This window comes from Danio rerio, chromosome 11 (genome assembly GCF_052040795.2).
Source record: "Danio rerio strain M-AB ecotype USA chromosome 11, GRCz13ab, whole genome shotgun sequence".
Lineage (NCBI taxonomy): Eukaryota > Metazoa > Chordata > Actinopteri > Cypriniformes > Danionidae > Danio > Danio rerio.
In genome coordinates, this window is record NC_141031.1 from 14,974,857 (window position 1) to 15,086,213 (window position 111,357).

The following is a 111,357-nucleotide window of genomic DNA, read 5'->3' on the forward strand; positions in this document are numbered from 1 at the left end:
AGAATGTGACTTTTAAAACAATAAATAATACATTAATGCAGTCGTAATCATGTTTTGGCAGTTAATATGCCAGTGATTCGATGCTTTACAAAAGTTGCAGACGCCTTTCACAAAACAAAATGCTTTTGTAAACATCCAGTTATTCCATAAAGTGATTAATAAACCGGCTACTATAATAAAGAAAATCTTTTCTAAATGTAGAGCTAATTACATTGATATGCATTGAAATACATGATGAATAATCTTGACACAAGTGTAAAGCCTGCAGTTCACAATAAATGTGGAAAGTTATTGCATGTCATATTTAACAAACGGTTTACTGCTAATTTGATGTAATTTGCTCACATGGATAATTGAATATTAATCAGATGATGTCATTACGCTGCTGTGCCGTCAGCCAATTTTTACAGTCATTGCAACAGACGCAGCGATCTCAGATCAGTTCATCCAGACATTCTAATCTGATTCGCGAACTTGTTTGAAGAATAAAATAAGAGAGAGGTCAGTTATCAAGATTAAAAGATCCAGCATCTGCCAAATCATCTTAGATCATTTAAGCGAGGTACGAAGAACGGACCCCTGAACAAGTTAATGTTTGATCTGTAATGCCCAATAAATGCCACATGGTGTCACCTAATCGTCTAGTATTCACTGCCTCCTATGGCAGGGGGGGAAGTCAGTAAACCTTAAATTGACAACCTATTCCATTATTTTAGATAGTACCCAGACAGCACACATACGTTGGGCCGACGTCGGCCGAAGGTCAACACGTCGGCCCCTTTAATTCTAACATCGGTATATGGTCGGCCAAACATACGCATGATCGTTCGGTCGTGTGTTCTATTGTTCCAGCTCAACAAACGTCGGCTCTGCATCGGTTAACGACCAGAGGCCGACGAAGCACTTCATAAGCACTTTATCTCTCATGCCCATGAAGGAATCCGGCAACATATTTGGTTTACAAGTAAGTTTTTGCGTGCATAATAAATTAGACAAACGCGACATGCATCATGTGAACTGCGTCGGTCGGTCCAGCTTTAAATAGCCTACATTAATGCAGTAAAACTGACCAAAATGCCTACAACACATGATTTCAATTCATTAAAATATAAACATTTTTGTTGTTATGCTTAAATAATGAAAACGTTGTTTTTTTCTGGTGTTAACTGCTGTTTGCTTTTTTTTATTGTGGCTTTTTCTAATACATTTTTCCCAGTGTAAAAATCAAGTATGTTCTGCATGTTCGGCTGTTTAATTAAAATAAACACCTTTTTACAGAGTAACATCTTTGTTTTATATATACTTGCATTTATATTTATTGGTTATTTATTTTTGACAGTGAATCTGATGCACAAATAAGTGTTTGTTTTGTAACAGTTTAGTAGGCTATAAAGCTCGTCTTAAAGATAATAGCGTATATAAAACTACTAAATACATTTTAATTCAATATATAAAATACAAGGTTATTATTTAAATTGTCTATGGAGTGATCATGTTTATAAATGTAATACTGCATGACTTTGATGTGCGCGCGCGCGTCTCATTCCAACACTGGAGCGGAGGGGATGTTGCTATGGGAAACGAAGCTACAACACGACACGACACCACCTGAAAGACACAACACGACTACTCTCAAGCTGCCGTTTTGACAGTTTTTTAGGTAAGTTTAGTCCCTAAAACAAAGCAAATACTACATAAAACTGTTCCTCACACTTTTATTATTGGCAATTGATGAATATTCAGTTGAATATTATGTTATATAAGAGTGGTAAGTCTTCGTAAAAGTCCGTTAGCATATTAGCACTGGTAACGTTAGCGTCGGGGTAATATTACGTTAACTTACTTAATGTTAGCTCTTGTTAAACTTGTTTGTTAAAGTTTAGGCTTTTATTTATTCTTTATGTGTAGATGAGAGGTTTTGTCAATGTTTTATTTAATGCACTCCATATGTAACGTTAGTCTAATACGCATTGTACTGTAAAGGACCGTGAATCAAAAGTTCAATCGTGTTTTGATATTTCATAGTAACGTTATCTTAAACAAATGTTAAGTAAAAAAGTGTTCTGTGGTTTCAGGAGTGAGAGAATAACCCCCTGCTACAGAAAACATAACACAAGATTCCTAAATTTCTGAAGGGAGCTGATCACAGAGATGCAGAAAAGACAGGTAACTTTAAGCAGAGGATTAATTCATATGAATTTCCATTGCACATCATTATGCAAATGTTACATGTCTATATATTATGCATCTGTTACTTGTCTTTATTGCAGTTATTTTAAGAAAGTTTTGACATTGAAACATGTGAGTGGTATTACATTTCACATCACATGATTCTTCAGAACTTAATAAATATGCAGATTTGCTGCTAATGAAGTAATATTTGTTATTTTCATTTTGTTTAATTTTTTTATGATTAATTGATTTATTAAATCTTAGAAAAAAGTTTACACTAAATTATTTGTCATCACATCTGTTTTTAGCATTGATAGCAATCAGAAATGTTTCTTGAGCAGCAAATCAGCACCATTTGATAATCACCATTATATTAGTTCAACCTCAAGCACTAAATCAACATCTTTAAAAAAGATTTCTGAAAGATCAAGTGACACTGAAGACTTGAGTAATGATGCTGAAAATTCAGCTTTACATCATAGCTATGAATTACATGTATATTTACACCGTTCACCCATCCCTTACACCTTAACTCATCCTCAAACAAGTCAATTTAAGCCCTAAATGAATACATTTTGATTTGTACAGGCATGATATGCAACTTGTATTCAGTCGTTTTGTTTTTTCTTTCTTTTGCTTTTGTTTTCCACATCAACTGAAAAGGAGGTCAAAGTTTAACCTAAGTGCTGTGTAGCTGATGAACATCTTTATATGTAAGTATATTTTTGACTGACTGCCAGACACTTGTCAAACAGTGATTAGCAAACGAGGGGCCGTTCTTTTAAAAAGATCAGGGAGATGCAAGTCTGAAGATAAATATACATTTTAATTCAAAATTGATTTATCTGTAAATATTTCATAATGTTTTGAGATATGTGCCCTATATCCATTTAGATGTCCTTCCATGTTTAAAATACTTTTAAATTTAACAACGGCTGCAAGTTATAAAAACATAAACACAAAAATGTTAAAGTAAATTGAGAAAACATTTTCATCAGTTTGACAACATACACAATCTCACAAATAGCATAGAAAAAGTGACAAAGCTGTCTTCTTTGTCTGTGTTTTATTACTCTCTTTGCACTCTCGGCCACTGTATGTAACAGTGATTAGTATAATGTAACGGTAGACAGATGAGGAATGTGAATATGTAGTTTAACTTTAAGGAGCGTTACTACTGGAACCATTTTTTGTACAAATATATATATATATATATATATATATATATATATATATATATATATATATATATATATATATATATATATATATATGTATTGATTTACCTGTTAAAAAAATTAAGCAAAAAATTTATTATCAGGTAGATCAGCTCCTGACAGACATGTTAACAGGTCAGTTTAACTTTTATTAAATTCATTCATTCATTCATTCATTCATTCATTCATTCATTTTATTTTCTGATTAGTCCCTTTATTAATCTGGGGTAACCACAGCGGAATGAACTGTCAACTAATCCAGCATATGTTTTATGCAGTGGATGCCCTTCCAGCTGCAACCCATCACTGGGAAACAACCATATACGCTTGTTCTCACTCATACACTACAGACAATTTAGCCTACCCAATTCACCTGTACCCCATGTCTTTGGACTTGTAGGCAAAACCGGAGCACCCAGAGAAAACCCACGCAAACGCAGGGAGAATTTGCAAACTCCACACAGAAATGCCAGCTGATCCAGTCGAGGCTCGAGTCAGCATCCTTGCTGTAAGGCAACAGCACTATTGTGCCACCACGTCATGCTCTTATTAAATTATATTTATATAATGTTGTGTTTCAGTACATGCTATTTTGGAAAGACAAAATATATTCATAAGCTCTCAGAAAATTCAATAAGAGAATTAACTGCACAATTACTTGAAATGTGTGGATGGGATTACATTATTTGTTAACCCAAAGTGAGTTTCTCTTTCTTTGCAGTATTGGATGCCTGATTGCAGTTCAACTCCAAACTCAGTTGGACCAGCTGATCAGTGTCTTCAGTATTACCACAAGCTACTGGGCAGATGTGTGGACACGACAGCTATGAGCCAAACTTGGGACGTTTGGTTTTTAGGTAATACCAGTGACAAAGTATTCAGTAAATTGCTTATAATAAAAGATGCTCACTGCTTACCCCCTTATAGTTAAGTTGTTTGCAGTTTCATTGTTGGAAAAATACCATACTTTTTCCTTTTTTATCAGCAGGTGGAGAGACCGTCTGGGCAGCAGAAACAAGACAACTAATCATAGTTGAGTTGAGATTAGTATTATTAACTTGACTAGTTTGGTTGCAGACTTGTTCAATACTTAACAATTTGTATAAGTTACAAGATCAATGGTCCTGCTATCAATGTTTTTGTAACTTAAATTCATTACAGTTTAGATACAATCAAATGTCCAAACCATCTCTGAGTGAATGACATCATGGAAACAGGATCAAAAGATCATTCATTATAGACCGTTTCATAGGTAACAGCACATCCTTTATGAAAAATAATTTATTTTTGTGTCATCATCACAAGACAAAATACATTTCAACTGATTTCAGTTGGTTATATTTTTCAGGTCATTCTGTTCTCCTGGTGGTGAGGATGTGCAGAGGCTGTATTTGTGCAGCTGTATTCACACATACAAGTAGCCGACAAAGAGTTCTGGAGCAGGACAGACAGGTAGTTCACAGTGGCTAGGCTAGAAATTTATACTTGGGTGGCCAGAAAGTGGCCTCCGCTATTTTGGGGGGTCCATACAAATAAACCAGTGTAAGCTATACTATTGCACTGAAAAAATTAAATGAAAGAATTAATTAATCGGTTGAACACAAAATATTTTAAAGAAAGCTTGAGTATCAAGGTGGCAATATACAGTATCTGTTACATTGTAGTACATGAGCTGGCTAATACAGACTCGTAAATGTTTAGTTGTTAAGATTAGTTAAATACTAAATCCTATACTTGAGACCGGCTGCATATACAGCTTTAACTGAACTGAATTTAACTAGAACTACACCAGCATTCCAAGTGCTCTAGACTAGCTTTTTGCACTGGTGCGTCTAAAATGTTTGATGGCATTGCATTTAACAATGCAATTTTACATGTTAAAATCACAATCCATATAGGCAATATTGACTTGTAAATGATTAATAAAAATCGGGTCAACACACATTATGGGGATTGTGTGTAGAATTTTGAGGAAATTAATGAATTTAATCCATTTTGAAATAAGACTGAAACATTAAAAATGTGGAAAAAGTGAAGCGCTATCAATACTTTCCGGATGCATTGTATATGGTTTTTAGCACGTTATCAAAGACTTAAAAAAATAGTCCAACACTATCTACAGCAGCAAAAGACCCTCCACATCAAAAGCTACTGGTCAGCTCACGATTCAGCAAACATCTGAAAAACAAATAGCTTATTATGCCTTCACAAGAATTCAGTGTTTTTGAGTCTAATGAAGATAGTACTATTTTATTAAATTATTATTTAGCCTGGCATGTTTACTGTTACAAAATATTTTAAATGTTTCTTAAAATAAAACATATTGTATTTAATGAGGAAACAGTAGCTGTTTTTTACACAGAGATAAAAAAACACATTTCAGAGCAGTAATCACAATACTGTGAAACTGTGATATTTTTATCTAAGATTATACCCTCAGAATCTTATACCTGCTCATTCCTAGCCAGTTAGTTAAAGCATTCAGTCAGAGTTTTTTTTGTTTTGTTTTTTTTCAGTTGGCCTATATTCTGTTTTTCTTTGTTCTTGGAAATGCTGCTGTGCATGAAAATGTGACGACATATCCAGGTTCTATAGTTAATTCTGAAATAAATCTTAAAATGAAACAATATTTAAAAATGCAATATTTAATGTGTCAGACACTAAATAAACATGTCAATTCATTTATATTAATCTGATTCCTTAACAGGGCAGCACGGTGGCGCAGAGGGTAACACGTTTGCCTCACAGCAAGAAGGTCGCTGCTTCGAGCTTCGGCTGGGTCAGTTGGCGTTTTTGTGTGAAGTTTGCATGCTCTCCCTGTGTTGGCGTGGGTTTCCTCCGGGTGCTCCGGTTTTCCCAAGTCCAAAGACATAGGTGAATTGGGTATGCTAAAATTGACCATAGTGTATAAGTGTGTGTGAATGAGTGTGTATTGATTGCAGCTGAAAGGGCATCCGCTGCATAAAACATATGCTGGATAAGTTGGCCTTTCATTCCGCTGTGGCGACCCCAGATTAATAAAGGGACTAAGCCCAAAAGAAAATGAATCCTTAACAGTTAATATTGGTATAATGAGCAGCAGTTGTCATTTATGTAAATTAACCATTTGAGCGTGCTTAGTTTGGGGTATGTTGTGCCATTAAATTGTCAATTGTCAATTTCTACATTTTAAATCTGCTTTAACTTTCTTCTTTCCTATGAACCTGGAAATATAAAATATATATTTTTTTGGTTTTTAACAAATTGCTTATTTTATTGTTAGATTGGTGTACGCTGATGGTCTGCTGAGAATTCTCCTGAGTTGAAGGGATCCTCCTGTCAGACAACCTCTCCAAAGTACAATAGGACTAGTAAGTAACATCTTAAACATACACTAATGTTTCATAGCTTTTAGGTTGGTATGGTAAATTCTCTTCTGATAGTGTCAGCTTTATTTAATTAATACAGTCAAGCAGTAATACTGTGAATTTAATACAATGTATATAATTAATAGTGTCACATGATCCTTCTGAAAAAAATAGTATTCCAATGTACTGATTCTCTCCTCAAGCTGTTTTTTTAAATATAATAATAATGTAATGTGGTATCTGAAGATTAGACATATATTTAGATACACATTTATACTAACACAATGATACTAAAAACCAAAAAAAAAAACATTCATTATGATTTCACAAGGAATTTAACTTTCAAATGGCTTTTCTGAAAATTAGTGCTCAGACACACTCTTTAAGTTTAAATTAAATGACACATTTTAGCTAGGCACTTGCATAACACATACTCCAGTTATATGTCATGAAACAAATAATATATATTTGTGGTAATATGAACTGCTGCAATGCTAATCTTTCTCCTTTTGGTTTCTTGCTTTATTTAAGGGTTCCCACTACAAGGATTAGATTTGGCTACTGCAGTCCTGGTTTGGGCCAGCCTCACTTGTGAAGACTAAAGATGAAGACAACATACAAGAACAATTTAGAGGATGGCGGCACACTTTTTATTCCACCTATATATCCCCTTTTATGTGTAAGCAACATTCCACAAGATAAAACAAAACTAAATGACAGGTTATATCTTTTAATTTTATCTGTTTTCTTGGAACATTGTACACAATTTACAACCAGTTTTATATATATATATATAGGTCAGAGCAAGAAAATTTTATGTTTTCTTCTGGAGAAAGTCTTATTTCTTTTATTTATATTTTAGTTTTGAATTAAAAAAAAAAACATTTTAAGGTCAATATTATCAGCCTCTTTAAGCAATTTTTTTCGACTGTCTACAGAACAAACCATTGATATACAATAACTTGCCTAATTACCCTAACCTGCCTAGTTAAGCCTCTAAATGTCACTTTAAGCTGTATAGAAGTGTCTTGAAGAATATCTAGTCAAATATTATTTACTCAGTTATTAGAAATGAGTTATTAAAACTATTGTGATTAGAAATGTGTTAAAAAATATTTCCGTTAAACAGAAATTAAGGGATTATATATATATATATATATATATATATATATATATATATATATATATATATATATATATATATATATATATATATATATATATATATATAATCCCTTAATTTCTGTTTAACGGAAATATTTTTATATACAATATATATATATATATATATATATATATATATATATATATATATATATATATATAATGACAAAATCTGTTTTGTGTCGTGCATTAGTTTGCTTAAAAAAACTGGTTATCTCTGAGAAAGTATTGTTATTTTATATTATTGATGTGTTATTAGTTCATAGGAGATTGCAAATTGTTGAATGCCATTTATAAAAAAAATTGTACTACAGACTTTAATAAGATTTTATCAGACAATTATTTTAATTTGTATGATTTTATTTACTACTGTAAATATTGTTTGCTTGGTATTTATTTTGTGTTTGTGTTCTCTTTTATTATTGTAACTCCCTGAAGAAAGTCTTTTGGATACTGAACACATGACTGGAATTATCTTGTATTTTAAAATTATAGTCTTGGAAACATGCATTTTCTTTAACACTATTTAAGAAATTATAAGCATTATAACATGTGCTTACACACGTTATTTGTGTTTTTACTATAGTAAACTATAGTCTCCCTTAGTGTACATGTTTTGAAGTACTTGTAAATATTCCTATGGTCTTAATATAAATGCTGCAATGGACTTTGTATTTAAAATCTTTATTGCACAGTAGTTCAGCCATGGTTATAGTACAACTTGTTGGTTTTGTTTTAAACGTGGTAAAACATGGTTATGTGTGACAAAAGTATGTTAAACTATTTGTATGTTTGTGAAAATATTAATAAATCTTCAACTGTTATTGAGAGTGGTGTGTCGTATTTATTATAAATAAGCAGCTGCTGCAGCTAGTGGTCCATAAGTATGAGCAAAACGCCTGAGAACAGCGCCTCCGCGGCGCGGCCGGTATTTCCGGTTGCGTCGTCCTAACATCGGCCGGACAGCGTTTCCGACCATTTGCCGACGTCGCGGCGACATTTTGCCAATTAGCAAACGCTCCCTGAGCGACATCGCACCGATGGAATTTTGAAAATCGGCACGACGTCGGCCCAACGTATGTGTGCTGTCTGGGTATTGTATTTTGACAAATCATGATTGTTATTTCGATGATTTTTTTAAGGAAATATTATTTACTGCATTTTTGACGAGTTTTTAATCACGACGAGCGTTACCACTAGAGTGAGGGGCATTTAATGCTACAACGTCTTGCCATATGGATACGGCTCGTACGGCTAACATCGACGTATTTCCGCTAGAATCTCAGTGTTCATGTGAGTTTCCGTTGTGCGTCTGATGGTTAGTCAAAGTTTTTTTTTTTTAATAAATAGGCCATATATTAAATAGTTATGAATTCAATAAGTTTTAAATACCTGCGTCGTGAATGTGTATATTCTCGGTATTGCTGTGTCCCGTTTTGTAAAATTTCATCAAGGTTTAATTCTGTGATCAGTTTCCATAAATTACCTTTGGACAGAGCAACACGAAAGATGTGGCTTCACAATATCCGGCGAAAGACTTTTGAAGTCAGCCCTCATGTAAGAGTTTGTAGCCGACACTTCACAAATGATGATTTTATTGAGCCGTCGTATCCTACAGCACGCAGACTGCTGAAGAAGGGTGCTGTACCCACATTGTTCAGGTGGAACAACGATTCCACTTCAGGCCAAAAGCGCTTTAGACTATGGGAGAAAAAAGCTTCCTCCTCCTCTGATCAGGAAGAAGAACTTGTGCCTATGGACTTCCAGCATGAGGACCATAATTACTATTGCACATCTCGAGTCCAAAATGATGAGGTTGTGGATCCGACTGATGATCTCCGAAATGAAGTGGAGGTCCTGAAGAGAAAGGTTGCAGAGTTTTCTGTCAATCAGAGATTTTGTTTGGGGCGATTTGCAGCATCTGACGATGACATAAGGTTTTACACTAGGTAAGAGCTTAAATTTAAATGCATATGTTATATATATATATATATATATATATATATATATATATATATATATATATATATATATATATATATATATATTTTTTTTTTTTTTTACTTGTAGTGTACATACAACTGTAATTATATATGCTTTTTATAAAAGTTAATATTTTACTTTATATTTTAAGTCTAATTAATTGTACTTAATTCTTAACAAAATTTTTTGATGTTCCAAGACTTTTGCCCAGTAATTAATATATTTCCATATTTAAAACTTATTTAGGTCTTATTTGTTTTGGGGTTTAAATGTAGGCCTATACAACATTAGTAACAACACATTTTTTTAAATTGCTTGCTTATTTATTTATTTATTTATTTAAAGATTTAAAGAAAGGCAATAGATGTAAATAGGGCCAATGTTTTTATTCAAAGGATGTACATTTGAATAAAATATTGGATGAACAATACATAGTGTTCCGAACAAAACAGTTCAGAACAAAACAAAACATTTTCAAAGGAACATGAAAACAAAAAGACAACAAGTGTCAAAGGTCACTAAATACAATCTTATTTACCTACATATTTATGGTTAATAGAACGTTGCTATATAACATTTTGTTAAGGGTTGCGTATCAAAGATCAACAAGCTCCATATATATATATATATATATATATATATATATATATATATATATAGACACACAACAGTTCTGTCTGGTTCTCAAATCTGATTGGCTGATAGCTGTGCGATATTCTGCAATATCAGAACTAGGGATGCTCATTTCGGTTAATTTTGCTAACCGACAACCGCCGTTCATTAATCGGTTATTAACGGTTAACTGTTCAAATTACTATTAATTCTATATTAAACAAATTGACGTGACTATTTTGTGTCCGACAAATTAAATATTGTATTTTAAAATACTGATTTATTTTTATATGCTAGCATATTAATAACAGAACACAACAACAGAGCATTTTCACGCACATGCAGTGTTTAGCACAGAAGAACAGAATAAACTAAATAAAATGAATAAAATAAATAGGACTGCCCTAAATTATTTTCACTTAAATAATTAATTTATATTACAAAACGAAAATACTGACTGATTCTTTTTAATAACCAGCATAGGGTGTTTTTTTTCCAATCATATGTTTTTTTCTTCCGTCAAATAAAAAAAGCAGACTTCCTCAAATTGCTCGCTCCACGGAAAATATGCATTTATTTAATGCCCCGCTGTTATTATTATAATCACAAAACCTTTTTACATTTTTAATATAAATCATTATTTTAAAGAATATGTCCTGATGTATGGTTTCCTTTCTCTCCATCGCGGTTCAAGTGCATGCGCTGCGTGATGAAAAGACAACAACGCGCACATATGTGGACTTTTTGTAAACAGTTTTGTTGTTTAAATATGATATTGCATTAATGTGCATACATGCTTTATAAGCTGTACAATAAAAAGTAAAGCCTATTTGTTGCGTTTATGACGCAGATCCAGGTCAACATCAACGCTTTTTTTGGCATCAACACGTCTGTTTCAAACAGCAATATTCTTCTTCCATTTTGCTTCTATGGCAAATGTGTCTGTAGCCACGGGTTATACGTTATCGTCCCGCAAAGTTAAGTATGTCTTGCAGTAAAACAAGTGGCCGACCACAGCTAACATGCTTTTTTCATTCCAAAAACGAGAGGCGCCTCACTGCCTTTATGTTGACAAGAAAAAAAGAAGAGAAGAATCGCGGTCCTCTTATGAAATGACTGAATCAGCTGGGTATCGATTGTGCAAAAGTGTTGCTGTATATGTTGATAAATTTTAATATTTAATATTATTGTGATTTTCAGGATTTGTACATTCATACAGCTCTGGATAACTTAAAACAGCGATTAGACCTTCAAAGCGGCATTAATGCGTCCTGAAGTAAAGCGAAATGGCTATAAACTCCAACAAGATAGAGTGATTACAGAGATATACAGAGTCATACTTTATCTTTAAATAAAGTATAACTATAGAAACTGTGTTCATCTTAACTGAAAGCTTCTGCGTGTTTGCTGGCCTCTCGCATCGCGCACCTGTCAGTCAGTCAGCCAGCACGTAACGCCAAAGGATTAAACAGATAGCGCACAGCACTATACGGTTACAGAAAAGTTTGCACTGTTATAATCCACTTACCTTTTAATAAATTTTGGTGCGATTATAATCCGCTATTAAAAACAACAACAACAATAACTGAATGATTTGAATGGGTATGTAGCCATGGCGGGATGCATTTTGTTCCCCGCCATGGAAGAATGAATTTAGCGGAAATCAAGCTCTTTAAAAGTTCTCTGTGGTTGTCTTGACAACACAAACTGCTGCTCTGGGATGAGCCGCGTGCAAAAAATGCCCCTCTTTAACACAAAGGCGCATTCAATCGGCCCCTTATGCAGTCAAACTAAAAATATATAAAATAATAATTTTAATCGTTTAACAAATAGCATTAATCGGTCACAAACGCACCCTTTCGGTTAACGGTTAACCGATTATTTTGAGCATCCCTAATCAGAACTCCTACAGCCTCTTTACCCTTTGTGTATTGCTCCGCCCACATACAGCCAGCAAAAGGCAGACACTACAGATCTAAAGTTTAAAAGATACACTCTCTGTTTAACTGTCAGCTTATGATTTGAATCCGGAAGAAAGTAGTTCCTCATACAAAAGGGTTTTTGAGACTCTCCATGTTTGATTTTGTTTTTATATACACAATTATGCCGTCAAACTGTTGTATAAATGCAATATCACACTCGTAGCAGTGCGATATGGCTGTATATCGGCACTGGTGGGGGCACTAAGACACGCCTCCCACCAGTGCCGATATACAGCCATATCGCACTGCTACGAGTGTGATATTGCTCACATATATATATATATATATATATATATATATATATATATATATATATATATATATATATATATATATATATATATATGGAGCTTGAAGTCAGAATTATTAGCCCCTTTGTATATTTTTCCCCCCAATTTCTGATTAACAGAGAGAGGTTTTTTTTTCAACACATTTCTAAGCATAATAATAATAAGCATAGTTTTAGTAACTCATTTCTAATAAATGATTTATTTTATCTTTGCCATGATTACAGTAAATAATATTTTACTAGATACTTTCAAGAATCTTCTATACAGCCTAAAGTGACATTTAAAGGTTAATTAGGTTAACTAGGCAGATTAGGGTAATTAGGCAAGTTATTGTATAATTATGGTTTGTTCTGTAGACAATAAAAAAAATTGCTTAAAGGGGCTAATAATTTTGTCCCTAAAATGTGTTTTTAAAAATTAAAAGTGCTTTTATTGTAGCCGAAATGAAAACATTAGACTTTCTCCAGACGCTAAAATATTATCAGACATACTGTGAAAATTTCCTTGCTCTGTTAAACATCATTGACGGAAATTTTTAAAAACGAAAAAAATATATATACAGTATATATTCAAAGGTGGCTAATAATTCTGGCTTCAACTGTATATATATATATATATATATATATATATATATATATATATATATATATATATATATATATATATATATATATATATATATAAACTATGTACCTGGAAATTTACTTTTCAAAAATACCAAAAAATGATGCATGTCCTCTTAATACGCTACTAACGACTAACAAAAAGGTCAATACAAAGAAATGGCTCAAGAAATCTGTAGGTGAATGGCAAGATATTGTAAAAGAGGTGTTTGATATGGAAGTACTGACACTTTCCTTGAGACAACAAGCCAGTAATATTTCTGCATACTGGGGTAAATGGTGGAGAAGAAATGTAATGTTTACATTTTTTTGTGGTGCTATATATATATATATAGCACCACAAAAAAATGTAAACATTACATTTCTTCTCCACCATTTACCCCAGTATGCAGAAATATTACTGGCTTGTTGTCTCAAGGAAAGTGTCAGTACTTCCATATCAAACACCTCTTTTACAATATCTTGCCATTCACCTACAGATTTCTTGAGCCATTTCTTTGTATTGACCTTTTTGTTAGTCGTTAGTAGCGTATTAAGAGGACATGCATCATTTTTTGGTATTTTTGAAAAGTAAATTTCCAGGTACATAGTTTTAAAATTCCATTCCATATTCAATCCAATAATTGCATTTATCTATTTATTCAAATCTTGCCAATAGGTGTGTATAATATCACAATTCCAAAACATGTGGAAATGATCAGCCAATACATTTCCACATTTTCTCCAGCATGCCCCATTATTTTTATCTCTAGTTTAAAAGTATTTTATTTTAGGTGTAATTAAGAACCTGATCAATTTTTTTTCCAAACAAATCCCCTCCATTAATCTGAATTAATTGTGATCATCTGTGTTTTCCAAATAGTTAACTATTCCTCATTTGTTATAATTATATTGGGTTCATTTTAACAACACAATTTACTGAGAAAAATTACTTTGAAAGCACTACCCAGAGTTATTTAGCTGCTATATTTTTCCGTCTATTCAGCTTCTGTCTATTTGGCCAATTCCAGTCTGGACTCTAGAGGCAATTTCAGGATTGTCTGTTTTTCATCAGCTTTTTTCTCCAAATATGATTTTAGTTTATTTAGCAATGTGTTTTGAAGGACAACATGAAACTGTTATCCATGAACCCTTTTCCAGAAGGAGTGGTATAATGAATTTAAACCCTGTGTGCGTGCGTCTGTGCATGCGTGCATGCGTTCGTGCGTGCGCACTAATCTATATAGATTAGAGATACAATAGATAGAGAATGTAAAGTGCTTTTGCATTTTTTGTAGATAAGAGCAGAAAATAGTGTTAGTGATGTAAATGATGACAAAAAGATTGAAAATGGCTTGGACAATTGAAACTATTAAACTCAAGAGTTTTAAACAATACAGCAGAATAATATATACATGTATGAAAGTATATAAACTGAAAGTTTTAGACAAGATTTGATAAAAACAAGATGCATTTGTCTTGAAAATGGCTAAAGTCTCACCTACCTTACCTAACATAGACTATAGAAATAAATACGTAAAATGTCAGCCATAACATTTTTATGTAGTGGTTATGATCAAAAATGTATGTAAATTGTGGTACTTAAATGCAATTGTTGCTGTAAAAGTATCTTTATTTTATAAAAGTATGTTTTTTTGTTTTAACTTCTCACAGAGATTTCTGTGTTTTACATGTGTTGATCTCCAACGTGTCCAAAATCTCATGTAGATTTGCAACTTACAACCACTTGATGGCGTTCTGGAGAATCATTCAGCCTGCTTCCCACAACATGTTTCGCGTAACCAGAGCCAGGGCAGATACAACAAAGTGTGATGTTCAAGCAACAGACAAGGCATCTGTAAATACATTTTTTTATATAAATTAATATTACATTATATGTTCCCTATTAAATGCAACATTATTTGCATTTTGTAGGCAAGAAAATGTCATGTACCTAAATTATTATTATTTTTATTTTTTATTTTATTTTAACAGGTTCAGTTCTTGCTGCCTATAGATGAGTTTTTCCTCTTCATGGTCCATCTCTCTGTTGGACTGACAAAGAGGGATCTAGCCCACAGATTCAATGTCCATCAGTCCACCGTGAGTCAAATCATTTCAACCTGGGCCAATTTTCTGTACACAATTCTTGGATCAGTGCACATTTGGATGTCCAAGGAGGCGGTCAAGGCTCAAATGCCAAAGGAATTCCAAGACTACCCAGACACACAAGTGATAATTGACTGTATAGAGCTTTGTTGCCGAATACAATCATCTGACCTGTTCCCAGATGAAGGGTACGATTGCACCTTCAAGGGGTTAATTGGCATGGCACCACATGGTGCAGTCACTTTTGTGTCATCTTTGTATGCAGGGTCGGTCAGTGACAATGAGGTTCTTAAGAAGTCTGGGATTGTGTTGTACCTGAAACCTGAAATGGCCATCATGGTTAACAAAGATTTTCTTGTAGATGACTCTATACTATGCACAGTTTACAGACCAGCTTATCCAGTCAAGAGAGAACTGATGGAGGCTGATGAGGATGTGGGAAAGATGGGTGACACTCAGTCCATTGCTCAACTGAGGGTCCACATTGAGCATCTCATCTGCAGGGTGAAGCAGCACAAGCTTCTTGATTCAGTCATGCCTTTTACCAGCACAAGGACCATCAACCGGCTATACATAGTAGCTTGCCTTTTTATAAACTACCAGGATGGTCCTTTGTTAAAAAGATGGACATGATTAAAGGCTAGATGGAACAATCACTGTTTTTTTGTACGATCAAGAATAGCATCAGTGTAAAGGTAAAATAAAATACATTTGTACAACATTTTTGTAGAGATATAAATTTGTGCTTAGATGCCATTTCTGTTAAAGGGATAGTTCATGCAAAAAAAAATAAAAACTTTTGTGATTTTAAAATTTAAAAGCTGCTTTCTTCTATTGAACAGAAATGAAGATATTTTGAAGAATGCTGGTTACTAGGACTCATTGACTTTCATAATGGGAAAAAACTAAGTCAATGGGTATAAATAACATTTAGCCCACAGCGATGGAAACATTCATTCATTTTCTTTTCAGCTTAGTTCCTTTATTAATCAGGGGTCGCCACAGCGGAATAAACCGCCAAATTATCTAGCATATGTTTTACACAGAGGATGCTCTTCCAGCTGCAATCCAACACTGAGAAACACCCATACACACTTGCATTTACACACATACTCTACGGCCAATTTCATTAATTCGTTTCATTTTCTGCTTTGTCTCTTTATTAATCAGGGCTCACCACAGCGGAATAAACCACCTATGGCCAATTTAGCTTATTCAATTCACCTATACCACATGTCTTTAGACTGTGGGGTAAACTGGAGTATCCGGCGGAAACCACGGAGGAAACCCACAGTTACAGTAATGTGCTTCATCGTGTAGGTCTTAATGCTTCAGTGTATCACTATACTATCCATCAGATGACGCATTAAACTGAAGTCCTGACTGACTGGGGATCATTCAAAATCCCATGGCACTTTTTGTAAACGAGTAACCCAGGTGTCCTGGTCAAATTCCAACCATCATACCCTTCTCATAATCTCCATCCTTTAAGTTATCTCTCGTTGTCTCTGCTCTCCACCTAGCTGGTGTGTAGTGAGCTTCCTGCTATTGTACTGTGGTTGCCACTGCATCATTCATTTATTTTACAAAATTGCTTAAAAAAAACGTTTTGGTTTATATTCTTTAACGTATGTTCTCATTTTAGGCCTAAATTCTTGCTCCACCTGCTGTGGCCTATTATTTACCTGACCAGATCATCTGATGCTTTTAGTCGGCTACCATGGAGACAATGAGCCTCAGTTTCTGTTGCGTCCTGCATCTATTATTCAGGTTTAAGCAGGTGTGTTTGTCTGAGCACAGGGTAAAACTAATTTCCTGAGTGTGACAAACTGGTAATTATTAATGATGATACCTGATTCCAAAGATCTTCTTTCCCGTAGTCCTTCTGAACAAGTCATTTAAAGCTTGTTAACCCCTTTGTACATGTAAAATAAAACTCATTTTAGATCACTCAGGCAGCCATATCACCAACATTTCTAAAAAAACGAAAATGTAAAATTTTAATATAAGACTTTTCCATTTTCTTGAATGCATAATGTTTATTTGCTTCTTTCAGTGTTGCTCTGTGTACAGAGTAAAACACAGCAAAGGCTCCCTTCAAAAGACAATGCCACTCCACAGTTTTAGACATCAAGGAGATCATGGAGACTTTGATGCCAGAAGCACTTAAATCTAACTAACAGCAATCCAACTAAATTAAGGTCTGATCAAGAAATTGTGTCTACAATGTGTAAGAACAAAAAGGGCTACTTTTTTTTTACTTTCCAAACTTGCTTTTCCCCAATATCCTTGTTTCATCATAGGTTTGCTTTGGCCAGTGAAAGTGATTATAAAACCTTAACTGATTTGATTAATTTACAATATGTTCACCAACATCGTTTATGTTTAGGTAATCAAAAAACAGTAATCAAAGCCCTAGACATAATGCATTTCTTTACAATGCAGCCTGAAATATTAATGCAACTGGTCATGTTATCTTTCTTCCACTGTTGTTGTCTATAATACAGTCCACGATTTATTTTGACTTTAAAAGCGTGAACAAAATGATCAAATACTAATTTAATACAGCTATATCAACTAAAATAATTAATTTATTCAATCGGGAGAAGTTAACATTAAATGAACAAAATAATATGTTAATTCATTGATTCAGAAAAAAAACTGCTTTAGAAGTTACTTGACCATTCCTTTCTTCATACAGGCAGAACAATACCAGGATGCGAAACACGCAGTTTCTCTCTTCTCAACTGTAACCGCCCTTTGCTTTCAACTCGTCTTATCCAATCACCGTTTTCCTCGTGTCTGATACTCCCACAGTTTTTCAGAGTTGACCAATTATTGAGCTCACCGCTGAGGCTGCACTCAACGCGTTCCGCCATTTTGTAGCGCTTTAAGAAAACTCAGCCAAGCAACAAAGTTGCGGATCAGAGCTGTTGTTCCTCGGTGTGCAATGGACGGGTAAGTGATGCTACATTATTATGAATGGAAAACAAGCGTGGCTGACCTGGGAATGAACATTACATGAATTAAACCGTACGTTTATTAATGGCAATGTATTTTGTATGATTGGACAGCGTGCGCGCTCCCATCATCAATTGCGATTAAACAAATGCTTATTTAATAAATCTATCGGTTTTGTGCCCGAGGCGAGGGAAGATATTTCCTTGGATACATTTTCACGTTTAACTGTTTTGTTTGTAGGATTGTGTATTTCATCTGTAATTTTAGTAATATACTCACTGAAAGGACTTGTTGCATCGTGTAGGATTAAAGTTTGAGTAAAAAGAACAACATTATTTAGCTCTTATAAAAAAGGGGAAACACGCAATTAAAAGCTATGTTACTTTATTCGTAACCACCCAACATATATGTAAAGTTAGTAAGAATCAAAATAAATTATGTAATTGACGTCTTTTTTCCTTGTGCAGCCGCCTAGAGACTGAATTGTATCCTATGGGATCAAGTTATGCAGAATTAGAGTAAGTCCTTCTGAAATTTTACAGACCAGAATTGTATGTTTTTTTCCCTTCATTTTCGTCCTATATATATATATATATATATATATATATATATATATATATATATATATATATATATATATATATATATTTTTTTTTTTTTTTTTGTGTTAAAGAAAAATCATCTTGGTTGCCATAGTTTCCACCAAAACACAGTTCTGCAGTTTCCAGTAAAGATAGTCCATGGTATCATGGCTTATTTTAAAGCACTGGAAGTTTATTATTTTATTTAGCAAATTTGTTTATATTTATTTATTGATTTCTATTTATGTAGTATTTGTTTTGAGTGCCAAAAACAGCTATGCCTAAATAAAATAGTTTACAAAAAATAGTATGCTCTATTTCAGTCAACATCTTTTGGCATCATTATTTAACACTATTTTGTAAAGAAAAGAAAAAAAACAATGTTTTTAGAGTTCCTCATTCTTTCCCTATTTGGTAACCAGAACCTAGTTGTGGCTACTACATAGGTAGCAGTAACAACAATTGCTTTTGTAACTATGGCCGAAACTGTGGTTACTATGCTATGTGGGTCTCCGCGTTGACTGATGAGTCTGTTTGATTAGACCTGGATTAAACCAGACAGACATGCATGACATGCAGCATGTAAGATGATACACAAAAACTGAAACCACACCCCAGGTATTTTGCAAAAAAGAAAAGACTCTTTGCTTCTTGTTTGAGCTCTAACACCTATTTGCATGAAAGTTTTTCCTCTTGGGGAAAATGTATTTAGGATTTGTTTTGACTCCGTTATTCTCTTTTTATATTCATTGTTTCAAACATGAAAGCTTTCAAGCTGTTCCATTTTGAGATGAGGACATTTTGAAGCTCTAAGCAAGAGGAGAGATTCTGGTATTGCGTTTAGTTTGAGTTCATGTGAAACAGGATGTGGGGGTTAATATTCAACCATAGACTGACCCAAAATACCACTCATATTTCTTGCTCTAAGGGAGATTTGTGGGAACAAAATAGATAACATGCAGTCTCGTCAAAATCTGCTTATTCCTTTTATGGGAAATACCTCTAACTAAAATGTGCAAATTATACTCATTGATCCCACTTATTTATAGTCAGGACAAATGTTTCACTTTTTGATTTGCTTAATGGTTTGACTCTAAAAATTAATTTCATACTTTGCATGAAATATTTTTTCTTTGCCTTTTGTTTCATTGGAACTATTTTCAGACAAACGCATGGGGTCAGATTAGTTCCTTCTTCTCTAGTTAAATATTTGTTTTTGTTTTCCGTCCCTGATTTTTTTCATTCTATTTCTGTTTTCTTTTACAGCGTTGTTCATGATATTGCAGTTGGTACAAAGGTAAGAATTTTAGTTTTAGTTTTTCAATCACTGTCATATAATACAGCTTAGCTTGGTTCAATAAGAGCAGATGAACTCTGTGTCATAAGAGTAGACTGTGTGTATTGAGAACTCGCACAGCCTTGTGACTTGTGCTGTCATGATTCATCCTCGCAAAAAGGTGAATCATTTCAAAGGGAATCAAATATATGTTGGAACAAGTCCTTTAGAATTGTGCTATACCACAATACATTGTGTTTTCTCTGTATTTGTATGAATAACCTACAAAAATATTAAAAACTAATGCTGCTGTGTAATTTGTCATAATAAAGGGCTGTTGTGAAATGCATAGTTAAGAAATCCCTAACATGCTGCCTGGATCAGCTTACACAAGGCCGCAATGTGAATACTCTCGCTCAAGCTCTCATTAAAGATTATTTCCTGTGGTATGTGGCTAGTGAGGAGGGACCCACAGGATGTGGAACAAAAGGCTGATTCATGATGTTCATTTAGGTTAGTTTCTTAAATGCTTTAAGTCGAACGGTATCCAGTGTATCATGAAACCTACAGAAACTGCATTTATCTGGGGCTGATCAGATACAGGAAAATGGAAATTTAATTGTGAAGTTGTTTGAAATGTTTCCTAGTTTTGGGTTCAAAATTTTTGTATTAATTGCCTTTTGTAATCTATTTTTGTGAGAAGCTGAAAATTGAATGATAAAAGATTGGCATAAGGTCAGATTTTATTGATTGGTTATAAATTCAATTGTGAAAAAGGTATTGCATTGCATTGTGTGCTTGTTACATTTAAAAGTACACTATTTAATGAAAGACATTGAAATAATGTGCACCGATCATTCATAATACAGAACATTAAAATGAAAGTGATACAATATAGTGTTTTAATTAACTGCTATCACAGAAATTAAACTGCGATCACAGCATAATGTGCCAAGTGTCTGGGCGTAACTATACAGTACATCATGGAACATGCTTGTCAGTTTTATTTATTTATTTTTTGTACCCACTTTGCCATAAACTGGACAATAAAATCAATTATTTTTTTAGAGCAGTTGTTTTGGTGATCTTCGACCACTGTATTTGTCTTTAACACAGGTAACAAGCATTTTATTGTTTTAGTGAGGTTTCTACCTAAGTCCAATTATTGAACCCATTTCAGAGACATTCCTCAGAGATTGGATTTGGCTCTTGATATGATGAGATGAATGCAGTCCATTCATCAAATGCAAATATGTTTGCCTCATCACTCAACACACATGTAGCTCTTGTGTTTGTTCAGCAGTGCTGATCAGAGGGAAGATGGCTGGGGGAGGGGTTAATGGGTTACATGGGGGCTCACTTGATGCTATCAGTCTTTTTTTTTTCTTTTTCCACGTGTTTAGTAAAGAATTCTAGTGGAAAGCTTGGGGGTTGCAGGTGCTGATTACGGCAATTTACATGAATCCCAGCACGTTGTAGCTTAATAATAATTCATTTTGACATTTCATTTGTATGAGTTACTTGTCATAAAGTGCTTTAATGCATATTTAGGGTCTCTTGAAAACCATTACTATTCAGTTGGTGTTTTATGTAAATTAATCTAAACACTGTCTGGACTTGTACTCTAACCTGTATGGTTAGTGTGGTAATGGCTCAAGTTTGAACCGTAATTGTGGGGGAAGGCACACCTGGGCGTTAGAGATAATGGATTCTTGTGTATTCAATTCTGGGTTGGGTTTCAGTTACCTGCAGAGCAGGCACAAGGTCTCCATGGTGAGTGCATTACAATCAGAGCTGCTGTGGCAACGGCCTCATTTTTTTGTTGTTGTGAATTGTTGCAGTCTTAGCCCCTCCTCTGAGCTTCACACCCTGTAATCTATTTCCTTTTATGTCACACCCCCAACATGTTTGTTTGTTACAGTTTGTTAAATATTCGTCCGGGGGGGTCGTCCCCCTCAATTTTAGAGACAGACCATTTAGAAACTGGTGAAATATTAAGCTTGTATAATAATAAATACTCTTCCTTTACCACCTATTGAATATAGTTTTTACAAAATGATGCATCCTTTTATGCTTACTAGGTCCTTCTGTATATGGCTTTTGCTTTTTCCATGGTTTGATGGGCTGAACAACATATTCACTAGTAAGTTACTCATTGAGTCCATGTTGTTTACAACTTATAGTTAGTATGACTGTGCATATGAGTAACTGACTGCATCTTGTTCAAACCCTCTTCGAGTAGTTCTCAGCTCAGCCCCTTGATTAACATACCTGCAAAGTTTTACTCAATTAAACACCTGAACAAGCTAATCAATAATCTTCATGATTGCTAGAAAGTTGCAGGTGAGTTTGATCCAGGTTGAATCTAAAGTTTGCAGAAAAGTGGATCTCAAAATAGAAAGCCTCTGCTCTACACTGTAATGCAGACCTCATGGCGGGTGTGGTCTAATACCAAACACTGCTAAAAATGCAAATTAATTTGAACCATTAGACTATGGGAAAACATTTCAAAACTACAAACAGAAAATGTTGTCATCAAGGTATCTGTACACTTACTATGAAGTTCATTTCTGTTCTCTACATGATGGGGCTAAAAATAAGTTATATATATTCAGGCAGCAGTTTACTATTAGTGAACATTCTGACAGTTCACATGCTGCTAAAAAGCCCATTTACATAAATATGTAAATATGTTCCACACTCTTACCGCACGTTATCAAAATGATCGCATAAAAGTAACAAGGGGGGAAAATGACAAAAAAAGTGATAGTGTTACAGCGCTCCAGATAAGTCATGCCACATTTACTTGTATATCGTGTTTTATTGTTGTTAAATAATAAAAAGAAATGTGCCATTCATAGAATCAGTACTGTAGTTTGGTTTTGCACAAGACTGTTCATGGTAACATCCTTACAAAAACATGTTTTTTTTTTTTTAAGATAGATATGTCTATGAATAGCTTTGTTTGCAGTCACCCTTTAAACGTTTATTTCTAAGCTTACTGTGTTGTACCAAATGCCTGTTGTGTAGCCACCCCCCTCTGCTTTACATGTGGTTCTCATTGAGACGTTTGACTGTGGAATTTTAATATGTGGTGCACAGGCCAGTGTGGTTGCTTGCGCTTTTGGAGTTTTGCTGAATATATTATTTTCGGTTACTTTTAGTCGTGTGCATTTTTATTAGACAGTAAGAATATTGTCTATATTGGTTGATACAACCTTTTGTTACTTTGCTTCTGTTAGTTTTTTTTATGTACTTTGAATAATGATAGTCTTAACAATCATTAGCTTTTGCTAAATTAAAGAGGACAGAAATTTGTAGTTTTTATTATTTTTGTGCGCAGTGTTTTAGCTGTGTAAGTACCCTGGTATTTCATGTGGAGATTCTCCAAGTAAAGTGCAAAAGAGCAAATCCAAGATTTTGTCTGACCACTCATTTCTTTTGTTTGGTGACCTGAAAAATCTAAAGCTGACCCTTTTCTGTGGTTTCCTGAAATCTTCCTTCATAGGTTTCTGGTGGGGGATGTTTTGTGGTTGATCTCTGACCCCACCCAGCCTTTAGGCAGTGATGTTTGCACAGCAAGACTGAATGTAACATTTGTCCATTTCATGCCTTCAGATGTAAATTTGTCCTTATTTGGATCTCCTTTCTTTACTACTTGTTGCCATTTAGGCTAAAGGCTGTTTGTATCTTATGATCTACCATTTTCAAGAGTCCTCTTTGTAAGTTAGTAAACCTCAGTAGTGGCTATGTAAACTTGACATGTTACTGGACACAGTTTGATTTAGAATTTTTTTTCCAGAGAGGATCTGACGAATTGTTCTCCTGTGTTACCAGTGGGCCTTATATCATGAGCTCAGCAGGTATGTGTCTTTTCAAGTGTTGTTGTTGTTTTTTCTTTTTTTTTTTTTCTCAAGTGTAGATTATTTTTCCATCTTGATCATCTGCTTTTCATGCAGCCAACGGCAACGACAGCAAGAAATTCAAAGGTGACATTAGAAGTCCTGCCGTCCCGTCCAGAGTTATACATGTTCGCAAGCTGCCCAATGACATCAACGAAGCAGAGGTCATTGCCCTTGGTCTCCCATTTGGGAAAGTGACCAATCTGCTTATGCTGAAGGGAAAGAACCAGGTATCTATTCTGCTTTTGATTGTCTTGGCATTAGTGCAGAGTTGGAGAAGGTTGACGCTAAGAAGCTGTCTACTCTTCGCTTGTTAAATGTGACGTCATGTGAAGTGGCTTCCAGGTCCATGTGCTATATAAATGCTATGTGCAGTATTATATAGTAACAATAAATGTTTATAAAGTACTGTATTACTTTTGAAAATCATCATATTTATCCATGTCTAATATCCAATGGCCAGAAAGTAATAACTTTTTTAGAAATTGTTAAAATATTGGTGTTTGTGATGCAGCAAGTTCAGAGAATGTTGTGTACACCATGATTTCATATAAAATTGATTTTAATCTAAAATTTGATTGAAAAATAGTCATAAACAAACATTTCTCAATTCAAATGAGTATCGGCTTGGACCCGGTAACAGTATTCTATACATCACAACTTTAACAAGTGGATAAATCGTAGTGTGTATGCATGTATACATGTATGAAAATCATCAACCATAAATGAGCTCTAAGCAGGTGTGCGTGTATTTGTAAACATAAAGGGAGTCACGCGATTTGATGGTTTCACTTTTATTTAAAACTTAACCATTTATTGCTGCCTTTGTCCCAAAGACGTACCAAACAATTATAGAAAAAAATTGCTACTATCCGAAGGAAGAATTGCAAACTGCAGCTAAAACAGCTTTGTTTACACATTGGACTATATTACAATCGTGATGATATGAAAGAACACTTACGGATTTGAGTGCTTGAGCTATTTATAAAATGAGGACTCAAATCTGACGCGCTGCTGAACAGTGTACAGGTAAACTCACAGTGGTTTATCATAAGCATTTTATATAATATATATTTTTTTCATAGTTGACAATGAAAAGAGCCTAGAAATGTTACCTGACTAACAAGGGACTGACTATATCTGAATTATTATGAAAGGAAATGTTTATTGAGAACCAAACAAATAATAAAAAGAAAATCTTAAGTAGAATCAGCAAAACTTGGTAGTGTAGTCAAAATCCATCTTGTTTAGCTAGAAATGTTTGTATTTGTTAGCCTGTGCAACAAATTGTTTGACTCAAGGCAACAACTGCATAATCTCCATTTTTGCACAGGCATTTTTGGAAATGAATTCTGAAGAAGCAGCTCAGACGATGGTTACTTACTACTCCTCTGTAACGCCTGTCATCAGAAATCATCCCATCTTCATGCAATACTCCAACCACAAAGAGCTGAAAACAGACAATTCACCAAACCAAGTGGTATGTGCTTTACATTTATAGTCAGCAACCATTCCCCACATGCACCACGTTCGCAAACTTTGTGAAGCTTCGTTCCCAAACTTCTGACACTGAGTCATTTGTAAATATTTTTACATGAAGCCATTTGTATTTGTCGTATGATTGATCTGATTACGCGATCTGTTTGGTTCTCTCCTACACATCCTGTTTTCTGTGGCTGCATTTTCCACATTGCCTGTTTTTCTTTTCTAAAAACAGTTTATGTGCAGCTAAAGGCCTGTAGCAGTAAATTCCACAGCTGCACCCCATCATTGCTCATTCTCAGGATTGCTTAATTTTGCCTTGCTTCGTTCTGTTTTAGTAAGGACAAACATAGCAAACACTGTTTATACCAAGTTTTGTTTAAAGGGATAGTTCAAAAAAATTGAAAATGTACTCACCCTGAAGTGGGTTCAAACCTTTGAGTTTCTTTCTTCTGTTAAACACTACAGAAAATAATTTGAAGTAAGCTGTAAACCTGCAAGCATTGACTTCCATAGCAGGAAAAAAACAAATACTAAGGAAGTCAATGGATACTAGTTTTCAACTTTTTTTAAAATCTCTTCTTTTGTGTTTAACAGAAGAAGGAAACTCATGAATGTCTGAAACAAGTTAAGGATTTCTAAATAATGACATAATTTTATTTTTAGTTTACTCTGCGTTTAACATAAGCCATCTGCAAGTTTCTTATATTGTCAGACATAAAAATGTGCATATAGATATGGATTTCTTTTTTTTTATATATAATTGAATAATGATTTAATAATATTTTAATTTAATAATGTGTGTTTTTCTACAGAGGGCCCAGGCAGCTTTGCAGGCAGTGAATGCTGTCCAGACAGGTAGCTTGACTCTAGGTGGTGTTGACCCATCTGGTATGACTGGCCCCAGTCCTGTTCTGAGGGTCATCGTTGAAAATCTTTTCTACCCCGTGACCTTGGATGTCTTGCACCAGGTATATGCTGTTTCTTTCTTACCTAAATGGATAGTTCACCCCCCCACCCCCCACCCCAAAAAAAATGTTATGTCATCAATCAATTTCCTTTTTCATTAAACTTGTAAGACAATCCTACACAATTTTAAAGGGGTCATGATTTGAGCAGTCTATTTTTCATTGTACTAAAAGGATATCCTGTACATATAGCTGAAAACATCCTTATTACTGTAATAAAAGCTTTTTTTTTTTTTTTAACACCAGGCCCAGAAAAGGGCATATAATGGCATAGGCACGTTAAACAAAGACATCCCAACCTGCCAAAACCTTTTTTACTCTGACAATTTGCACTAGAGGTAACTTTACTGCACCATTTATGTAATTTAAGGCTTACTATGTCATTAGAAGTAATATGCTCCCATGAGCATTCTCTCTCTTGGCTCCATGATTTCCGGAATTCAGGGATTTCCGCTTCAGGGAGCCACTATGAATAAGCAAGAGACTTCTGGAGCTTCTAGGAGAAATGGAATGTATAAACACCAACTCCACTGTAGAAAATCAATACCTAATAACGGTTTCCACTGACTGGTACAGTACAGGTCGGTACGTGTCACCTTTATGAGGCTTGCATTTCCACTGCCTAAAGAGTACCAAGGGTACTCTTTTGGTGGGCATGGTGTACGACAGAAAGTTTCCGTCAACGTCATTCTCCCTCGAGGAAATGACAAAGTAAAGCTCTATGGGTCGTTCACATATTATATGAGAAGCATTTCTCACAAAACAAATGCTTTTATACACATAAATACTTTTGTATAAGTGTTCATTACTAACTTATCTATGAGCATAATTTCATTATAACTGCAGATCAGTTAGGGCTGTGCATTTAATCAAAAATCCGATTTTGATTATGGCTTCTAACGATTATGAAAAACCATTAATCGAGATAAACGATTATTCCATTATTCACCGCCCCCTGTCCAGTTCTCCTCACTTGTTGCTCTTAAAAGCGCGAAAGACCGCTTATGTGCATGTGTGTACGGCGCGCAGACAGTCAGAAGCATGCGGTCTGCACTTGGTCTCATTCGCACATTGTGACGAGCAGAGAGCACACACATCTAAAGTCATTAGCGTGAGCGCTTTAATGTTCAAATACGTGTCAAAACGCATTTAGTGATTATTCATATTAACTTTCATTTTGTGATAAACAAACGAGTTGAGAATCAAGACACGTGAAAGCGAAACCATTAAAGTGACAGAGCACAGCTGCCGCCTGTTTTATCATGATTAATAAAACAACGAGAAAATCCCTCTTTGCTCTTGACTGAAGACTTTTGTAGCTAAAGTGTTTTTCTTACGGTGAAGATGCTAATAGCAAAGTTTGTTTCATATTTTTATTCTATTGTATTTATTTCTCTTTCCTTTGCAGGGAGGAAAATAATATATGCAGTTGAAGTCCGAATTATTAGCCCTTCTGAATATTAACAACCTTTTTCCCCCAATTTCTGTTTAATGGAAAGAAGATTTCTAAACATAATAGTTTAAATCATTCATTTCTAATAACCGATTAATTTTATCTTTGCTATGATGACAGCTCATAATATTTTCGTAGATATTTTTTTGAATACAAACATTCAAATTCAAAGTGTGATTCAAAAGCTTAATTAGGGTAATTAGGCAAGTCATTATATAACAGTAGTTTCTTCTGCAGACAATCAAAAATATGTATTGCCTAAAGGGGCTAATAATATTGACCTTAATAGAGGTTTCAAAATATTTAAATTTGCTTTTATTCTAGCCAAATCAAAACAAATAAGCCTTTCTCCAGAAGAAAAATATTAGAGGAAATGCTATTAAAATTCCTTGCTCTGTTAAACATCATTTGGGAAATATTTATTTTTAAAAAATTCTCAGGAGTGCTAATAATTTTTACTTCAACTAAAAATCGTTTGGAATAATCATGATTACAATTATGACCAAAATAATTGTGATTATGATTTTTCCCAAAATGGAGCAGCCCTAAGATCAGTGTAAAATAGCCTACTGTAATGTCTGCAATTAGATGAAATAAATAAATACAACATATATGAACACATACAGACCCTTACAGTCTCCAATGTTACCAATTACAGAAAAACTACACACAGCATGCATTTACTCCTTATTTGGGTTCTAAAATAACACTCAATGTGTAGCGCAGATTTAGTGCAAAACTCTTTTAAATGCGTCATTAATTTTCACCAGCACATGTAGCCTCTTTTTAGAATGTAATTTCGTCATTCCCAGTTCATAATATTCCAAAAGGCGGTAATAAACATGGCAGTTTGTTCATAATTCAGGTTGCTGAAACAATTTACTCATGTTTTGTCGGATTTGTCCTTTGTTTTTTTCCACTTCACTCTTGGGTTTGTCCTTTTCTTTTCTGAAAGGATCAGATGTCGAAAGCACTTCTAAAATCACGTGAACGTTATTATCATCAGCTCAAGAAGTTCCTTAATTTAAATATAGACGCCATCGCAAACTCCTTGCGAAACAGCTTGCACTTTTAGACAGCCTTTTTTAAACTAAAACTGGGCAAGGGAGATTTTGTTCTTCTTGGCATTGTGGCTGTACATCAAGACCACCACAAGGTTTGTTTGAGCTCTGGTTGACCATGGATCGTTATTTTATGCATATAGTATTATAATGTAATGTCTCATCTGTGTATTTAAAGCATGTCGGTTCCTTTTTTTTAAAAATTCTGGATAGCTTCACGAGTGAGTGACGTTTTTCTGTAACCAATCAGTGTTTAGCTGCGCATGGAGCTCCACCTTTTGGTACCCTTTCTCGTGCTCTGTAGCCTTTTGAAAGAGTGACCAAAAAATGGTACGGTATTTTTTTTTTTTAGGTACCTTTTGACAGGGGAAACGGCCATAAAAGCGTACCGCACTGTACTGCACCAAACTACTCAGTGGAAACGGGCCATATTTTTGTAAAAAGCTCTGCACATTTTGGTACATCAATGTGCTGCTTCAGATATTTAGGTGAATTTCTGAAAAAAAAATGTCATGTCAGGCACACAAGATAAAATGAAAGGTAAAAATATGAGTACTTTCATTTCAAATCAAATTGTGGGGTGTAAAAGTACTGTTCTTCTTCAGATCTATATTCAGGTAATTTGTATAGTACAAAATTCTGCATCCCACAAAATACTAATTAATTCAGTAAAAGTACTTTAGTATCCTATTTTACGCACCCCTGTTTGGTTTTGGGAAACACAACATTTTGTGCTGCAGAGGAGCAATAAATTGCTTAGTCTTTCTGTTGGGAATAGAAACATTTCAGGAGTTGTTACAATATGTAATCTGTGTTTTAATGATCAATCTAAAATTTAGGACTGACTTAACAGTAAGTAATCAGTAAGTCAATTTTAACATCTGGGTGAACTATCCCTTCAGCAGTTGACGGGTATGATTGTTAGATGTTAAAACGTGTTTGGTTCCTCAACAGATTTTCTCCAAGTTTGGCACAGTGCTGAAAGTGATCACGTTTACCAAAAACAATCAATTTCAAGCTCTCCTCCAGTTCACAGATGGTCTGACTGCACAACATGCCAAGCTGGTGAGTAGCGCCATCTATCAGCCACCATCTGTCATGATCGCTATTAAACTTAGTTTAATGCAATGGAAGCTGGCATATTGAGAGACCGTGAATGTCTGGATCTCGGCTTGATGTTTGTGGCACCATCTTTCTTTCCTCAGGCTCTAGATGGCCAGAACATCTACAATGGCTGCTGCACCCTGCGAATCAGCTTTTCCAAACTTACCAGCTTAAACGTCAAATACAATAATGACAAGAGCCGTGACTACACTCGCCCTGACCTGCCCACAGGGGACAGCCAGCCTGCACTTGAACATCACGCTGTGGCTGCAGCCTTTGGTACAACAGTGTTACTTTTCACCCAGCATGATCTATATCTTTCTTTTTTAGAAAGTCTAAAAGGGCTTGTTTTTTTCAGCTGCTCCTGGGATCATCTCTGCTGCACCATACGCAAGCGCACATGCCTTCCCTCCAGCTTTTGCTATTCAGCAGGCTGGTAAGATGACACAGCCTTAGCCGAATGCATTTTCAATTACAAGTTTACCTGAAGTCTACTGTTTTGAGATGTGTTATATGAATGACATTGTCTTAATCAGGATTGACAATACCTGGTGTTCCTGGAGCTCTCGCCTCACTGACCATTCCCGGGGCAGCAGCGGCTGCGGCAGCTGCAAGTAGACTGGGTTTTCCAACCCTCACTGGCACACATTGCGTTATGCTGGTCAGCAACCTGAACCCTGAGGTTAGCAGTTCTGTCTCTGATTTAAGTCGTCAAGCAAGCTCAGAATTATTTCTTATACATTTAATTCAAGAATTAGTATGCACAGATGCAAAAGATAGTTGCTTAAGTGTCCCCATCCTTTCTACAGTGCATTGTGTCATTTCCTCCTCTAACATCCTTAGGTTTCATTAAAAAAGATGCCATTGAGTTGAGCTTCTTCACCCTTGTTGCTTCTATATAAATATGTTGCTGCTTTACTCTACATTCCACTCATCTCCTTTAAAATATTATATCAGAGTAAAAGTGTGAAATGTTCTTTCTGTTGGCATGTTTAGATTTAATCTTTTTGTACAGTTGTGTAAAACACCATCAGAAAGCACATTTACACATGTCCATTGTTTACGACAGTAACTAATTGCTAAAGATTAGCTTGTTTTGCTGGTAAAGCTTCTTTGTTAACTTTAGCACTATAATTTTGTATTTCTTTATGTATACTGACCTTGTTTTTTTACCTCCTTTCTTTTATTTCTCTCCCTCCCTGTTCCCCTCATCCCATGGCTCTTTTTTTATTTTTGAAACCTTGTTCTCTTTTGCCATCTGGCTGCACGCACCATATGTCTACTCATTTGTTGTCACTGTACAAACAATTACATCATTATTACGCAATCACACACATCAACATTACTTAAAATAAACACACACACACATCTGTCTTCCACACCCCCCATCCCACCCTACCCCAATCCTACCCCTCTTTCTGCTCCAATCCATTAACCATCTTCATGATCCAACCATCGTTTTTCGCCATTTCCCGTGGAACTGCCTCGCTGCCTTGGATATGTTGAACCTCCACTCTGCCTCCGATCTTTACCTTCTCTTCCTCCTCCGCTGCCCCCCTCTGCTGTCCTTTAAAGAGAGTTACGCCCCACTGCCTCTTTATTCTCTTCGGTATGTCATCCTTTAGCATCTTTATTTGTCACTTGTTTGTTCTGTTCTTTTTAATTTGATTTTAATTTCCTCACAAGGCATCTGTTAGGTCCAATTCTCTGAGTGCCTCGCTTGCTTTCTGCAGTATTTGGTGTGGTGAGATGAGACTCATTCTGAAAAGCTGCAGCTCTCCCAGAACGACGGCACTTTCTTTTTTTGAACACAAATGGGAGGCTGCAGCTTTTTATGACGGAACAAAACAAAATTTAAAATGTTGCATGGTTTTGAAAACTTTGTTCTACTTTACTTTTCTTTTTTGCATGTCTTTGGTGAAAAGCTGTTTATAATTCTTGGTTAATACTCGAGACTCCTGCTGTTTTTTTTTTTTTTTTTAAGTTAATATTTTAGGTTAAAAAATGTTCATCCCCTCAAAACTTTATCTTTCAAGTCTTCAAAGTCTTGACTCAATTGAATCTGTTCCTAAAACAACATATACCCCCTTTGCAGTCTTTCAGAGATCTGCTGATGCACTTTTATTCTCCTTTTAACATTTTTTCTTAAAGATTAGTTTTTAGTTTTAAAGTAATTTCTTTTTTCCACTTGATTAGTGTCTAGTTTTATTAATTTTATCAGCAGACAATGAATGGATCTGTTTTTATTCTTAAAAGCATGTGATGGTGTGATTTATTTTATTTATTTTTTTGTTAAGTAGAGAATCTTGATGGTGAACTGGAGATTTGATGCTCAGGCCATTGTTGAGGTGGATCTGATTATGTCAAAGTAGATATTTGCATCTGACATAATCCTTTTTCTTTTTAGGAGTATATGGGGATGTATTAAGGGTGAAAATTATGTTCAACAAAAAGGAGAACGCTCTCATACAGATGTCTGATGGAACACAGGCTCAGCTTGGTAACGCTTTTTTTATTTATTTATATATACACATATATATATATATATATATATGTGTGTGTGTGTGTGTGTGTGTATATAAATATATATATATATTAGGGATGTAACGGTATCAGAATTTCACGGTACGGTAATACATCGGTATGAATGTCACGGTACGGTATTTATTGAATCATTTACAGGAAAAAACAAAACTTATGAAAATACTCCAAAAAAGTGCCAAAAGTGTCAATGACATACAAATTAGCCATCTATCTGTAAGCTTTGAAACAGAAACTTCAATTTTAATAACAAAAAAATACTAAACCATGTAAAAAAAAATAAAGTTTCAATTTAGTATTGTTGAAAACTCATCAAATTCAACATTTAATCACTCACTCACTTAGATAGAGATGGGTTTAAAGGAAAATTATCATATAAATATAATCTGGTAAAAGCTGGTATCTCTGGGCATTTACAATGTCCCCTGCAACAGGAAAAAAAAAACCTCTCATTTGGGACTGAGGTTTCTGGGACAAGAGAGATATGACTTGGCCCAGGTTGACAGCAGTGGGTAACGTTGTGCATTGTCTTTCCCCCACTTGAGAGGACAAACCATGAGTAAGATAAAGGTCTCATGTCTGCATCAATCTGAACAGTGTGCTGACAACACAGCTGATAAGAACTCGCGCGACAACACAGCTGATAAGAACTCGCGCGACAACACGGCTGATAAGAACTCGCGCGTCAACACGGCTGATAAGAACTCGCGCGACAACACGGCTGATAAGAACTCGCGCGACAACACGGCTGATAAGAACTCGCGCGACAACACGGCTGATAAGAACTCGCGCGACAACACGGCTGATAAGAACTCGCGCGACAACACGGCTGATAAGAACTCGCGCGACAACACGGCTGATAAGAACTCGCGCGACAACACGGCTGATAAGAACTCGCGCGACAACACGGCTGATAAGAACTCGCGCGACAACACGGCTGATAAGAACTCGCGCGACAACACGGCTGATAAGAACTCGCGCGACAACACAGCTGATAAGAACTCGCGCGACAACACAGCTGATAAGAACTCGCGCGACAACACAGGTGATAAGAACTCGCGCGACAACACAGGTGATAAGAACTCGCGCGACAACACAGGTGATAAGAACTCGCGCGACAACACAGGTGATAAGAACTCGCGCGACAACACCGCTATTCAGTACGCGCGCAGCGACAACACCCGCTTTAGAGTTTTCCAGCTCTTTTTGATCCCCGCTTCTAGCAGCACACTCCATTTCCGCATTACTGGATCTGTAGCGACAACAGACCGCAAGGGATGATGGTCAAGCATGGGCTGATGGGAATTTTAGTTTTCGCTACCTCCCGTTCGCTTCATTCGCCTGAGCAAATTTTCTCAGAAGACCTATAGTTTTACCGAGTCATGCGACTTCGGTAATATCGAAAAAAAATTATATGTGTAATTTATTTTTTGTGGTTAAAGTTCAAAACATTTTTAAGCTATAATTATAATTATTATTATTATTATTATTATTATTATTATTATTATTATTATTATTATTAATATTATTATATAGCTTTTATTAAATGTAGTGTGTGTATGGGGGGGAGGTCATGTTGATGAGTTTTTACTGTCATGGCTAAAAGTAGTATTGACATCAAATGATAGGCCTGTCACAATAATCAGTATATTGACTAATCGCACAATACTGACATGACCTCAATCAGTTCTGGTAATGCAATATACATCACCCGTACATAACCAATTCTAGCAACATTTTAGCTAATTATGCAACATCACTATCTCTGTGTTCTTTGGAAAAATGTACTTGCATTGTAATATTATATTGTCATTATGTCATTATATAATAAGTGGCATAAAATAGTCCTAAAATAACAATGTTATCACAACGATATATATTTTGGTGCGATATATCGTACGACAAACCATACTTATCGTGACAGACCTAGTAAATGACTAACCTTTTCTGTCTTCCATAGACCTCTTGCTATAAAAACTGCTGTCTTTACATTTTAAACCAAATCTCAAAACTGTCGTATGGACTGTACATTACTCTTATAAATTAAAAAGAAAATTATAAAATGATTAATGAATACCTTATCTTGCAAGTAATCTTGCAAGTAATTTTAGTAAATGGCATATTTTTAAACATTGAAACGTGATACACTTTGGCATTGAAAACCAAGTCTTCAAGAATGACACTAGATGCTAGGGCTGCACAGTCTAACGTTTCAGCATCAATATGTGATAAATTGTAATAGTCACATTGTAAGTGTATGAAATGTTAAGCAATGAAAGCATTCTGACCTAAAAATGTGCTTCACGGTATGTACTTGATAACGATTCTTTTTTTAAAATTGTTTATAAAACAAAATCTATGCTTTATTATTTGACATTGGATCATTCAATTACCATACACATGAATACAGTTTGACTTCTTGGAAAACAATATAATCATACTTCTTTAATTACTATCTTTTTCTTTATTGAATTTATCCATGCTTGTAGATTGTTTATTATATTTTACGCGCTCCTATGCAAAATCTTACCAATCAATCTAAAATGTTAACTTTTTTCCAAATAGTTATTCAATTTATCTAGTGAAATTGTATTCATATCGCAATATATATCCCAGAATAAAAAATATCACAATGTTAGATTTTTTTTTACCAATATTGTGCAGCCTTACTGGATGCTAAATTTAAATCGGACTATTCCACTAAAACTTTAATTAGCTAAAGGCCACATTCAAGATCATGTGACTGAAGCCACTGTGATGCCCATGACGTGCACCTATTTTTGTATTTGATGTGTATTTCTAATTGATGTTTGCCTGCATATTTTAGCAATGAGTCATCTAAATGGACAGAAGTTATATGGCAGGCCCCTGCGCATCACACTGTCCAAACATACGACTGTTCAGATGCCACGCGAGGGACATGAGGACCAGGGTCTCACCAAAGACTACAGTAACTCTCCACTCCATCGGTTCAAGAAACCAGGCTCCAAAAACTACTCCAACATCTTTCCTCCTTCATCTACTCTGCACCTGTCTAATATCCCGTGAGTTTATACACATAAGATGTATTTAAAAATAATACTCTTTTTAAATCCCGTGTCATCTTTAATTTAAAATTTTTTTTTTATGTTTTAGACCCTCTGTTGTTGAGGATGACCTTAAGCTGCTCTTTGGTAGCAGTGGTGCTCTGGTCAAGAACTTTAAGTTCTTTCAGTAAGTCTGTGCTTTTAAAACACATACTATTGTCTATCTGGGAATATGTGAAAAATATTTTAACTGGTATTGGAATTGCATACTTTACTTTTTTTTTTTTTTTGCCTAAATACAATTTGCTTCTAACATTTCAGACCATTCATGTTTAATTTATTTTTGGTAAAACTTTACGAATGAAATAAGGTTTCATTATTTAGTGTATTTACCTACATGTACAAACAGTGAAAGCTACAATTTTACAGCATTTATTACAGGGTATCCATGGATTTTAAGGTCTTAAAATCTATATTTTAGGTCTTAAAAGGACTAAATTTACTGAAATATTGTATTCTAGGTCTTAAATGTTTTTTTTTACTTAATTTTCCTTTTCTCACATATAGCTACCCAATCTGGCAAATAACACCCAATAATCCATCTCAATAAAACTGTTTACTTTTATTTAAAATAGCATTTAATTACTTTCCTTAGAGTAACATTTGCTTTATTATTATTATTATTTAGTTGAGTGAAAATCTATTCTGAGATATATATTTTTAAATTCCTTGCATTTAGCCCTTTATAAGTCTAAAATGTTCTTCATGATGGTCTTAATGTGTTAAGTCTTAAATTTATCTTGGTAAAACCTGCAGAAACCCTGTATTAGCATTGTTTGTGTTGGTTAATGGAAATGGTCATTTATTGTTTGTTTATGCATTGGCTGCTTGAGCCTTATTGTAAAGTGTGACTTAATATTTCTAAATGATCACATTATTATGTTATTTTATTATTTAATTCAAATCATCTTTATTTCTTTAGTGCATTACAACGTAGGTTGTGTCAAAGCAGCAGTTTAGTAAATTGAGACCGTGTCAGTCAAGTTTTCAGAGTTGAAGTTTAGTTTAGTTCAGTTTAGTTTCGATTTCACGGCTGAAAGTCTAAAGACTGAAGAGCAAACCCATCGATGCGCAGCTCCACAAGTCCCAAACCATGCAGGCCAGTGGTGAGGAATAAAATTATTCATGGATGTAAACTTTTGTCACCTTTCTGTGAAATTGTGGATTCAAAATAGGTCTTTTTATCTTGCCAGCATGAAGTTGGTCTTTTTTTCTGCACTTAAGATTAGGTTATTCAGGCAAAGTTTAGTTGAAATGTGCAGATTAAGCATCATACTCTACTAATATTTAAATAAGAATATTACATGTAGCAGAACTGTGTGCATTGAGTATTTGCATCAGTTGCCTCAATACAACCTACAAATAAAGGTGTGTTGGTTTTGTTTGCTTTAAAGATTACTCCGCTTGTGCTGACTTTTTGTATTTTATGAGCCCTTCAAGGCAGTGTTTGATTCTTATATTTGTCAACCTGAAATGCAATGCCAAGAGTTGCACGTCGATGGATTTGCTCTTCAGTGTTTGGACTTTTAGCAGTGAAATTTAAACCAACCTGAATTGAGCTGAAGTTAAACTCTGAAAGCTGGACTGACAGTTTCAATCTAGTAGAACTTGTATGTGATGCTGCTTTGACACAATCTACATTGTAAAAGCGCTGTAGAAATAAACCTGAATTGAATTGAACGATTTGAATGATACGACTTGGCTGTATAGCAGGGACTGGGTTCTCTGTCAAATTTTTCTTCCCTGATAAGTTTGCATCCATGAATTATTTTTGTCATCTAAGAGATTTTTTTAGACTTCTTGGGCTGCTTCTGCCTTTTTGTGATTTGTAAAAATAATCTTAAATAACTGTTCTAATTTGTAAATGTTTTCATTTTTTTTATATACAATTTGGTAAAAGGCTGTATTTGACTGCAACTGAATGCATAATGTTAATCACAAACAGAAGTATGCTTTACTAACATAAATTCATCAACTTTCAGAAAAGATCGCAAGATGGCTCTGATTCAAATGAGTTCAGTGGAGGAAGCAATCGAGTCTCTCATCCAGTTCCACAACCACGATCTTGGAGAAAACCACCATCTTAGGGTTTCCTTTTCCAAGTCCACTATTTGAGACAAATGTGGTCTAGAAGGGGCTGGAGTGGCCAGTCATTTTAAACCCTAACAAGTCTTAATCACAAAGCTCACTTCCATCATTCCATTGTTTTATTTAAGAGGCATTTTAGTTGATTTTTACATATTGTTTTACATTTTAAATCACTTGTGTTATTGCTTTGGCCTGAGAAGTTACATTTTCACTCCATCTATTAATTTAAGCCTGTTTGAGGCTTGTAAAAATAATCTCTGTAGGAGCGGAGAAAAACCACTAAAGGCCTTAGATTATATTTGTACCATGAGTGCCTTATTGTTTCAGATCTTCAGAACCTCAGTCCAACATCTGCAACTGATGTGTGCAAATCTGTAGTTTACTGTCTGTTTTGTGCCCTCAGGGCTGAACATTCATACTCGTATGAGACATGGGTAATTTCATCAGGCTGATGGTACAGGCCTTAAATTCTCCGCCTCTGTGCTATGTATTTTCAATTAGGGTTGCACTCAGCATATCCTCAAGCTTAGCATTTATACTGTATCTTGACACTTAGAAAGTTTACAGGCATTTTTTTCTGCTTCAAAATTATGCAATCATTTGTGTTAAATCCAATAGTGTTGTGTAGATTTGTATTGTTTTTATATTGTGGGCCATTGCATGTTGGCTGTGGTCAATGGACCATATCTATTTTCCGTTTGTCCTGTATTTTGTGTTGATGTTTAGCATTGGGCTTTGTGTTATTGTGATATAGTGGATTATTTAAGCTATACTACTTTAATGCCCTATGTATTCATGTACGTTTGTGTGTACACTACAGCTTGATACCAAAGCCTTTCCTCCAGTACATTCGTAAGGGATATCCAGACACCTTTTAGACTCATGACATTTACAAGCTTGTCCTCAACTAATGAACAGATGTTGGCTTCTCTTTAGAGAATGTGTGTGCGATAGAAAAAAAATTCAACTGATTTTGGAGAAGCACCACATATTACTGATAATCTGCACACTTGTTTGTTCTTAGCATATGAGTCTTAACATTTTGGGAACAAATGACATCTTTAAATTGGGGTTGAGCATTTATTGTCCACAATGGCCTTCAGTGAGATCTGTAATATGGGTCTGAGCCTTTATTTTCCTGATATTTGTATTTGAAATCTCACAAGTGCCTTTTGAAAATCATGTATTGGTTTATTTTCTTGATATGTTAAGTTTGCATTGTCTTTGAAAAGATGTTTTATGATGGACTAAATTTGGTAAACCTCAGAACATGCATAAAATCAAATTTAATTTGTTTATGTTATATTCCAGACAATATTAATTGTTAACTATTTTAGCTGTGGGTTAGGTTCTGTGAAAATAGTTTGTTTCTTTTTGCTATGCGTTTTATTTTGGGACCAATATATAAAAAAGAGGTGGCGCTCTAGAGAAATCGAAATGCTTGTTGGATGTAGATAGCAAGTTGCTTCATCATGTTTTGAAAACGTTGATTCATTATAGTGCTAGATAAAACCTGATTATGCATTCTTGCACAACATTATAAACCCTCAGTTTCTGACATTTGCCTTAGATTATAAAGTGCTTTTTCATATAGTTGACATGAGGTGTAAATACTATTTTTGTATTACAATGTTAAAAGTTATGGGGTTTTATATCCACAAAAGCGTATATTTTGATACAGTTATGGACCATCATCATGCAGAAAAGAGAAAGAAATAATTTCATTATAAAACGGTTTAAATCAGGATTAACATTACACTTTTTTGTTTTCTCTCCATACCTATCTTGTTCTTGTGACATTCCTAGCTGTATTTTTCTTTGCCCTCAATAAATACTTGTTTACTGATCTCCGTGCTTGCTTGACGGCCATTTATGGGTCAATAAATAACAAATATTATGGAAATTACATTAACACATAACTATAGAACATATTTTTTTCCCTGTGAAGTTATAAAATATTTTTGGATTTAAATAAAAAAAAAAAACAATTCTTATTCATATTTTTTATATTTGTTTATGTTCCTAGTACTTTTATATCAACACTAACACTAAGTGAATTTATTATTGAATATGCCTTAATGATTTGTAGGCCTGCTTGACTTTATGGTTAATGAATAAACTAATGCATGTGCGCCAGAGCTTAAATCAGTTTTCAGTTAGATTAGATTAGATTCAACTTTATTGTCATTACACATGTACAAGTAACGTTACAATGCAATGAAAAGCAGTTTTGGTCTAACCAGCAGTGCAATAGCAGCAAGTGCAGGATAAAGGTATAAGTTATAAGGTGCAGTTATAGAAAAACTATGGTCATATTTACAGATGGATGAACTATCAACATTATATACAGGTTGGATTAGCTATGAACAGATTTACAATATATGAATGTAGGTACAAGTTGTTATTAATAATCAGTAGTGTGCAGATAAATAAATATGATTACAAATGTTTATGTGCAGTGGGTGTGTACATAATTACAAATGTCCATGTGCAGTTGGTATGTACAGTTCAAATAAGTAAATCATTGTGATGTAGTGAAAACTTATGGTATAAAAAATCGATTTAAAAGTTTCATTGAGTATGATTCAAATACTAACACCATACACCTAAACACGATAAACCAAACACCTAACACTAAACTCCCGACACCATAATAAAAAAAATATTAATAATAATTTATGGTCTAAAATTGTTATTGTTAATATTAATAATTTGTAGTCTGAAATGTGTTGATGGTATCAAAAGGGAACTTTATATCGTAGTTGATTCCCCTTAGGACACAATTTACCGTAACACTATGCACGCTGTCGTCTTTAATAATCAGGAAGAGGAACTGGACTGGTGGCGAAATCGAACTTCGTATGTGTTTGTGGCTCGTCGCTTTCCTTTAAAAACACAAACCTAAGCTATTATGACACTTTTAAGGTTTATACCTCTGCTGTTGACTTTTTGGGCTGTTTCTTTTGCTGATGACAATGAACATAAATCTGGCAGTACTAAACCACCCACTTCCACTATTAGCAACAGTACCGAAAAGTATAATTCCAATAACGCTAGTGATGTGGCGATGATTAATAGGGCTCTGTATGTTTTGATCGGGATAACGGCAATTGGAGTCCTGTATTTCTTAGTGAGAGCCGTCCGGTAAGTGATTTGGAAATCTTGGTTCATGTCTAATGACGTGTTGTTTAAACTCTCCATATGTTTAGTATATCATACATATGTTAAGTTCTAGACGAATAGAAACGTTTCTTTTTATGATGGGAAGCTATTGCACTGTTACGCTTTTTTTGTCTTTGAGCAATAAATTATGTAAATAGTTTAGTTTGAACAACATTAAACTTCAGATGTAAAGTTTCTAGCATTGCTAACAGATAAAGGCGAGTTCCTGACAAATGTAAGTTATAAATGTTGGCAATTAAACTGTGTTTAGACAGATGAATAGCAGGTTGTCAACACTGAGGTAAAGTTGGTTTTATATTCGTTCATATTTGAACAGTGACAACTTGTGACATTGTTTACCACGCTAACGTTACTTTTAAATTTAGGTCTGAAATAGCATCCAAGTATGACTTCAAACAACATTAGCACTATTTGATCGGCTGCTAATGTGATTTTCCCTGTCAAGAATGTGCAAACAACACTTTTCAGAATTCATATTAAGGAAAAAACCATAAGGTGCGAATATAAAACGAATTTTACCCCATCACACTGGTTTGTGTGCTTTATGACCAGCCGTACAACTTTGAACATTAATATTATTTTCCTGACAGGTGTGTAACTTTTTCTTTGCTAAATTACACACAGCTTAATGTTAACAAGAACAACAACAACAATCATACAGGCTGCTTTTATGCTACATTTTCTTTTGACTGCCATATAGTTTTGAAATGGAATCATTTTTATTCATTTTAAACTTTTCCTTTTAAAATCTCTAATGTTCTCTTATTCCAGTCTGAAGAAAACCGGTGTTCAGAAGAAGTACGGGCTCCTTTCAAACTATGATGACACCATGGAGATGGCCCATCTTGAAAGTGATGAGGATGACACTACTGTCTACGAAGCCAAATCTTTGAGAAGGTTTTACATTCTAGATTGTTCTTCCATATATTTCAAATATAGCAGAAACTGCTCAACTTTAGACTTTGGGCTATAATGCTGGAAATCAATACTTCAGGCAGCTTGTTGTCTAACCTTTTTTGTCTTTTTTTTAATAGATGAATCTCTGGATGTGTTTGACACTGCAGGGAAATGTGATCCCAAATGTGAGACAATCCTGTTATCTCCACCAAAATGGTTGCTGAATTGTTGCTGATTTCAACGACCGTGAGAGGACCTAGTCCGGATTCTTGGATGCCTTTTTTCCAAGACTTAAATGGAACATGTGGGTTTAAATTAGTCCAATACATTTTAAACTGACATGACCAAAACAATCTTCTTTAAAAGTTTTTCAGAAGGTCATACATTGTTCTGATGTGGGTTATAAGACAATACGGTCAGCAGAGGATCAAAACTGTGTTTTGTGCCAAAGTTACTTATGCATCATTTATTTAAGGGGTTTGAACTCTTGACTGAGTTGATGTGTAATAATCAATATTGTTAAAAAATGCCCCTCATTTCTCATTCAAAAACACTGAAAACCCTAAAAGTTGTTTGCTAATTCATAAGACTATTATTGTTTAGTGTGTGTTAATTTTTTATTGTTTTAGGTATACCTTCATATTATGATAGACATTTTGCTTTTTAAAAACACATTTTTTTCTCTCTTTTTGTTCTTTCTTGCTTTCTTTCTTTCACTGTACCAGAACTACATTGGGTATTAATTTTATTAGGATTTCTGGAGTAAGCGTGACCAATGAATGCATTTTTTGTGTATAAATTTGCCAAATACCAGCCTATTTAAGAGAAGCACTTTGAGTTTTAGGGTTTAGACACTAAAGCACCAAAACAGCCAGTCATGATATTTTTGACTTGGCGACACTCCTGACCATTTCACAGTTGGTTTGATACTGAAGATTTGATAATTATGAGGGTTTTTGTCTTTCGAGATTAAGCATTCCCACGTTTTTATATTCCAAGCATAAACGCTTAGTATACATTTAAAAGTATTGTTCCAATTGGATTCATAAGAAAGCTGCATGCATTTTTCTCATGTGTGTTGTAAGGGTGACAAATGAATGTGCTGTACAGCAAGCAATCTGCATACATGGATCAAACAACATCAGTTTCAATTTTGCAACTTGATAAATTAAGGGTGATTGAGGGCATTTATGATGGTTTCTTTAAATACATTTACTGGCCTATTAATAGTGTCAAATTGAAATGCATGAAGCATCACTGTATCAATATTTAATGTACATAATTCAAGTGATTCCTAAAGTGTGCCTTTCATCCCTTTTGACTGGATGTGTTTTTGGCTTTTTGTAATTAAATTCTTTTCGCTATTTTCACTGCTTGAAGTTTTTTTTTGCATTGCCATTTATGTAAAGCATTTTAGATATAAACAATTTAGAAAACTCTCCAAATCACAATTAATGATCAATTAGAACATCAAGTTTAATTAGCTATATAATTGAAGGTATACTTAATTTAAATAGTGTTTTTCTTTTTACTGACTTTTTTTTACTTAGTCTCAATTTGTCTGAGAGATTTCTAGACCGGGCTTTAGTTTATTTATTTATTTATTTTCGTATTCTAGATTTGATCATTTTTGATACACAGTTTATTGATTGGCCCATGATTATATACATACCGTGTTCATTTGGTTCTGTATGCAAAAGAGCTTAAATTGCCAATAGACCATAGCTAGTTGCTAAAGAGGTATTTATATGAATACTATTCAACCTCTATATCTATTTTTAATGCATGTGTGTGTATGCACGTGTATATATGGCCATATATATTTTTTCATACAAATTATAGCTAATTTATTCAAACATATATATTTGTAATTCTGATTCATTCATTCATTTTTTTTTTGTTGGCTTAGTCCCTTTATTAATCCGGGGTCGCCACAGCGGAATGAACCGCCAACTTATCCAGCACATTTTTACGCAGCGAATGCCCTTCTAGCCACAACCCATCTCTGGGAAACATCCACACACACACTCTCACACACTTATACACTACGGACAATTTAGACTACCCAATTCACCTGTACTGCATGTCTTTGGACTGTAGGGGAAACCGGAGCACCTGGAGGAAAACCACGTGAACTCAGGGAGAACATGCAAACTAGACACAGAGACGCCAACTGAGCCGAGGTTCAAACCAGCGACCTTCTTGCTGTGAGGTGACAGCACTACCTACTGCACCACTGCGTCACCACTGTAATTCTAATGGTTGAAAAGAAAACATGCAAATAGCTATTTTTGCAACATTTTAAAATACATGGCATGTATGTAGGCCTACATTTAGTTTTTAAATGTCAGAAAATAAATCGCAATTTAGTAAATAACTACAAGTTGACACTTATTGGCTAGCTTAGATTTTATTAAGCAAGTTTAAATATAGATTTTTTCTTCATTTTCATTGAAAATAACCTACATAAATACAGTTCCGCCTATATCTGTGCAAGAATAAAATGGACAATACATCAAAGTTAATTTAATGTATTGTGAATTTAGTGAATTTAAATTTAGCTTACTACAAAAGGAACTCAAAGCCTTACCTCCCACCCCACCATCTATCATTGATCAAAATGTATGTGGAAGGTTCATATAAAATAGAAGGCATTTTATACATGAATAACATTTACAATCATAATATGAAATTGACTGGGACAAAATCGAAAGATTACAGTTTTTCTAAAATGCTAAAACATAAAAGCCAATCCTCTAAACCAAATGACTAGTTGTCTAAACACATTTATTAAAACTAGCCATCATTTTCCAATATCAAACACATTTCACATAAGACACAATTCACAAAACACAGTCCTCCGTTCTCATAAATCTAAACACACTTTTCTTGCTAAAACACAAGTTGCAAAAGAACTGCTCATATTCTCAAAAGAAAGCTCATGTGATGCAAAATGCTTGCCACAGTCAGCAATATTTGAACACAGTGAACACCTGGCATCATTCATTACACAATGCCCCCAAATTGAAGACATTTGTTGCTAATACTGTGACAACATGCATAAAAGTAAGTTCAGGGGAAGAGCAATTTGAGTCCAAGGAGGGAGAAGAGGCCATGGAAGAAGAGGAGCAGGTCTACGAGTTAGAGGAAGAAGCCAGCAAGTGAGAGGAGAAGGTCTCCCCAAGACAACCTCGCATCATCATTACAGACGAGATGTGAGCAACAGTCATTGACAATGTCAATATTACTCTGTGCAGCCATGAATTCAGAGGGGCTTGTCCATCAGCAAGCTGTCTTTGGATCTTACAACACCCAACGTCTCCTTACCTTCCTAGAGGAGCTAAGATACATCCTCCTGGACTGCCAACAACACCATCCTGGGCCCACACATAACATTTGTGATAATTTGGCACAATGTCCGCTTCCACAATATAAACCAAATCATAGAGTGGTTCACCAACAACAGTAATCACATTTTAAACATTTGTCCTCCATCATACTCCCGTTCTGAACCCTATAGAGGAGTTCCTATCGTGGAGATGGAAGGTTTATGACAAACAACCATACACTACAGAGAACCTCCTAAGGGCAATGGAGCTGCCTGTGTTGACAACCTAGTGGAGGCCTTCCAAGGGTGGATTCACCATTCCAGGCATTTTTCCCACGGTACCTGCCAAGAGACAATATAGCCTGCGATGTGGATGAGGTGATGTGGCCCGATGCAGCTCAGCGACATGATGCCGCACAGTGATGTTGTGTGCGTGTGGTGTGAATAAAGCAAATAAAAAAACTTTACACCCTGATTATGTTTTCAGGAGTACTGTTGTGTGCAATAGATTTTTTTTTTTTTTTTTTGCATTGAGTTGTGTTACAGTAATGTACATGCAGTATTTTTTATGGATTTATACTCTTCTTATGAAACTCACAAATCTAAATGCCTTATCCTCTGCAGAGATCTAAGAAGATCCGTTAATGTAAAGTTTCTAAAAATACGCATTGGTCGTCTCAAAAATTGTGTTTTCAATTGTTTCGCTGTAATGTGTATAGTGTTTACATTTTTGAAAGCTTCGAGCTGCTCTTTTGGTGTGAGAGTTTTAAAGTGAGAAGGTGTGGTTGTGTTTATGTAGTTTTAGATATTGTGAAGGATGCTGTGTTTAGACATGGAGGAAATGTTTGAAGTGTGTTTTAGCATTTGAGAAAAACTGTAAAGCAAGGTGTACAAAGACAATGAGACCAAAATAAACATTATAAGATTATTATAAAATAAATATATGAACACAACATTCTTGTAAAAGTCTATATCAGTTCAATCTATCTGCAAAAATAGTATGAATGGAAATTAAATATATTTTTCCTATAATGGTTGTAGTTTATTGTAGTTAACTACCTCAAAGAATGAAATTGATTTCCTTTTGACACAATGCACTTAGTACAAGTTAAAGAGATTGTTGGGTATATTTTATGAAGTTTTGATTTAGAATAATGAGGCCTATAAATGACCTTATATTGGATCGGATGATGCCTTGCGTTCACAGAACATGACTGTACATTTCTCAAGCATTCATCCCATCTGCCATTTGAAAAGTTAATAACTATTTTCTTTTCCCAGTCATGTTTTATTTTATCTGTACTGCTGTCCACCTTCCCTATCAGTAAAGGTTAGATACAATAATTACCAATAGTTCCAGGATATACATTAACAATTGCATGTAATGTAGGTTTCAACCTCTCGGTTTCGGAGTCTTTAATACGTTGGTTTAAATTTAGTTTATGCATAGTAAAATGAACATTTAGCGTCAAGCTAATTTAAATAAAATAACATTTGAATGCTCTTTTCTGTGACTTTCAATCACTAGATGGCGCCATGTGTCTGTTTAGCAAAGCACGCACTCAGCTGTTCCTAGTTCAGTTTGGCCTCGTTCCTGTTTTATAAACCATTAAAACTGCTAAATAGCAAAGATAGTTATTTTTATAAACATAATTATTCTGGATCAACAGAAAACACTAGTGGTCTCCTAATTCAGTCACATATGATCAAAAACCACAAACAAAGAAAAAGTGCTGGAAAAAGTTTTATAGTCCTTATCTTGTACTCATAACTATTACTCAGTCCAAGCTCATAGCTTATATATATAATGCTTTGTTTGCCTGTTGCAAAACATTTTTCTTTTTCTTTTTTTATACAGTTGAAATCAGAATTATTAGCCCCACTTTGAATTTTTTTTTATATTTCCCAAATGATGTTTAACAGAGCAAGGACATTTGCACAGTATATCTGATAATACTAAACTAATATTTGCAGAGCAAAAAAATAAAAATAAATAAATAAATAAAAATTGTTAAAATTATTATATTGAATACTTTCGGACTTAGCTGTGTGTGTGTGTATACACACACACACACACACACACATATATATATATATATATATATATATATATATATATATATATATATATATATATATATATATATATATATATATATATATATATATATATATATATATATATATATATATGCATGCTTTGTTTGCCTGTTGTAAAACTTCTTTTTCTCTTTTTATTTTTTTTTATTTTTGCAACAATAGAGTGTTCCTGCTGGAACCATTTATTGTCCTGAGATGAGATTTGCTTTTGATGATTCCAGTTGTCTGTAGTCGAGACCAATTTACAGATATCCTGAAAATGTGGAGTGACAAGCCAACAAGGAGAGCAAATGACAAATGCAATTGATCTCCACAGCGGGAATTTGTGAAAAAGCAACAACAGATAAAAAGAAAGAAATACTGGAAACACATTGGCTAAGCTCTGCATAGAATCCAACTTTTAAAAAGCATGGTAGAGGAGAGATTAATTCAGTCCAAAAAAAGAGAGAAAGAAAAACGAAAATCCAACTTAGTGAAAAGCTACGCTCGGACTGTTTGAAAGGCAGAAGAGCAGTGGTGTGTTGTTGATGATCATCCCAGCTTGATTCAGCACTCCATCTGCGCTCTCAGCCGTGAAAAGCAGCTCCCGCTTGATACCTTTTAGATGCTGCTCGTCAGATAAAAAATTACCTTTTGTGCCTCTTTGTCTGAAATCCGGAGGCTGTGTGGAGATTTTCCTGGTTCCCTACTGTGCCGCTCTGGCTTTCCTTGGCCATTTGTCCATTGTCTGCACAGCAAGCATAAAATATTCCTCCTGGAAGTTTCATGCAATTTTCAGCTGAAGCTGTAGCTTTTGCATTTGTGTTCTTCTGCTGTCTGCTGACTGACATCAGTTAAAGAGCTCAGCAGCATCTGTCATTCTCACCTGTGGGTCAGACTGTTGCTATGAATGTTTCTGCTAGCTATGAATGTTTCTGCTAGTGCTGTGCTCGTGGTGATTCAGGCTGTAGACACTTTTAAAGTTAAAAATTGCGAAATTAAACTTCCCTTGTCCTTTATCAGTTCTTGGTCAGCTTGTGATTATTTGTAGTATATATTACTAATGTCAATTTTACATATGACTCCCTAAATTTGTTGTTTATAGAGATATTTATTCATATTTTCCTTCAGCTTAGCCCCTTATTTATCAGGGGTCGCCACAGTGCAATGAACAAATAAATATTCCGCCATATGTTTTATTTAGCGAATGCTCTACCAGTACTGGGAAACACCTATTCACTCAATCACATACACTCATACACTACGGCCCATTCTGTTTATTCAATTCACCTCTACCGCATGTCTTTGAAGTCTGGACTGTGGGGAAGATCAGAAAACCCAGAGGAAACCCACGCAAACCCACGGGAAGAACATGCAAACTCCAGACAGAAATGCCATGTAGCCCAGCCGGGACTTGAACCAGCGACCTTTTTGGTTTAATATATATATTAAAATGGCATACAATAAAATTGTTAATTTTATTTACCACAACCACGATAAAAAATTATTGTGATAAACTTTAAATTTACTGCTATTATTCATAAAAATTTCTTTTCATTTAGATTTTTACATCATCTGAAAGATGAATAAATAAGCTAAATAAGTTGGGATATTACAATATTTGGCTAAGATACAACTATATGAAAATCTGGAATCTGGGGGTGCAAAAAAAAATCTAATTACTGAAAAAATCACTTAAAATTTTTTTAAAATAAATAATTTCATAATAATGATTTTATATTCTAAAACTTTTGGCATAAAAGTAAATTCGGTAACACTACAATAACAGTACCTGAATAATGCTGTGGAAATAAGTAAAATAAACATTACTTTATTATAAACTGATGTTGATTTATTGCATGTGCTAATCATGAACTAACTTTGACTACAACATGAGTCACATTAGTTCATGTGGGAATAACGGCAACCTTGATTACTTGTTGGTTATGATTTTTGTCAACTAATAATTACCACATTAGTTTATGCTTAATTTAACCATCATTAACTCATGATATGTATAATGTATAATTATATAATGACTTTACTTGTTGGGACACATCATTGTTCTTAACTACTCGTGAACACCTTATGCGCGTCTGTCTAGTATGTTTACACTGAATAACAACAGTGTTCTGTCAACATCAACATAAACAGTTTAAACAAGAGTTCAAGAGTAGTTAAGGATGAGTTTTTGGTGATGTGCTACTCCAAGTAAAATCATGACGAAATTATACATTAACAGCTCATGAGTTCATGTTGGTTAAACCTAGGCTTAAACCTAAATGTTAATTAATACATTATCTAACAACATGTACTAACAAGTGATTAAGGAAGTCAATATTCATACATGAACTTTTATGACTCATGTTATAGGTAAAATTTGTTCAATATTTGTGCCTTAACTCATCATTAATTTATAATAAAGTAGTGTTTAGTTTACATATTAATACATTATTCATGTACTGCTATTGTAAAGTGTACAGTAAAGTCAATAAATTTGACCAATATAATGTATTTTTGCCAACCAGAGCAACATAAGACACGTTTTGTGGTCCAGGGTCACATAAGGTCATGTGAAAAAAAAAAAAAAAATAGAACATACATAAAATAAAAAAAAACTCCATATCTAGACAAAAAAATCTTTTAAAAAAAGTATTTTATTTGGCAGATCCTAAAATGACCAAAATTAAACTTTATATGAAAAACAGCAAAAGCAAATCAGATAATTTTTTACTGTTGGTTTAAAGTCTTTAGGTGTGTTAACACAATGTCCATCAGACAGCTAAAGCTAACACACAAAAAAAAAAAAAACAGTAGCAAATCTATAACAGAAATGAGAAAAAAAGGGTTGTAGTCCAGTCAAAGGGCCTCATCCTGACAGAAATGTTGTGGTGAGATCTGTGCAAAACCCCTCCACAATCATCTAAAAGTCTGATGAGGTCATACAGAAAACGAAAACATCAAATGTGTATTTGAATACTGAATCTAAATGGGAATCTACGGCATATGAATTATATGATGTCTTAACCCAAAAACAATTTTGCGTCTAAAAGATGTCTACTTGACATCTAAACGTAGACAGCTTGGCTTAAACAAAGCTAAACTTGGGCTGTCAGTGAAAATCTAATAGAGATATAAAACAGTGTTTGCTCTAGGATTTTTTTCAGCTGTGGCGGCTGGGCTTTTTTACACAGATCTACCAACTACCTGTGGCATTATTTCAATGACAAATGTTGAGAGCGCAGTATTACAAGTCGAGATCGCATTTATGTAATAGCTTACGAGCATGCAAATCTCTTTGCTTGCGCGCCGATTTTATAACAAGTATGTCTCCAACATTTATTAGATTTGCTAGGAATATTTATGAATGTCTCCAATAGACTTACAGACCGTCATTAATGTGTATATAAAGGCGACGTGTTTGCTGGCCTCACGCATTACGCACCTGTCAGTAAGCCAGTCAGTCAGTCAGTCAGCACGTAACCTTAAAGGGTTAAACAACTGACGCACAGCACTACTACGGTTATAGAAAAGTTTGCGCTGTTATTATTCACTTAACTTTAAATACGTTTTGGTGCGATTATCACCTGCTATTAAAAAAAAAAAAAAAAAACACGACTGAATGTTTTGAATGAAAAGCTGTAATGTAGCCGTGGCAGGAACAATTTTGGTGTGGTGCCCTGCCATGGAAGAATGAATGAAGCGGAAACCATGTATAAGAATAGACCAAAACTAGACTAGTATTCAAATAGACAGATTAGACAGACTGTATAAGTGTTCATTCATTTCTGTTTATTTGATGACAAGTCTAGTTTTGGTCTATTCATAGACGTCTATTAGATTTTCACTGACAGCACAAATTTAGCCTTGTTTTAGCCAAAAAAAAAAAAAAAAAATGCTTGCTGGAAAGTCATCCATGGCTATTCTGTTGTCTTTTTTGTCAATAAATAATCACATGATGTGAGATATCATGCGACATTGTTCATCTGTGGCTTTATTTTTCAAATTTTAAGACCTACCAAGAATAATATAATATTTAGTCCTGATACTGTTGGGATGTCCTATTTTTTTCTATATGTCTGTATACCTTTGTTCGCCTTTGCTGCCCAAGTCAAACATTTTTTATGGTTTCTATCTATCTGTGATTTGGTTAATTATCAGTCTGCGTGTATTTTTTTCCATCTGTTTCTATAGATCCTTGTCCAGTGTGATCACATAATTTTGTACATTCTCCTATAGCTTAAAATTTGTATTGCTTGTTAAAAAAATTAAGGCTCTGTTTTCCACCATATGTGTTCCTGCAGCAAGTGAATCATGTTGTTTGCTCCCAGAGTTGTTTTTCTCCCAAATTTATCAGTGTAATTAAAAGTATTATTTAAACAACACAGGAATAATGTCAAGCATGCTATTATGCTAACTCAAACATAACCAGCCCACAGGGAGGTTAACTGACCAACTGATTGCCTCTGAACTTTGGATTTTAGTGTCCACAGTTTAGGAAATTATAGGGAAAACTATAGGGTTTTAAGCTAAAGGAAAAATATATCTTCATTTGTGTTCAACAGAAAAAAGCAACTCAAACAGGCTTGAACCAAGTGAAGGGTGAATAAATAACAAGTAAATGTTCATTTTTTGCATGAACTATCGCTTAAATGGAAAACAAGTCACTGATTTCTTTTGTAGGCTATAGGTTTGAGTTGAGCTTTTGAGCTCTGTTTCCCCAGGGGTGTATTTTATGCGGTAGTAAATCTGATAGAAATGAGATGGAAAGATAGACCAGTATCTTTCTTTAGTTATCTACCGCGCTTTGTTCCTTCTCTTTTCTTTTTTTAGTGTTCCTCCTCTCCACAGACCCTCACAGTGACGTCCCAGTGAACAAAGCTGGATTGTGGGAAAGCGTGGGCATTGGCGGCTTGGTCACAGACGCTAGTCAAGCACCCCGCCTGAGCAAGCGTTCCGCCCGAGTCATTTTTGGACAGGATTTTTTTTCTCCCAAATTTAATTTGCATAATCCTCCACTAAACGGATCTCAAACACACACTCACACATACACGGTCTTTCACTCTGCACACACATCTATTGGACCATGTTGGCTATAATGTTGACGGACACTTCAGAAAAAAAAAAATTCAACCACACTCAACAGTACAGTTTAAGCATTTGATTGAAGGTTTGCTTTCATTCTGCAATTCTTTTGAGTTCTTTCTTTGTCATGCCGGAACAAAAGCTGTGTAGTGTTTGGTGTCGCATACTCCGACAGGTGGGAAACAAGTAGAATGTAAAGCATGAGACACACACACACATACTAATTCAGTCACTCAAAATTACTGTGAAATTTTTCGTTTGTGCAGTATGGTCGCCTACAATAATTACCATTTTCTAAATAGAAAGTTCTACATTTATTCAGTTCAGTATTGATTCAGTTGAAATAAGTACCAGATTCAGCTTCAATTTGCCCTGACTTTATATTCTTTTAACGATATCAAAAATTCTAAAATGGTCATTGTCTGTCTTCATCTTTGTATGAGCGATGTCTTGGTCACAACGGGGCTGTGCTTGCTCCTGATTGATGCGGGCGTGCGAGGTCCGGGCGTGCAATATTAAATATTCTTGATATTTTTTGCTGAAAATTTTCTACCATATCAGTATACAACAGGGTTAATCAAGCAGTTTGTCATGGGTGCCAGTTCATGAAAAGCATCTCAAATGATCGAGGGGCCGGAGAGATTTTGCAATATAAGTGATGACACAACAGCATATACAGTTGAAGTCAGAATTATTAGCCAACTGTTTATTTTTTTCCTAATTTCTGTTTAACGGATAGAATATTTTTTCAACATATTTCTAAACATAATAGTTTTAATAACTCATTTCTATTAATTGAATAATTTTATCTTTGCCATGATGACAGGAAATAATATTTGACTAGATATTTTTCAACACACTTCTGTACAGCTTAAAGTGACATTTAAAGGCTTAACTATGTTAATTAGGTTAACTAGGCAGGTTGGGGTAATTAGGCAAGTTATTGTATAATGATGGTTTGTTCTGTAGACTATCGAGAAAAAAAAATAGCTTAATGGGGTAATGATTTTGTCCCTAAAATGTTTTTTAAAAAATTAAAAACTGCTTTTATTCTAGCCGAAATAAAACAAATAAGCTTTCTCCAGAAGAAGAAAATATTATCATAAATACTGTGAAAGTTTCCTTGCTCTTTTAAACATAATTTAGGAAATACTTAAAAAAGAAAAAAAAATCAAAGGGGGGCTAATAATTCTGAGTCCAACTTTAAGAGCCCATATGTTGGTTATTTGCTCCTTAAAGGGCGTACTCACACTATGTACAGTTGCCTTGAACCGGGCCAAAGCATGTTTGCCCTCCCGTCTCCCCCGATGGCTCGCACTCACATTACATTCAGGCCTGGGCACGCTTACATCATCGATGCTGCGCTGTTCAGTAAGTGCTCTCATTCTGCACAATGGAGATTTCTTTAGTAATATCATTTAGGTTGTTTGATATGCAGTGACACGCAGACAAATATTTAGCAGCCACTATAGATCAGCAACTTTTGACGCTCATAAACAATCATAAAGTCCTTGTTCTGCAGGAATTAGGAGGTTTGCTAAAGATGCGCAGCTGTCGTGCAGTGAGGGGTTTGCATCTTTAATAAACTACGACAGTTTGCGTTCACTGAATTGTACGAACGATTAATTAATCTATATGAAACAGTCCCTTAAAAGTCACATCTTGCTTTCAGTTTTGGGCGCGTTTTTTACTTACACACAAGCGTACCGCGCCAAAGCCCAAGTGAACCGCGCTCAGACACACCTCTTCCAACCGGGCCAGGGCCGGCCAAGTGAACTGTGACTAAGCCCGATTCAGCGTACTAACACTTCTCAAACGATCCAGGAAACGGGCCTAGGCACGGTTCGGATAGTATAGTGTGAGTAGGCCCTAAGACACCCACATTGGATTTTTCTACATTAAAATGTTAGTATATTGTATTTTGAAATATCAGTGCATCGTAAAATAGGCTTTTTTTTTTTTTTTACAAACATTCAAATGTTGTATTTCAAAGCGCAACAAAAGCAGTGCATTGCTTAAATAGGCTTCTTCTACATTCAGACTCATTCATGTGTTATGTTTTGAACTGTATAACAATTGGGGATGCAACAATTATAGATTTTGGTAAATTAAATGTAAATTTAAGCTTTATTTTAGGTAAGTATTTAAATGAACTGTTGTTATCATAAACATTCATACATACATAATCCTTTTAATAATTTGTTATAATTCATTTAACATATCTTTTGTTTACACTGCAATGAAAGCCACGCACAGCTCTCACCTCTACGGCGTGAGATGTTAGCTACTCGTTGCTCCGCTTGGGCATGCATATTGGCATGTATTCTTACATTGGAAATAACAAACTTGTGCGCGGAAAAGATGCAATATGTAAATGGCTCGCTGCTATAGTTAATTCATTGTGCGTGCGCATTAGCCTTGGTGTTTAAGTTCGGAGGTATGATGACAAAAAAATTATAGTATTTTATTGCATTATTGTATATACATTGTCAGAGTAAACAAATGTTTCAACTAAATAAAATTGCTAAATTATTATAAAATACAATAGTTAACACTTTACAATAAGTAAAGTTTATTTATACACTTATTTCGAGAGGATCAGATGCTTATGGTTGAACATGGCTGGCCCTACATTAGCAATGCAGGATTCCTAACTCACTATAAATAATCAGTTCCCCTTCGGGTGGGGAACTCCAATGCTTTTAATGGATTTGATTCTAAGAGAATCCCTGAATGGGAGGATTCATTTCAGAAGCCGCTTTTCTGAAAGAGTATGGAACGGGCCAATGAATGTCAATGAATTGGCAGCATAAGCTTGCGCACATGTTCTTCATTGCCAATTAACTCCGCATATAAGCACAGGTGGAGCAAGCATTCGCTATCCTTTTAGCTTCAGAGACTATTACAGCCTTCTGAGAGAGTCGATGAGGTTTCCTCCTGCTGTGATCCAGTGATTCCGAGCGAACAAGAGCATTCTTCCGGTTCAGAGTGTGTACACGCCGCGGCAGACGCTCGAGCTTGGTTTCTCCCTTGCCTGGCGTTCTTAGGGTCCAGTCCTCCAGAGCGGTGCGTATAAAGTTGCAACTTCACAAAAAGAGCAACACAATCATTCAGCACATCCTTTTCAGGATGGCGCTCCGACCGTGCGTTTCTGGATGCGGTAGTTTCCTGTCCCCGGAGGATGGGCATGGGCACTGCGTTGCATGCCTGGGGGGTCCAGCATGTTAATGCGCTGCTCGCGGGCAGTTCATGTCGTCATTGCGATGCCATGACTGTTGCGCAGTTAAGATCGCAGCTAGCCTTTGCAAAAGGGCAAACCATCCCAGCTGTCCCCTGCACTGCAGCTGGCACTTGGGCAGATCTGAGGGTTTCAGGGAGAGATAATCCGTCGCCCATGGGCCCGCGGACCTCCCGCTCCTCCAAGCGCTCCATCCAAGCTTCGGGCGGGGGAAGCGATCCGTCTAACCAGATGGTAGTCCTTACGCTCGATGACACCGAAAACCAGACATCCACCGCGGCATCGGAGGGTGGGCTTTCATTGTCCGATGATGGTCCAGACCCGCTCGCCCCCTTCTGGGCAGGTGAGCGCTGTCAAGACGGATCCTGAAACGGACATGTTAGCCGTGCTTTCCCGGGCTGCTTCGGCTGTGGGTTGGAGATAGTTTATCCCCCAGCTCCGCGGCCGGACCGACTAGATGGGTGCTACGCAGAGGACCAGAGGGCGAAGCCTTCGAAGCCTCTCGTCCCCTTCTTCCCGGAGGTGCACTGTAGGCTCATGCAGTCTTGAAGGGTACTTTTTTCTGCCCGTGCTGTGTGTTCAGGGGGTATGTGGCCATTCCTCAGGTTGAGCGCCCGATTGCAGTCAATCTTTGTCTGCGTGGCGCCTCTTCTTGGCGGGGTCCGCCTCGTCTCCCGTCCAAAGCCTGTAAGTTATCTGACTACCTCGGAGCTATAGAGCTTACATGGCTGCGGGCCAGGCAGCTTCCGCCTTGCACGCGATGGCCACCTACCAGCGCTAGTAAGTGCAGGCGCTGGCCGAGCTGCACGAGGGTGAGTCCAAGTCAAGACCAAGTCCTTAACCAGTCGAGTACAAGTCCAAGTCCGAGTCCAAAAGGGGTCGAGTCGGACTTGAGTCCGAGTCCTTAACATCTGAGTCGAGTCCGGCCGAGTCCAGACAGTGATAAAACTCATTTGTTAATTTTCTTTCGCGGCTTAGTCCCTTATTTATCAGGGGTCGCAACAGCGGAATGAACTGCCAAATAGTCCAGCATATGTTTTGGGCAATGGATGCCCTTCCAGCCGTAACCCATTCACTCTCATTCACACACACACACTCACATACCACGACCATTTTAGTAAATTTAATCCCCCTATAGTGCATGTGTTTGGACTGTGGGGGAAACCAAAGCACCCGGAAGAAACCAACATCAACACGGGGAGAACATGCAAACTCCACACAGAAAAACTCCTGGCCCAGTCGGGACTCAAACCAGAGATCATCTTGCGGTGAGGTAACAGTCCTAAATAATAATAATAATAATAATAATAAAAATAATAATATTAATTAATCAAATACAATTTTAAAATAACAATTAAACTGTTAAATTAATATTTTAAGCTTTTGATAGATTTTTACAAAGTGCCTTGTATTTTTTGTTAGCTTGCTTCAAAATAAAATGAAAATAGGAGGATATATGTAAAACTTTTATTATTTTAGAAGACTCCCACGTTTGACATTATTCTCATGCCACTTTCTCACATTTCTTCTGTTTAAATTACGCTTGCATTACCAAGGCAACAATGCATTTTTATTAACATTAATTCAAGAGAACTCCGTTATTAGCCCCAGTGAATGAAACCATATTCATGGCGACTGACCCAGATCTGCACAGAACATAAAGGTTCATTCTTTATGCACAGAACATAAAGGACCATTCGACTCTTCTCTTAACGGAATTACAGTTACCCTGTTAGTGATAGTCTAAAACAGGGGTTCTCAATTTCTACATTAAAAGGTCCAAATCTGAATTTTTATTAAGGTCAAGTGTATGAAACAATTGATATTACATAACTTGTTTTTAAAAAACATTCATAAGATGCACAGAGGCAGCATGGTGGCGCAGTAGGTAGCACAATCGCATCACAGCAGGAAGGTCACTGATTCGAGCTCATTCAACGTTGAACTGTCTATTCTCTTCAAGTTTTCTTTTCCGTGAGGCCAACATTTTCATCCATTCAAATGATCGCTTTGCTGCAGTGTGTTAAAGCAAGCGTGTGCATGCGATTATCCAGCTTGATCATGATTAGGCCAGGCCATAACCAATTTGGAGCCCTAGGCAAGATTTCAGGTGAATTTCAGTAATTTCCACTGCTAGTGTACATATACTCAAAATAAACGTATTAGCTTTGTCTTGGACATTCTTTCATTTTAATAAAGCAAGTGTACATTCAAAATACTCAGAAATAAGTTTTTGCAACTGTGGGACACGATGACATAATACGCAGCCATTATGCATTGTGAAACCTGTGTAACCCCCTTTCATGCTGAAGTGTCGGCACAGTGAGTTTTGCAAGTGGACAAAACAAAAATGAAAACAATATGATGATCTTATTTTATCTAAACATGCTATAAAGCAGAAAGGAGGGATGAAGAGTCAGGCAGGTAAGATTAGGCCTAAAACAGTTCACAATTCAGGTCTAAAAAGACAATTAATTGTCATTCATTTATTCATGCATTCATTTTCCTTTCGACTTTATCCCTTTATTAATCAGGGGTCGCCACAGTGGAATGAATCACCAGCTTATCCAGCATATGTTTTACACAGTGGATGCCTTTCCAGCTGCAACCCAATACTGGGAAACATCCATATTCCCCTATAGTGCATGTGTTTGGACTGTGGGGGAAACCAGAGCACCCGGAGGAAACACACGCCAACACGGGGAGAACATGCAAACTCCACACAGAAACACCAACTGACCCAGCCGTGGCTCGAACCAGCGACCTTCTTGCTGTGAGGTCACAGTGCTACCCACTGCGCTACCGTGCAGCCCACAGATAATTCTATAAAACATATTTTTTGTATCTTATGGAATTGTCAAATTAAATTAATATTCTTGCAAAAGACTTTTTAAATGATCTTAGTATATCACTCCAGTTGTGTCGTTGTGTTCCAGTTACATTTAGGACAAATTTCTGTTATTTATTTAGAATATTAATTGTATAATAATAATAACAATAATAACAACAATAATAATACTTTTATTTATTTAAAATGAATCTAAATATTTTAATATATTTATTTATTAAAATTATTATAAATAAATGGATGATGGGGGGCTTTTGAGGATAGGTGATGGTCCTGGTCCTCAGTTCAGAAGACAATGATGATATTAGCATAAAACTGTTTAATTCTAAATAATTTCCAAATGAAATTTTGAGATGATTAATTTTGTTATACACATATTCTTGCATTCTGTCATTGACTTCATATAAATAGACTATTTTCAAATCAGAAATGTGCCATTATCAGATTGTCTCTTGCATATTCAACATGTAGGGCAGACATATACTGCTGCTCACAATCAGTAATGTTTATTCTCACACAGAAGACTCACATTGTGGACACAGGCACACTTAATCCCTCCAATGTCTCTCATCAAAATATTACCTGAACACTATTTTTTACACAAACCTCATTCTATATTTAAAAAGATTATAATATTGCTTGAATTTGTGGACTTTGTCCAGTGATTATTCATTCTGAATGTTGACTGGATTTGAATATAACTTTACATTAAATCTATTGTGCTTATATTAACTTAATATAATATGCAACTCCAAGCAACACTATTAAAAAATTTTTGCTATCCCATCATTTAATTCCTGTAATTTTACACACTCTTTATTCTCTCCTAACCCTACCTTCCAAAATCAGAAGCTGATCTGGGATCTGGGATGACTTTATTATAGGCTACGGATGGTGTCCGTTAGTCAGCATGCAGGCTACACTGATTTAGAAGTTGTGACGATCGACGCACAGCTTTAATGGAAAGAAAGAGAATGCAGATGTTTTTATATTCATTTTAACGCGCTATTAAGCCAAAATAAAGCGAAAGCACAATTCTCTTGAACAGCTCTTGCAGTTCTATTACATTTGAGTTCGGCTGTGTTGAGGGAACTTTCAGTTTTCATAGAAAGATTAAACATAACAGGGAAGTATTGTAAAATGAAATGGGATGATTGCGGCGATGTCATTACAAGAGTTACACAGGAAACTTTGAATATTACGGAGTTCGGATTTGAGAAGCCCTGGCCTAAATCAAGCGCTGAACGCATCTTTCTCTGGCTCAGAGCCAAAGCGTGAAACTTTGAATTTGACAGTTATTTGCGGATATATTGACACCAATATAAACAACAAAACAATATCGCCAGTATGTATTAACATCATCCCTACAATATGAATATACAATTTAAGTAAATAAGCTCTTACCTTACTTTGTTTTCTTTCAACATGTCGGTAGAAGACAAATTATTGCTGATTTTGAAGACATTATAGTCCTAGACCTGCATGCACTGTGTGATTATGGCTATTTCTGGTTACACGTTCAAGGTGATGACGTGCTGCTGCTGCTACCTGCAGGTGTGGTGCGGTGCATTGCTGGCATGCAGCCAGAGAGTTCGCTAAATTCCTGTTATAGTTTCATGCTGTTATTTATTAATTTTTAATATCTTTATTTGTGTTGGAAATTATGTGGACTCGACTGGACTCGTGATATTTTCCGAGTCCAAAATGTCCAAGTCCGAGTAAAAGTTTACCCTAGTCCGTGACAAGTCCGAGTCCAATCAAAACTGGACTCGAGTCCGGGTCCAATTTCGAGTACCCCAACACTAATGTCCACATTAGTGGTCCAGGAGCACCACCGCTGGCTAAACTTGGCTGATATGCGTGAAGTTGACAAAGTCTGCTTTCTTGACTCCCCCATATCCCAAGCTGGCCTGTTCGGCGACACCGTCTGTGAATTCACCCAGGAATTCAAGGCGGTGAAAGAGCAGTCTGAGGCAATGGGTAATGTCACCTATCGGCAGGACCGTAAGCCCACTCTGCCCGCCATACCATCCATATCTGCTGCTCCTCACCAAAGGCGCCCGCCTATGAGAGCTGCACCGCCCCCCCACACGCCTCTGGCGAAGCGAGCACGTCGAGCACCTAGGAAGCAGGCAGACCCCCCTGCCCAGAGCGTCGCTAACTCCAGTAACGGACCGCGAAGCGTCCCTGGGACAGGTCATCTGGAGAAGAGGGAACTTGCTCTGTCCCTACTGGAGGGCAGGGCCCCATTTTCAACGGCACTTTTTACTGCCATAAAAACATCAATGATAGAGCACTTTTCCACTTCCTTGGATGTGACAGCCCTAAATCTGCCAGTCTGGGACGCTATGCTTTCTAGCTCGCTGGTTCGGTGTGTTTTGCCAGTGGCTCACGAGTGCTGGGAGGACATTCTCCTTTCTCCCACCCCTCGAGCTTCCCCTCCGGAGTTTGGGTGCAGAGTGAGAGCAAATCTCTCGCCTCCAACTCTTCCGCGGGACCCTCGCGCTTCCCGGATCAGCACACCCACTCCGTGCTGCCCCACTGCTGTTACGTTAGCTATTGCAGCGATGAGTCCATTAGCGAGAGCTCTACCTGCCTGGTTCGCCAGCCCTTCGCGGTGGCTTATACGCACAATCAGACTCGGCTATGCGATTCAGTTGGCGAAACGGCCCCCCAAGTTCACGGGTGTCTATTCACCAGGATCAGCCCCCTGTCCGCCCCTGTCTGGCGAGAGGAGATTGCTGTCCTCCTGGATGAAGGATGTGCCTCCAGCCGAGATAAAGAGCGGGTTTTACAGTCATGTTGTTGTTTCAACAGATACTTCCAGCTTGGGCTGGGGGGCTGTGCGTTGCGGGCATGCAGCTGCGGGCCTGTGGAAAGGAACCCAGTTGTATTGGCATATCGCCTGGAGCTGTTGACAGTGTTCCTCGCTCTCCACTGTTTTTTTTCTGGTGCTGGAGCAGCAACACGTGCTGGTCAGGACGGACAGCACGGCGGCGGTGGCTTATATCTACCGCATGGGGGGTATTCGCTCTCGCCGCATGTCTCAGCTTGCCCGCCGTCTGCTCCTCTGGAGTCATACGCGGCTGAAATCACTACGCGCCATTCACATTTCAGGCAAGCTCAACTGTGCAGCCGATGTGCTCTCACGGCAGCCTTTACATCCTGGAGAATGGAGACTCCACCCTGAATCTGTACAGCTGATATGGGCGCGATTTGGGGAAGCCCAGATTGTTCTGTTGCTCCCCCGAGATCGCTCATTGCCAGTTGTTCTTTTCCCTGACCGAGGGCTCTCTCAGCACGGATGCACTGGCTCACAGCTGGCCTCGGGGCATGCGCAAATACTTGTTTCCCCCAGTGAGCCTGCTCGCGCACTTACTGTGCAAGGTCAGGGAGGACGACACGGTGGCTGGCAGCACAGTGGGAACGCATAACCTCATCATCCGGTTCCTCAGAGGTGCTAGGCGAATTAATCCACCCAGCCCCCCCTCATGCCCTCTTAGGATATCGCCCTCGTTCTCAGGAGCCTGCGTCAGATCCCTTCGATCGTCGACTCAGTATCTTTAAGATTTCTGTCCCTGAAGACAGCTCTGCTGGTCGCGTTGATATCGATTCGAGGGTCGGGGACCTGGAGGCATTTTTCGGTCAGTGACTTGTGCCTGTAATTCGGGCTGGCTTACTCTCACATTTCTGAGACCCCGCCCGGGATATGTGCCCAAGGTTCCTACCACTCCATTTTAATACCAGGTAGTGAGCCTGCAAGCGCTGCCCCCGGAGGAGGCAGACCCAGCCCTTTCCTTACTTTGTCCAGTCTCTTCGTCTGTTATGGCGGCAGCAGGGAAGTGCCGTATCAAATCTAAAGTTGGCCCACTGGATAGTGGATGCCATCTCTCTCGCTTATCAAAGCCAAGGCGAGCTGTGTCCCCCGAGAGAGCGTGCGCACTCCACTCGGAGCTTCGCATCCTCTTGGGCGTGTGCACGCGGCGCCTCTCTAACAGACATCTGTAGAGCTGCGGGCTGGGCGACACCTAATACATTTGCAAGGTTTTACAATCTGCGAGTGGAGCCGGTTTCCTCAAGGGTATTAGGTAACCCTTGGTGATTTAGGAAACAATTCGGTTAAAGTGTTGAAACACGCTTGCTGCGCCATTCTCCCTAACACGGAGATATGTCCGCCTTTTTATCTGTCAGTAAAGTTCCCCGTCAGGTGAGCCCTGCAGATTCCTCCGAGGCCCCCAGCACTGACTCAGCGGAGGAGTCACTTGCTGGACCACTACGTTCTAGGGCTGCCCGCTGGTCAGCCTGCGTTTTGGGTATATTTGCCCGTAATCCCCACTAGGTGATCCCATATTCTTATTCAGCCACGGTGCAGTCCCCCCTCACGCGCGGACCCGTGTCTTCCCTCTCTGCTAACCATCTTATTATATGCGTACTCCCCCTTTTCAGGGCTAGTCCATATGTATTTTTTGCCATTATATCTCCCCCATTAAGTAGCAGATGGCCTCCGCAGCTCTCCCCCTTTCAGGACTGCACACTTTCCCTACGCACTGTCGTATTTTCCTAGAATTATCTAGACGCTTGCGTCTACCCAAAAAAATATATCTAAATCTTTTGAAGTGGGATAAGTAAAGGCCAGGGATCACGTTGGAAGACGGCGCCTCTCTTTGATGCAGGAGCGCTCACGCTATGCCTGGCTATCCTCTCATCGGAGGCGAAGGTAAGGTGCAGTCATTATGGCGTTTTCCAGACATTTCCTCATTTGTGGATTAATAAATAAAATCTACTGATAGCATTGAAGTTCCCCATCCGAAGGGGAACGCTCTGGTTACTATAGTAACCCTCATTCCCTGAGGAGGGGAACGGAAATGCTATATAGCATCGCCATAGTGATTGTTCTTTAGCTGTTAAGTGTTAGTCTCTTCAGCTTAAAAGGATGGCGTTTCCTTGCTTTTCCTGTCCTTATATGCAGAGCTAATTGGCAATAAGTTCCAGGTGCCCAAGCTTACGCTGCCAACTCATTTGGCATTTCATTGGCCCATTATATACTCTTTCAGACAATTGGCTTTCTGAAATGAAATCCCCTTTCGTGGATTAATAAATTAAATCCACTATTAGCATTTCCGTTCCCCTCCTTGGGAAACGAGGGTTACTTTAGTAACCAGAGCGTTCTCAGAAATGGGGACTTGAGGCTGTCCACTTTGTGTGTTTTTTCTTAGCATGTGTGTGTTATGGGTCTGTTACATGTTGTGTCTATGTTTATCTTGTGTCTGAGCACATGGCTCAACCTGTGTTTGTGTTTACCATGTGCTCCTCTATTGCTCCCTCCTTGTATCCAGATGCCAAGCCCCCTTGTTTAGCCCTCTTCATGTGCTCTCTGCCCTTACGTCTTTTTCTGTTCATTGTTGCATGTTACCTGTTACATGTCTCTTGAAGGTGCTCCTACTTCTTGCTGTGTCTCTCTCTCTCTCTCTCTCTCTCTCTCTGTCCAGCCCTGCGCACTGTGAGTCCCTGGCTGCTGGTGACCTCTATCAGGTATCTACTGGGGAGATGACAACTCTCCAGGATCTCTGGACAGCACTGCCTTGTCCAAGGCTTTCACTACCTCCTGCCTGGCTGGAGCATTCTTTCTCCATCTCCTGTCCTCCAGCCATTCTGTGGCTGCAGTCCACATCATTCTAGAACTTTCTAGCCAAACCCCTTTCGTCTGTCTGTTGCTGCCAGGACTCCATGTCCATCACACCATTGGGCTGTGCTCCACTTAACCCCTTTTTCACATATTGTCAAACACCCTCTGCACACGTCCTCTAACTGTGACAGTGCGTCCATGCTTTTTCAGTGATATACTATTTTAGTAAAAAAAAAAAAAAGTATTTTACCCTTGCTGTTTAACCTGGGCTGGGGCAAGAGAACTGATTTGGGTGTTTGCTGTGGGTGTTTGGTGATACCAGAAACATTTGATGCTTAGATTCATTTGGTCCGGACCAAGCGCAGCAAATGATACACTGTAGCATTTTTCTGCCGTTGTGGGTTCTTTTCACACCACACTGATTGCTTTGGTACTAACCAGTTGAAAAGAACCAAAATGGTGACAAAATATACATTACTTATTGGCCAGATGTAATTGAATGCATTTCCTAAACTGCTTTTTGATTAGTCAGAATTAACTGCTGGAAAATGCAAATGGAACTACCACATGTAAAAATGGCAGACACAAAATGTGTTGCATTTTACTATGGAGGGATGACTGCGCTGGCTGATTGTATCCCTGGTCATGGTATACTATATAATTTGTATACATCACTTTAAACAAACTACACATTGAGAATGAAGTGTGACTGCAGATGAAAAACAATGTTTTAATGCATTGCAAATAGCAAGTAACTTTAGGAGAAATCATGAAATAATTTAGCTAAACTGTGACATGGTCATCTTCCAGAAATATTACCAACGATACATCAGATAATGTTCTTCCCTCTGTTTAAAATTGTTAGAAATGGGGTGTCAAGAAAAAAAAAAAAAATTTCTCCACACCCTATAAGTTGGGACGGCGCATCAAACTATGGCAGCTGGATGAGTCCAAAAAGGCTTGGTGCTTTTTGCAGTTGAGTCTGTTTTAGTTCGGATTATGTTCTCACCACAAACTAATCACTACAGGGTAAATTTGAAAGAACCGAGACTACATCTTCAAGGAGGTCTCGATAAACTTTTTTTTTTGTCTGCTTTTGGTGCTCACTCAAGTGTGATTGCTACATTCACACCTACCCAAACAAACTGCACTAAGAGGAAAAACAAACTCTAGTGCAATTCTACTGAATCTGAACTAAACACCCTTAGACTTATGCGCTTTATATCATATTCATTATTTGTATCAGTCACAGTAACACAATGAAGACAAAGATGGTTAACTCTTTTCATCAATTTATTCGAAACAATGTTGAAACTTTAATAAGATAAGCAGGTAAGTGATATTCTTGGATGGAGAGCAGACCTGTAACCAGTTTACAATGTAAACAAGGATTTTCATGCAACCACCAGAGTATAAAGTCACTTCCCTTAATCACAACTTGTGCATCCACAGGTTTAGGAGAAACGTCCATAGGAGAAGGGAAACATCCATGGAAGAAGGCAAGCCAGGGAGAAGGTGAGGTGAACCATCTGACATTAATTCCAACTACTGAATGATTGGAATTGAGGAGGCTTTATGGGGGATTGATTACTGGTGCAGGTGAGTCTAATTAAAATTCAGGGGAGTGTGCATGGTGTGATGAGAGGTGGCTGGTGAAGGAGACCAATGATTGGAGCTGAGGGAACGAGAGGGTGAGGGAGACTGGTGATTGGAGCAGCAGGAATGAGCTGGGGATGTGACAGTGTCAGTGATTTTGCAAAGATTAAAGCTGCAGTCACACTGGGCTTTTCCTCCCATAGACTTCCATTCATACGCACGCAAATGGGTCAGACCGGAAACGCAGGGTCATGCGTCAAGTTACACAGGTTGCTGCGGTGAAAAGTTCAAGCTTGGTGAACTCTGACCTGCGAAATCGCATCACTTAAAGCTGCGGTCACATTAAAGTTTGAGCATGCGATATTCTGTCATGCGGTGCTGCGCAAAGGGGCGGGATTAAACAAGCTTTTTAGACATTTAAAAAAAGCGAGCGATTGCTCCATGTTTTAAATTTCTGTCAATAGAGGTCATGTGTTGACCTTTGATTGGTCTCACGCAGTCAAGTGATGCAATTTTGCAGGTCAGAGTTCACCAAGCTTGAACTTTGCACTGCAGCAACCTGCAAAACTTAACGCATGACCCTGCGTTTCTTGTCTGGCGTATTCTTGTATGTATGAATGGGAGTCTATGGGAGGAAAAGCCCAGTGTCACTGCAGCTTTAAGCTGACGCCATTGCCGCTGCAATTTTCTCTTTATAGACTTCCATTCATACGCAAGCGAATGCATCAGACCGGAAAGGCAAGGTCATGCGGCAAGTTTCGCAGTTCGCTGCATTGGAAAGTTGGCAATGCTTGTTGAACTCTGACCTGCAAAATCGCATCACTTGACTGCGTGAGACCAATCGAGGATCAAAACATGATCTGTCTGTACAGGAATTTAAAATATGGAGCAATCACTCACTTTTTTAAATGTCTAATCATCTTGGTTAATCCTGCCCCTTTTCGCAGCGCCGTACAACAGAATTTAACATCCTCAATCTTTAGTCTGACTGCAGCTTTAATCTCTTTGTGATAACTAGACTGACCTTTTGAAAAGTCTCCAAATAATTATCAACAGATACACTGATCAACCTGGCCAGCACCCCATCCCTATTCATCACTTAGTTATTCATGCAGATTCTTATTCTTACTCTCTTCAGTCTCATTCTAGTCTCTTCAGTGTTTTTAGTTTATGACATAGTCCTTGCTTGTAAAAATACCTACATACATACATACATACATATATACATACATATATACATAAGAAAACTAAAGAAAAAAGGAAGCCATGGTTATTAAATGCTCACAAAAGAAATTCATCACTGAAAATGGTTTTGAAGGTTAAAGACAAAATTATTAAACAAAATCAACTCATCTTCCATATCCTTTCTTTGAACTTGATAACAATGCCAGCACATTCTTAAAAACAATCCAAATGCCTTAGTAACTAAAAAACAAAACATCAATATTAAGAAGTGCTCCATCAGTCATCAGAGAGCCAATAAACTTGTCATCTCTTGCTGGACTGTGTGGTGAATTTTACATTTTTGTGCCAAAAATGTTTCCAAAAATCTACTTTTGAAGCAACATAGCCATATTTCTTGTGTTTTAAAGTGTTAACATAATGATTTGTTCCAAGGCCTGGAGGAATTCAGAGACCGTTGTTACTTTGAGGTTTATGGGGACAAAGCACTTTTGTGATGTTAGAGTTAGTTGGAGCAGAACTGTTCTCTAGTTTCCAGTCTTTACTTTAAAAGCTGAACACACAAGAAACTCTTAAAGCTTCATCCTTAGTGATGAATGTAGTTGCTGCAAATCTTGTAAAACATGGTATACATTTCGCTATAGTCTCATCCAATGTCAACTGATAGGGGCAGATGCATGGTAAAATTTGAACAGATAGCTGAATTAGAGGCAAATGAGGGCTGATGAGATTTTTTGGGGGGTGGATTTAGGGGGAGTAGAATAGGTTACCCTGAGGCCCTGAGGATTAGGTCGCAGTCATGAGCAAATGTAAGGCGGGAAAATTATTTTTTTTCTGTTCATTTTCGGGTAATGAGGTGTATATTGCTTCTTGGGAGAGTAATGAATTAGACAATTTGATTCTTTTCAAAATAAAGTGGTACATTCTTTCCCTGGCCCATTTTTTCTCTCTCTCCCACTCTCATGCAGTTCTTTGTGTTGTGCAGTTTTATAATCAGGGTGTCAAGCAGCAGAATATAATAACCCATAATTTCCTATTAGGCTCATGAAAAAGTCATTTGGGCTTGGAGAAGGCTGTGTGAAAATCTGCTGTTGTTTTTCTGCAGAACTTTTTAGACCCATAACAGATATAAATAGGCCACTGAGTCCTATTTGCTGAGAGATTATTGCTTGGCGCACTTTTTATGCAGAGTTTACAATAAAAACGTAAACTTATGTTCACAGAGAAAAGGCAACTTAAGGAGGTCAATTTAAAAGTTACTGGGGGATTTGTCAGTGTCACAGGACTTATATGAATGACTGTATTAATCTATAATAAAATTAAAACATTATAATGACTATTAATTATTATGTTTAAAAAAACATAAAAAAAATAATTATAATAATTATGAAAAACTTCATACCTGAAATTAATTCTCTCAGGACTCTGAGACTCTCACCCTCATTAATTCAGTTAACACCAATGCAGCTTTAAAGGGATAGTTCACTCAAAAACTGTCCATTCTGTTATCATTTACTCATACTTCACTTGTTCTAAACATGTTTGTCTTTCTCCCGTTGAATCACTTGTGGGTGAGTAAATAATAGTGAGTACATTTTTATTATTAGATTAACTATCCCTTTAACTTGCTATCAAGTTGTTATGAACTGATTCATGTTGTAGAATAGCTAACTGTCTGCAGCTCAAACAATGTGTCTAGTTAGCATCTGGATGTTAGACTACATATTAAAACCAGGTTGCTTCTGTATAGGCATATGCCAATATGAAATAATTCAAAATATTGTGATAATTCATTCATTCATTCATTCATTCATTTTCTTTTCGGCTTAGTCTCTTTATTAACCAGGGGTCGCCACAGCAGAATGAACCACCAACTTATCCCGCATGTGTTTTACACAGCAGATGCCCCTCCAGTCACAACCCAACATTGTGAAACACCAATACACTCTTGCATACAAATACATACACTTTGGCGAATTTAGCTCATTCAATTCACCTACTCCGCATTTCTTGTGGGGGAAACTGGTGCACCTGGAGGAGACCCACACAAACATGAGGAGAACATGTAAACTCCACACAGAAATGCAAACTGACCCAGCGTGGGCTCGAACCACTGACCTTCTTGCTGTAAAGCGATCGTGCTACCCATTATGTTTAATAGATTATATATTGAAGTGATTAATAGATTATAGATGAATAATTACAGTGCTTTTTAAGAATATTCACATTAGTAAAAGAGTTGTTCATAACGAAGCTAAATGCATGGAGACTTGGTTAGCTCAACAGTTCAAAGATTAGCATTATTGGTAATCTGGACTGCTAAACGCTAAAATATTGATTGATTTTTTATGATTATTTATATAGGGGACAGCATTTGGCTTAGTGGTTAAGTTGTCTCACAGCAATAAGGTCACTGGTTCAAGTTCGGGGTGGTGGACCAGGAGCCTTTTTCTATTTTCTCTAGTTTAGTTCTAGTTTGCATCTTCAGTGTCGGCATGGGTTTCCTTCAGGTGCTCCAGCTTCACACACAGTCCAAAGACATGCGATACAGGTAAATTGGTAAACCAAAATGGCCATAGCGTGAATAGGAGTGATTATGGGTGTTTCCCAGCACTGAGGGTTGTATTCTAGCATATGCCTGAGTAATTGGTGGTTTATTCTGCGGTGACAACCCCTATTAAAGTTGGGAATATATCGAAGGAAAGTAAGAGAATGTTTATATAGGGCTTTTGTACATTAACCCTGGGCAATAAGTCTCCAATATGTTAATTTACCTAAAGTCACAATGAAAACTACAAAAGCTTTTATTAATCTGAGGTGATGTTAATTACTTAGTTAATGCCTAATAATGCTTTAAATCATAGTCATTTCATTTAATTTAATGGAGCAAATTACCAGTTGTATTTTTAAAACTAATATTAACAAAGTCAATCTTAAAAACTTTCTCACTATTGATTTTATTCTATTAACTAATATTTATTAGAGAGGCTTAATTGTAAACTGTTACCTATTCCACTTTAACATAACACCATAAACTTACTATTGGAAGAGGTGCTAGTGAGGCTAGCAGCTGGTGCTCACCCGAGTGCACAAGTTTAGTGATGGGGACTCAGTGAGCATATTGTGGAGGATAGTAGCATCTGTGTGCAAGTCCAAAATGAACTAAGGATAGCTGATGTTGTGCTGCATCTTCTTTTGTTTAAAGGTAACTGTAGTTAATAATGCAGCGAAAATTGGTTTGCTAATTGTACACACATGAACACATTAGTGCATTGAATGACTATACATTTTTATGAGCTAAACTAGGTTTTTGTGAACTGAACATTGTATCATTTGATGAAATAAGGTTATTTTCTGTAAATTTAAACAGTCCTATAAAACTTCTGTATTTTTACAGAAAATTCCTGGCAACCACTGCTAGTATTTTTCCGTAAATTTAACGGATTGTTTTAACAGCGTAAATAAATTAAAGCTAAATTATAAATGTCGTGTTGATTGAACTAAACAACGTTACATTACCTTTATGTAACTAACCTAAGTTCACTAAAATAAATATTCTTTCTTTAAGGTAACTTAACTCGGTTACATGGAACCTGTCGACTAGAAAAAGTTAATTAAAGCCAACATGTCATTTTTTTGAGTGTAGTCCTTCAGGTGAGATTTTAAACCAAGGTCCTGACTCTTTGTTGTCATTCAAAATCCCAGGATGTCCTCCAAAAAAGAGTGTGGCCAAATTTGCCCTTTATTGCCCTATATGTTCATCATGGCCTCCTAATCATCCCCATATCACAATTTGCTTCATTACTCTGTATCCTCCTCAACCAAAAGGTTGGTGTGTGGATGCTGCACACTGGTGGTGGACGAGGATAATTTCCTCAAATCTGTAAAAAAAATAAATAAATCAGAAAAGTACTATAAACGTATAATGAATAATTATAATTAATATTTACCTTGTGTAAATAACATACAGGTGATTTAACCAAAATCACACAACACACTTGGGAAGATTTCAACAGAAAAATCCTGAATTGTTTCCAAATTTTTATGGCTCATTCTTGATTAAAAATTTAAAATCACTCAATCACTCTTTTCATTTAACTTAACACTTAGTCTGTTGTTAAAAATTTATTATATTAGAGTACTAATAATATAATATAATATAATATGATATAATATAATATAATATAATAAGACACGGTGGCTCAGTGGTTAGCACTGTCACCTCAAAGCAAGAAATTTACTGTCCCAGCTGTGTCAGTTGGCATATCTGTGTGGAGTTTGCATTTCCTCCCCATGTTTGCGTGGGTTTCCTCCAGGTGCTCCGGTTTCTGACATAGTCCAAAGACATACGCTATAGGTGAATTGAATAAACTAAATTGGCCATAGTTTATGTGAATGCGTGTGTACGGGTGTTTTCTAGTACTGGGTTGGAGCTGAAAGGGCATCCGCTGTGTAAAACATATGCTTGTTAAGTTGGCGGTTTATTCCGCTGTGGCGACCCCTGATGAATAAAGGGACTAAGTTGAGGGAAAATGAATAAATGAATAATTTAATAATTAGTTTCATTAAAAGTCTCACTGCATGTGTCTGTGTCTTTGTATTTTTTCAAAGCTGTTTTAATAAGATAATGCTGAGATAAGTTATTTTTTGGGGGAGAATCTCTTTAATACCCTCCTCAATTTTTAATACACCCACTTGCACTGACATTTCCTTCATTCCATGCACAGGAGTGCTGATAAAATGTTGAATGTTTCTGCCTGTCACACCTGCAGTGTGGCCTTTCATGTGTGTCCTGTCCTCACTCACACGCGCATAAGTGATGCTTCACACTTCTCACCAGTTCCAACATCTCACTCATCTCCAACTGCTTTTTAAGATCTCTAATCTCTTCATTCTAGACAGAAAGAGCTGTGGGCCTTCTTTTTTTTCCCTTCATGCTCTTCTGATCACAGTTCAAGCCATCATCTCTTCTCTCATCTCTTTCGATTTCCTGTCGCGTATTTAATAGATTATTCCCTTGCGTCCTCACTGCCATATGAAGCCCAGCGGGGGCGCAGTGTGACCACAGTGGGGTCATATGTTGATGTACTGCATGCTGTTGTCTCTGATTAGCACCCGAGAGTTGTGTAGGGAGCAGCACACACTAATTAAAGGTATCAAACCCCATCTGTGTCCGATGACAGCGGAGTTTAAGAGTGACACCACAATCCTGTGTGTGTAATTAGATGTCCAGAGGCAGGTCCCCCAGCAGGCTCTTAATGATGGAGCGAGTCAACTCAGGTAATGCTCAGTTGCTCATTATCAGTAGGCTGCGAGTGGAAGCACTTCTTTTGTCTTTTTATCAACTTTATTCTGTTCAGAACAGTTTTTAACACAAAGTAATCTGTTTGACATTGACTTTATAACTGGGTCAATTGTTAATCCGTTGCCAAGTTACATCTGCTGGTGAAACTACTTGATTACTTGCTTGATATGAAAATTTTGTATTTTACACAGTAAAACTGAGTATGATTTAATGGTGATAAAACGTAAAAAAAAAAAAAAAAAGTTTTTGTATTATTTACTGTGAAAAACTGAGAATTAATAATTTGTTTGGAAAAAAATATTTTATTATTATTATTGTCTCTTTTTTTGTCATCAAACAAATGTATTTGCATTGCTTAAGATGATATTAACCAAACTTCTTCTCTTAAGTGCTATATGCCTTGCATACTAATGAAGCATTTTTGCAGAAGTAGATAAAGCTAATAGAAATGTAAAGACCTTATTATCTAAAATTAACTTGAGCTCTGCAGCTAAACTTCATGTGAGCAGAGATGGTATGCAAAGAATTCATAGAAAAAGAGGATGGATGTATGTATGGGTGCGGCCAAAGAAGGATTAAAGAATGATTGACAAGTGACGAATTCCACTAAACTCCACCTGTTAATATCAGCTGCGTATAAATGCTGGAGTCAGGAAATTAACATTGTTGCTCATCTCCTGAATGTAATTCTTGCATTAAAGAGACCAGAATTCTGTGAATTTAATTATTTATCTGTATCCAATAAATTACTAATATTTTTTCACATTGAAGAATACCTTCTCCTGACCTTTTTTATTGAAGACACATGGAATTGGCTAGATATCCCAACACTTTTCAGAATTTCCTGCATGACACTTTTTTAACCCTTTAACCCAAATCAGTTGGCACTTTTAACCCATATGATAGTCCTGTGCAAAAAAGATTGTTCACACTTTAGGTAGGTAGGGGTTAGGGTTAGTGTAAGTTAACATGTACTTGCAAAGTTTCTTATGGTCAGTTAAATGTTTGTTTAGCAGCAGTATCAACATATATTAAGTAGACAATCTACTAATACTCAAATGGACCATTAATATAAAGTGTTACCAAAAGTTTAAGATTTTTATATAAAGTGTTTACTTGTATTTAATTATGGCGTCACGGCTTCGCAATAAAAAGGTTATTATAATGGAAGTCAATGGGGCAAAAACAGCCACGGACATAACAAAAGGGTAGTATACTAGCCCAGAGTGTACTGTAGAATTTTTTTTAAGTTTTCAAAGCAAAATAAGATTTGTCACCAGACATTATTCTAATTGCTGAAACTGAGAATGTTGTGCCCAAACTAAGGGCCCTATCATACACCCGGCGCAGTGTGGCGCAAGGCGCAGCGCAATAGTCTTTTGGTAGTTTCAGCTTGGCGCAAGAGTCAATTTGAGGCGTTGCGCTACGCTGGTTAAATAGCAAATGCATTAGCGCTCATTTGTGCGCTCATAGGCGTTCTGGTCTAAAAAGGAAGGCGTTTTGAGGCGGACCGCTGGCGCGTTGCTATTTTGAGAAACTATAATAAATTTTTCATTAGACCAAAACTAACCCGGTCTAAACTCCGGCACAGAGTTGTGCCTCGCTTACGCACTGTTTAATACACAAAAGAGAGCAATAGGCAAATATCTTTACAAATAAAAAAAATAATAATAATATTAAGGATATATATAGGATATAATAAGAATACTGTAGATATAGGATATAAATATAAAGGATTAAATTACAAAACATATTATTTTCTAGCCTACATAAATATGAAAAATCACTGCTTTTATGTCTTCTTCATCTCGGGAGGCTTTTTCAGTTAATTCATAACAATTTGCTTTTGTATAATGTTATTATTATTAGCAGTATTATTTATTATATCTATATTTATATTTGTTTTATTAAAAACAAGCTTAGATTTGCCCACCTGTCAGGTTTTAGACCATATGGGACACAGCATGTGTTTTAGGATATAACTCAGGTTTTTGAGCACATTTTGTTATTATTATTCATTTATTCGTTTGCTGGAAATTAGAAAATTTAGAAATAGTTTTGAAACGAATATTTGCGCTTAACAAACAAAAGTATTTATTTATAGACTAATTGATGTCTGTGCGTAAAGGTTTCCCTATCCAATGTGAAAGTAGTTCCATTATCTCTCATTCTCACGCAGTAGATGCTCTGTTTTCTGTTAAAAAACTGTTAACTGTTAACTGTTTGCTTGTGAAATGCTAATTTTTTCCACTTAGACTTACTTTGCGTCCTGTAAATAGTGAATGCGCTCTTGGCGCGACGCAGCTGACTCTTAAAGATGAGACTCTAATTAGTTTATTCTCAAAACACACCTATAACTCATTAAGAAAATAAACTCAACCCTTTTAGACCATGCGCCATGGCACAAGGCAGATTTCCCGTCCTTAAATTAGCAAAAATGCGTCCTGACACGCCCTGAAAGCGTTTGCGCCCTGCGTTTTGCGATCTGTGCATGGACCGTCAAAATACAGCCCTAAGACTCAAAATCACCCCAAGTGGATGAAAACATCCCTAACAGCACACAAGGGTTATGTGCTTTTGGTTGACATTGATATGCTACATTAGACTTTAATGTTTTTACCTTAATTTTTTTTTACAAATAATGTTTATTCCATTACTTTAGTGTCATGTGTATTATGATGATGGTGTTTTATAGTTGAGTGAATAACACCGAGTAATTTCTATATATTGATGTGTTTCTCTGTTTGCTGGACAACAAGTGTTTATGATGAGCATTCGTTGATAGGTTCATGACATCACCACATATTTTTGGTTGTTTTTGCCTGTGTAACAGGTACAAGGTACAATGTGTAGATTTTAATACTTAAAAACATTTGTGCATTAATGCTATGAATTAATGCAATATGGTAGTTTAGTGGTGTATGTGAGATCTCATGGGAAATTTAGGTTGCTGCCGGAAGTGGTATTAGTGAGACCAGCAGTAGGCACTCAACCTGTGGTCTGTGTGGGTCCTAACACCCCAGTATTGATAGGGACTCGATACTGCTCAGTGAGAGCTGTCTTACGGATGAGACATTAAACCGAGGTCCTGACTATCTGTTGTCATTAAAATTCCAGAATGTCCTGAGAGTAGGGGTTTAACCGCAGTGTCATCGCCAAATTTGCCTACTGGTCCTCTCTACCAATCAGCTTGGGGTGTGGGGTCTGGCACAATATGGCTGCCATCGTGTCATCCAGGTGGATGCTGCACAGTGGTGGTGCCTAAGAAGATTTCCCTAAAAATGTGTAAAGTGCTCTGAGTGTCCAGAAAAACGTTATATAAATCTAAGTAATTTATTTTTATTATTTTTAGGCGACGCAGTGGTGCAGTAGGTTGTGCTGTCGCTTTACAGCCAGAAGGTCGCTGGTTCGAGCCTCGGCTGGGTCAGTTGGAGTTTCTGTGTGAAGTTTGCATGTTCTCCCTGCATTCACGTAGGTTTCCTCCGGGTGCTCCGGTTTCCACCACAGTACAAAGACATGCGGTACAGGTGAATAGGCTAAATTGTCCGTAGTGTATGAGTGTGAATGAGTGTGTATGGATGTTTCCCAGAGATGGGTTGCAGCTGGAAGGGCATCTGCTGCGTAAATATATATGCTGGATAAGTTGGCGGTTCATTCCACTGTATCGACCCCAGATTAATAAAAGGATTAAGCCGAAAAGAAAATGAATAAATGAATGAATTATTATCATTACTGTAAACAAATATAAATCTTTCACTGTTTCTACTGTATTTTTAAAGGTAAAGTTCTGGAAACCACAACTGTTTTGTTTATGCAAAACTTTACAGATTTTTTTTTTTATTACAGTGTAGTTAAAGCAGTTAAACTAAAGTTAAAAGACTCTTTTTACAAAATTGTTAGTTCAAGCAGGTACATTAGTTCGAGTTTGAGAGTCCTAAACAACTGTAGCATATAAAAAAAAATAATGACAGGCCACACATACCTATGAGGCTAAATATGAAGTGTGTACATTCATCTTTGTTCTGCAGAGCTGAAGCACTGAAGTTCCTATGCAATACAGGGTATCCGAAAATTATTAGCTGTTCTTCACTTTTTTTACATTTTGTTATATTACAGCCTTATTACAAAATAAGTTAAATTCATAATTTTCCTCAAAATTCTACAAGCTAATGACAACAGCAATTATAGTAGTAATGACAGGTAAGTAGGTAGTTGCTGCATTTTGAACCAGCTGAAGTTTGTTTATTAGGCCTAGAGGGCAAATCTAGCAACTCATTACAATAATCTAGCCTTAAAGACATGAATGCTATTACTAAAAGTGTGCGTTTCTGCCTTAGACACTGACAGCATGTCATATTTTGGCAACCTTTTATTATTAAAAAATACAGTTTTACAGATGCTTGAGATGTGGCCTTCAAATAACATCCCAATATCTTGATATATAAATAAATATATTTAATAAGTACTTGCAATCTTTAGTATATGAATAACTTTAAGTAAAATAGAATACAATACAATACAGTTTTCATTTTGCATATTTGTTCTACACTTTTGAAATGTGACTGGATTTGTGTTTCAATGCAAGACACCACAGTGTGCTATTTTCAGTATAGTAATAATAATTAATTCATTAATAATTAATTCATTATCTGTCAAGCATTAACTTTTATGTTAGTAAGCATTTATAAATACAGCTACAAATGCTGTTTTCTTGACTTATAAGCATATTTATAATGTGCTTAATGATTGTGTGTTCATACTTTGTTAATGATTATTTTTTTATGAACTAAATATTAAATTAATGTGACGCAGTGGTGCAGTAGGTAGTGCTGTCGCCTCACAGCAAGAAGGTCGCTGGTTCGCTAAATTGGTAGGCTAAATTGTTCATAGTGTATGTATGTGTGCGAATGAGTGTGTATGGGTTTCCCAGTGGTTGGTTGAATATTTGTAATCTTATGTAAAATAAAATTACTGCACAGTGTAAACTTTGCTAAATAACTTTGAAATGTTGCATCATAATATAATGTTAAATTATTATATTGTTGTTGTTTTATCCAATTTTATTTAATTGTATCGTATTTACAATTGTATTTTGACACTCCTGTTATTCAGCAATGTTTAAAGTTTACAGTAACTTTATTTTTTAGATAGGATTGCAAACATTTATTGTTCATTTGAACCTTTACTTATCGTCTATAATATATGCTTAATAAAGCATAAATAGTCCTCACTTTAGATTAGGTCACAAAGCTGCATAAAGTTGAGTTAATAAAGCATTTATTAACATACATAGTAAGCATTAGTAAGTCAGGAATACAGCTTTTTTAGCTGCAGTTATAAACTGCTTACAAACGTTTATTAATGTATAGTTAATGGTTAACAGATTATGAACTCACTATTTGCTAATGGTTTATAAATGGTTCATAGTGTGCAGTTATTAAAAGGTTACCAAAAGTTATTCAACATTCTTCAACATTACATGAATGGAACATGACTAAAACATGTTTAGATAGGAAAAATAAATTAATCATGTTAGAAAAACTACATTGTCATTTTTTTCAGTGTAAGAAACAGTGTGAGATATCAAATGATAGTTCACCCATATTTGACAATTCTGTCATCATTTACTCAATCTTCACTATTCATAAAAATGTTCCAGAATACGTATTTTTTTCTATGGAAAGGTCTCTGACCTTTTTCAAAATATATTTTGTGTTCAACAGAAAAAGAAAACCATTTCACTGTTCAGAACCACTTCAGTGTAAAAGAATAGTGTGTAAATTTTGGGTGAACTGTCCCTTTACCTTAACAAAGTAGCATTTCATGCTGTCTGCTAATTGCAAAAAAGTTAGCTATTTTTCATTTAACTATTGCCATGTTATTGAAAAAAATGTGGCTAGATGTGCTTCTACTTTTATTTACATCAAAGGGCGAAATCACTTGTTGTTTTCAAAGGGAAAATATCTGCCCTTCTCCCTCACTCTCAAGCATCACACACATATTCACGGTGGGAGGCAGGTGGAGCATCTGCGTCCTCCCTAAACGAGGCTATTAAATGCACATCTCCATCTTCCTCTGCATCTGATGGTGGCACCAGACTGAGGCATTTCTGCCCAGCTCGCTGTCGGCCCTGCAGCAGCTCTGTGCTGCCACCAGCAGTTAGACAACAGTTCAAAGATGCATGTGGTGATCACTTCCCACCCCAGAGTTCTCACTCAAAAGCCATCACAAGTTTTCCAGCTATCAGAAGCAGCCGTTGGTGGTCCCTAAATCATTCATATAATCTGGTGGAGGCCATGCACTATGCCTACTGTTAATGCTTGCATTTTGAAAATGTAATAAAGCCACAGAGATTTGTTTATTTTTTCTTGTAATGTTTTTGTAGGGTGCGTTTGAATGCTTTGTTAGAACGCAGCCACAGCACCGACATTACGACTCCCTCCTCTAATTGATTTGTGCTCAGACAGGGTGTTTATAATACTGTGATTTCCTGTTGGCTCTCTGTATGTTTTCAGTGAGGGATTTTGTCACTACCCAGTACCCACCCCTGTCTCCTCTGTGCCATCAACACTCTAGGGAAACAAAGCCCCTGCTGGAAAACGACTTGAATTTGCCTTTAGCTGTATTGGTGCTTTTTCCTCATGGACAGGATTTGGACACCAGTGGTTCATGGTGCTAACAATGCAAAGGTTATAGGTTTAATTCCCAGCCCACCCATTAAAGGGATAGTTTACCCCAAAATTAAAGTGTACTCATTATTTACTCACCCAGTGGTTGCTAGGCTCAGTGGAAGGTCGCTGGTTCGAATACTGGCTGGGCCAATGGGCATTTCTTTCTGAAGTTTGAATGTTTCCTCCCTGTATTTGCCTGGGTTTCCTTCGGGTCTTCCGGATTCCCCCATGATATACTGTAAGTGAATTGGATAAACAAAATTGGCCATGGTGTATGAGAGTGTGTAAATGAGAGAATGTATGGATGTTTCCCAGTGTTGCAACCTAGGCTCATTCTGATTATGTAGCCCTATATACATTGCCCTGTAGAGGGCAAAATTCATCCCAGGAGCTACGGTTTTTTTTTTGCAGTTTTTGTTTTCACAAATCCATCAGAGGCCACTGTGTATGCTTTTTTAGATCTCAAATTTCTCTCGTGAGAGCCATTTACGCTTGCAGTTCTTATATAAATCTACCAGAGGCTGCTGTCGACTGACTGACTTACTGACTGACCAATCAACCAATACCCCCCACCCTACCCCTTCTCTAAACCAAACCAATAGTGTTTTAAAAAGCACAGATTGACCGTCCACCCCTTCCCTAAACCGAACCGCAGTGTTTTGAAGCAATCCTGAAAAAGAAAAGCTCCCTGATTTTTACCATGGTTTCAGATTTTACCAGATTCTCACCTTGTTATTTACTTGTTTATTTTATTTTTTAGCTTTTTTTTTTTTTTGTCTTACCTGCTCAAACCCCATGTCGCAGTCAACTCTTCTCTGCGATTCAAGTCCGCAGACGTACATGTCGAGCTTCCGAACAAACTGGTAACAGCAGAAAAGCTGTCAATACTGAGGTAAGCTAGAAAAGGAACAGCGTTTTACAGATGAAATGCAGCTATACATAGCTCTAACTACATAACTCGTGATCTCCCGAAATGTATATAATGAAGGGCTACATTTTCAAAATAAGCCTATGCTGCAGTATTGAGTTGTTGTTGTAATAGTTGGTGGTTAATTTTGTAGTGATGCCCCCCTAATAAATACAGACTGAAAGAATGAAAGCTGAAAGAATGAAAATCTGTATCATTCTATCTGTATAATTGAATTATGGGAAAAAATTTTGTTGTTACTGATTTCCATCTTTCTTCAAAATATCTTCTTGCCAGCAGGCACACAACATCATAAGACGTTAATGTTTGGTTAGGTTTAGGTTATGATGTCAGGTAAAACAAATTCAATGTCTAGCCAGTGTCTAAGGACAACTTTATTTTGACGTCCAATAACGATGTCAAATTACATTGATATTTGGTTGATTTTAGGCTGTCTTGGAAAGTGACCAAAGTCCAATGTCTGATAGATGTCATAATGTCCACACAACGTCAAGGTGTAATATGATTCGACATTGATATTTGGTTGATTTTAGCCTGGACGTTGGACATTGACATTGGCCTGACGTTGGGTTTAGACATTGGGGTACGTTGGGGTACAACGTCAACATGACATCATGTTGACATCCTGTGCCTACAGAATTTTGTGTTCAACAGAAGAAAGAATGTCAAACAGGTTTAAAACAAGGGTAAGTAAATGTTTTTCAGCTTTGGGTGAACTATCCATTTAATAAAACACCTCAAAAGTAAATTTTTTAGTTTTAAATAAAACCATGTGCCAATTGTGAAAATCAAAATAATGTAAATACATGCAAAGTACTGGACCACAATTCCAATACTTAACTCAACCCTAGAACTGTAAAACAAACCAATTTCCAAGGACCATCCACCCTCTTCCCTAAACCCAACCTCAGTGTTTTTATAAACAATCCAGAAAAACATAAGCCCCCTAACCATTTTCAGATTTTACCACATTCTCACCATGTTATTTACTTCTTTATTTCATTTTTAGCTTTTGTTTTACCTGCTTTCTGGAATTCGTCACGAGACTTGAATCCTGTTGTCACGGTCAACTCCACTCTGCGTTTCAAGTCCGCAGACGTACATGTTGAGCTACTGGACAAACTGGTTACAGCAGGAAAGCCATCCATTCTGAGGTGAGCGGTCAGCTGGCGGTTCATTCTGCTGTGGTGACCCCTGATAAATAGGGGACTAAGCTGAAAGAATAAAAACCTTTAATCATTGACTTCCACAATGGAAAAATTCAATGGTTTCTGATTTCTTTCTTTCTTCAAAATATCTTCTTTTGTGTTAAACAGAAGATTTAAGGTTAAAAAAAGGGTAAGTAAATGATTTTCAGCTTTGGGCGAACAATCCCTTTAATAAAATGTCTCAAAAGTAACTTAAAATGTTTTATATAAAACCATGTGCCAATTGTGAAAATCAATAAAATGTAAATGCATGCTGACCACGATTTCAACACTTACCTCAAACCAGGACTGAATAACAAAGCTATTTCGAATGATTAGCAATTGGTAGTTCATGCTCTGCTGCGACTGATTTAATTTAGGTTTTTAGATTTAGTTGAGACTGATGCCCCTCACACATGACTAGTAATGTGTTTGACAGTTGAGACATCTATCCATCTTTCCTTTCCCATTTATCTATCTCTCTGCTCTCCTTGTCTATCCATCCATCTTGCTGGTCTCATTCCTCACCAGTCCGTCTTCTTGCTGACACTGTCAGAAGAGGCAGTGAGAAGGTGTTCATAGCATATCCACAATGTTGCTGGTACTGACATCTTTAAGCTTGTCTGAACTTTGAGCAAGTGCGGTCTACCACAGCTCACATCCAATCAATCAGAATGAGGGAGAGTGAAAGTGAGAGAGAAAAACTGGAATAAAAAAAAGAGTAAAACATTGTAGTGTGCTAACTAAAAGTAGCTACACTAGTAGCTTTATTTTGTATCATAGAAGTATTTCAACAGTTTTTTTTAACAAGCTACTTTTAGCTTTGTTTTAACTGCATAGATACACACTGCTTAGATTGCTGGTTTAATGCCATATTGTTTTTGCTTTTAGCATTTTTGGTAACCCTTTGTAATAATAGTACATGAATAATGATTTGTTAATATGTAAACTAAACGTTACTTTATTTTGGACTAATGATGAGTTAATGCATTAGTTAAGCATTAACTCCACATTAATAAATGTTAGTAGGCAATTTATAACTGCTGCTACAAATGCTTTATTCTTGACTTACATCCACATTTATAATGTGCTTAATAATTTTACACTCTCTGAAATAAAGGTACAAGAGCTGTCACTGGGGCAGTACCTTTCCAAAAGGTACATATTTGTACCTGAAAAGTCCATAATAGTACTTTAAAGGTACATTTTAGGTGCATTTGGATACTGATATGTCCTTTGATGTACCACTAAGAACTCTTGTACAAATATGTACCTTTTAAAAGATACTACCCCAGTGACAGCCCTTGTACCTTTATTTCTTAGAGTGTACTTTCAAACTTTGTTAATTATTTATTTTCCTTTGTTTTTTATTTATTTTTTAATTTATTACTAAATTAAGTATTCAATTACATCAATCAATTACAAACCATTTGTATTAAGGAGTAATTGGAGGTTTTTAAGATAATTCAGAATGAGTTGGTAAATGATAATAATAATGATAATGATAATAAACTATTGAAATCAATTTTTATATATCCATTATAGTAATGGTATTATTATGTATGTCAATAAATGCTTTATTAACTCAACTTTATGCAATTTTGTAACCTAATCTATTGAAGACTATTTATACCATTTATTTTTTATCTAAAAAATAAAATTACTGTAAAGTTTAAACATTGCTGAATAACAGGAGTGTCAAAATATGAAATGAAATTGGATATAATGGAATATATAGAATGCAACGTTTAAACTGTATTATTATGTAAATTATTATTTTAGATAAGGTTGCAAAGATTTATTTTTCATTTGAAACAGTTTCATTTGTGTATCTTCAAACAAATAAAAATGAATAATGTTGTTTATGTTTCTTTTTTCCTATTTAGAACTTAACTGAGCCTTTAAATGTAATTTATAAGGGATTTATAAAACATAAGTCCTCACTTTAGATTAGGTCACAAAACTGGATGAAGTTGAGTTAATGAAGCATTTAATAACATACAAATTAACTATTAGTATATGTCTGAATAATACAAAACATAAATGTTAGTTTTAATAGTTTATTAATCATAATATAAACTTATTCTGAATGATCTTAAAAAGCAACTAACTGTGCTTAAATAACTGCTATGTAAATGATGCAATACTTGATATAATAATGAAAAATAAGTCATCAACAGAGTATGAAAGTCCTGACATGATTTTGGCCTCACTGCTCAACCTCCCGGGCGATTGGCCCGGCCCGATTAAAGCCCTGGCTCGCACTGGCCCGACAGTGGAAATGCAGCTATTGGCTGAGGTGCCCCTACCAGCAGGCACTTGCTCGATTGACCCCTGCCCTTCACGCACCCCATTTTTAAATTTTTAAAAAATCATTTTAAGGACAAAATTATTAGCCCCTTTAAGCAATTTTTTTTTCGATAGTCTACAGAACAAACAATCGTTATTCAATAACTTGCCTAATTAACCTACACACACTGTTAGACATTTCTGTAAATTACACAGTTATTTACTGTATTTCACCCAGTGTAATACTGCAAATTCCTTTTACGGTAAATAACTGTATTTACCGTTGCATTATGGGAATTTAGTGTGACGTCGAACAACATATACAGCGATGTACTGTATTTGTAAAAATTCGTGTATTATACTGTATTTTCCACAACTGCTTCAACGCCACCTTGCGGCGATTCGACTACTCTGCACCACATTTTGCCTGAGGACCCTGGAGCAATTCTGGAGGACAATTTATTAGTGTGCCTGAAGAACATACTGGATTTAACAAACTTTACTCTGGTAAGCTGAGGCAGTGTTTCATTTTACAGAATGTTTTGTGGACGAGAATAGAACAAAGTAAAGTATAAAGTTGGCTATTATTATTTTCTCTGGCTTGGCGTTATTTCGCCCATTTGAGAAATATATCATCTATTAAGATGTTACCTTTATTTAATTTATTACATTAACACAACTATTACTTTAAATAAGACTGTTTATGACTATTAGCCATTGTTCTCGTCATATCTTTTTATTTATTTACATAGGAACCGGTGTTGCAGCGGGTTTTGGTTTAGGAGGGAACCAGAGGTATGCAGACAGTTTTGGAGGACACTTAGCACGAGACAACGGTCCGGCAGAGAGTGTTTTCCCCCAGAAGAATATGAATGAAAGACCATCAAATAATCCAGGTAAAAGCGCGTCTGTCTGTGCTGACAACACTCGACATTGATTTGAGCACCTCTATTAGCATTTGTTTGCTCGGCAACATTGGCTGAAGCGATCTTAAAATGGTAATGTTAACTGTTAGCTAAACTGAGCTAAGTTTATACTGAATTGGACTCAAACTCATTTTAACGTGCAACGTTTAACTTATATTGATTCATACTATATATATTAGATGTTGTGAACTTATTTTTCTCTGGTTTAGAGTAACTTATAACGTTAGCTTGAGAAAATAACATCGCGACGTAACCTATAAGAACGTTAACGTAACGTTAAATCTATACAATATGCATAGAGGTAAAGTTGGTTTTATATTCGCACATTCGTTCATTTAGAAGACTCTATACTGTTTACCATGTTACTTTGAATATTCGATCAGAATTAGCATGCCAGTATCACTTGAAATCAACATTAACACTGTTTATTTGACCGTGAGCATGTTGTACTTTGATAGTCATTAGCTGCTAAAATGATTTCGCTATTTAGAGTTTGCAAATAATACTTTTATGAAATTAAATTATTAGGGGGGAAGTCTGAATCTGCTAATATAAAACCAATTTTACCTCTATGCATTATGCTAATAACCACCTTTTTGCTATTTATTGTTTGCTAATTATTTTTTATCACAACTCTTGACATTTGGTTTAACATAATTGTTACCATTATATTTTTTTCTGTTTAGATATGGCACTGGCACAGCAGCAGGTTTTGTCTGAAGAAACAAACAGCATTTCGGAGGAACATCTTGATCAGCACAGCCTTATGCTTAAAAAATAAGCAAGACCAGTAAGCAACCAAGGTAAACAAATAAAAAAAAAGTTGTGTGGAGGTTGTGGATTGTAGCATGGTATTCTTATCTGTATTTTTGGCTTTTTTATGTTCTCAATATAGAATACTGGGAGCCTGCCTGTGCAAAGTGGACCTCATACAACAGTAAGTACTGTACATCTATTTGTTTCTCAATATAGTAACGTTACTTTTAATACAAAATGTGTCACATGTTTAGTTGCTAGCTAAATAAAAAAATCTTTTTCCCTTTTTTATTAAACCATTTAGTAGGGTTTTTTTTTATCTTTGTTTATAATATTTTTGAGCAGATTGAGGTCTGTCATGGGTCAGACATTTCAAAATACAATAATTAGTATTGGGATACATGCATTTGTCTATGTATTAAATGTCTTTTTTCCCCATTTCATGTTACCTAAATATTTTGTAATAAATAAAATAATAAAAAATTTTGTATAAATAATTCCAGAGGATGAAACAAAATGCACAGCAACAACCAGAGTGAGCCAGAAGAAGGCAGGAGAAGTAGTAAAGAGAATGACAACCATGAACAACAGTAAGTTATCCTTCTTTCACCAGCTAACTGAGAACTTGGATTAGGTGAGACACTCTCAATAGTTGTATCAGTATTCAGTCAGTTTTAGTTTATTAGGAATACATAAAACAAATAGTCTAATCTGTCCTGCAGTGAATCAACCCATCACAAATGCTACAATGTTTTTGTAAAACCTTGTTAGGGAAAAAAATAAACAGGACATTCTGGTTAGTTCTCTTTTAAACATGGTAGTGAGCAGGTTATGAGCAGGAGCCAGTTGCTCAGTACCAGCTGAAAACTACCCCAACCTAGCTGCCATGCTTCAAAATAATTAACCAGTATACGATTCATTTTTTTAAACAAGCTTCTTCTATGCTTATGTTAGTCTGTTTGTCCTTATCCAGAGTTCTTCATAATCCTGGACTGGGCCAAATCCTGACCAGATGCTGTGGTGGTCATGGAGGAGTGAATCCTAAAAGACACACGTGATCAATGAGTTTCCGCATTGATCCAATGGGCCAGCCTGACCACCCGCTGGTGAACTTTCAAGCCTCCGGTGCCTAGACTGCGGCCTTGCACAAGTTTGGCTAGAGGAGAACTGGTCGTGCCCAACTGAGCCTGGTATCACTCAAGGGATTGTATTCTACACTTTCGTCAGTTGGTGAAGTTTGTTCCATGCCACTGTCGCCACTGGATCGCTTGGCTACGATTGGTGGATCGGTGGATTTGCTTTTCAGTGACATTTACTGCTTCAATTCTGAAAACTGGACTGAAGCAGCTTCAATTTACAAGAACTTCTATGTTAAGCTGCTTTGATATCATTGATCTACATTGTAAAAGTGCAATAGAAATAAAGATGAATTGCATTTGAACATGTGAATTCAGACCTTGTTGAGCATTTGACACCAGAATTTGTAATATTTTAAAGTTGGGTTGTTTCTGAGTCGGCTAATAGTTACAAATATTTATTTTTCCAACAATATGCAATTCAGAAGTTTAAATTTTTATTGTACATGTATGTTCTAGTGCTTTGTGTGATTTATTTATTTTTAATGTGTTGATTTTATTGCTTAATGTAATTTTCACACATTTTCCTTAAATGCTTTAAGCATTATTAATGTTTTAAAGAATGGAATATTTTGTAATTGTGTCTGGTTTAATGTCAGTAGTACTTAGTACAATTGGGGTTTTTTTTTTCTTAACAATATGCAGGTCAGACACTTAAATTAGTTTTGTACATGTATGTTAATGTGCTTTGTCATTTTCAATGTTTTTTTTCTTAAAATAAAATATTTTGAATGATTGAAATGTGATGTTTTTACACATTTTTAAGCTTGGGTTAAGCATCTCCAATGTTTTAAATAAAGAGTGTTTATTTTGTTAATATTTTGTAATTGTGTCTTTTTTAGGTCTATAGTATTAAAATAATATTAATAAAATTATATTATAAAATATTTAGGACAAAATTAAAAGGTTTACAGTAGCTAACTGTTAACTTAGGTTTTTACAGTAGTTAACCATTTTCAGACACTACGGTAACATGCTGTAAACGGATTTACAGTTGTATACTGTAAATCTAAAATACAGTAACTTACTGGCAACAGTGTTGCCAGTAAGTTACTGTAAAAACCCTTTGAAATGTCTAACAGTGCACAAAAAAATGATATGTTGGCTTTAATTAACTTTTTTATGTCAACAGGTTTTACGTAACTGAGTTAAGTTACTTTAAAGAAAGAATATTTATTTGAGTGAACTTAAGTTAGTTACATAAAGGTAAGGTAATGTTGTTTAATCAACACAACATTTATAATTTAGCTTTAATTTAATTACACTGTTAAAAAAAAATCTGTTAAATTTACTGAAAAATACCGACAGTGGTTGCCAGGAATTTTCTGTAAAAATACAGAAGTTTTATAGGACTGTTTAAATTTACAGAAATTATATCAACTGATACAATGCTTAATTCACAAAAACCTAGTTTAGCTCACAAAAACGTAAAGTCATTCAATACACTAATGTGTTTATGTGTGTACAATTAGCAAACAGATTTTCACTGCATTTGTAACTACACAGTTACTTTTAAACAAAAAAAAAATAAAAAAATGCAGCACAACATCAGCTATCCTTAGTTTATATTGGACTTGCACACAGATGCTACTATCCACCACAATGGTGCTAAGCCTTTAAATGTCACTTTAAGCTGTATAGAAGTGTCTTGAAAATTATCTAAATATTATTTACTGTCATCATGGCAAAGATAAAAGTAATCAGTTATTAGAAATGAGTTATTAAAACTATTATGCTAAGACGTGTGTTGAAAAAAATCTGCTCCGCAAGTTTGTATGTAAAATTTCGCAATTCACTGTGTTGCAAAGGTCAACGTGGTGAACTCTGACCTGTGAAATTGCATCACTTGACTGCGTGAGACCAATCGAGGATCAAAACGACCTCTTTGGACAGAATTTTAAATATGGACCAATTGCTCACTTTTTAATGTCTAATTATCTCATTAATCCTGCCCCTTTTCGCAGCAACGTACAAAAGAATTTCAACAGAATTAGGTTTGCATAATTGACTTTAACTATTAAACAAAAATATGATATACGAAATATCCCTAATTAAAACATGTTCCTTTACCCCCCTCAAAAAAAAAAAGTCTTGAGTATAAGATTATTGATTCAAAGTATGTCCTCATACAACATTTATTTTTTCATGTGCTTCTAATGAAGAAATTAATGTTAAAAATAAAATAAATGTAGATATTAAGCTTCCCTGAACTAATAACTTTTTTCTCATTATATTCTAAAATATGAGCAGGTTGTAGCCTGGCAATCTATGCTTTCAAAGTATCCGGCACCTCCGCAGACAAATAAGGAAAATGGCTTCCTCATCTACTGTTATTTTTATGGAGATTTGCACATAGTGATTCTAGTTACCCTCGTTTATCTGGAAGATTGGGAGTGATGTGGTGGGTGATGGAAATGGGGGTGTTTGTCATCACTCACCCACCAAGAGAATTGTCCCGGGGGCAAGAGATGGTATCGTTATCACGCTGAGAGGAAGTTAAGCTGATTTGGCCTGAGTGAGGTTCATTTAACGCTGCCTCTCGGGAAGACCGAGGCTTCGCAGAGGAAATGATGATGATCCTCAAAATGTCATTAGATAAGAACAAACTGATTGCTCAAAATCTCATCTCAATACAGATCTTTAAAACATTTGTCACGGAATTAGGTGTTGAGTAATTGCCACCTCCACAGTGCTGGGGTTAAAGCAAGGTCAATCACGGGTAATAAGTTAACTCCTGGCAGTCTGACAGAAGATGCCTGCTAGGGCAACTTGATAGTTAACTAGAGAACGTTTCAAACGTGAAATTCACTCAACCAAATCATACACAAAATTGCTTCCAGACACTGTTTATTTTTTTAAAGTTTTTACAATAACTTTGTCTGCCCAAAACCAGCATGTGTATGAGATATTGCTTAAGGGCATTGTCCAAAAAGTGAAAAATGCTGCCTTTGCAGGAAGTAGAGCTGGGAAAGCAACAATGGACTTCAGAATTCAATGATCATGCTGCATCCTCCTGTCTACTGAGATACCTGATCGATTTTTGAAAGCAGCATAAATGTGTCCTTCACTGTCTATGATACCTCTTCATCCTGTCTGTTCTATTTGGTGTCTGTTAAAAATAAAAAATAGAAATGCTGCCTAAAAATGTTTAAAGGATGGTCAGGGTATGTACATTTTTAGTCAACCTTTTATGATTTTGATGTAATTTTTATTAAGAAATTTATATTGTGATAATTAATTAAATATCATCAAAGTGTAACATGAACAGAAAAATCATAGACAGGCATCTTCTAATTGTTTTTCAAAACAGACTTTTCTTTAGCTACAAACAGACACGATTAACTGAACATCTCTCTCTAGACATAAAGTACATAATGACAATCTACTATAGAAAATACTATACAAACTGCTCTTTGTTTGCATCAGATGATACTGCCTTTGTCCCAAACGTTTGACTTTGGCTTCCATCAGTAAGCACTGATATGGCTTCAGTTATTAAATTGTTATATATTGCTGCTTTAACTGAAAAACTGAGCAAAATGTTTATTAATTACAATATTTTCTAAGGTTTCAGAGGTATATTGTCACACCCTCGGCTCGTTCCTGCAGCTCCAATCACCGCTCTCCCTCACTAACCACCTGTCACCAATCCCCCGAACATTAATGGGTAGTAACTAGTTACATTTACTTTGTTGCATTCACAGTAAAATTATTGGGTAATGTGTACTTTTTGAGTACGTTTAAATATGTGTACTTTTACTCGTACTCAAGTAAATTATTAGGGAAAAATCATTACTCTCACTTTGCTACATTTGGCAGTGTTCCTCCGTTACTGTCAAATGATATTGAATATGATCCATATGACTTGTTCACAAATCTCGCGATGCGCCACATTGGAGAGGTTGTAAGGTTACTATAGAGAGGTGTCTCCTGCTTTTGGTTAGAAAGCATGCGCATGTTGGAATAATAGCTGAAGTCTAAGAAGATGTGCGAGTTTATACTGCAGTCCCGCCATGTCGCCATCTGTGGTTTCTGAGAAGGACAATCACACTGTCTGTGCAGTGAGTTTTTTCGGACCAGATCACCCGGCTTCAAAATTAGTCTCTGTTTATACTAAGATGTCAACAAGAATAGTTTTATAATGCGATGCACACACCGAACTGTTCCGAAAAAGTATACTTAATTAAAAGTACCATTACTTGCTTAAAATGTAGTGTGAGTAGAGTTAAAGTATCTGTTGTAAATATTACTCAAAGTAGGAGTAAAAAGTAGCCCTTTTAAAAGTACTCAAGAGTAGTGAGTATTACGCTGTGAAAAGCTGATGCGTTTACATGTAATGAGTTGATGTTTTCATTAACTATGCTAAATGTGTGGGATTGCTTCTGAGACTGTGGCAGGTTGCTTTGTGTGTTTTTGTGAAGGCAGAAAGAATTCAAGAATAATTTTCTCCTCTTTTTATCAAACACACTAAACAAGTCAGGAATGAGCATATGCGCATATTTGTTTACTTTTGTTTTATTTAAATGTTGTCATTTAATATTATAATAATAATAATATTATATTGGATCCCAATCCAATAATATAATAATAGCGCAGGGCGCAAACGCATTCAGGGCGTGTAAGAATCCATATGTGCTAATATGAGGAAGGGAAAATCCGCTTTGCGCCATGGCGCATGGTTTAAAAGGGTTGAGTTTATTTTCTTAATGAGTTATAGGTGTGTTTTGAGAATAAACCAATCAGAGTCTCATCAACCATTCTCTTTAAGAGCCAGCTGCGTCGCACCATAAGCACATTTGCTATTTACATGACGTAAAGTAAGTTCACTTTTGCTCTCGTGGATAGGAAAACCTTTACGCACAGACATCAATTAGCCTTTAAATAATTAATTTCATTTGTTAAGTGCAAAAATTTGTTTCATAACTATTTCTAAATTCAGTTCTAATTTCCAGCAAACGAATAAATGAACAATAATAACGAAGTGTGGTCAAAATACTGAGTTATTTCCAAATACACCTGCTATGCATCATATGGTCTAAAACCTGACAGGTGGACAAATCTAATCTTATTTTTAATAAAACAAATATAAGTATGGATATAATAAATAATACTGCTAATAATAATAATAACATTATACAACAGCAAATTGAATGAACTAAAAAAGCCTCCTGAGATAAAATATGGTTTGATGATACAGTTTTGTAATATTTTAATTCTTTATATTTATATCCTATATATATATCCTTATAATATATATATATATATATATATATATATATATATATATATATATATATATATATATATATATATATATATATATATATATATATATATATATATATAAATCAGCCATACCCACTCCTCCCTTTTGCTCACAGTGCTCTATGCCAAAATACTGAAGTATATTTGAAATGAAAGAGGGGGGTTTTATGGCCCTTTAAGCGATTTGGTTTAGAAGCTCTATTTAGTGTGCAGGCTGATATAGGTCTTTTTAAAATCTGCTTCAGTCCACATCTGCTTCTTTTAGAGCTGCTAGGGGCTTACATGTATGTCATGTATGCACACAGCAGCAGTGTGTTATATTTTCAGACAGCATGATTGGGAATATATATTCACACTAGCAAGTCTTGGTATTTGCTCTGCATCAATAATCAAAGCAGCAGCATAGTAGATTTATGCCAAAACCCAAACACATCAATAAATCTATATACTATTTTGTTACCACACTAAATATCTCAGAGAATTGCCATGACAAAAAGGAATATTTGTGCAAAACACATCTTTCTGTATTGGTAGTCATGTAACATAGTTACATTTTGATCAAACATTAAAGTGAATAAAATGTAAATAGCACAATTTTCATTACATTTAGTGATCTTTTTTACTCATATTTTCTCCCTTTGTTGCAACTCATGTCACAGCTCAAAGGCCTTGAGTGCACAATATTGTAATGCCATCAGTCAATCAGAGTGAGGCCTGTCAGGATGTCATTTACCAGTGACTTCAAATTAGCCATGGCATTTTTGATCTGAATTTGCAGTGCCTATTTAAATAAATATTTAAATCTATTTACAATCTGAATCTCATGGGGTGCATATATCTGCATTCTGAAACACAACTTGCTTTTTTTCATTGCTCATCAACAGTTTATGACTCGAACTGCCCTTTACTTGTTTACTGTGGTGCCTAGGGTCTTCATTAAGAGAACTGCAGTTTGCAGCTACATAATTTTTAAGGCAAAGTCCGATTCCCTGTTGCATAAAAAATGGCTATATAATAGCAGAAGATCAACATTTGCTAATGGCTGCCAATTTACAAAAATAGTCGCAAGAATAATACTTGTAATTATTTTAATATATACAATAACATATATAATATATTATTTAATAATATACAAGAATAATTCAATCAAACAAAAAAGTTAACTCTGGACCATTTTAGACTGACTTTGTAAGGGTTTAAAGGTCAGACTGACTGCATCAAAGCAGAAATCACTAAGCGAGCAAATAGTTTATATGATAATTCCCTCTATCCCCAAAATGCGCATGAAAAAAATGGCCAAATGTTGTGGAGATGCTTTCCCCCCACCGCGCAAACTACTTATGGCACATCTCCTGCCATATCCTAGAAGCGGTAAGTGCTGCCCAAATCTTGCCACACCATCGAATGATCACACTTGTGAGCGGAATGTCAGACTGATCAATACAAATTGCCATGTGCACTGTTGAGATAATGGAACAGGAAAGGTTTTGATGTGTTGTCTGGTGAGGAAAAGATGAGCAAGCATGCATGATTTGACATGTGAAGGCAAAACTCCGTACCTGGCTTTCCTAATGGCTCTATTGGTTAGTTAGGCATGTCCGCAGTTCAGATACCCCTGACAGTTTGCCACTTTTGCCAAAAGGGGTATTATGCAAAGTTCTGGTTCAATGCCTCCCATCACAAGAACCTTTTTCTCCTAGTGGTCCAGTACTGCCCTCCACCGCCCACCCGCCACCCTTTGCTTTTTGCCCATTTCATTGTTTATTTACAGGAATCCCTGTTGAGAGTGAATGGGTAGATAATGGCGTTGGCATGTGAGACGTAAATAATTGCCAATTTTCTTCCTGCTTTCGACCTGCATCAAACCACTCTGCACCATTTCTGCTTCCTCTGAACAAACTATTAATTGGACATGTCTCCTGTTTTCAATTACTCTAATTGGCTGCACTTGTGAGGTGTACAGTGGGTAAAAAGGACAGCATTTTTCCGCTCATCATCCTGTTTCCTACTTATACCTCTGGAGAGCCACTGCCATTCCCATCACACTCAAATCCTGAAGGACCTTTTCAACACTTTGATTGGACAGAACTATCTTTTTGTGCAAAAACACAATAAACTACGGCCCTATTACTGGCTGATGGCTCCTCAAGTGACCTCTAACTAGCTTTTGTGTTTCTCTGCGATGGATGGCTTTCTTTGAGCATCCGTGTTCTCGTCTGTCTTCATCATTAATGCTGTGTTCGAGTCATGTTGGAATAATTGTGTTGAATGCACATGAAAGATGCAATCAGGTTGTAACTTCTAAACTCTGCATTTTCTTTAAGCCTTGAGTTGAAATTTTAGAACAAACTGTAAATATTATTAGTACAATTTATTTTGTATGCAATGTCTGTGTTGGTGATGAACAAAAGTAGGTCACTTTTTTATTTTGATGGTCCACTTGTTGAATTTAAGTTACATTGCATCTACATGCCAACTAATTCTCATTAGATTATAAGTAGACTGTGAGGTTGGGATTAGGGTTAGTGTAAGTTTACCTGTACTTAAAGTTTCTTGCTGAGAGGCAATTATGCTACCACTGTGCCACCGTGATGCCCTCCAAACTAAACAGTTATTCTAATAATAATAATACAGATAAACTCAGATACAACATTAGTACAGTTAATAGTTTGGGAATTTATATATAACATGCCGGTCCTACACCACCCAACCCACTCCGAACTGGGACCACACCGTTGACTCTTTGCATGGGAGTCAGTTGCTCCAATAAGGTGGCTAAAGACCATAGCTTCTAGCGTCTTTACTAGCTGGCCTCTGTTATACCTATACTAGTGCATTAGCTTCAATATGACTAGCTTATGCCAACAATTGACTGCTTTGCAAAATCATTCACTACTGTCAACGTTCATGCAGATGCATCATAAATTCTGTACTTAACATATGGAAATGGTGAATATTTTTTTAAAAATTACTTGACTATTTTTGCTATTAAATTCACTTGAAGGTCACAAGAATAATATTGTTTAAAAAAAAAAACTTGTAATTGTAAACCCTTGTTATTTTATTATAAAATCTATTTACATGCACATAATTATTACTGCCCTGGAGCGCTTGAATGCAGTATGAGCCTTTTGTTGAAGATGTATTTCTCTAGAAGTTGAAACATGTTATGTTTTATTATAAAAGTATTGTGTTGATGGCGGGAATAGAGAGCTGGGGGAAAGAGAGAGAGATGGTAAAGCTCTCACACAAAGTTTGGCAGGAGTCGGCATCTGAGACAATGAACGTTGACAACCAGACCTAGTGAAGAGCAGATTACGGACTGTCAAGAAATCCACTGGGGCTCATGCGCTCCTAGTCTCTTCTCCCCTCATCCTTCAAAGCCTTTCACCTATTCATCTTCCAGAAGGTGACAACAGTTTCAACAGCAGCTACAGCTGTGACCGGCATCAGGTCGTCCCTCCCTGTGGTTTTCATTGGCTACTGGGCTTCTGTCTTCTTTGGTTTGATAAATTATAAGTTATTCTCAAAGCCAGTAATCTGTCACATGGAGTGTTTTACAAAGCTCCCCAAAAGACACTGTGCTGTAACCAATTAGGATTGCAAGAGAATTTCCACTTACTCATTCACTGAAACAGAGCTTGCTCATTTATTTATTTATTTATTTATTTATTTAGTTAATTAGTTAGTAATATGCTATCTTAACTACATTATATTTTTATAAAAGTCTGCTAAAATTCAACTAATTATGTCCAGTCATTTTGACATTTTAACTAAAAAGTTTTCATTCAAGAGATATAAAACCATTAAAGTAAACCAATAAACAATCAGATATGTGTATCATATTTAATAATTACTACATATTATGCAACCCAGGCTCATTACGTACCCAGGTCTAGATTTCTGGGACAGCAAAATACATAACTGGAGGTACGTCTCCTCGCAGTTTTGATTTTTGCAAATTTACCAGAGGCCACTGTGTATGCTCTTTGGTGATCAAAAAATGTATTTTGTGTAAATATACCAGAGGGCACATAATATATACTTCAGTCAACCAGGGGTGCGTTTTCCAAACAATGACATAACTTGCGGCTGAACTATCATAGTACGTTGCATTGTTTGGGAAAAGAACGATGTAGTGACGAGTGTTTCCCAAAACTGTAGTTTCTCTGTCGCAGATCCATCATTTGAACCACATTAGTTATTACCTAAACCATCCATAATGATGCTCTAAACAAGGTGAAGTAACTACTTCTTTTGAGAAAAAACCCATAATTTTTTGTGCAAATTATATTGTTTTACATGCACACGCATTTTAAAAAATCCAATATTAATTTTGGTAAAAACATGCAGTCATTTTCCATATTAATTGAAATAAATGTAAATGACACATGTAGGACCTATATATGTTTCCTTTACAAATATTATTGAGAACAGTCCATATAAAATCACTTAAACACGTAATATAATCTCATATATGAATCATATAAATCGGTAATGGTTGTAGGCCTAATTTACAGTAGACTATTTATTAAGAAATTAAAAACATCCTACTTAATAATAATAATAATATTAATAATAATAATAATATTCTTTTGCCTTTGTTTTACCTGGTTTCTGGAACCGTTCTTCACCAGACTTAAACCCCATCATCACAGTCAATTAGCGATGTACTGAGCAAACTGGTAACACAGGAAAAGCTGTTCGTAAGCAATAAGCTGGTTGCGATAAAAGGAACAGAAACCCTCGACAGCGACTTACTGCCCCGTAGTGTTTTAAAGATTTAAACAAGATGTCTGCCTACATAATTTGTGCTCTCTAAAAATGTTGACAGTATAGGTATCTGCGATGAGTCTGTGTTGATATTATAATATATTTTATTTTTAATAAATAATTAAAATATTGTTTAGCATTTTTATAAGGTTTAATAAAATTATTAATTTAAATAAAAAAAAAATATTTAATGGTATTTTGACTGAAAGTAAGTTTGTAGAAGTATGAGTATTTCTGTTGGCTTCTTTTGAAGTGCACATACGGTATACACTCTTAATCACAATCTTAAGAACAGGGGAATAATTACAATTATTTACATTTTGTTCTGGTGGATCATAACCAGGTTGTAAATACTGCTTTAAATTGTCTAAATAACTTTGTGACCGTGGGTCCTCATCTGTGCAGTAATGATTGAGTCTTTCAACCACAATGCTGCAGTTTAAAATGCCTGTCAAAAGACTTCCTCCAGTAGAATAACGATGCATTTTTGAACTATACTACAAGTTCCCCTGTTCTAAATCACATTGAAAACATTTGGGGTTGGATGTCGAAGAAAGTTTACAAAACATGTATAAAATTTCTAGATCATGGATCTGGCCCTGAAACCATCTTCACCACATGGAACAATTCTCCCACCATTCTCCCATTAAGCATGGTGAAAAGAATGTTTGAAGTGATCAACAAGGACAGCAGGGCTAGTTTTAGTACACTAAATGCTATTATGCATGCCAACAGGATGCTGTTTCTGATCAGGTGGTCTGTGCTCAGTTCTGCATCTGAAAGTAATCAAGTTCTGATTTAAACCCTCCCCCAATGTCTGGACCGCCAAACTGGTGATGTCATCACCCTTGAAGCTTTTCCTTCTCTTTGTTTCAGTTAGGTAAAAACAGCCCAGGACTTCATTGATTTTGTAGTTACAGTAGAAAGTGGGTAGAAGTGAATGTAAACTTTAAATATGTTATATTATCATTACTGAACATAAGAATGCATTACAATAGTGAACAGTTGTTATCATCAGTTGCCTTAGTAATTATCAACACCATTGTGGAAAATTCAGTTTGGTTCGTTTCAAGTTTACTGTTTTACATTACAGCCAAAGTCAAAAGCAGAAAAAATTAAAGGGTTAATCCAACCAAAATATAAAACTTAATTAATAATAACTCCCTCTCATCCCATTCCAAACCCACAAATGTACAAAGAAAATTCATCCAAACAAACCAGATACCTTCAGTGGTTCAGGAATTTTATCAAACTACAGGCTATATGGTTATTTTTAGATAATTTTTTTTTGACAAACGATGCTAGGTTTTACCTTATATTAGTGTTTTTTTTTTATCTGAAAGGTATCTCTATTTTTCTCAAAAATAAAAGAGTTGCATGAGGACCATGCATGTTGTTTGCATATTATTATAGTTTGTCCTAAATACAGTGTCATCAGACTTAACTTTTATTAAAAAAAAAAATGTCAAGGGCAAATGTCAAGGCATGCCAACACTTTTTCAATGCCCCCAAACCCCTTCAAACCCCAAAGGTTTAATGAAGTGTTAATATGGCTGAGCTCTTTGTGTGAAGTAGACTCTGCACTGAGTTAATGGATTGGAGTGGGCACTGGTCTTGGCTCAGAGGCTAGATCAGAGGCAGGATCCCAGTTTTTACACACTGTTAATAAAAATCACCAACATTGCCAAATGACATTTGGATTTCTCCAGGCACACGATTCAAGCATTCCTCAAGACTTGATGTGGTTATTTGTTATAAAGGGATAGTTCACCTAAAGAAAAAAAATAAATCTGCGATTATTACTCACCCTTTAAATGATAAAAAGCAATCTGAGTTTCTTTCTTCTGTTGAACACAAAAGAAGATATTTTGGGGAATAAATAGTATTAATTATTATTCATACTGTGGAAGTTGATGGATTCCAGCAATCAGCACAAATCAAAATCTTTTATGTTGTGTTCAACTAATAAAAAACGGGGAAAAAAAACACTCATGAAGCTTTAAAACCACACAAGTAAATGATGAGGTAGTTGAGATTTTTAGGTGAACTATCTGTCTTTCTCTATCTAAGGTTCAGAAGCAGATCTGTAGTTGTTTGTCCGCCTTATCAGCTGCCCAGCTCAAACACACTGATGTGTATAATTGGTTGGATCTTCTATTATGCCATTATTTTCTGATACTAAATATTTATCTGTTCATTATTCCCGCTGAGACTTTATAGGCTATTAGCATAATTAACAAAAGCACTTATTAAGCCAGCTAATAGTCTTACACTATGACAGAATGCAGTCTTATTGTTTTTAAATGTAATTGGAGGTTCAGAATGACTAGACCATTGGGTAGACGGATCTGGCCTCTGTCAGAGATGTTAAAAGGATAATTATAATGCTATTATTATAAGGAACTTTGCATGGAGCTAATTTATTTACTTCTTTGTTATTCTGAGCCATGATTGTAGTTTTATTGAAACACAGTACAACACTATGATGAAAATGAAAAATGTTACAAAGTTGCTTTATTTTAATGATGTTCAACTTCCCTCATAAATGTATTTTTTGCCATCAAAACTGGTCTGGAACAAGTGAAGGGTCTTAAACCAGTTTGAGTTTTGTTTTTGTTTTGTTTTTCACTTTTTTCCTATTAAAAACAAAATAAGAAATTTTGAAGAATGCTGAAAACCTGAAACCATTGTATTTGACTGATTGTATTTCTGATTTCTGGATTTTTCATTGTTATGCAATTTTTAAAAAGTAGATACTGATTATTGTAATGGTGTATATGTAATGGTGATGCAAATCATTTCGGCTAGAGTAAAAGCGGTTTAAAAAAAAAAAACATTTTGAATTATTAGCCCCTTTAAGCAATTTTTTTTTTGATAGTCTCCAAAACAAACCATCATTATACAATTACTTGCCTAATTACACTAACCTGCCTAGTTAACCTAATTAACCTAGTTAATAATTTAATAGTCACGTTAGGCTGTATAGAAGTGTCTTGAAATATATCTAGTTGTAACGACGGGGAGTGACACCAACAACATAAGTTTGGATCCACGTGCAGGTTTATTAGAATTGTCAGGCAAGCAATGGTCAATACAGGGGCAAACAGATGTATGAGGGCAATCCAGATTCGAAGTCAAAATAACAGGCAGATGGTCAGAGGCAGGCAGCAAACAGCATTAAATAAATAAACAAGGCAAATGATCAAAAGCACGGCAAAGGCAGACAAAGGAAAACACGTTGTAGTGTTACTTTTACAGTTAACAAGACTCGGCAAACTGAAGGAGTGAATGTGTGGCTTAAAAAGCGTGTGTTAATCAGTCTCTGAAAGTTCTCAGGTGTGCGAAAGTAATCAAGCTAAATGAGGAAGCAGGTGTGTGGGCGAAGAGCATGTATGAATATGTAGTTTATCAGCAGATTTGTAGTCCTACGTGTGTGTGTGTGAGTGTGTTTACCAGCGACATCTGGTGGTTGTTCGCTGGTGAACATGACACTAGTAAAATATTAGCCCCTTTCACACAGTGATAACGGTAAATATCCGGAAAATTTCCGGAAAGACTTTACCGGTATATTGAAAAAAGCACTGTTCACACAGGCGAGGACGTTACGGAACTTTTCCGGAAAAGAGCATTCACACATCCATTCCAAAATACCGGTAAATTCTGACATCATTCACCACAAATGAGCTTTAAATGGCTGTGCTTGTATTTGTAAACATTTGACTAAATTACAAACTCTGTGGATGATCAATATTGTGAACAACTTTCGCAGGATCACTTTCTCATGTCGAGATGTTCATAATATGTGCGTGAAGGTAAACAAACAACGGCTTATCATAAGCATCTCATCGATGATTATTTACACAGTTGGCATTAAGAAGAACATATAAACGTGATCTGACTAACTTCTAGCAGCTAAATGTGTCTGGAAAAATATTCAAAGGCTTTTATCCTCACAAACCGCGCGGACGTAAATGCGTCTGACTGTTGTGATTGGCTAAAGCAGACGTCTCACGTCAGCACGTTCTAGACGTGCACGCGCTTATTACGGGAATCTTCCTTCTGCATTCACACAGCGCAGCATTCCGGCAAATTGCCGGTAATGTTACAACTTCTCTTTCCGGAAAATAGCCAGAACGAATTTACCGGTATTTTCAAAAAGGACCTGTTCACACATACAACCTTTCCGGAAAATTGCCGGCAATTTTCCGGAAAGGTCTGTATGTGTGAAAGGGGCTATTATGTACTGTCATTATTTCTGCATTTTCTTTTTTTAGCTTAGTCTCTTTATTAATCTGGGGTCACCACAGCGGAATGAACCACCAACTTATCCAGCACATGTTTTACACAGCGTATGCCCTTCCAGCTGCAACCCAACACTGGGAAAATACAATGTTGAATGTGTGAAAGCAGCTTAACATAGAAGTTCTAGTAAACTGAATTTGAATTTGTGTCAGTCCAGTTTTCAGAGTTACAATTCAGTTTAGTTCAACTGAGTGTGATTTAATAAAATTTTCACCAAACCAAGCAAGGCAGTTGTGTCAGTGGCAATAGGCTACAATACATCTTTGTTTTTAATAAAAATAAATTACATTTCATAAATGTATAAAATTATGTTATTATTTTACTCCAACGATTGAATAGTATTTATTTGCTTAATCAAATAATTGGTCATTGGAGTTTTAACTAATAATTTTTATTTACATAATTTTAGTACCAAAACTGCACAGATGTTAAAATGATCATTATGACAAAATAAGGAAATAATGACTGAAATGGAAAACCCTGAACAATTCACAGTCTAATGAATGGCAATTGCAGCAATCGCCATAATTGTAAATAACTATAGGTGTCAATAATCCTCCTAAAGAGCTTGCCATTGTAAAAATAAAAAAAGACTACTCCGTCATTAACCATATATGGTTCGCCCCTGCCTAGATCATGTGTCCTGGATTTTGTGTCATGAAACGTGTGTGGGTCTGCAGCTGGATATACCAAAGGGTTTCCATCATTCATCAAAATATTTTCTTTCATTTTTAAAAGAACTGATCTGGGAAAAGTCAAGGGTGAGTACATGATGGCAGAGTTTTCACTTTTGGTTGAACTGTCCTTTTAAACCTTTGTTTTAAATGAATAAATAAAGTGTGAAATGTTGATAAATGATATGGTCTTCTTTATAGGGTAGTTTAAACTAAGAGGGCTGACCACATGGCAGATAGCTGCCAAAAAACATTCAAGTGCAAGTTTACAACTTCCAAGTATAAAACTATTTATTGCAGGCATTGAAAGGTGAATCTTGAAATTGCGTAGAAAAAAAGAAAAAAAACATGTGTAAGTCCTGATGAACTGAACTGTTCAAGCTGAACAAATGGAAACACTCAGAGCTCAGGGAAGTGAGGTGTCTGGAGATGACTAAAATAGGTGCACCTGGAGTCCAAATTTCACTTGGCGCTACAATGAATAAAACATGGTCATCTCTGTAGCTCACTCTTTTTCTTCTCTCTCTTTCTCTTTGTTCCTCTCGGTTTCAGTTTCAATTCACTGGGAATTATTGGCATGACAAATAACATTACATTTGGATTGCCACAGCAGTAGCAGACAAGCGTTTTAATGAATAGAAGGGCTAAATAATTGAATTATGTTTAATGAAATATGCAATGGCAAGAGGTAATAACTATGACAATGGATGATTTATTTTTCAACAGTATGAAAAGGATACATGCTTGGATATATAAGATAATGGCAGTCAGATCAAAGACATGATCAAGCAGCTATTTTTACATTTTGCATTAATCTGTAATTTGAGGCATGGGATTTAAGAAAGAAGGAGTCTGGATTGGCCTCCATAGCCAATATGAAGAAAATGGGAATGACCCCTATGGCCAAGATTGAACTGATGTTCAACTCTTAGGAGACATTTTATTGAGATCTACTGGAAGTCAAAAATATCATAAACTGCTTTGGGGTAAGTAATAATCATATTAATTTTGAAATACCTGTTTTTGTTGACCCAGGTTGGATTTATTTTCATTTAAACAGCCCCCATTATGCATAAAAAAGATCATATTTTAATTTTGGGGGTCTCCAACAACAGTCTAATATACAACATCAAAAACACTTTCATTGTCTTATAAAATGCATTTATTTTTACCTTATAATCTAACGACTCCCAAATAATTGATTCACCGATTCATTTGTTCCCAAACATCTTCTTAACACCATGCTAATCTGCGCTGATTGGTCCGATGACCCAGTCTGTTACAATTGGTTGACTGTGTTAAGCACGAGACAGAGAGAAATGCCCACCATAGCTTTTCAACAATTTTAAAGTAGTCAGAGTGCAGAGTGTATGTGTGAGCATACCTGCCAACATCACGTTTTTCCCAGGAGTCTCCGGTATTTCAGACCCATCAATAGTTTTTATATTTATGTAGGCTAGAAATTAATAAATTTTATAATATTTTAATCCTTTAAATTTATATTCTATGTATAACCTTATTATATCCTATATATGTCCTTAATATTTTAATTATTTTTCATTTGTAAAGTTATTTGCATATTGCTGTACATCCTTTCTGTATTAAGCAATGTGTAAGCGCACAACTAACGCGCTCTGTGCTGAACTTTAGAATCGGCTTTGTTCTGGTCTATTGAAGTGTCTATTGTAGTTTCTCAAAATAGCAACGCGCCAGCAATGCGCCTCAACACGCCTCCTTTTTTAGACCAGAACGCCTATGGGCGCACATATGAGCGCAAATGCATTTGCTGTTTAAGCAGTGTGGTGCAAGCTGAAACTAGCAAACAACAATTGCGTCATGCCTTGCACCGTATTGCACTGGGTGTATGATAGGGTTTGTTTAACAAACAGCCAATGAATCCTGTTGTAAGTTTGCTTATTGCTGAAGCACTCGTCAGAAAAATGACAGGAACACAGCACAAAGCTTGGGCTATAATGCTGATTTTTTTTTTTTTTTTTTGCAAAAATAAACTTTAACCACTGACTCTTCACAACGTTATCTTGGGGTAAAAAAAGCAACACTAGTTTCAAGTTTCCCTCACACTTCAGAGCACAGTGTCTTCAAAACATGATTTAACTAAGATCTGCTACAGAGTTTGTGGGCAGGACCAGGGGTCAACTCTTTTGTAGTGAATCAATAGTTCTAAACACGGTGCACTTTCAGATTTAAGCCTTAGCGCAATATTTCACTTCACTTAAATTCACTTAAATTTTGCTCTTTAAATAACGCTTTTTTATCTCATTAATTATATGATGTGGTGATTTATTTAAATCAATAAACCATAATTTACTTGCACATATTCAATTCAATTCAGCTTTATTTGTATAGCGCTTTTACAATGTAGATTGTGTCAAAGCAGCTTCACATAAATGGTCATAGTAACTGGAACAGTGTGGTTCAGTGGCATATTCTGAGGACCTCGGGATGAGTATCCCCAGGTGAAAATAGAGAATAAAGAAAATAATTAGCGTAGCTGCTGTTCATAGTGTATATAAACAAGATGCAGAAGCCTGTGTGGAACCCGCTAGGTGATGCATTGAGTGTATGCTTTACTAAACAGATAGGTCTTTAATCTAGTTTTGAACTGGGAGAGTGTGTCTGAGCCTCGGACGTTATCAGGAAGGCTATTCCAGAGTGTAGGAGCCATGAAAGAGAAGGCTCGACCTCCTTTACTTGATTTTGCTATTCTAGGTACTACCAGAAGCCCTAAGTTTTGAGATCTTAAAGAGCGAGTTGGTTTGTAGCGAGACAGAAGGTTGGTTAGATAAACAGGAGCTAGATTATTTAGAGCTTTATAGGTGAGAAGTAATATTTTAAATTCAATACGAAACTTAACAGGCAGCCAGTGTAAGGAAGATAAAATTGGGGTGATATGATCATATTTTCTAGACCTGGTCAGAACTCTGGCTGCTGCATTTTGTACTAATTGAAGTTTGTTAATAGAGGATGCTGGGCAGCCAGCAAATAGAGCATTACAGTAATCCAGTCTCGAAGTCATAAAAGCATGGACTAGCTTTTCTGCATCTGAGATGGATAGCATATTTCGTAATTTAGCAATATTTCTCAGATGAAAGAAGGCAGTTTTTGTGACATGGGATATATGGTTTTCAAAAGTTAGATTGCTGTCTAATATGACACCCAGATCTTTTATAGTAGAGCTAAAGATAACTTTGTATCCCTCTAATTGTAAATTGAGTTGCGAGATCTGCTGTGTGCAAGATTTAGGCCCAATAAGTAATAATTCTGTTTTGTCGGAGTTTAAGAGAAGAAAATTGTAGGTCATCCAGTCTTTAATGTCTTTGATACACTCAGTTAGTTTAGAAAGTTCAGACGTCTCGTCAGGTTTAGTTGAAATATATAATTGAGTATCATCTGCATAGCAGTGAAAGCTGATCCCATGTCTTCTAATAATGTCTCCCAGAGGTAGCATGTAAATTGTAAACAGTAAAGGGCCTAAAACTGATCCTTGAGGCACCCCATACTTTACTGGGCTGACTTGTGAAGGCTGTCCATTAATATTCACAAACTGGTAATGGTCAGTTAAGTATTACTTAAACCATTGTAGAGCCATATAACCATATAACGTTGCTTGGTAATTCCCCACAAAAGCAAACATTTCAAGCAATTATTGTGCAAAATGTGAAAAGCATCAAACAGACATTACTGTACATGCATGAGCTATATTGCCCTATAATGTTTGTCACCATCTGTCTGGTGTGCATTGAATTAATTTAAATGTATTGCAGTTAAATCAATGAAGTTATCATAAAGTTAATTTGATCAATGTTTTGCTGTATTTAAAACTTCAGTTCAAGACTGACTGGCAACGATCCAGTATTCAGTGCCACATGATCATAGTATTCACTCTTGAAAGAAAGTCCTATTTTTTATAATTAAAAGTAAACCAGTTTTACTTATATTCGTTCGTTCTTTTGTTCATTCGTTCGTTCGTTCATTCATTCATTCAAAAAATTATGTTGCCCATTTCTTTCCTATGGTCAGTTTGCATTTTCACCTTGCAATCTCGTAGCTGGCTTAAATGCACCTTTCTTCTTGTGTTGCTATTGGCAAACTAACAAAAATACTGTTTCTACCTCATCTACCCCATCCCAAATGGCACACTTCATATGCACTTACAGTTCACAAAAATGCAGCCAGTCCTGTTTATTATTTTAGGATTCAGAACAATCAAAGCATTGTTAGATCAAGAAAGAGTGAACTAACTAGAGGCAAGTGTTTAGGGTGGCATTTAGGATAGACAGAGAGTTAGATGGAGACCTTTTTTCAATGAATTATTATATCAATTTGGTTCATAATTTTATTCATTCTAAGAATTCCTGCTGCCTTTTTTGTTGTTGTTGTTGAATCAAATTCACTTCTAGTGAATTCTAGTCATCTTAACTTTTATCAATCATCCCAAATAAAGATACTTAGTTAAACTAAACTTTAACTTAAAATAATTATTTGAAATGCTACGGTTACTAAAGTAACCCTCGTTCCCCGAGGCGGGGAAAGGAAATGCTATGTGGAAAACCTTCCACTATGGGGTTTTCGTCAGAAACCAATCATCTGAAAGAGTATAAAATCGGGCCAATGAAATGTCAAATAAATTGGCAGCATCAGCAAGCACAGCTGGCATCAATGACAGTCAGTTAATTATATAAGACGCAGCTAGTGCAATGCTCGACATCCTTTTGAGCTGAGGAGACTTTCACGCTCAACAGCTAAGGGACAATCGCTGTGGCGAAGATACATAGCATTTCCGTTCTCTCCCTCGGAAAACGAGGGTTACTTTAGTAACCCTAGCGTTCCCCTTCAGACGGGGAAATCCAATGCTATGTGGAAAACCTTCTATGGAATCTATGGAAAACGGCACAACAAAAGCACCTTACCGCGTCCCTGGCGAAGGGTGCGCCATGCAGTCGAGCGAGCGCACCTGCAACGCTGCGAGATGCAGTCTTCCAAAGTGTCCCCTGGCCTTTACTCACCTTACTTACCTGTCCAGGTTTAGCTATATTTTTCGGGGAGTCGAAAATAATCTAGTTAAAAGGGGTTTTAAATACGACAGTACGTTGGGGGGGCGAGGGGTACATAAAGAGGATGGTTAGTAAGGAGGGAAGACACAAGCCCACCCTAACACAGGGGGGACTAAACTGTGGTTGAGTGAGCTTAAGGGATCGCTCGCAGGGGATCACGCAAGCAGGCACCTATACCCAGAATGCGGGCTGACCAATGGGCATGCCAATAACATAACGGGCCAACGTCTGACTCCTCTGCTGAGTCAGATGCTTGGGGCCTCGGAATTTATTGACTAGTCAGACAGATAACGAATTTATTGACTAGTCAGACAGATAACGAACAAACGCACAAACATACATTAAACATAGAACAAAGGTAAACCACTTGGAGATATCGGGTCTATAGAACGTGTAACAACAAAGAGAAATTCTAAAGCGAGGAAATAGAGATTTCAGATAAAATAGTGACAAAACTTTGAGGGTTTAAAAAGTACATCAACATCATTTTTCACATCCTCACATTATTTATGCTTTAAAAAGGCCTAAAGAGACCACACGTACAGGTTATATGAGGGGTTATACAGGTAAGAAAAGTCAGAAATGAGATACAAAGTTTCCAAACATAACATTTTAGTTCTGTGCTGGTCCCTGGTTTCTCAGTCGATTTCTCTTTGGACTAGTGTCCTTGTGGGTGTGGGGAGTTGAGCGTGTGTGTAAGAAAGGAATTTCTTTGAAGCATTCTGGGTTATCTCTCCAGGTGGCTCTGGAATACGTAAGGGGTCGGGGGTACCCAGACTTTTTGGAGCCAGGAGTCGTAAAACTCTCACCCCTGGGGACATGGCTCACCCTGGCTCTGATAAGCGAGGGAGATGGCGTCCACTATCCAGTGGGCCAACCTCTGTTTAGATACGGCACTTCCCTTCTGCCGACCACCGTAACAGACAAAGAGCTGGTCAGAGGATCTAAAGCTCTGAGTGCGGTCCACATAGGTTCGCAAAGCACGAACAGGACACAGTAAAGAAAGGGCTGAGTCTGCCTCCTCCATGGGCAGCACTTGCAGGCTCACAACCTGATCCTTAAACGGCGTGGTAGGAACCTTGGACACATAGCCGGGCCGGCTCGAATTCCAGGCACTGACCAAAAATGTCTCCAGGTCCACCTCTGAGGAACTGGATAATGAGGTTATGCCCCACGGTGCCGTCCTCCACCGATCCGATCGTATATCCAATGCCATAGTGGTCTTATATGGAGCAATCCGAGCAGTGAGGTCGCGATTATGGATGCCATATGAGCCAGGAGCCTATGAAAACATTTCAGAGGGACCACCTTTTTTCTGTCGAACTCTCTCAGACAGTTCAGCGCTAGCTCTACATGGTGATCGAGTCCGGCTACAACCTGATAAAGGAGGGGCTCTGCATGAGGGCGAGCCAGCTCTTTCCTCAGTTGAACTGAAACCCCAACAGATGGAGGTTCCGGAGCACCTTGTCTCTGTGCAGAGTCAATTACCCCCCAGAGTAGGCTAAAATCAGCCAGATGTCGAGAAAATGTCAAAGGGGCACGCGGACATCCTCCGCAAGCTTGGTGAAAACCCGCGGAGACAGAGAGAGCCTGAAGGGGACTACCTTGTACTGTCATGCTTGAACTTCGAGCGCAGACCGCAGAAACTGCCGTTGGCCTGGAAGGATGGAGACATGCAAATATGTGTCCTTCAGATCTATTGCTGCAAATCTATGCCGAAGACAAACTCATCGGGTGATGCGCTTCTGCGTAAGCATTTGGAAGCGCAGCCTGTGAAGGCAGTGATTTAAAATGCGCAGATCTAGGATTGGCCGTAACCCACCGCTCTTTTTGGGCATGATGCAGTACGGGCTGTAAAACCCGCTCTCCATCTCGGCTGGAGGGACCGGCTCGATTGCATCCTTCGCCAGGAGGACAGCAATCTCCTCTCGCAAGACAGGGGCGGACGCAGGACTGAGCCTGGTAAAATGCACGCTCGTGAACTTGGAAAGCCGTTTCGTGAACTGTATCGCATAGTCGAGTCTGATCGTACAGATGAGCCATTGCAACGGGCCGGCCTGCAATAACCAGGCAGGCAAAGCCCCCACAAGTAAACCCGCCCGCACGATCGCTGACATGCCATCGGTGAGGCAGCGTGGAATGGGTGGGCTTACCCTGGGAGCGCTGGGGTCCCACAGGAGAGCTAGAGGCAAGAGACTCGCTATTGTCATTCACCCAAACTCCGGCGGAGGGGCTGTGAGAGGATGAGAAAGGATACCGTTCTCTCATGCTCTGTGAGCCATTGGCAAATGCACCGATCCTGCGAGGTGGAAAGCATAGCGTCCCAAACTGGCAGTGTTCAGGCTCTTTAAAAAGCTCTTTAAAGATTTGATGGCGTTTTTTTTTTTTAACGCCGTTAAATGACGAGCCCCACCCTCCAGCGGGGAAAGAGAAATTTCCCTCCTCTCTGGATGGCTCGTCTCAGGGATGCTTCACAGTCCGTTTACCCAACTTAGTGGCACCCTGGGGCGGGGGGCACTGATAGCTTGCGAGATGCTCTGCGCAGCCGCTTGGCTGTAGGGACAGGCGGGGCAACAGAGTAAAAAGCTACAGGCGAGCGCCCTCTGCGAAAAGCAGTGGATGTGGATGGCTCGGTGGGAGGGAGCGTTCTTACAATCCCTCTGTTAGATTATATCCCATCGCCTTCGACTGCTCCATCACCAACGTGAACTCCTGGGAGAGTTCAATGACGGTGTCACCAAACAGGCCAGCCCGGGATATGGGTGAGTTAAAAAAGCGAACTTTGAAAACATCATGCACATCATCGAATTTAGCCAACTCTAATGTGGCCATGATCCTTCCCAGGGTGCGGAGCTCATGCCCAGTCCTGGGTCAGAACAATCCTCGCGCAGCTGGGCCAGCGCATGGCATGTAAGGTGAGGGTGAAGGCGCACGCAGCACACTGCGTAAGCCTACTGTGCGCATCCAGGAAGAAGGGTTTTCACACCCCTCTAGTCGGCAGAAGCAGCCTGGGAAACCACTGTCACAATGTCTGCTTCTAGATTCATCACCGCGCTCATCAACCCGGAAGGAGTAGCGGGCTCGAATTCCCATCAGACATTGACAATCAACCCTCCAAGGATGGTGAGGATGGAAGGGCATGTAGATCGGGCAGAAAAAAAAGGGCCCTCAAAACTGTGTCAGCTTACTGTGTACTTCCGGGAAAAATGGGACGGAGAGCTTTGAACTCTCTACATAACAACCATCTAGTCGGTCCGTTCGTGGGGGATAAACTATCACCAGGCCCGCAGGCAAAGCAGCCTGGGAAAGCACGGCCATCATGTCTGCTTTTTAGATGCCAACGCCATGCTCTCCACCCCGGAGGGAGGGAGCGAGTGGGTTTCATCAAGTGAGTTTCATCAGGTTTCATCAGGTGTCATCAAGTGAGAGCTTGACCATCAGAAGACGGAGCGCATCTCTTCACCTAAAGCTTGGATGGAGTGTGTGGAGAAGCGAGGTCTGCAGCCCGAAGGCTTTTCCCTATATACAAACCACTCTTGGAGGACCGGGCCCAAAGAACACCAGGCAAGGGAGAAAAACCTAGCTCAACTGTCTGCCACTGCGTATATGCGCTCTGGACTGGGAGAAGCTGCTTCTCGATCTCACTCTGTAGACACAGGTTGGAGAACCCTCAAAGACTCTCTCAGAAGCTTGTGAAAGGCTCTGAAAATAAAAGGATGTTGAGCATTGCACTTGCCGCGTCTTTATATACTTTACTGATTGTCATTGACGCCAGCTGTGCATGCTGATGCCAGCAATTCATTTGGCATTTCATTGGCCCGATTTTATACTCTTTCAGATGATTGGGTTCTGACGAAAACCCCATAGTGGAAGGTTTTCCACATAGCATTGGAGTTCCCCTGCCGAAGGGGAACCTGGTTAACTTCTTAAAATACTGTGTATGACTCCCCTGAGCTTGGACAACTGCATCCATACATCTCTGCAATGACTCAAATAACAAGTCATCTGGAATGGCAAAGAAAGCATTCTTGTTCATCAAGATTCTTTGGACTCATCTTCAATGCCTCCTCCTTCATCTTACCCTAGACATGCTCAATAATATTCATGTCTGGTGACTGGGTTGGCCAATCCTGGAGCACCTTGACCTTCATTGCTTTCGGGAACTTTGATGTTGAGGCTAAAGTATGAAAAGGAGTGCTATCCTGCTGAAGAATTTGCCCTCTTCTGTGGTTTGTAATGTAATGCAGCACAAATGTATTGATACCTCAGGCTGTTGATGTTGCCATCCGCTCTGCAGATCTCTTGCACAGCCCCATACTAAATGCGACCCCAAAGCATGACTTTTTTTCTTCACCAAACTTGACTGATATCTGTGTGAATTTTGGTCCAATAGGTTTTCTGCAGTATTTGTGATGATTGGAATGCAGTTCAAAAGATAATTAATCAGAAAAATCTACCTTCTACCACTTTTTCAAATTATCAACTAGAAGTCTCTAAGAATCATCATCCAGTCACATGGTTTCTCTTATTGTTATGCCAACAAAACACAGCTATATCATTTTATTTAAGACAGATAATCCCACAGTAGCTGCACAAATATTCTTCCCTACGACTAGCTGTGCTGTGAAACTGACACTTTTAAATAAATTTTAAATTACCACAATGGCTTGGAAAACATATGCTTAGTCACATCCCTTCAACCTTTAGTTTGCTGCAAGTAAAAGATGAGAGGAGGAGCATAACAGTTAAACCTTAATATATTAAAAAGTTATGACTTCTGAGCATCAATAATTGCGTATACCCTACTCACTTGTTTTGCTGATTAGACTTAAGACTTTGGATTAGAATTTGTTGCTGTTGGTGCATTTTTGTTTAAATTGCGCCATTTCCTGCCCCCTGATGACCGCAGCAGCAGTGAGAAAATTTAGTGAGAGTTTTTCTAAGACGACGACAAGTCAACTAAACAATGTCTCATGGAATCGCTCAGATAAAACTATAACAGCATGGGTGTCATTTTAGCCCCCTTA

General features: G+C 36.6%; 3 protein-coding genes and 2 long non-coding RNA genes across 28 annotated transcripts; all 5 read left to right on the forward strand.

The window, feature by feature from the left end:
* Positions 1–1,575: 1,575 nt before the first annotated feature.
* On the forward strand, positions 1,576–7,468 carry LOC147841713 (uncharacterized). Of its 13 annotated transcripts, none has more exons than XR_015502456.1 (12): positions 1,576–1,660; positions 2,076–2,166; positions 2,836–2,885; positions 3,494–3,524; positions 3,790–3,897; positions 4,111–4,246; positions 4,375–4,421; positions 4,551–4,641; positions 4,721–4,841; positions 6,097–6,168; positions 6,652–6,739; positions 7,268–7,467. It is a non-coding gene; the product is annotated as an uncharacterized LOC147841713 (long non-coding RNA). The 13 variants fall into 13 exon arrangements; XR_015502461.1 differs by lacking the exon at positions 3,494–3,524 and adding an exon at positions 5,906–5,975; XR_015502457.2 differs by lacking the exon at positions 1,576–1,660 and adding an exon at positions 2,271–2,301 and having other exon boundaries at positions 2,098–2,166.
* Positions 7,469–9,184: 1,716 nt separating this feature from the next.
* Positions 9,185–16,298, forward strand: si:ch211-262i1.5. 2 transcript variants are annotated; one of them, XM_087273505.1, is made up of 3 exons: positions 9,185–9,849; positions 15,098–15,227; positions 15,365–16,298. In XM_087273505.1, exons 1-3 carry the CDS (start codon positions 9,269–9,271, stop codon positions 16,109–16,111), a joined length of 1,458 nt encoding a protein of 485 aa, XP_087129631.1. In that variant the 5' UTR covers positions 9,185–9,268; the 3' UTR covers positions 16,112–16,298. The 2 variants fall into 2 exon arrangements, with proteins under 2 accessions (XP_087129631.1, XP_087129632.1); XM_087273506.1 differs by having other exon boundaries at positions 15,098–15,221.
* Positions 16,299–18,323: 2,025 nt separating this feature from the next.
* ptbp1b (polypyrimidine tract binding protein 1b) lies at positions 18,324–39,966 on the forward strand. Of its 11 annotated transcripts, XM_087271815.1 has the most exons (17): positions 18,400–18,436; positions 18,907–18,957; positions 20,287–20,317; positions 22,378–22,439; positions 24,099–24,159; positions 24,256–24,428; positions 25,532–25,678; positions 26,496–26,651; positions 30,117–30,227; positions 30,368–30,545; positions 30,625–30,702; positions 30,803–30,948; positions 31,842–31,875; positions 32,674–32,766; positions 35,635–35,851; positions 35,943–36,020; positions 37,876–39,827. In XM_087271815.1, the coding sequence occupies exons 5-17, from the start codon at positions 24,147–24,149 to the stop codon at positions 38,006–38,008; spliced, it is 1,557 nt and encodes a 518-aa protein (XP_087127941.1). In that variant the 5' UTR covers positions 18,400–18,436; positions 18,907–18,957; positions 20,287–20,317; positions 22,378–22,439; positions 24,099–24,146; the 3' UTR covers positions 38,009–39,827.
* Positions 39,967–40,756: 790 nt separating this feature from the next.
* On the forward strand, positions 40,757–43,431 carry fam174c (family with sequence similarity 174 member C). The gene is made up of 3 exons (NM_001308551.1): positions 40,757–41,125; positions 41,936–42,061; positions 42,199–43,431. The coding sequence occupies exons 1-3, from the start codon at positions 40,893–40,895 to the stop codon at positions 42,200–42,202; spliced, it is 363 nt and encodes a 120-aa protein (NP_001295480.1). The 5' UTR covers positions 40,757–40,892; the 3' UTR covers positions 42,203–43,431.
* A 40,835-nt stretch (positions 43,432–84,266) lies between these two features.
* Positions 84,267–86,982, forward strand: LOC147841714 (uncharacterized). The gene is made up of 5 exons (XR_015502478.1): positions 84,267–84,319; positions 85,036–85,152; positions 85,245–85,286; positions 85,609–85,695; positions 86,079–86,982. It is a non-coding gene; the product is annotated as an uncharacterized LOC147841714 (long non-coding RNA).
* Positions 86,983–111,357: the final 24,375 nt, after the last annotated feature.

Excerpts from the sequence above, each read along its gene's own strand:
- si:ch211-262i1.5 (XM_087273505.1), top strand. The coding sequence starts at position 9,269 with ATGAATTCAATAAGTTTTAAATACCTGCGTCGTGAATGTGTATATTCT. Across the intron at positions 9,850-15,097 it reads GACATAAGGTTTTACACTAG|ATTTGCAACTTACAACCACT; the intron begins GTAAGAGCTTAA and ends AATCTCATGTAG. Across the intron at positions 15,228-15,364 it reads AAGCAACAGACAAGGCATCT|GTTCAGTTCTTGCTGCCTAT; the intron begins GTAAATACATTT and ends TTATTTTAACAG.
- ptbp1b (XM_087271813.1), top strand. The coding sequence starts at position 20,138 with ATGAAATATTTTTTCTTTGCCTTTTGTTTCATTGGAACTATTTTCAGA. Across the intron at positions 24,160-24,255 it reads TTATATCATGAGCTCAGCAG|CCAACGGCAACGACAGCAAG; the intron begins GTATGTGTCTTT and ends CTTTTCATGCAG. Across the intron at positions 24,429-25,531 it reads TGCTGAAGGGAAAGAACCAG|GCATTTTTGGAAATGAATTC; the intron begins GTATCTATTCTG and ends ATTTTTGCACAG.
- fam174c (NM_001308551.1), top strand. The coding sequence starts at position 40,893 with ATGACACTTTTAAGGTTTATACCTCTGCTGTTGACTTTTTGGGCTGTT. Across the intron at positions 41,126-41,935 it reads TTCTTAGTGAGAGCCGTCCG|TCTGAAGAAAACCGGTGTTC; the intron begins GTAAGTGATTTG and ends CTCTTATTCCAG.